Source organism: Brachyistius frenatus, unplaced genomic scaffold, assembly GCF_029030835.1.
Source record: "Brachyistius frenatus isolate BFR_SWC_R1_liver_20210118 unplaced genomic scaffold, ASM2903083v1 Contig_28, whole genome shotgun sequence".
NCBI classification, from domain to species: Eukaryota; Metazoa; Chordata; class Actinopteri; family Embiotocidae; genus Brachyistius; species Brachyistius frenatus.
Genome location: NW_027210627.1, coordinates 853,033 through 993,459, shown reverse-complemented (window position 1 = coordinate 993,459; position 140,427 = coordinate 853,033). Strand labels below are relative to the sequence as shown.

Below are 140,427 nucleotides of genomic sequence, written 5' to 3'. Positions count from 1 at the left end.
ATACAGAAGTACAGCCTCTACGTGGCTCCCAGGAAGCACACGAGTTTCAGGCACTAACCATAAAAAACGCAATGTCTCTAGTCCTTGGTCTTTGTTGTACGTCAGGTCATTAAACGTCTCGCTCATCTAACTGTGGGAGTTGTTCTCCCTCAAGTCTCCTTTCTTGTAACCAAAAGGGTCCTTTTTGCTTTTTATTTCCTCACATGTCCTCACTACACATTTGACAACTGTTTTATCAGACCAAGATTTATATAAATTCTGTCACTTCTGTGTTACGTTTTCACGAAACTCACCTGACTGTCGCTTTGAACATCACCTTGGTCGTCAGTATTAGAGGATGTTGCTGTAATTTCTGCACTATAGGTTGTTCCTCAACCACCAGAGCACTGAAATGAATCACAATGTGACATGTCAACATTTAGATAGTTTGTGTATCGGTCTGTTCAATACGAGGGGCGATCAACACGTTCCTGTTACACACAAACGGAGCGCAGCGCGGTGATGTGCACGGAGGCGGCGGCAAGCTAGAATCTTTGTTAGTATTTTAATTTATGTCTCTTAATCAACATCAGCAGCTGAGTTGCGCACATTTTTGTGACCACTGGCACGTGCGTGTGTTTGCAATTTCACGATGGACCTAAAGCTTGTGTCAAAGTCACAAAAGAGACACTTGAAACGCTTCAGAAAGTCGGCAGCGATGATGCAAAGAGCCGAGCGATGGTGTTCTGAGTGACATTCAGCGTTTCAAGGGGGACAGAACGTCAACTGTCCCGAGACCGAAGAAGGAGTTTCTTCGACATTCGCAGAGCTGCGCGTCATGAATTCGTCCCCCTCGGGTCGCCCTGTCAACACAGAGTTCTACTGTGACGGAAAATATTTGATGCAAACCACCTGAACTGCACTTGGGTTCTCCAATGTGCCCACTCGCCGTTTATCACGCTCAACAGCACAATGGTAGCTCCCCACCAACCCTCCTCACCAAATTTGGTCCCTGTGACTTCTTTCTGTTCCCCCAAAATTTGGCACAATGTGATGTACGCTCTCTGCTCAAGTTTCAGGTTAATGCACACGTAGCAGTGGTCGCAAAAATGCGTGAAACACGGGTGCTGATGTTGAGTATGCAATGCAACCGAGAATACTTGCACGGGTTACTTCATTCACCCGCATCATGCACATCACTGTGCTGCGCTCCGTTCACGCGCAACAGGAACAGTCTCTGACATTTTTAATCGCCCCGCTTCATACAGTATAACACCCGACGCCATGTCTCACTTTGTGAGAAGTTTGGTGAGCGAGGACAGGGCGAAGTTCTCAATTTGTGCCATTGAAGCGCAGACGCCGGAGCCGTTAGTGCTGCAGTATTTGTCGTTCTGGTCGGGGAGCTTCTGCAGCTGTTCACGTGCTGCTAGTAGCACTTCAGCAACAGTCGTAAACCTGCACACAGAACACAAGAACAAACAGGCATGAGAATTGGACACGAGTGGTCAGTGTAACCGCTGGGACAGATTTACAAATTTCCTTTGATATGCAAAGGAACCAAGGGAGTGCTGCTAAGCGCTCACCACTTCTGGAGGTTGTCCACACTGCAGTCGACTGGACTTCCAATGCAGGCCATCTGCTGCCGGAGCTTCCACTGAGGCAGCTCCACGTTCGTGAGAGTCTCCACAATCTGGTCTGCCTCTTTTAAAATGTTAACCACCTTCTCCCGCAATGTCTGCAGGACAACAACAACAACAAAAACACAGCAAGCATTAAGTGTGCAGGAAGAAAATATAATTGTCGGAAGAAAAAAAAAAAGCCTGACTGGCAGAAAGTCTCAGCTTCTCCAGATGGATGAATTTAGCAGAATGTTCCTTTAAATTGCTCAAAACATCCGCTGCTTTACGGAAACATCAACTCATCAATGTGCGGTACCATCTTTGTTTGTGTGATGAAGTTCGCCCGCCTATGACATTCCTCGATAACAGCTTCGGAGCTGGCCAGTCTGGCTTGCTGCTCCACTGGTAATGATAAAGAGAGGCACGTTAATGAAACACCCATGAAGCATGTAGCAGACCTACCACCTGTTTTCTGCGTGTCTCCTGCCATACCTAGGTCTTGCCATTTCTCCTGTACAAAGACAAGCTTTTCATTTAGACCCTCCATTTCCTTGGTGTTCCTCTTTACCTCCTGTGTTGGAGGGAAAGTTCACAAATTTGTATTTGTTTTTATTTTCCCAGAATGGTTAAAAAATTCAAGTCTAAAGTGAGCTTACCAAACTGAGACGTTTTAGTTCATTGACTCTGCTGTCCAACTCTCTCCAGGTCTTTTCCATGCCCGGCGTCCTGCAACCCTAACAAAGACGGAAGATATTTTCTTTCACACTTTTGGTCTTTACTGTAGAGGTCGGTTCAGAGGAAATTTTCTCACCTTTCTCTCAGAGACTGAATTCAGGATTTTCTTTTCCTCGTTAAGACACTCGGAGAGAAGTCTGGCCAAGTTCAAAGGCTCGTTTTCAAAGTGTTCCTAAAAAAAAAAAAAAACATCATTCATGCTTTGAGAAAAGAAACGAAGACACCTTTGGATTTCTCTTCACGTAACATCACACCTGCCTCACCGTCAAGTAGTCTTTCATCCATGAAAAATCAGGTCCCTGCAAAATGTTGTTCTCCTCAACAGAGCGCTTCCACTGTTCTTCCAAAAACACCAGCAGAGCATTGAAACAAACGAAGGCTTTCAATTCATCCACAGCTGCCGAATCCCTGACAGAGACACAGAAACATTACCTTTAATTTCAGGATTGTGTCTGTTTGCATGTGCTGCACACATTGTGAAATAATTCAACATTAAAACTGAAACGGACAAGAGATATTTTATAAACATTTAATAATCAGGGAAGAAAAGCCTGTAATATTTGGAGCCAACCTCTAGTGGCACTCGGTGGTATTGCAGCTTTAAGTCACTGCCGCGTTTTTCAGACCTGGAAGCTACGTCCACTTTATATACAGTCTATGCTTCTGACTCACAAACGTCTGGAACTCAAAGAAGTTCAAACTTCCTCTTTAATTCACTGAATTGTAAACCCTGATGCATGAGTAATTGAATAAAATATATAATTTATTGGAACCGAAAAAGTACGAAATTAGAAAACTGAACGCTTCGGTTAAAAAACAAAAAACAAATCTGAGATTAAAATAGTGATATGTCATCGAAATCCCTTTATTCTACATATTTCATTTAAAATTTTGCCAAAAAATATACCGTCAGCACGGATCAGATTCTGTAAAAAACTAAAACTCCTGTGCCACTCAGCAAAACGAGGAGGCCTTGGATGACTCAGCTCAGACCACTAGTCAGGTGACAAAAATTCAGCAAATCTTTGGGTGAACTGCAGCCGGAGCTCCGAGGAGAGCGCAGGGAAAGGTCTGTAAGGTCCTCTGAAAGAGGTTGTAAAAATGGAAATAGTTCAACATGTGGCGCTTACCGTTCTTTTACTCCAATATTGGTAACAATTGTGGCCACTTGGAAAACATTTTTTAAATATAGATTCCAACATCTAATTTTTTTTTAAATATAGCCTATCTTGTTAAAAAAATATTCTACTTGTGTTTTTTGCTCTTTTATGAATTATGTCATTAAAATCATGTTCTACTGCAACCAAGAGAGTATTAAGCTCTTTCATCACTCATTTATCTGCATTATACACAACTACCATTACCATTTGCCCTAAGCCAGAGGTCTTCAACAGGGGGTCCGCGGAGGTACTGCAAGGGGTCGTGACATTTTTGGTTTATTAGCCAAATCTTGTTTTTTTTCTCCACAATTTTTTGCGCTCCAGCGCATACAACCACATCATAATCGATCAACTCTGTTCATACTCAATTGAGGTTGAGGTCCTTGGTAGTGAATAGCTCAGTATTGTATGCAAGATAACAGGTATGTTTATGCATGGCAGTGGCACTCACTGCCATGCATAAACATACCTGTTATCTTAGTGCAATAGGCCATCACTCATTTTCATTTCCACATTTATGTTTAAAATAAAAACGTCAATTTGAATAGCTTGTATGCATGATTATCATGCAATTGACGGGCAATGTTGATATTGGCATTGGTATCAGTTGACAAGGTATGTTTATAAATGTCAGTGGAACGGCCACCCTACTCACTGTACCTTGCACATGTTTAAAATAAAAACATGAATATATGAACCTGTGTATTATTTGAATAGCTTAGTATCGAATGCACAATAACAAGGTATGTTTATACATGACACTAGGCCCAGTTTAACATAAAACACAATTTTATACAATATATAAAGTAGGGTGTCCCTGCTCCATCTCTATCAGTTTGGGGGTCCTTGGCCTGAAAAACGTTGAAGACCCCGGCCCTAAGAACAATTGCACCATTTTTTTTTTTTTAGTATACAGTATATGTCTCTAAGCTTTATATATGTCCATTTATGGTTTATAAGTATATTTATGTCTGTTTATGTGCATGTAATTGAGAGCAAGTTAAAACCGGAGTCAAATTTCTTGTAGGTAAAAACATACCTGCCCAAAAAAAAAAAAAAATCTGATTCTGACTACAAGTTTCACGTTTTAATTCAATTATCCAGTATATGGCCCTTCGCTTACTTTATCTGATGTCAAGATGGCCTCATGTTGCCCGCCCTACTTTAGCCAGTGGCAACCCTCTGCTCTTATGCAGCCGTCTCTTACCAGTCCTGGCCCTCAATCCAGTCGCACAAAGAGTGGCGGATCTCTCTGGGGAACCTCCCTGCATACAGCTGTCTCACCCGGGTCTGAAGCGCCGCGTCCAGCCTCAGCAGGTCCTGCCACTGTGCCATCTGCAGTTTACCGGACAAAAACAACGACACCGATGAGGGGGGAAAGTCACAAACAGTCTCATTAATGTAATAATTAATTACAGCAGGGTGTAATAAACTGGGTGTCCTCCTGGGAATGACAGCGCAGAAAGTGAATATTCTGAAATACATGATGTTTTCACATATATTGAAATATTTTTGACATTATCCAACACAAGTAAACAATAATAGATTATTTGCTACTTTAAACGATCTTTGAAGGACGTAAACAACAAGCTGACATTTGTGGGAAACGAAAGACAAGTTGACAACTTCCTGAAACATGCGCCATAATTTACATTAAAAACAACTCGGAAATTAAACGGTTCCTAACAAAAAAATAAATCAACGTTTTGTCAATATAATAACTTACTCAAGACTTGGTTGTCGACAGGATGTGCAAGATAAAAGTCAGTAGTCCTGAGTGACTGTAGGCGGGAGGAGCACTCGTTTATATGACCAGTAGGAGGTACCATATCACGTGGTTCTCGCGAAATGGTCCCGGAGGTTGCACAATTTGGATTTCCCCCTTCAAAATACAAAGAGGATTTTTCAAACTCGGAGGATTTAACCCTTAAATATCAGGGGTTTGTTTGATGTGTCTGTATGTGAAAACTAAATCATCATGCAGAGAGCTGGGACATGGATGTCAACCAATCAATCAATCAACCAGATTTTACATGTACAGTATACCACTTTTCATACAAACACAATGTAACACACACACACACACACACACACACACACACACACACACACACACACACACACACACACACACACACACTATCACTGTGTGGATTTTACATTGAGGTACAGTATATACATTTCCTGTAGCCTCTCAGCTTGATCCTGACCCTCACAGCTTAATTCCCTGACCTTAACTTAACCCTTTAAGTCCCCAATTGGGGGGCCAGGGAGAAGACTTACCAAAACTATTATTAAAATATGGACATTTATACTGATATTTACACATCTGAACAAATCTCACAAGTGTTCCCTTTATTATTACAAATATATATATATATTTTTTTCCAATTTTTCATTGTGGTTGCACAGATATGCTTTTTTTTATTATGGGTATGCAATTTTCGAGCAGAGGCCTATATGCGGTTATTACTTACTACTTACTTACCACTTTATGGTAAGGTGTGTTTCATGGTTGCTTTGAATGTCTATTTGCACTAAATTACATCTGAAGACAGTGGAAATGCCAACATAAAGGATGTTTTAATGAAGTAAGTCAAAGTTATTTAAAACTAATTTATTTCATTCATTCAGCAATTCGTTGATGGGTTCGGTTTATTATTTTATCTTTATGTATTTGAAATGATATCTTTTTGTGTAGGCTATAGAACAAAACAAACAAACAAAAATCGATCCATTTTTTTTTCTTTCATTACAAATAAATTGATGGCATAGCTTTTTCAATCCGGTGTTTTAACCGCATCCTCCACCTTCACTGCACTTTGATATAAACACATTGCAGATTTTCAGGATTTCCGAATTAGCACGTAAACACACCGCCCACTCCACGCTCTCTAAAAATCACGTGATTCTCCGCAAACGCTGCACTAATTGTATCATCAAGCCGGTAACAAGCAGACATTTTACTTCCGTCCGCTTTCAGAATAAAAGCTTCTCAGTGCTGCAAAGTTTTTGTCTGGAGACGCTGACGTGCCTCTGGCAGGTCAGCTTTAACCTTGATTTACTGTGTGGATCAAAACACTGTGTAACAACGATGCATTTTTAATTGTTGATAGTAGTAATTAGGTAAAAAGGGACAGGATTGCCACTGATGTGGACATAAAGCATCAAACTAATGTCAATATGATACATTACAATTTAAAAAAGACATGCTTAAATCGTCATATATACAATACACGCCTTACAGAGAAAATCCATCAAAAGGTGAAATATAACTAATTAAAAAAATAAAATGTCAAAGATATTAAGATATATTAAGTCCCCAATTGGGGGGCCAGGGAGAAGACTTACCAAAACTATTATTAAAATATGGACATTTATACTGATATTTACACATCTGAACAAATCTCACAAGTGTTCCCTTTATTATTACAAATATATATATATTTTTTTTTTTCAATTTTTCATTGTGGTTGCACAGATATGCTTTTTTTTTTTATTATGGGTATGCAATTTTCGAGCAGAGGCCTAAAAAACAGTTGTGTTTTTAAAGGGTTAAAAGTGAGTCACTGTTGTCTCCTTAGGTTGCTGCTGGTAAATGCAGAAATAGATGGGGCCTTTGTGCAATACTTTTCCTGTTGTCAGTGATTTACACGTAACACGTTTCGTCTCATTAGAATTATTCAGGATTTACAACATGTTTGTGACAATTGGGAGGTTGTGCGTTTTGGATTTTCTAATACTGTAAATACTGAAATCAGCACACCTAACTCTGCACTCCATAGTTATAACTAACCTCACTACTTTTGGTCTGCAAAGCCCTTTTTCACTCCAAAACATTGTGACTAGAATAAAGACAGAACTACTTTAATAAACGCTGACCTTAGCTGCTACTATATGCGGTTATTACTTACTACTTACTTACCACTTTATGGTAAGGTGTGTTTCATGGTTGTTTTGAATGTCTATTTGCACTAAATTACATCTGAAGACAGTGGAAATGCCAACATAAAGGATGTTTTAATGAAGTAAGTCAAAGTTATTTAAAACTAATTTATTTCATTCATTCAGCAATTCGTTGATGGGTTCGGTTTATTATTTTATCTTTATGTATTTGAAATGATATCTTTTTGTGTAGGCTATAGAACAAAACAAACAAAAATCGATCCATTTTTTTTTCTTTCATTACAAATAAACTGATGGCATAGCTTTTTCAATCCGGTGTTTTAACCGCATCCTCCACCTTCACTGCACTTTGATATAAACACATTGCAGATTTTCAGGATTTCCGAATTAGCACGTAAACACACCGCCCACTCCACGCTCTCTAAAAATCACGTGATTCTCAGCAAACGCTGCACTAATTGTATCATCAAGCCGGTAACAAGCAGACATTTTACTTCCGTCCGCTTTCAGAATAAAAGCTTCTCAGTGCTGCAAAGTTTTTGTCTGGAGACGCTGACGTGCCTCTGGCAGGTCAGCTTTAACCTTGATTTACTGTGTGGATCAAAACACTGTGTAACAACGATGCATTTTTAATTGTTGATAGTAGTAATTAGGTAAAAAGGGACAGGGTTGCCACTGATGTGGACATAAAGCATCAAACTAATGTCAATATGATACATTACAATTTAAAAAAGACATGCTTAAATCGTCATATATACAATACACGCCTTACAGAGAAAATCCATCAAAAGGTGAAATATAACTAATTAAAAAAATAAAATGTCAAAGATTAATAATAAAAAAAAGTGTGACATCAAATTAATAATGAATATAGCCTACAGTTAAAAAAAAATTTTAAAAAAAAATCCAGTTTAACCACAAGACTTCTGTAAACACAGCTGACTCGTAATCAAGATCTTGACATCAAGTGGAGGCTGTTGTCACGTCGGCCTGAAAGTTGTTGTCAGGAAGGACTCGAGGAACAGTCGATCCACATGTTGCATATTTCATCTCGCTTTACTCTGAATATGGAGAACCCATCTGAACAGCAAAAAAGGGAAACAACATTAGTGGAGCATCAGGAGAAAATTTACATCAGCCATAGAGTTTTCTGGAAAAAAGCATGGGCTCAGACTCTGCAGTAATTTACCCTTTTTTGCCTTTTTTTTTCCCCCACTTAAGGCGCTTTAAGAAAAATAACCCACACAAGGTTAAGGCAGGTGTTAGTCTGTATTTCTTGTTATAGGTCAGACCAGCAACAGGGCTTTACAAAGGGAAGACAACAGGACAATGCGAGTTATAATGCAGCTCGGTCCCTTAGCACAGTGCTATTGTTAGCCAGCATAGTATTTGTAGCGGGATTCAATTATGGCATGTCTTTGTGTCATTTACAAACAAATTTGACTCTTGTGGGTTTTGAATAGTTTGGTTTTGATGATACGGTCTGTGGCGAGTGTCACTTGTTTCCCCCCAAAAAGGGGCAGCGACATGTTGCAAGCCAAAGTTCCCTGATCTGTTGTCAATAAATCCCACCAATGTCTGACTCCCTCTCTCAGTACTGTTTGTGTTGCTCACCCATCCTGTTAAACTGATTGCTTTTTAAGATTTACATCAGATTAGGAATACATTGTTTAATAATAATTTTTTTTTTTTAAGTTTATTTTCTAAATGACCCGGGTGCTGAAGTTTTTGTCAAATGTCACTTAAACAGAAGTTGATTTGCTGTTTTCTGCTGCCGGTGTGGCTCCTGTTGGTGTTTCCCCACATGATATCCACTAACACATCAGCTCTATGGCACACAGGTTCGCCAAGATATTGGCAGCATAAACTTACGTCGTCCATGTCGAAGCACAGCTGTGCGTTGAGCATGTCGAACTCTCCGGGAGTCATCGGGGGCTCAGGAGACCGACAAGAAGGTGGAGGGATGTTTGCACTCTGACTGTAACAGCAATGGAAGGAAAGATAACACGTTAGACAATGGAAATTAGTTTGAAATGTCATGTAGGGTTTAACATTTATTTAAAGGTCCAATTTCTTATATAAATGATTTCCATTTCTTTTCTTTTTTTTTTTACTCTTCAGCCTCTTCTGTTGTTTTGGTTTTCGCCCTGTGTACACGGTGAATACGACCCCGTTTGAGCACAGCATTACTCCCAGTCTTACCCTCGGCTTTCTGTTCCTGACCTGCTTGAGTTTTGTGTTGTTGAAATGTTTTGGGATTTTGTGGTTTTTGAAGCAGAGCTCCCTTTTTGTTCTTTAGTTCTGCCTCATGTCAGGTTACAGCTGTAGGTGGGCGGGGCATAGTACCGCATATTATATTATATAATATATATATAGTAGTATATTTGTAGTATATTTGTTAGTGCAAACTAAGTTGAGTACACGTTTTGTGTAGCATATAAATACCAAGTCAGAGAAACTCACCGCAGTTCTGAGATGGGGATCAGGGTTGAAGCTATGTATGGATAAACTGGAAATTCAACAGAGATTAGAGAGATTAGTGTTGTCGTTTATATTCTAGTCACAGAACAAAGATTCAAGCACGAAAAGACCCGCATTAATCAACCTCTAAATGAACAACCAGAGCGTGTAATACACCTGTCACTCCACTAGCCAATAGTGTGTCAGTGTCATGTTTTAGCTCGCCTATAGATGTGAAAACCTCCCTTAGGTTTAGACAGCAAAAACAAACAAACAAAAAAACATGGTTAGGATAAGGAAATAAGTGTGGTTTGGGTTGAAATAATTAATTCTACGTAAGTATAGTTAGAATCACTACTTAACCTTGCATGTAGGTCCACACAGAAAGGTCCCAGCTGAGATTTGAACCCAGAACCTTCTTGCGGTGATTTAAATTAAATGCTTTTTGTATGTGGCTGACTTACATTACTAAAAATAAACTTTCGGCTTTTGCTTTCTCACAGAATCAAACGCCAGTCGTTTGGGTCAAAGTTATGTGTTTGTACTTCGTCACGTGTCCCCCTTCTTCAACCCTGGTCATACATGTGTGTATTTGTACACAGTATCTTGTGATGGACTGATAGGTGATACTGGGCTGAAATGAAAGTACAGTTTTATTCTCTTGCCTTTGCTGGGCTGACTGTTGTAAAGCCGCCCGAAGGCCTCGTCTTTGGGGATGTCGGGGTAGAGGAACTTGAGCGGGTTTTTGGGGACAACCCCGTCCGAGATTACTTTGTAGTCTCGGATTATGTCGGCGAACGGCAGAGCGCTGAGCCGGCTTTTAGTGTACGGCTCCACAGAGTTGAACTTCACCTCGCCTGTAGTAAAAAGTCACTGTTAGCAAGAGATCAGGTAAAGAAAGCAATTCACAAAGCCTGTCTGGAAACACTACATGCTGTTTTTCATACAGCATAATTATTTAACTGGTGGAAATTATATTGAAAGAGACCTGACCATTGTCACCGTGCTGCACCCAGGTGAAGGTGATTCCCCCGAGGTGGCTCTCACTGAAGCGTAAGAGGAAGGTGCCGGGCTCTCTGTCCTTTAGCAACGCGCGCTCCATCTCTTTACTCACAAAGCCCATGATGTAGCTGCATGACAAGACAAAAACAGCAGTTATCTTCTTCTGCTTTGACCCTCGTGTTTTTCTCCTTCACATTTTGACATTCAATCGGCTCTACGGTAACATCTTCTGTAAAATCGGAGGTTAATATTCTTTTGCACTTCCACTTACAAACCTACAAAACAGAAAAACTACTCCCACATCTGATCCAAGGTACATCGATTTACATGAGTGTGAATCTAGTGCCTCAAAACAGATTATTTTTGTGCAGTGATTTTGTAGTTATATCCTAAGAAGAGCAGATTTATTGGGACCGTTGTGATGGTGTGACATAAAGCTAGTGGCCGGCCTACTTCTCATTCCAGACTGGCAGAAGGTGCTTCTTGATGAGCTCCAGGATGGAGTCCAGCCACATCCAGAAACTGAAGGGCTTTCCCAGGATATTCTCCTTGACGAATGTGGAAAGAGATACAATGAGCACTTATTTGGCATTTGAATGATGAAATAAGGGAAGACAAAATGCTTTTTAAATGGCCATACTGTGTAGTAGTGGTCATATTATTTAATGCTTACCTTAGAAAACTTAGACCAGGACACTTGATAGTCACTGCAGGAGGGATACTGACCTACAGAAACGTATACAAAATAATATAATGGCTTCACCAAAGTACCCAACACCCAGTCTCTTGAAAATAAAGTTTATTTCTCCACAATGTTTTTTTTTCCTTTTTTTCCTTTCCTTTATCTTAACTACCACTTCATAGTTGTAAAAGTAAACGGCAAACATACCGAAAAGCTTTTCTCCCAGCATGGTGAGCTGCTCTTTGTTGAGACCTAGACCAGCAAAAGTGGAGAACTGCCAGCTGAGGACCTCGGCGAGCTCGCTCCAGTTGGCCCGAGGTGGGTTCCCGAAGAACGCCAAGTTCTGAGGGGGAAAAGGAAAGAGTAGAAAAAAGGGCGAGGCCAGGCAAATTTTATTATACAGCACCGTTCAGACATAAAGCAAAATAAAGTTCTTCACCGAGGCATAGCAACACATTAAAAACAAGAAAGCAGAACTGCATTTGAAAGACTGAACAAGGACGTTTAAAGTTATTTTTAGAGGCACAGAAGACATTAAGATTGAGTTTACGTATTTATTTACTGGAAAGCCAGTAAGGAAGTAAGGAAGCTCACCCGCGGCTCATCACTCAGGAAGTTATACCACATGACGGAGGCCCAGCCTCCAGCCAACTGGCTGACATTGGAGATCACCACCAGTGGCAGCGAACATGTCTGGATGAAAGATTTTTTTTTTAAAAATCACATGCACTGTGAGCGAATAGCAGCAACAGAGATCAAAAGATCAAATAAAAATCTGCTGCTGACCTCCAGATCGATGGTGAGGCCCTGCACCGTGAAGCAAGCCTCAAAACTGAGAGAGTGAAGTTCTTCTGTCACAGAGAGCAGGCCCTGCAAAATTACACAACGTACATAATTTATTAAGTCAGGGATCAATGGGAACATCAGTTTTAGAATGACATACAGACATTAATCGCAATGACGTAGTCAGACCCTTATTTACTGGATATCCAAATCCAGCTGAAATGGTTGGTGTTCAGAAGAGGTGCTAAAAAAGCACTTTGCTGCTACATTAATGGTCATCTATGTTTCTTACCTCATTCCCTTTTGTGCCATTGATATATTTCCTCTCTTTCAGCTGCTGTAACACAATAACTCGGTGTCAGTAAGTTTAAATATATATATTTTTTAAAACTGGTTCAGGTTCTTTGACATAACCACTTAAGAAGTAGTTTAAATGTACGAGTTAGTCTCCGTAAGTGAGACTGAATGTTGTCTCACCAGGTGTCTGAACTCCACTGAGAGGCAGCCGTTTGAGTAGTCCTCAATGTCCATGACTTTAGTGTTGTTGGTCAGGATGAAAAACTGACGACTTCTGAGGAGAAAAAGAGGGAAAAGATTAAACAGCTTCATAGATTCGCCAAATTAAATCAGTATCTGTAGATTAGATAGAAATAATTTATTGGAGTAAAAGAGTTGCTCAATCGTGTCACTGCTGCACTGCTTTTATCTGCGCTAACATTAGACAGCAGCAGCACATCCTGTCTTGAGATTGTTTGTACTCACACTCTGCCAGGGGGGAGGTCCCTATAGAGAGACACAAAAACACAAATTTAATAAAAACTTTACTGCTCATGTAACATTACATACAGATAAACTGATTTTTTTTTTTTTTTTTTTCCGGAATAAAAACAAAGATTGTACTTGTCAAATGTTGTTTTGACTTTCAGCTGATAGTCTACTTCTGGAAGTTTAACCAGGAGTCTGTGAGAAAACAGAAAGAGGACAAAAGGTCAATTAACTTCTCAATGAATTTAATTAATCATCATGACATGAAGGTTAACAAGGATCAAAAGTACAACGGAATGTGTCGGACAAGAAATGTATGTAAAATGCAAGTTGTACAAAATATAGAATATTACATAAAGAAAAATCAAACATAATATCTAACATTCATATGAAAATGCAGATTTATATTTGAAAATTTAATTTATAAAAGTGCGCGTATGAAGCCGTATTGCACATTGGGAATGTAGTAGTCCCGGTTAAATAGCAGCAGTGATGGTTTGTGCATTTTCATGTCAGCATGAATTTATTTTTTCACCAGCGGACAATGAATAAAACCAACGCATATAAATACAAGCATGCACGAATAAAAAATGACAGACCGTAATGAAAAAGGCCAAACAGAGTAGAACGTCATGTCACCTGACTTTGGTGGTGAATTGTACTCCAGTCTTGATGATGAGGGGCCTCTGCGGGTGTGTCGGCATGCATGGCTGCTTCTCCACCACAAACGAGCTGAGAACAAACCACACCTCATACAGTTAACACGTTCATATCACTCGACAGCTCGTGCCTGTGAGGGACTCGTCCTTTTATTTATCACCTCTCTAAGGTGTTGTTAGCACTGCAAACAGAGGAGGAAGTCATTCATTTTATTTTTAATCTGAAAATAATTTAATCCTTGATTAGAAAATAGGCCTCAAAAAGTACTATTTCTGGGGGCGTGTCTGTTTGATTGACAGTCCAGTGGTGCAGTCAGATGTCCACTATCGGTGGGCGGGGTGTAGTGTCCTCTGGTTTCCAACCAAATCGAGTCAGATCCACCGTTCACTCGGCCCAAGTTCACACTTCTGGCTCCAAACCGCTCCGAACTAGCAAGATGGCCAAAATCCGAACTCGGGGCTTCATAACAGCCGTTCACAAACCAATGGGTGACGTCACTGTTGGTTGCCACTTGGTGCAAACACACGTGGTTATGATTAGGAAAAAAAAACCCTCCAAAAGCACACTTTGTCACCTCTCAGACTCGAAACTATTATCCCGAATCTGTGACTTCATCTCGCCGTGTGTTTGCCGTGATACCGGCCTGACTGTAGCTACACACTGTGTCTCGTTGTGTTGTGCTCGTACCTCTTGGTCAGATGGTAGATGAGGTATTTAATTCGCTCTTCCATCTGAGGTTTCTGCAGCGGTATTGGATCACTCTCGTAGGTGACCTTCACCACCAGCTCCCCGAGTTTGTCCAGCTGACGCTTGATCTGGAAGAGGCTCTGAGCTGTCAGAGTAAACCTGAACGGGGAGAGAAGAGATGAAGATGAGAGGAAGGCAGGAGAGAAGAAGGCACGTAACTTCCATGAGAGCATCAATTCATTTTTCTAATCTGTCTTTTGTGGGTCCACTGACTTCATGGAAGTTCAACAATAGCCGAAGTACTCTTTTCTGACTTGATCTGATTGAAAACCTGAGGACTACACTCCGCCCACCAATAGCAGAAACCTGATTGTATCACAGGCCTGTCAATCAAATGGACACTGCCCCTTTTTGAGGCCTATTTTCTAATTGATGACGAAATTATTTTTAGAATGATCACCTGAAAACTACTAACTAAGAAGGAGGTACTTTAGCCATAAGAACTGGAGAAATGTTTTTATTAACTTTGTATTTCATGAGAAGTTGAATGGGAGTCTATGGAGACAGAGCATTTTTGGAGCCAACCTCTAGTGGCCCTCGGTGGTATTGCAATTTATGGCATTTCTGCCTTGGCCTCATCTTTCAGACCCGGAAGCTCCATCCACTTTTATGTACAGTCTATGATCGCAACACTTAGTTGCGGCTGCAACCTTGATTAATTATCTCAAACTTTGGATGAAGCTCAATACCAGCCCTGCAGCTGCTCCAGGCCGGTGAGCAGAGGACCACCGATGGCAGCGATCTGCTGCCGGCGCTTCCAGTCCTGCAGCTCAGGGTTGAGCTGAGAAGTCATCAGGTCGTCAATATCCTTGATCACAATGCTCATCTTTGACACAATCTCCTAACAAAGGTAAGAAAAGCAGGTGATGTTGGTTTAATGAGTGATTTGTACACACAGAACATATTTGTTCAAGTGTCAGAGCTTTGCATGATAACACTGATGCATACCTTCCTTTTGAAGTCGAGCCGGTTGAGCATTTCCTGCAGTCGTGGTACTTCCTGTTTCATCATGTCAGAGTTCTTGTCTGATGTTTCTGACACAGACAAACACACAACCACAAACACATATTTTATATAAAAAAAAAATACATCCTACATATTTTTATTCTGTTGTAGGCTCTGCAGCTTTTTGGGTTTGTGAGAAGAAACAACACTTTCAAATTAGTAAATGAGTTGGGTTTTTGTCTCACCTCGAGACTGTAGGGTCTTGTAGCGGAAATCAAAGTCTTCCTGCATGTCCTCGATGTATTTCACAGCCTGGTCCATCAACTAGAGACAGACATCTCATTAAGGTCACTTTATCTGTCTTTGTTTTAATCTGTCACAGAAGGTCGAAGTGTTTCAATTACCTGCACGTTGTTCCTGATGATCCCGACTCTGTTGTCCATGTTCTTCTGCCTCTCGAAGGCCACAGAGTTCTGCAGCGATTTCTCCAGTGGACCCTGAAGAAAATCGTTTATTTCATTTTTATTAATCAGGACACAGTGTATCTAAAATAACCTGTTTTTAATCTGTAATCCAGGCTTTAGTGTTGAATTCTCAGCACTTCTGATTTAACAAATAAACAGAACTTTATTATCATAACAAACTAAATGTCATGATGGAGCTCTAGTCTGTGTGCACGAAGAGAATATCAAAATTTATATTTTGCAAAGTGAAACCACTTCTATTTTTCCATGGCTTAAACCTGCAATAACACATTTTTTTGCCGCTCAGCAGACACTGTAGAACAACATGTACATGTTGAGGCTAAAACGCAACAAGTGAGAGCGAACACAAACAAGAAGGATGTGAAGTGTAAAACCGAAACAATTAGTTGAAGATGCCGTGTACAGAACCTTTCTGTGTGGAGTTTGCCTGTTCGCCCTGCGCCTGTGTCGGTTTTCTCCGGCTCCTTTCCACCGTTCAAAGACATGCGTTTAATTCAGTTCAATTTAATTTAATTTATATAGTGCCAAATCACAACACAGGTTATTTCATGGCACTTAACACATTAAAGTCCCTACAGCAGAACTTTACAGCATTATACAGAGAAACCCAACAATACAACAATTAACACATAAACTAAGAGGAAAAAACTCCAACAGAGGGAAGGAGAAACTCCCTTTTAACAGGAGGAAATCTCCGACAGGACCAGGCTCAATGTTTTAGATTAATTAGTTATTCTAAATTGTAAGTTGTGTAATTTTGTGTTGGAGCATCTTTGCAGCAGCCTCAACATCAATAGAACTGCTATCCTTTTTGTGGTTATGATGACACCTGAACGTTTACCGGAAGTATTTTGTCTTCCAATATTGTTTCTCTGGAATAGAGTGGAGCGGTTGGGAGTGTGGGGGTGTCGAGCTGTCTTCCTGGTTCTGCCACTCATTTACCAGCAGCAGCAAAAAGGGACTTTCCCTTCGAGACGAGAAGAGAAAACAAACCTGTTCCTGCGTGCAGGCGCTGGAGAGAATACGCTGCTCCTCCCTGAGGCAAGTGGAGATGACTCTGGCCATGACGGTGGGATTGGTCAAGTATTTCACCTGGAGACACACACACACACACACACACACACACACACACACACACACACACACACACACACACACACACACACACACACACACACACACACACACACACACGTTACAAAAACACCTGAGCAACACAGATAAAGAATTTCAGAAACACTCTCATTGCAGTTCATTAATGGTTAATGTTTTGCCTTCAAATGCTTGTAGGCCATAGCCATAAAAGCAGGGTTGGGCTGTTTAGTTTCCACTTCTTGCATATCTTGTCAGCAGACAATAAGGAATTAGTGCTCACGGAGATTTGGCAACACAAGTCTTTTCAGAGACGGGAGTCTTTACTGGAAGTGCTTTATTCAACCAGGTTTAACCAGTCTCCAAAGTTATCCGTGCGCAACGACAGAGTAAATGTAATCACAGAAACTTGGAGTACCACCAGTTTTTTTGTTTTTTTCTATAGCCTGTAACGTAACTTTTAATTAAATATTGGAGAACATTCCGAGGGTGTAATCCCCATTTGTAATGGAAATAAATTGCACAATCAAAATAAAGGTGAGGTTATCTGCAGCCTCTTGAAGGACACTAATTTAGAAGGTGATTTATTTTTAAAGTAATGCACTTAATTCCTGGAATGTATGTTAAACTATACAGGCCTGTCAATCAAACAGACCCTCCACCAAAAACAACTTTTTGAGGCCTAATATTTAATTAATGACGGATTAGTTTCAGATGGATCACCAGAAAAACTAATAAGAAGGAGCGACTTTAGGTAAGAACACCAAAATAGCTCGTGGAAAAAAATGATTGACTTTGTATTTCATGAGAGAGGTTCAATGGGAGTCTAAGAAGCCAGAGGCTTTTTAGACCCAACCCCTAGTGGCCGATGGTGGTATTGTGTTTTTAGTGTTGGCCTCATTTTTCAGACCTGGAAGCTACGTGCACTTTTATATACAGTCTATGATCTGAACCCTTATTATGGGTCAAATTCCCCAAAAATGATAAATCCTATTCCCATGATGTATCTCTTCATTAGTTCCTCCCTACGTGCCAAATGTCTTTTAAACTCTATGTTGGCAGTCTGTCATAAATTTGACATCCTTAGGCTGAGTTAACCCTGCTAACATCACTATGACATCATCTGGGTTAGTTTTTCCAGGGCTGATAAACAGGTCTGATCACCGTTTTATGTTCCTGCAGCAACAAAGCACTGAAACAAGCAGCTGCACTTCCTCTTCGGCCCATTCAAAAGCCCACTTAAAAAAAATAAGAAAGATTCTGCTAAGGGAAAAAGGAAAGTTTTTCTCCCGCCTCCAGTTTTCATCAGCATCATTGCCAGAACAATGACTGTGGATGCATAAACACACACCTACACACTCACTTTCATTGCCGCAACAATGATGCACCGACAAACATCCTTTTAGTCGACTCGTATTAGTCAGCAAGAATTTAACCTGGAAACGTTTTTGGTGCTTATTTCTTACTGCTGTGGTTGTTATGCAACAGATATAATTTGTCTTCAAACCAAATAGTCTTGAGTTACAAATTTAACTCCCACATGACAACAACAACAACAACAAGCCACAAACACCTCTGACTACTGCAGAGGAATAACTGCTTCCTCTGAGAGGTTTTGACTTTGACACAATTAGGCACACAGGAAACAGCCGTATGAGGCTGGCGGGTCGGTTCTGCAAAGGTAGACGTCCTTTCCAGAATAAAAGTTGCGGTGGGGCTCGAGGCGTGAACGTGAACATGCCTCGCCCTCAGCTGAACATCCTGTGCAGCTCTTCAGCCAAACTTTCGAGAGTTTATTTCAAGAAAAGGTTAAAAAAGAGTATTCCTACCCAATAGATTTATAATTTATAGAAATATGAAACTCCAGAAAGTCATATTTGGTTGGTCTTGACTCACATCTTTCGATATTTGAACAGTAAAAAGAGTAGCAGTGACTCACAGCAGACAAACGGAAACCAGTGACATATTTACAGCGATTCCTAGTTTGAGAGTATAGCAACATTATATTTTACTTCCCTTTCACCTCCAATACACACACAATACACTCTGAACCACCATGAAACTACTTCTCCTTCTTGTACATGTTTTAAACACAACTGCTGCAAGAGATGACAAGTTCTACTGCAATGAAGCACATAACTTTTAATTTTTTTAATTTTTTTAATAACAACATTTTTTAAATTGTTAAATAACGGCAGACATTTCCTCGAAGACCACTATATATATCAACATGGCTTACTGTAATGTGTAGTTACAGACTTCTGTACAGACAGAAACACAAATGTTAGTCAAATAGTCAGATATAGAGAAACATATGGGATTCCATTTTTTTCCAAAAAATATGGTACTGCCTTTTAAATCCAGATGTATCATCATTTTTTTCTGCCATCAACTTCTGAGTCCAAACAATCTAGTGTACATGTCTTATTTTATATTTTACTGTCTTGATTTGACTAAAACACAACAATTCCCCATCTATCTACCACCTATCTATCTAACTTTGGCACAAATGGAACCTCATAGATTCTGAGAGTCGGTGCTTGTTGTTATTGCTGTTGTGGGACTTTTGTCTTTCTTTCCCTAAAGTATTGCACAGACTTGGAATCTATGTTACACTGTACACCCGATTTAAAACCTTTTTTGTATTTTTTTTTTTTTATGTTTTCAGTGTTATATTTTAACTTTCACCAAAGTCCTATATGCTTATTGTCTAAGCATGTCATATCTCCCCTCTCCCACATTCAACATTTCAGATTAAATCTCTCCTGTTTCCTTGTAGTGACGTATCAATAGATATGTAAGTAACGCATGCTGTAACACTCCTTTGTGTACGCTGCTGTTTCCATAGACACACTGTTTTCTCATACACAAAACATTGCAGTTCAAGTTGTTTGTGTTGATTATGGTGTACTGGATAAGCACATCAAATAATAAATCTAACTATCAGCTTTTATGGTTTTTGTGGGTATATCATTGCCATCAGTGGGACAAATAGAGAACACAAATAGGAAGTGATTATGTGGCAACGGTCAACCTTTAAGCACTGCTGCCCAAAATGCTGCAGAAAAGGAATTTAATAGGACATGAAGGGATGAAAGGACGGAAACTCACCTGTAGCTGCTGTTGTATGATTTTCATGTTGTGTCTTTGCAGAAAGTTCAGCTCCTGCAAGCGCACCTTCTCCAGCTGGGACAGGAGGTTGGTGAACAGCACCGACGCCATCGACTCGTCGTTAACCGCCGTGTCCCTGAAAAACACACAGTTTAGGAGAATTCCAGCAAAACCCACAAAGAAGAAGAAGGTGGCTGGTATTAAGCTTACAAACCAAAGGATAAAGTAATTATCGCTTTGTAGTGTAACTTTTGAAGCATAAATTCCACTAGCAAAGTCTAATGGCTGCTTCGATGTAGGCCAACTGTCGTCTGAAATACACCAATTGATTTATTTCTGGCCACTTGGGGACAGCAAAACATACGAAAACAAAACAAACAAAGAGAAAACACCTGGTTACTCCCATTTAGTCTCATTGTAGCTAGTTTGCTCGCTAGTTACTAACTTTATTTGTCTGCTGCTTGTTGCAGGGCATTTAGCCTTCAACTGGTTTCTGAGAGCTTTTTCACTGAAAACAGCTTCCTGCAGGAAATAAGGTCGATGGCAGGAAAGTTGTGGGCTGAAAAACCAAAACAATGAGCTGACAGACATTAAAACGCTCTGTAAGGAGAATTTCAGAGGAAGGTGATGTCTCTCTGTGGGTTTGTTCCAAACAAGAGCACCCTTTTGATCCATTGTAAATGACTAAATGAAAAACAAACATGTCAAACCAGCGATTTAGATCAAATCCAGTGAAAGGTGAAGTCTGAGTGTTTTTGTTCTTTGGCTGTTAGTTCTTACAGATGTTTCTTACAGATTGACAGTGGTGGAAAAAGTATTTCAGGTCCTTTACTTCAGTAGAAGTAGGCTACTAATACCACACAGTGAAAATACTCAACTATAAGTTAAAATTCTGCAGTTAAATAACATGAAAATACTCAAGTAAAGTATCTTTAATTTGTCAGTACAGTAGGAAATGTAAATTCCACCACTAGAGATGGACATGAAGAGACACCAGACCAAATTACAAAACACATTTTTCTTCTACTATATCAATAGTTCTGAATGTATTTATTTTCAATCTTTTGAGACATCTCTGATACCTGCCCACACTAAAAAAAAATGTCTTTCACTGTAATTACCCCTCCCACAGCGGCAGGGTTACAGACAGGTAATAATGTAAGCTTCATTTTTATGTCAGCCACCTGCCCCCAACACACAAGATTTACCAGTCCTGAGACTCTATCCAGCTGGCCAGGCCCTGCCGGATGTCCATGGGGAAGTTATCATCGTACAGATAGTCCACATGTTCCAGGAGTCTGATCTCCAGCTGCTGAATCTGCTTCCACTGACTCATGCTGCGGTGCGTAAAGACGCCACGAGACACCTGTTATCTCCAAAGACTGCTTAAAGGGGGAAGAAAACAAAACAAACAACAGTGTTAGTTATGATCTATAATCAATCCATTTTTATTTATTGTAGTCATTTCTGTGATAAATAAATGCTGTTTTCCCTCGTATTTGTTACCTGAGATGTTGCTGCGCTGCTCCTCCGTCAGCCTCATTCACCATGTGCACTTGTTTCTCTCTGACTTTCGTTTTTAAGTGACAGTCCAGGAAGCGACCTCATTTACTCTCAGACGCAGACAGGTATCAGGAAACCCCCTCACCTCTTCCCTCTCATATTTAACAGAGATTTTCGTGCAAGTTTCATCACATTCTTTCTCCTGTTGATGTCTACAAATGAAATCCCCAAAAAACAGAATAAAAACTGGGATCGTTGAAGGCAGAAGTAAAACTTTAATTCAACTAACAGAAGTGGAGGAAGTATTTGGATACTTTACTTGAGTAAAAGTACCAATACAGCAAAGTAAAAATACTTAATTACAAGTAAAATCCTACTTAAATAAAAGTGCAGAAGTATTATCAGCGAAATGTGGATAAAGCATTAAGTCAGTAAAATGGTTTATATTGTTTGATTATATATTTGATAATATATGACATCATTAGATTATTAATACTCAAGCATCATAGTGTGAGCAGCCTGTTACTGTTGTAGCTGCTGCAGGTGGAGATGTTTCAAACTAATTTATAATCAGTTTTATATCCAGAAACAGCAGAAAAATGTGAAGGGTCATCCAATGATTACTGAAGAAGGAAAGAAGAAAAAACAAGTGAAGAAGTTTTGGACTTTTTCTTTCATCTTTTATTTTTGCTCAGATGTTGGATCATTTGTACATTTATTGAAATGAAACCATGTGAGAAGTTCAAGGGAAACATTGCTCTTTGGTAAAGCTGTTAACAATTCAAACATTTGAAATGTGACCCACATACAGCTGTTTGTAAGACATCAGAGGACAAACAGGTTGGAAACCACTGCTTTAATCTTTAACAACAAGCTGGTTAGATTATCCATTGTTTCAAATCATCCTCTGAAAAGTAAATAACGTTTTAAAATAAATAGAAGGTATAATGTTTCCCTCTGAAATGTCATGAAGTGGAAGTGGAAGGTAGCGACCTCAAAATTGTACTTAGCTATAGTATTTGAGTAAATGTAATTAGTTAATGTCAACCACTGCAAAAACTCAAAGAATATTGCATTTGAAATATACCTGATTTTGGAGTTATCACTTATAATCAGCAGAGGGTGAAATGACAAGGTTTTATAGAAGTCAAGGATCCATATTGGAGAGGGAAATAAATGAATAAATACAGTGAAATTGCTGCTTTTTCTGTCTGTTACTGGGTCTAGATAGATAGATAGGATAGATAGATAGATAGATAGATAGATAGATAGATAGATAGATAGATAGATAGATAGATAGATAGATAGATAGATAGATAGATAGATAGATAGATAGATAGATAGATAGGTAGATAGGTAGATAGGTAGGTAGGTAGGTAGGTAGGTAGGTAGGTAGGTAGGTAGGTAGGTAGGTAGGTAGGTAGATAGGTAGATAGATAGATAGATAGATAGATAGATAGATAGATAGATAGATAGATAGATAGATAGATAGATAGACAGATAGATAGATAGATAGATAGATTGATAGAATAGATAGATAGATAGATAGATAGATAGATAGATAGATAGATAGATAGATAGATAGATAGATAGATAGATAGATAGATAGATAGATAGATAGATAGATAGATAGATAGATAGATAGATAGATAGATAGATAGATAGATAGATAGATAGATAGATAGATAGATAGATAGATAGATAGATAGATAGATAGATAGATAGATAGATAGATAGATAGATAGATAGATAGATAGATAGATAGATAGATAGATAGATAGATAGATAGATAGATTGATTAGACTTTATTAATCCCATAGTGGGGGAATTTAGTAATCACAGCAGCATGTACACAGTATGAACAAATTTACAAATACGTATGAAATAAACGAAATAAGATAGACACAAAACAATTATTTTAGAACAAAATAAGAGCAATAAAAGAATAAATACACACACAGAGACCATATACACTAAAACAAATAAAATAAAATAAAGATAAATAAATACAGCTTGGACAATGAATGTAAAGTGACAGGTGTTGTGAAATGAAATGACCAGTGCTACATTATTGTATTGTGGTGTTGAAAAGTCTGACTGCAGTCGGAACAAACGAGCTGCGGCAGCGCTCCTTCCTACACTGAGGGTGCAGCAGTATTAAACTCCTTTTGACGAACGTGTTTTGCACAGAAACTGCTTTATTTTAGTGTCACAGTGACACTCCAGTCCAGCAGGTGGCGCATGTAAACGGGCTCGCCCGCCGATGAGAGGAAGACGAGCAGGAAGAAGTCGGGTCAGCGGTCACAGGTGAAAGTTAACTCCGGTGACAACATGGTTGAACACGGGGACATCCGCGTGGTTCACCGAGGTGGCAGTAAAATAAACTCCAGGGAGCCTGTCATAACCAACGACTCAAGGTTAGTATGGGGTTTCAGTCCGGTAATGTTTTGTTCTGGGCGGCAGACATTTTGACGGTTTTTCTTTTAGCCCGAGAGCTGAAACCGGGCCTAGCCGTTAGCATTAGCAACACAAGCGATTGTTTACAAAAGTTTCACTCTTCTCTCGTCTTTGCGACTCTCTGTTCTTCTGAAACGTTGTCGGAATACGCGCGACTTAAAAAAAAAACAAAAAAAACCAACACAAACGCGGCTGCCTTCTCGTTTGTCAGTGAAGTTTCTGAGTTGTTCGGTTCGTGTGGCTGCAGGTTCCTGCTGTGCGCCTCAGGAGAGTGTGTGAAGGTGTTCAGCACCTCCACGGAGGAGTGTGTCCACGACCTGCGGGGACACACCGCCCTGGTGACGGGGGTGCTGCTCAGACCCTCCAACCACCTGCAGGTAAAAAGCCGTGTCAAATGTATTTGTAGGAATAAGCTGTGGTGGGATGTGCAGGACTGTCCGTGAAGTTAAAACTGTTGTCTGGACATAAGTATGTAAACACAGTTCATGACCAGGTATGATAACAGCATATATTCAGGCTCCAGCTGCCTTGTTCTTTATCTAAGTTTCCTCACTGGTGATTTTACTGAAAGCGGTCATCGTTTATTTCACGTGTTGATGTGCTCCTCTGTGCTGCAGGTCTACTCTTGCTCGGCAGATGGCACTGTCAGACTTTGGGACTTCACAGATGGCATCCTCATCAAGGTAGCGCCGGGAGTTTCCCTCCTCTCAGCTCATCCCACAAACTCTCCTTGTCTGCTTTATCTGCGGCTACAGATGCAGCGGATTCCTCGCTCCATAGCAAAGGAAGGTTTGAACCAGTTAGGCCGGACTGGAGGTGAACAATAAAAAGTTCATCTGCAAGCATGCTGATCTCCCCGCTGCTTCTCAGCGGCAAACACATCGCCTGCTAATGAAGGAAAATATCCGAAATGTTCTGTCTTTCAACTCTGGAAACATTGTTTTAACCACGTACAGAAGATATATCTGGACTTTGTGCTGCTGTCTTTCCGTGGGAGTTTTACAAACGGATTTTCTGTATCATAAACTGTTTGTAATTTCAATTACAATTTGTAATTGTGCTTTAAAAGTATCGACATCATGAAGGTTAATTCAACAGAAGTGTGTGTGTGTGTGTGTGTGCGCGCGCTACAATAACTGTGGAGAGTCACGTACAGCAGCGTGTGACATGCTACAGAAGGACATATTGTGTTTTCTCAGACGTGTGCGTGCTCTCTTCCAGACTTACGTCATCGGATACCCGATCTACTCCATCTACACATCCGCAAACCACGAAGGAGTCATCTTCATCGTTATCCCCATGCAAAATGACAAAAGAACCGGTAGGTTTGACGTCTGTTCTGACTTGAGATCGTTGCTTTGGGTTCGATGTCTGAACTCCCAGTAGACGCACTTAAACGAATGTTAGTCTGAACCCACAACAAGGTTAACCGGCATGCTAGCTGTCGTTGTAAAGCTTCAAATCACGGCTTAAATCAGCTCATTATTCAAAGGAAAAGTATTGGATTTCTTAACTTTGAGGGCAATAAATAAAAAAATAAAAAATAGATTAAACCTCACTGGAGCCTTTATGTGTGTCAAAACCTGTGTTGAGTGATTTTGTGGCATTTTTAAATGTATTTGATTTAGACGGTACAGGTGCAAATTCGATACAGTAAAGGTACATTTATTTTTGTAGGGACTTTTCTTTCTCCTTAGAAATACAGTTGACCAAAACAACTAAGAGCATAAGGAGTAACAACAGGAAACCTAATAGGAGCATCAAAGTCTGCAAAGGACAACTAGAAATCATAAAAATATTAAACACCAGAGACATCAGGAAATAATGAACATAAATAGATAAAAACAACTGCTAGAAAGTAAAGTCTTTTGCTTTGATTTAAAAAAAATATTGCAGAATTAAATGAGATAGATGAAATAACTCTTAACTAGTCTTAGATTTAATACATTCAACTTTTATTCTCGTCTCAGTTCTGTGTGTTTCTTTCAGCCTCCTAATTCTACCGTCGACAGGTCAGATCAGAGATCTGCAATGAGGTCGACAACAGCAGTTCTTCTTTTGATACGAGGACTCCGCCAGATACAACAAGTGTCAGATCATAGAGAGGGTTTAAGATGTGGGAGGATGAAACTGGATTAGAGGTCACTGGGTAAGGATGTATAACGGGCTGATGTTTGACACTGTGTGTGTGCAGAGTTGTTCCAGCTGGCTGCGGTACATCTGCCACAGAGCAGTGATCAGCTGGTGGAGGCCCGAGAACTTTCTGCTGTGCTGTCCAACATCAGCTCCAACCCAGCAGCCGTCGCCTTCGGTCGAGGGGTACGTACACTTCCACTGCTGTCACCAACACACCGTCCGGGGTATCAAGCTCTGGTCTGACAGGAATGAGAGAGCAACAGTGGTCCCTGGTCTTTCCTGCTGAGCCAAATCAAAATGATCCAGTGAACAATAGTTTTTGCTATGAGAGCAAAAAGTCAACTCCAATTTGATCTGTTAAAAAACCCAACTGGGAGCATAAAGTGATCAACTTTTCCACTCAAAAAGAATAAGTGGCATTGCAGATATTAACTTTTAATGGGTAATGTTTTGGTTTTCTGGCACAAGCTGCAATTTTAATTCCCACATTTGATCATTACTGTTATCTTCTCAGGGTGAATATCTGGCTGCAGCTAAAGGTTCACAGCTGGAAGTCTTTTTCTTCAAGAAGCAGAAGTCATACAGGTGAGCTGGTGCATCAGTTACCAAGTGTGGAGATGGAAATGAAACAAAAGATGATCACACATCTCACGTAAAACCACAAACTTTTCAAGGCTTTAGATTACAAATGAAAAATATATATTTTATGTGTCATTTCGGCTTCATTGGACACAGAATGTTGTTTGAGAGAAATAGTAAAGTTGTCATATGGTGCCAAAAGTCATGAGTCATAAACTCCCTGATGTTTAGACATGTCCGAGAACACCGAACATCTGTGTTTCTTTGGGCTGTCAGGTTTTCCCTCAAAGAAGACAACAAGACAGGAGGCAAGAACACGTTCACGTGTCTGTCCTGTCACCCCAAAGATGACTGCATCGCTACGGGCCACGAAGACGGCAAGATCCGCCTGTGGTGAGCGGCCTTGAAACACGACACACACATGACACACACGTGCAGCGTGTTGATTATCTTAAACAATTGTGTAGTCTAAACAACAGCTGCTCACTTATTTTGTACTGAAAGCTGCACCGGTGAAATCGTTTTGTCCCTTCTTAGTTTATTATAATTCCGTCAGCCTGTTTCTTTCAATTCGACCCGGCAGTGTTTTATTTTATATTTTTAGCAGTCAATTTCCATTCCTTTCTTTTGCAAAGCACTTTTCTTTTTGGACTGTGCTGCACTTCATCAGTAAATGATTTCCCTAACATCTCTGTTTGTCCATTCAGGAGAAACTTTAACCACAAGAAGGAGTACACCTACTCCACCCTGCACTGGCACCACAGCGCTGTGAGCGCCCTGTGCTTCACCCCAGAAGGTATTTATGTCGCTCATCGCAGACTGTATAAAGTTTACCTGATGTTTTATGCACTAAAGTGAAATAAGATCCACGTGGCCCCTCACTATGCGTGTCAAACATAGGCCTGTCACAATTATTACATAAACTGCCTGATCAAGATTATTTCAAGTGTCTGTAATTATTTTGTATCATCGCTAAAATAGTTGTCATTCATCTGTATTGAAACAACTTGATGAGATATTTCCATCACTATTTCCATGTTGTTTTTCCACCGCTTGAGATTTGATTTCAGCTCTTTCAACGCCCCCTTTCTTCTGCTACGGTTTAAGGTTGGTGCTAGATTGGATCAGCGGGAGGGATGCTGAGCCTCTGATTGGTTGTTACACTGGAAGAGGGTTGTAATTAAGGTTAAGGACCACTTGACTGAAAGTGAGACACGCAGCACCATAGAGTTTACAGCGTGCATCTATCCAGCTGATCCGATCTAACACCACCACTGACATGAGTGCCATCAACTGCAGATACTCACGAGTTTAGAGGGGGAGAGTGCTGCCCTGTTTTTTTATATTTCATGATGGCGACAGCACTAATCTACGAGTCATGTAGAAAAAGCCTCTTTATTTTAAACAGGATTTTGTTGTAAGGAGACTTTTGTTTTTAAAGGCTTCCACTTGTCTGTTTTTGTTGCGTTTGTCAGGTACCAACCTGCTGAGCGGCGGCGTGGAGTCGGTGCTCGTCCAGTGGCGCTACAACCAGGAGAGCCAGCGGGACTTCCTGCCCCGGCTGGGTGCCGCCATCACGCACATCGCTGTGTCACCTGATGGAGTGCTGTTCTGCACCTCGCACAGTGACAACAGTAAGAAGCTCTAAGCTGTGTGACGCTCTCAGATGAAGCACAGCGGTTATTACTATGGAAACAGTCGCGTACGTAATCTGTTTTTGGGGCCGAGCTGAAGGCTTTTGTTTCCACCCCCTCTTTTAATACCTCACTTTATATCGAGAGATTTTATTTAGATATTTAGAGCGTTGACTGCAGTAGTGATTGCAGCTCTGACATGTGTGTCGTTCGTCCGTGATAATCGACTCCTGTTTCTTCTCATTCAGAAATCACGATCATCCAGAGTTGTGTTAAAGTGTCAGCCGTCATTCAGGGTCTGGTCAAAGGTGAGTACAGACTGCAGGTGGCAACGGCACGTAGAGCAATCATAAACGTGCTGTACGGGCTCATAAATAACCAACATATATCTCATAAATATCCTTTACAGTACTTGTAAAACACTCCTGCTTCAACGACAGAAAGATGTCAGGAATAGAAGAGTTTTCCAGTCCAGTTGTTGACACTGATGATGTGTGGAAAAATAGGAAAGTAAGGAAGTGAACTTGACCCCAGACAATGACGGTGTTGTGTTCAAAGACATTAACAAAAGTAGGAAATCAAACAAACCGTTGGTGGTTATTTTGATATCAGGTCAAGGATGAAATTATTTTATTTTCCGTTCAGACCAAATGTGAAGAAAATTGTTCCTACGGAGCGATTACTCACAAAGTCAATCCGAAGACATGAGAAGAAGGCCAATTTGAGTCCGTGCGAGTTACTATCACTATCCTCATTACATAAATAGATAGGAAAAGACATGCTGATCACAATTGACACACTTCATATAAAATTAGCGAGGAGAAAAATCCTCAATTAAGCCTTATGGCGCTTTTCCATTGTGGTCCTGTGTTCCAGTACAAGATGGCAGATTGTAGAAGGAAGTGTCAAGATGAAATTTATATAAAACTACAAATTATTTGACAACAATGTCTTCAGATCTGATTTAAAACTCCTCTCAACTTGGTTAAGTTTGACAGGGATAAGGAGCTCATTCCACTGACATTAAATCTCACAGGAATAATATTTGTTATACTTCCTCTACTGTTGTGGGAGTGGTTGTTTTTCACTAAATTAAAATGACGTCTTGTGTGTCTGTTTTAATTTGCACCAGCCTTTTATCGATGGGGAGAAAGTTAAATTTTTGTAAATGAGCTACATCAGGATTTGAGAGGTGTCAGCTATAAAAAAAAAAAAAAAACAAGTCTTATTAGCTTATTTTGTGTGGTCTGTGATTTCTTGATTTCTTTTTAAGACACAAGCTGCCACAAATCATATCCAGCTACAAAAAGCTTGTAAAGCTGTCAAGTTAAAATGTAAATACGGAGAGTCGTTGCTACGGAGATGCAGGTTTCAGGATGTTGAAAATAAGAGGCGCTTCAAATCATCTCGTCGCACATCTTTGCTCTGAACTGGCCTTTTAAAAGAACAGACGTGAAGGTCTTGTGACTGACTTTTAACAAAACACACCCTGTCTTGTCTTGTTATACCAGTGTCCCAGCAGATTGACTTCAGTTTTGTAGTGGCGTCATTCTTTTCTTCTTTTACATGACATGTATCACGTGACTCTTTTTATTTTATTTATTTTTTTCCCGTCCTGGTGCAGGTGATAGTGTCCAGACAGACCTGATGGTCGACCCACGCAGCAAAGCTTTGGTGCTGAACGGGAAACCGGGACACCTGCAGTTTTTCTCCCTCCAAAGAGACAAACTGCTGTACAATGTAAGCACATATAAACCAGGCCTAGTCTGTCATATCAGCTTTCATTTCTTTTCAGTGTAAATTGTAGAAATAAGGCACTCTGGTGTGATCTAGTTGGACAGATAAAACTCTTGAGGTCTCCCGTGTTTCCCGCAGCTGGACATCGTGCAGCAGGAGTACATTCACGAGTCGGGCTTGGAGCAGTTTGAGGTGGTCAAAGCTGCATTTGATACCTCGGGCACCTGGCTGGCCACGGTGGAAGAAAGAAAACAGAAAGCTGCTGAGCTGGAGGTTAACTTGAAACTGTGGGCGTTTGATGAACAAACCCAGAGGTACAGACGTCTCGGCTGTATCCGATTATTCCGCACGCTGCCGAGTCGGTGCTGCCTGGTAGAGTTTTGTATTCATGTCTTCTTTTTTTTTTCTACTTCCTCAACCACACCAGTTTTGTGCTGAACACGACCATCTCGGCCCCCCACGAGGCCCAGATCACAGCCATGTGCTTTCGCCAGGCCGCCGACACCGAGACCACCATGCTGGTTTCCACCAGCAGGGACGGACACTTCAAAGCCTGGCAGCTGGCAGCACCGGCCCACACGGAGGGTAAGCAGTGTAGCTCGGTGTCTGACATGCTCGTCGGCCAAATGGCTGAGCGCTTCAAGTGCGATTACATTAACTGTTAAGTCTTTTGTTGAAGGCTTTGACTTTTCAATCCACCGGTGTCCATTTTTTTTTTTTTTTTAGAAGTTAATGTTCACTTAAGAGCATCCACAGCTTTGTCTGAGTTGTACTTATTCAAAGGATTTGAGGTAAAGGTACAGGGTGCAAGATTTATGTCCTGTCCTGTAATACCACTTTGTACAGTAAGAGGTGATAGTGAGTCACTATAGTCAGTCTGGTTAAATCTTGTGCATTCTTGTCCTGCTGTTGGTTAACAGTTGACTTTTTATATATATATATATACTGATCATTGTAAAGAATTTGTAGACTCAGAAGTTGACCAACTGCAAGAACAACGATCGGTTGAGTCTTTAGTTTACGTAATAGCATGTTAATCTCAATCTTTTTAGCAAAAAAATCAGCCACAGAAAAACCACATTGCTGCCATTTGGAATATTTTTTGTTACCGTTTGTGTTGCCTCTTGAGGTGCGGGGTGGTAAACGTGACAGCAAACTACAAGCTGTATCTGTATTGGTGACAAAAATACTGTTCTTTCCAGTCAGTTTAGAGCACGTTGCACTTATCTTTCTTTTTCTTTTTTAAACAAATACCTAATCAAGGAGGTACAACAACATTCTTTTAATCAGGCCAAACGGATCAAATTACAACTTGGAAATTGAAGACCTGTCATATTTTTTTATTTAGAATTCCTCCTACATCTTATCTGCATATCATCATGTCCTCCTCTCAGTGCTGTTCAGTGGAGGCTTTTATCCAGAGTACATGATTTTGAAGTGCCAGGCTCCATTCAACCCGTCAGACTGAATGCCAAGCTTGAGCCTAATCAGGCCGTATTTGCCAGTAATCCAACTCTCTGGTGTCTGTCTCCCTCTCGCTTTCCCCTTCAACGGGCTGGCAGATGAAGGCCCTTCCTGGTCGTGTGATTTCGTCGGAGCCTACCACGGCCTGGTGCCTGAATGCTGCCGTTTCTCAGCCGACGGCTCTCTGCTGGCCGTCAGCTTTCAGGAGGTGGTGACTGTGTGGAGCCCGGCCTCCTGGGGGCTCCTGACAACTCTGTCGCAGCCGCCGGGAGCCATCAGGTCAGCGCACACTCAGTTCATGCACACCAACGGGAGTCGAACAACAGCGGACCGATTTATGTTTGCGGTGTTGTTAGGCAGGTTTTGGAAAATGAACCGTGGATGCTCGGTCAGATGTTTTATATTGTATTGAATAACCCATATTCCTGGACAGCTATTTATGTTACATTTATATTTATCTAATATATTTCACAATTTTATTAAATTTTTTTTTTTTAACGGAATAACTTAATTTACTCAGAAAAGTAGGGTGTCAAACTTTTCAGTACGGAAACACTAAAAAGAAAGCAGGAGTCCCTCCCGTCATAAACTCGGGTTAAAACCCTTCACATTCAACACAGCTGACGAGAAGCAGGACTTTAGCTTCATCTTCAAGATGAAGGTCGATGTTTGTTCTGCACGTTGAACATAAAACTGTCTTGATTGTTGATCTGTGAATGGGACATCTGCTCGGTGCTTCGCTCTCACATGCCTGTGCATAGCTGTGGTAGACTTTGGATATGCTGGCTTTACACGTTTGCACCTTGTTTTCGTTTATTGTTTTGAACGAGTTCCACACAGAACTTCAAAAAAGTTCTGTGTGGAACAGCTGTAGTCGTCATTGCACGTTTCTCCATTTATTTATTTATTTTTTTAATTTACCGTAGCGTCTAATCTCAAAGCGCCACACACTTTTTTTACCAGCACCTGGTAGTAAAGTCTCCTTTAGTTGTTCAATTGCAAACAGCCATTAGGTGCATTAAAGCCACCCTCTGGTTGTTTAACGTATTAAAACCAGGCGCCGGTTAAAAACAAGTAAAATAGGAAGATAGATATTTGAAAACCATGACTCGTCAATCTGAAACACGGACATCTTTTCACAAATGGATAGAAAATGTTGACATATTAACGTAGGCTTAACAAACACATACATAACATAAAACCCATACAAAACTTTATAGGATTTGTCTCCTTGAATAAGCAGGCGGTGTGAGAATAAACTACGGAGGCAGAGACGAGGCCTCGCAGTCAAACACTGTTGGGAATGGACAGAATAAAATCGTACTCTTGTTCTGGGGCTCCTGTACTCTCTTATTTCGTATTATTTTGGTTGGCCCTTTGCGAACAGAGACTGCACACAGCAGACGTCACGACACACACTCGACAACAGGAGTTGGTTGTTTTCTGTCGAGGCTCCTCAGCGACGGACTATCTTTGAACAGTTAACTGATATTTTTCTGGCTGCAGTCCAGAGTTTTGTTTCGACAGAGCACGTAACCCCCTGAGCAAATGACGCGCTGCCTGTCAGCCAGCTGAACTCGTGGACGGCCTGCGGTTTCGCAACGTCGCTCGGGTCTCAGAAATGTTGGCTGATGTCTCCTCTGCTCACAAAAGGGGCCCTCGGGTCGCTGAGGACACGAAACTGCTGTTGTTAGTTTCTGTACCACTTTTCTGAAATATTCTCAAAAACCCCCGAGTCAGCTTTTAGCTTATTTGCAATCAAAACAAAACAAGAAAGGATGACTTGCAATTCATCGTACAAGGAAGGAATGCGATTAAGTCAATGTTTTCACGTGGAAAAAAAAACTTTTGAGAAAATGTCTCCTGGTAAAACCTGGAAATGGACATTTATTGTTTGTTTTCCCTCTTAAATGAATATAAGTCTGTTTGAACTCATGACGCGTAACTGATGAGCTCCCCCGCGCCAAAGACTCGGTCAAACTCAGGAAGCCTCTTAAAACGAGCAGACGTTTTCTGTGTGATTTGGACGCCGAGTCGGAATTTGTGAGGAATACGACTTCAAAGTTGAAGTGGGTAAAATTGGACGACGTTAAAGGTCAGCTGTTTTGACAGCTGCCCGGTACCCCCTTACATAACTACCACCTATAGATGTGGAAAGCCGGGTCAATTGCTCGACCTGCACCACACTAACCCCAGACTCTTTACATGTGACCTCGGAGGTTAACGTTCGGGCTCGCTGACAGAGGGCCAGTAGACCTGACCGAGACGTGTACTCATGATATTTGTTCTCGGGAATGTCAGAGATCAATGATCCGTAGGAGTGTGAAAGGCTGGCGGTTATTGATCTCTCTGCCAGATAGGATTTTTCTGGGCGTTTTGGTTCTCGGTGGGAGTTCAGCTCCTGCTTTGGTGTTCCCCTTCGAAGCCCCCAAAGCGGAAAACTCCTCTAAAGATAATCCTGTGAAATATGTGTGGGGTGAGGAGCTGCGTGGTTGGGGGGTACACTTGAGATTCTTTAGTCGCAAGGGGGAAACAAAAGGAAGTTGTTTTTTTTTTTTTTTTTTACTCCATCAGGGATCTGTGTTTTGGGCGACTGAGCTGTTCCAAGTATCTGCTGGGAACCACCGCCAGCAATCTGCTCTGCTGCTGGAACCTCCTCACCTGCACCTGTAAGACCACGTAGATGCACATCGTGTAGCGATTCGTTAAATAAAGTCGATATTTCAGTTAGTCCCATGCATGTCATGTTTTCCCCTGTTTTTCTCCCACCTTGTCTGGCAGTGGAGTGGAGCACCTCCATGGACATCAGCCTGCTGCTGGCTGACCCTCTCTCTGAGAACATGGCTGCCTTCTGCTCTCAAGCTGGATCCACCGACTGTAAGTTTTAAAACTGGGAGTCCATATTTGGACTTTTCCACAGCAATACGTCTTCAAATATCTCTGGCTGAACTGAAGTGGTGGAACGGCCGACGCCGACGCCTTTCGTCACGCTGCGAAGCTACTGCTACTGCTTGTACCAAGTAATGAATAACTCTTTAAAACTGCTTTCGAGCCAAGACGGGCTGCTGCTTGTTAACAACGAAAGTTGTTCTGTTAAAAGTTATCCTTCAAAAAAAAAAAAAAAATCTAGAAACATAAAAGTAGGTGTGAGAGTTCCTCATTCCTCTGTCCATCGGTACCTTAATTAAAGTACAGCAATCCGGTTCTCCATCTTCTCTTCTTTCAGTGTTTGTGTTCAAGCCCAACGAGCCTCGGCCGCTCTTTTCCCACAAGGCCGTGTGCTCGGGGAGGGTGGATCGCGCCGTCTTCGCCCCGAGGGAGGAGATGCTGGAGAGCTGCGAGGAGAGCAGCCAGTGGCTCAACCGCTCTCAGCTTTACTTCCTCACACAGTACATGGTAAACACACCGCTGCCAGACAAACAGCGAATATACGCCGTCTTATGTTCTGCCACAGAAGAAATCCTGTGACAGATGGACAACCGTAGAAGTCCAGGTCCCGTTAAGCTTTTACGTAGAGAAAGACATCCAGGCGAAACGTCATACAGCGATCTGCACCGAGAAGGTTTTTCTACTTGCGTGTGTATTCGTGTTCGTGTTCCTGCTGTTGACTGTCAACTTTTCCCTCCGCAGGATCTCATGACGTTCACCACCAAACCAGAGGAAGACCGGCTGATGGCGTCCAGCAAACAGGTGAGCTTCATCATGTGCACCGGCTTCTCTGCACCAGAGCGTCACCGACATTTGACAGAGCTCCTCCCTGAGTGAGACACGCAGAGATCCGAGGGCAGAAATGCAGCGGAGACTCTCGCACCGAGCTGGAGAGAAATGGCTGCTCGTAAATTAAGGCCAGAACACAAATGGAATATTTGCCGAGTCAGCGTCAACAGAGTCTGTCGCTGAGTGAGAGATCATAGCTCCACTGCAGGTGGGCTGAATCCCAGGACTTTTCAAAATAACAGAAAGAAAAGACTGAAATATAAAATGCATGTGAACTACAGATGAAGGTGGTGATATGTGGACAGACAGAAAATAAGGACAAGTAATAAACGTGTTTGTTTTATTTTCTCTGACAGGTGTGAGTCGTGTGAGATTTATAAACAAAGAAATGCATACAGAAAAAAACTTGCTGTTGAATTTAAGCCGCTGTGGTACAAAACGTGTCCATTTGTTATTGTTCACATAAAAGAAGCTTATTCAGCTGGATTGGGTGGAGCTCAGCTATGTGAGTCAATGTTACGAAACACGAGGAGCTCTCGGACACTTTCCTTCTGTCAAAGTAGCTCTTAGAGGGAAAACGTTTGGAGACCCCTGATTTAGTCTCTTTCACTCGTCTTCTGTCTTCACCTAATCACCTGTTTTGACCCATTTTCATTCTTATTAATGTCAAACAGTTGTTGTTTTTCCTAATGAGATTTCCTGCCCCCCCCTCCAGCTTGTGATTGATGACAGTGTCGCCATGACACCGTTCTACCTGTTGCTGGGGAAACACCGGCAGCAGCAACGACAGGAAACCGAGGACGCAGCGAGCAGCCTGTCCTCTGAGAGGACGCCTCTGCCCCGGCGCTCCGCCGCCATCAGAGAGGTCGGTGTTTCCAGAGACGCCGTACATGAACATCGACAGCGAGACCTTAAACATCTTTTGAAACGGTTTCATGTGCATTTTCTTTGTGAACAGCTGCTGCAGACCCCGGCTCACGTGCTGCCCTCGACCTCGTTCCTCTGCTCCATGTTTGTTCAGTCGCTGCTGATCTCCGTCACAGACGCCAGGTCAGACGTAAAGCCTTCTGCCGCGCAATCAAACTATTTGTCACCGAAAACACCTGAAAATGCTTTCACATGATTCAGCAGTTTCACATGCATAGGAAAAATGGGGGCTTCGTTGTTTATCTCTAGTGGAAGTGCTGAGTTATGTTAACCTTTCTTCTTCTTTTTTTCCCTCCATGTGTGATCTCATGGCTGCAGGGAGGAAACTAAACACGCTGAGGAGGAGATGGTTAGCGAGAAAGAGGAAGAGGATTCTGAGGAAGAAACAGATTTCAGCATCTCGAGACCGGAGGGGGATCAAGTGACCGAGTCAGCTGCCCCCGCCCTGACCAAAGCTCAGCTCAGGGAACTGAGGAGGGTGAAGAAACTGGACCACGGCTGGCTCGCAGGCCTCCTGGACTCCTGAACACATGTACAGACGGGACATTCACACTGGCAGACAGGAGCCATCGGAAGTTGGAATTTTCCTGTCTTTTGTTGTTTTCCGCCCTTAAATCAAAGTGGATTTTTTGTTTTGTTTTTCCCAGAAGGAAAACAAAACAACGTCGTAATGAAATCAAATCTCTGCAAACACCAAACAAAATGTTGGCTGCAGTTGCAGCCTTTAGTCGATGTGGACGAGTCTGTTGGTTTTACACATCTGAACATATCACCACCCCCCCAGCTTGTACAGCGTTTCCTACTGAAAGATCTGGTCTGCAGCAGAATACTAACATTACTGTTCCGACAACATTCATGTGAATCTTTAGGTCAATGTTGGCTGTTGTTATTTTATTGGTAAATAAATCTTTTCCCACGTGAAGAGTTTTTCCTACATTTGGCTGCAGATCACCAAACCTGCAACACAAGATCATTTTCTCTTTCTCCTCTTTTGTCGTGTTACACACAGACTGTATATAAAAGTGGACGTAGCTTCCGGTTCCAAAAAAATGAGGCCAATGTGGAAGAAGGTATGTTTTGTTTTGTTTGTGGGAGGGGGAGGGGGAGGGGGCGTGTCTATTTGATCGACAGGCCTGTGGCGCAGTCAGGTTACGGCTATCGGACGGGACGTAGTATCGCCTGGTTTCCGATCAGACTGAGGCGATCCACCGCCCCCCCCCCCCCCTCTTTGTGCCGTTACACATTTTCTACGCTTTGAAATGTCTTTTTTTCTTTTTTTTTCTTTTTTTTAAGATGTGAGGCTTTCTTTGACCGACTCGCCTCGATGACTCTCCTTCATCATTCACCTTTATACACATCAGTGTGTTCCAGAGTCCAAACGTTCAGCCTTTTTCCATTGTCAGAGTTATGTGATGTAATTCAGTGTCAAGGTCAGTGAAGGTTATATATGTAACTGATATTTCTCCCATTGTTATGTAAGCTGCTGAACTGTGACACATCCAATCAGACTGCCGCTGTCGAGACAGATCAGGATTAAGATATCAACGAAATATCTAACGACATATTTGATACTACAGTTACTGGCTGCTTTTATGGAAATCTTGAACCGCGTGTGTTTTTTTTGGAGTGACAGTGAAATAAGGTAGGCAGGTAGGTATTTACTTTATCAATCCCCGAGGGGAAATTTTTTTCGCTACAGCAGCATACAGAAGCAATAAGATAATAATAGAAATAATAGAATAAGATAATAGAATAGAATAATATAAAAGCAATAAAATAGCAGTAAAAAATATAAAATGCACAGTATATACAGTACATTATATATCTATATATATTATATACAAACAAACCAAGAAACACAGTCAACATTTATATATATGTATATACAGTTGAAACCAGAAGTTTACGTACACTGCAAAAAGACACATAACACTTTTTTTCCCTCACTGTCTGAAGTTAAATCAGACTAAACCTCTCCTGTTTCAGGTCCGTTAGGATTACCAAAATTATTTAACTTTTGCTAAATGTCACAATAATGAGAAAGATAATTTCTTTGAGAATTTTATATTACTTTCTTTGAGGTCAAAAGTTTACATACACCAAAAGTACTATGTCTTTAAACAACGTGGGCAAGCACAGATGATGATGTCATGGCTTTTGAAGCTCCTGATAGGTTAGCTGACAACATGTGAGTTAATTGAAGGCACACCTGGGGATGTATTTTAAGGCCACACCTCAAACACTCTGCTTCCTTGTTTGAAATCATGGGAAAGTCAAAAGAAATCAGCCAAGAAATCAGGGAGAGAATCGTGGAGCTCCACAAGTCTGGTTCATCCTTGGGTGCAATTTCCAGATGCTTGAAGGTGCCACGTTCATCTGTGCAAACAATTATACGCAAGTATAAACATGGGAATGTCCAGCCATCACACCGCTCAGGAAGGAGACGGGCTCTGTGTCCCAGAGATGACCGTGTTTTGGTCCGACGTGCAAATCAACCCCAGAACAAAAGCTAAAGACCTTGTGAAGATGATGGCTGAAGCTGGTAAGAAAGTGTCATTATCCACAGTAAAACGAGTCCTGCTGCCATGGGCTGAAAGGCTACTCAGCAAGAAGGAAGCCATTACTCCTAAAGAAACATAAAAAAGCCAGATTACAGTTTGCAAAAAGACACCAAGACAAAGACCTTAACTTCTGGAGACACGTCCTGTGGTCTGATGAAACTAAAGTGGAGCTGTTTGGCCATAATGACCACCGTTACATTTGGAGGAAAAAGGGGGAAGCTTGTAGACCTGAAAACACCATCCCAACTGTGAAGCATGGAGGTGGCAGCATCATGTTGCGGGGCTGTTTTGCTGCAGCAGGAACTGGAGCTCTTCATAAAATAGATGGCATCATGAAGAAAGAACATTACCTGGAAATATTAAGGCAACACCTCAGGACATCAGCCAGGAAGCTAAAACTTGGGCGCAAATGGGTCTTCCAAATGGACAATGACCCGAAGCATACTGCCAAAATAGTTAACAAAAGTTAAATAATTTGGTAATCCTAACGGACTTGAAACAGGAGAGGTTTAGTCTGATTTAACTTCAGACAGTGAGAAAAAAAGTGTTATGTGTCTTTTTGCACAGTGTATGTAAACTTCTGGTTTCAACTGTATATATACAGTACAGTATATATCTATATATATTATATACAAACAAACCAAGAAACACAGTCAACAGTGTTATTGTGCTGTGATGGATTTTGCCAGAGGTGAGTTATTGTAAAGTCTTATGGCAGTGGGCAGGAATGATCTCCTGTATCTGTCCTTGTGACAGCGGAGCTGGAGGAATCTTTTAGAGAAAGTCCTCCGCTGTCCCTGCAGCAGGTGGTTGAGAGGGTGGACAGGATTATCCAAGATGGACAATAGTTTGTTCAGCGTCCTCCTCTCCACCACCTTTTCCAGACTGTCCAGATTGTAGCCGATGATGGAGCCGGCCTTCTTAACCAGTTTGTTAAGTCTGTTGGTGTCACCGGCTCCAATGCTGCCCCCCCCCTCCCCTCCCCTCCCCCAGCAGACCACAGCGAAGTACAGTTCACTGGCCACAACAGACTGGTAGAACATCTCCAACATCTCGCTGCACACATTGAAGGATCGAAGTTTCCTCAAGAAAAAGAGTCGACTCATCCCCTTCTTGTAGACAGCGTTGATGTTGGTCTTCCAGTTCAGTCTGTTGTCGATGGACACACCCAGGTACTTGTACTCCTCAACCATGTCCACCAAATAAGACATTATTGGTGCTGTAAAGTGATTCCGGATCCAGCGGACTCTTGAGTAACAATGCTGACTTCTTGAGTAAGCTGTTTTCGAAGCAGCAGATCACGTTTTGTTCCCAGGGTTGGATAAGATTGGTTGGATAGGCACTTTTTTTTCTTTTTTTTTTTTTTTTAAAGTTTGTCTCTCAGTCAGGTGCTCCGGTCGGCCCCGGACCTCCCACCGCTGAGGCCACATCCGTCGGACACTGTCGTGATCTCTGCGGTCGACTGACGTCGACGGTTTCATCGCAGCTCCTGCCGAGGCGATCAAACTGGGTGACCCTATTTATCCTTATCAAGCTCCATCTGCCATCTGTCACTTTTATTGTCCTGATACCATCTAAGGATTGTAAAACAGATTCGGTACCAGTTACAACCAGCTGTAGTTGACATGCACGTCTGTCCACACTCAATATTTTGTAGTGAAGACTTTGGAGAAATTTGGCCAATAAAGCTGATTCTGACAAAACACAAAAGTTGTAGCCGTGACGGTAGACAATGCTTCAAATATGGACGTTGCTGCCAAGAAGCCACGAGTTCTCAAATGTGGATGTTTCGCACGTCTTCAAACCCACAGCGCAGAAGATCAAGCGTCCCGGTGGACACCCAAGATTAATTTCACCAATTCGGTGTCAAACCAAATGTGAAATATGCTCACAGTCTCCTCTTTTTGTTCCTCAGTTATGGCTTCACGTTCAGAGGAGTGTGACGGACATGAGGTGACAGTGACCTTAACCTTTGACCCTCAAAATGGAATCAGTTTATCCTTAATGCAGTTACCATTTGTCCCAAAGTAGATTTTCATTTGAAGGAATTCCACCCAGGCGTTCTTGAGATTTGTGGTTTACGAGACGATGCAAAAAAACGTAAGACGAAGACACGCCGTGTCCACATCACATTAAACGACTTTCTCTGAACTGAAATGAGTCAAACCGCGGAGGAGCGTTAAACTGTAATTCGGTGTTGACGTCTCTGAAGTTTCAGTGGACTGATGGATGGAGAGACAGATTTTTGATGAGTTGAAATAGAACATCTATGACTTTTTTTTTTTTTTTTTTTTTTTTACAAAAAAAGCTTTTTTGTTTTAACATTTTTTTTTCACACATTTTTTACAATTTGTTAGTGAGCACTTCTTTCCAAGACGATCCGTCCACCTGGCAGTTCGACGCTCGTAGTGAAAAAAGCACATCTACGTTATGCCACTCTTATTTTTGCTAAACGGGAAGCTGTACGAAAAATAATTGTCTGCAAGCCACTATCTATAAAGCCCACTAATCCACGATAATCTTTGTTTAATCCGCAAAAAAAATAGTTTCAGGGCATGTGGTGTGCCGGACTAGTCTCTGGATGGGTGCAGTAAACGGCGTTTAAACCGCCACTTCAGGCAAACCAACCAAGATATAATATGTTGGTAATTTAGATTTTGCTGCTCGTGTTCGTAGTCAGGCTACTTGCTTTAAAGATGAGACTCCTCACGACTCTTTAACTAGCAGGTTTCCCAAAACATTAAAGAACTCCTTCAGGAACTAAGAAAGGAGTTTTGTGGCTGCAAAATCAATCAGTAAACTGTAATAAAGACGTTCCAGTGCAAAACCAGCTCTGCAGTTTGCCTGACTTAAAGTACTGACCTGTGAAATTAAACAGCGTATGAACACCTGACCTTTCCTGGAAATCTTGCACATAAAGTGGATGATAACTCCACTGTGCACACTTATCTCGAGTGCCAGTTCCCGACTGGACGTTGGACTCTTGCTGTAGTTCTTCAAGTATGAGGAGGAGCCTGATTGACAGCTTTGAACCCGTTTATTTTTTTTTTTTTCTCACACAGAGCCTTCTGCCTTGAACTGTTATGAGACAAGTCCAACACAGAACAATAGACACGTATATAATGCACATAAGCACATTTTCATAATCTTACTGCAGATTTTTTTTTTTTTTTTTTTTTTAAACGAGATGTACCTGAAACAACACTTCAGGCTAAATTTAAAACTTGTATTGCAGAACTTTTGTCTCCTCCTTCCGAGAGTGACAATAATTACAGAAACACTGTCGACACGTGCGTTGCCACGGTTGCAGCTGTAAAACGGAGGACAAATCATTTACAGCGTCACAATCTGTACAAAATGACTCGTTTGAAGATCCCGATTTGATCCATTCACCTTGATTTAAGTTCGCACAGGGCTAAACAGGAAGACAAAGTCTCCGGGGGACATTGAGCATGCTCAGTTTGTATTCATCCAGCCAGGGCGGGAATATCTCACCAGACACCAGATTTATGAACTCTGTTCACTGTGAAATACAGAGAGATTTATATGGCAGCAATCAGCAATATGTGAACTTGATGAGCTTGAATGTTACGGATGCTCATTTATATGTAAAGGTCCCGTTTGTAGGCCTTTAACTTTTTACCCAAAACCTTTTTTTTTTTACACATGCTCAAAATTGAATAAACCCCTAGAGAATACACAATAAAATGAAAGAAAATGTCACTCTTAATAGGGTGCACGATGCTGCAACAGCACTCAATGAGCAAAAACTGCCTTGTATTCATGAGCTGTCTAAGCGATTAGCCGTGAATTGGTATTTGGCGTTATATAAATCTCTTAAAGTGGCACTAAGTTCAAGGTCAATTAATTGCATACCGATAATGAAATACGTTAAGTACTAAATGAAACGTTAAAGTCAAGAGTCCGTGAACATGCTTCAGGCTGAACCGTTCCTCTCCCGTTGGTGTCGTGCGAACACAGGTCGCTCTTTTGTGTTTCCACCAGTTCTTCTGGTCCGAGTCGTCCGGTCAGCGTAACACCACCCGAAGAGACGGGATTCCAGGGAGGGAAAGTAGCTGCTAACTCTGCTGTGGTATGTGACCTCACACAGCCCAAGACCGAGGCCAAGAAGCCCTGGGAGCGCGGTACACACACACACACACACACACACACACTCTAACACAAGACTTTACAGACAGACGATTGTAAAGGTATACTTTATTTAAGAGACTTCATGCAATACAGGCAGAACCAACGAGCTCATATTCAGTGGAGTGTGATTATTACATGCACATGAATTTGATTTCTTTAGGATTTCACACTTTTGTTTATCAAACTAAAATAACATATATATATAGATATCTATCTCTATAGATATCGATATCTATAGATATACATCTCTATATCTATAGAGATATATAGATCTATATATATAGAGAGATATAGATATATATGTAGAGAGATATTGTCAGCTGTCCGATTGAAGCAGTATATTACAGATGTATTCAAATGAAATGCAGTAATTAAAGTTGTTTTTTTTTCCACAAATGAAACAAAAATCACGTGTTAACACTATGCATATAAAAACTCGTAAAAAAAAAAAAAAAAAAAACCAGCACAACAACAGTATACACAATATAATTGTTTTACATTTTGCGATTGTACAGTGATGTACGTTTGTGTTGACTCACAGATAATGTTACGTACATTACAAATACAGCGTTTATGGCCATGTGTGGTATTCCTGAATAGACAGACCAACCGTTCCAAGAGTTGGTTCTCTTCCCGGACTGAGTTTGAGGTCACATTAAACACGAGTATTAGGCTCCGTTCCCAGCGGCGCACCTGCAGACACCCCGACTGGCTCTGCAAGGTTGGACGGGAACACGCGCCGCCACACAGTGGCCCCCTCTGTTCTCCTAAGTCTGGCTCGGCCAGCTCGGTTTCCAACCCAAACACCGGTCGAAGCCTTGGCCGGCTTCTTCATCGGTGGGGTGCGGCTCGGTTACCGTGACGCAGCCACATGTGTGCGCTAAAACAGCTGTCGAGGCTACTTTCCAATAAGGCGTCGGAAATAACCGAGGGTCGGACGGGGAGAGGAAGGAGGTACGGCTACATCAGGTAGAGCTCTAAAGTTAGATTATATCATTTCTGAATCGTGAAATAAAACATTATTCCTCTTCTTTTTTTTTTTAATTTTTTTAATTTTTTTTTTATAAGCGATAAAATGCACCTTCGGGTTTTCCATGATGAGTAGCTTATGGCGGGTAAAGATAGATATTGCAATTCATACAGTTTCTAGGTTCTAGCATTTATAATCATCCCAGTAAAAGACTGGTGATTTTAAGACTGGTGATTTTAAGACTGGTGATTTTAAAACTGCTTTAGGAGACAATGTTTACTCTGATAAATCGCTTCACAGAAATAAGTAGCGTTCAAAAATCCAATACTAGACTCAACTAGAACTTTGACTTGAGTAAAACGCTGCCCCTGTTGAAGAGCAAAAAAAACCTGCTGTCTGAGTCGAGGCTCAGTGTTCGTTGGGCCGTCTGATATGTTAAAAGTTGCCGACTCAGATCCCTGGTGGACTTTTAGAGGAAATGAGGGTGTCTAAGTTAAACAGGGGGTTGTTCCTCATGAACACGTGTTGCTGAGGGTTGCAATATGTGCCTTTTTTTTTTCTTTCTTTTTTTTTCCCCTCCAAAGTCAGAACAGACTTTCAGAGAGACTGTACATGACTGAAGTAAGACTGTGCACATGGGCAAGGGGGCTTCAGAGGGGGGGGGGGTCAGGGTTTTAGCCTTGTGCAAAAAATATTAAACTAATGCCCGATCACGCATTAGGGTGTAATGACAGAAGTCAATCACTTAAAGTGCCTGAGTAACGACAATCACGATCGAGGGAAAAAAAAAAAAAAATCACTCGAGAGAAGTCAAGACATGAAAATAATAATAAAAATAAAAATAAAAAAAAAAAAAGGCGACAAACCGACACTAGAGATGTAAACTACCAGCAAAACTAAATTTAAGTACAATCTCCGAGTGGGTTCAGAAGTGTTCAGATGTGGTCAGGTTGTGCTACTGTCACCGGATGTAGTAAAAAATATATATATATATATTTGGAATGCTTCAGGCAGATAACTGGTTTCCCTCACTTCCTTTCATGCCGCCTGGGGACTTTTGACTTTGGCAAAGTGAGAGCTGTTGATACGGGTGCATAGGATTTCTCATTTGTTTGCATGAGGCACAAAACACAACACAATACTGACGATGCACTTATTATAAAAAAAAAAAAAAAAACCACCGTCCTGCATTTCCTGAATGATTACAGTTCAATGCGTAACCCTTATAACCACGTATTAAAGAGACTAGATCCCAGTTTGTGTTTGGTTAAATAAAAAGTATCTTCCCCTTCTCTGGAGGAAGACATCCACAACCTGCTCATCATACATGTGTGTGTATATATGTGTATATATATATGAAGGGCAATCGAAAAGTTCAGAGACTGCTCGTGTTGCGCGTGAACGCAGCGCAGCGACGAGAAGCGATCACCGTAGCGAGTAAGTATTTCAAGTCACGTCACTTGATCGACAATCAGCACCTGACCGTCGCGCGTTGTTGTGTCCACTGATACGTGTGCGTCGGCGAATTCACCGTGGAACTTAAACTTGAGCAGAGAGCCGCACAGACATTTTTCCTCCAATTTTTTTTTTTTAGGAACAGAAAGACGTTCCGGGGAGCGTGAGAAGAGTTGGTGGAGAGCTACGATTGTGCCGTCGTGTCATTTTGGAGAAGCAAAGCGCCACCGTCCCACGGTTTTAAGTCAAGGGACGACTTCACGGCGAACGACCCCGCGAACGTCAAATTACAGCCCCCCCCCCCCCCGAATCTCAGACAGGGACGGCCTGAATTGTGCGAATGTCCCCTCGGTGCTTCGTAGATTTTCTGAAGCATTTCAAGAGTCTCCCGTTTCTGACTCCCCGAGTGCGCCGTCTGCTCAAAGTCCGGAGCGAAGTCGCAAAATGAGGACGCACCGACGGTCGCAAAAACGCGGACGGTCACGGCGCTGCGCTCCGTTCACGGGCAACGGGCGCCGTCTCTGAACCCCGCGATCCGCCCTCGATTGCAAGCTGACAACCGGACAGAGAACAGCGAGCAGACGCAGCTGCAGCACCGACGGGCTCACTTAAGAGACGAGCGTCAAAGGAGACGAGGGACGTTCCGTCCGTTACGCTCTCAGACCGACGTCGCCTCTATGATTCAAGCCTCGGGGCGTCCCTGCGAGATTCCTCCCTCATTTTGCCCTTTTATTAGCTGAAGCACCTTGGAATAAAATCTTCACAGCTGTGTCCGGGGCCGTTCGGAGGAGAACCCTTCACAGCACCGCGTCCCCCCCCTCCCACCCGGTTTCTCCAGCGCGACCCGGGAAGGAGTCGCCGGCCTGAGAAGTGGCGGATCTTCGCTCGACACGCGTGCGTGTTCAGGATCCGCGGGTGAAAGGCCGAAGCTCTGTCACAAGGAGCCCTGCTGCGTCTTAACGCCTCACTGCGGATTAGTTGTCTACGACTGCGAGCTTTCTACTCCCCCCCCCCCCCCCCCCCTACTGCTCCTGATTAATGCTTTATTAACGGCTGCGCGTAGCATGTAAAGTTACCGCACTCGGCTTTATGTTAGCGTCAGCACTCTGCGAGCTACGAGCAGCGAACGCCAGATGGGTAAATAGTGTGCGGGGATAGGTTAAGCCTCGAGAAGTACGTGCCCAGGACAGAGTCTCTTTAATGAGGTTAGACGGTGGTGGGAAGTGAGGGGCAGTCGTCCGACTCCACCTTCTGCTCCGGCGAGCAGCAGAGGAAGAGGCGGCTGCCCAGGCTCTTGAAGGCAAACCGAAAGTACATGACGTGACCCATGGCCACGAACGAGACGGAGACGACGACCAGCAGGCCGAAGGCCTCCGGGTTCGGAGCCAGAATCACCATGATGAAGTGCAGGAGGTCTAAGAGGTAGTTCATGGAGTTCTGGACGCCGTTGATCACGCCTCGCTCCGACTCGATCACGTTCTCCTGGATGAGCTGCGTCACCGTCAGGTCGAAGGACCACAGGCCTGCGGCACAGGGATCAACAGTCAGTTCTGGCGCTATTTTTTTTTTTTTTTTTTACAGCCACGTTAAAGCAGCTCTATAGTAGCCGCCGCGGGAATAATCGGGCAGAGTTATTGGCATCAAAGGTCGCGAATATTGCTCTGACATCTGTCATATCTGCAGAGGTCCCCTGTGACATTCCGGTGAACTGTGGAAAAAAGTCGAACCTGTGAAATCTACTCGAGTCGCACTCAGGAAGTCGTAATTTTTTTTTATTATTATTTTATAATCCTCTCGGAGGAAGTAAACATGCTAATTAGGCACGGACGATAATTCCGGCCCACTGTAATTTCCTCTAGAAAAAAAAACGACCGAACCTCAACTCAGACTTTCAGTCAACGATCATTTGGAGCCCTTTGGGACGTCTGCTTTGTGCCGAAGCAAAGCATTTCGATAATTGCTTCTACGGCCGGATCAGGAAGGGAAACGCATGCTTAACTCACCGACTCTAGCAGCAATGACGCCAGCAAACAGCAGGCTGACAGACATGTAGGACTGCAGAGGGGGCAGCTCCTCCGCCGGTGGAGTCATCGTGGCGTTCCCGCTGGCGAGAATGCTGGTGAGGCTGTGGTCGACCTCCGGCAGGATCTTCTCTCCCATCAGGTGGCTGTAAAGGTCCTGGAAGGGCGAGACGCTGAGGTCGAAGGGGCTCCCGGGGGCGAAGACGGAGACGACGCACAGCACGAGGCAGGACAGCTGGGCCACGCCCGAGATGAAGCCCGTGCGGATGAGGCCGCATTTCCTGCGAACCCAAGTGAAGGCGACCGTGCCGCAGATGCCCGAGATGGCCGACGCCCCCATCAGCAGGCTGAGCACCGAGCCGTTGAGGCCCTGCGTGTAGGCGTAGCCCGTGGTGATGCAGTCGAAGCCCAGCACCGTCATGTAGAGGAAGGCCAGGGACATGCCGGCGAAGAAGATGCTCTGGTTGTAGTAGGCCACCCAGCCGCCCTTGAAGGTGCGCACGGTTTGGGCCACCTGGTCGCAACAGCCCCGCTGCTCGGGGGAGTCGAGCTTACCCACCGCCGAGGTCTCGTTCATCAGCGGCTGACACGACTCCTCGGGACTCTGACCGTTCTCCGACTCTGCGAAGGGACAGAAAAGTGCAGACTGTTCAGTCCAGACAAAAGAATACAAGACGTGACTCGTATTCTTGCAGCTACCTTTCGGGGCGTTGAGTTGTTTGAGCTCCTGCTGCTGCTCCTTTTGTCCGGCTTTCACGGCCAACGCCGGCGTCTTCTGGTAGACCTTCCAGAGCAGCGCGTACTCAAGGCACATGGAGCACAGGTTCCAGCCGGAGATGAAGCCGCAGCCAATGAAATGGGAGCCAAAGGCCATTATCTGGCCTACTAACATGGGAGCCAGGATGTTGGTCAGCTGGTCGATAATCCGCACCGTGGCGTTCATGTCTGTTTGATGCCAGAGAGGAAGGAGAGGGTGCAGGTGAGTGTTCAGTTTCCTCGCAGCAGATTTAGTACTCACAGTTGTCGTGGGGATTGTAATGAAATAGTGGCCCGTTACGGTCTTTACGACGGCACCAGCACGGCAGATTGACGAGGGTCAACAAGTGCTGCGAGTGTTTTCCATCACGTGAGTAAATCTTTTAAATAGCTTATTACAATCAGGGGGAAACTGCAGTGACATAAAAAAAAAATATAAAAAAAAAAAATGAGACTGAGTCAGCATCCGGGGCTCAAAGTCTCCCCCGCTGGCTTCGATAACGGGTCACGTGAGGCCTACGTTCAATGATAAGCCGGCAGTGGGCAGAGAACACCGACCTGCCAACTTGCTGCTGTCCTGACCCGCCACAACCACCACCCAGTCCCTCTGGATGGTGATGGATGTAGCGGTGCTGGCCAGGTTAGCGATGTTAGCGATGGAGATGACCAGAATGTAGCAGGTCGTCTGAAAGACAAAATGAGGGTGTTTTTTACATTGGCATGTCTTTTTTTGTTGTTGTTGTTTTTGTATTGCTTTTGTGTCATAAAAAGACAAAGATGGTAATGTTTTATGTCTCATTTTTGTCAACAAATCTCATGAATAGACCAAAAAAAAAACACAACAAAAAGTGTCCTACAAACAAGTGTGGCCCAAAAATGTGATCCACCATACCGCTGTGTGCCACGTTGGGCATAAACTCTTACAAATACATCAATGAGCCAAACTATTGCACTGAGTGACATGTTCTTCCATTAGCATGAACACGCACTGTAGTTTACTTTCACTCAGTCACACATATATTAGTCCTCTGCTAAAAATAGTCACCCTCCCCTCACCCCCCCCCCCAAAAAAAAAAAAAAAAAACCAATTTCCTGCTGTTTGAGTCATGTTTATTCAAAACTACAATACCTGGCTTTTAGAGGAAATTATGAAGTGTCTCTCTTTTTTTTATTTATTTGATGAAACTATAGATTTGTCGGCCATTTTTTAAGATCCCATATTGTAAAAATTCCAATTTCCATTTATTTTATTTTATTTTTAACATAAAGCAAGTTCGGGTGCAATATGAATACTACAAAGGTGTCTAAATGCTCAGTCCGCAGAGAAATTCCCGCAGCCCAAGTCTGTGACGTCACAACCTCACGCTAATGTCATATATCCACCCTCAGCACGACACACGCACCGAACTTTTTGTGCAGGTGTCACTCAGAAACGAATCAGCCGCTCAGAAGAGAGAGTCGCTGATATTCGAGCACCTTTAAAGACCAACATGAAAACGGGTCGTTCCTGTTGGAGCTCGGGAGAGACGTTTAAGATGGAAAACTACACCGAGTTGAAATCCACAAAAGCATCTTCTTATTGGCGATCAAGACTGCAAGTCAAAAACTGGGAAAGTGTCAAATGTGTGACCGTTAAAACGTAAAACCTTTACTGAGTGCAAAAGGTCGTAAAATATCGGAAGACAAACTGCACATTGTTTGTTTTTATCTTCTCTCAGCATTTTTCAAAAGTAAGGAAAATATAAAGTAAAACTGGCCTCATCATTTAAATGTAGATAAATAGAAAGGGAAACACAAATATCAACTCATTTATATCCACCACTAATTGGGGAAATGGTGTGGGGTGGCAAATCACGATTATTTACACTATGGATGAGTTGTTTGGCCTTTAAAAGAAAAAATGAATATCATCCAATGTTTCCCGAAGCTGAAGCCGCAGTCAAAAATGTCTTGGTTTGTTCTGACTGACACCCCACAACCGAAAGATATTCAATTAATTATCTTGGAGGATTATAGCAAGCAGAAAATATTCACATATAAGAAGCCGGAATCAGAATTTAAATTAAAAAAAAAATTACTCAAAACAAAAGAATTGACTGTTGAAATAGATGGTAATGTTTTTTCTAATCAATAATTTGGAGCTCTAAAATGGGAAGGATGAGTTTGTGACTCGGTATCATCAAAAGACAACTTTGAAATGAGACTTTGTGCCCAAATAGTTGTCGGTTAGAAAGTACAGATAAGAGATAATATTGACAAAAAAAAAAAGAAGCCTTTATCTCACGTAAATACAAATAAATCGATAACTTCTGGTGGAAAAACATATTTATCCTTCTGTAAAAAAAAAAAAAAAATAGCTGCTTAAAAGAAAGAGCAGTGCGACCGCTAATACAATACTCAACATGTGACCTCAGCTTTTTATCAGAAATAAAGACATATCGACAGCCTTTTAAAAGACAAACACGCATCACATTTTAAAAATATCGAACTTCTTGTGAAACACACTTGCTGGCGGCTTCATCTATCGATCACGTTGCACATTGAGCTGCAATGTGCAATGAGCTGCACAATAGCAACAGAAATAATAGCTTCCACAGGCTCGACCACATTTCTCACCCTCCCACCCCTCTCTCTCTCTCTCTCTCACCCTCTCCCACCCTCTCTCTCTCTCTCTCTCTCTCTCTCTCTCACCCTCTCCCACCCTCTCTCTCCCACCCTCTCTCTCTCTCCCTCTCTCATGTGACAGACCTTGAAGAACCTGCTGACAACACAGCCTTAAAAACGAGACACTAAATCTCCTGTTTCAACGGCCTCTCTCTCCCCACCTACACAAAACCTCCCGACACCGGCCGACCCTCTAAACTCTCTCACGCGGTCGAAAGCGCCCCCCTTTTCTCTCTGCACAGCCGAAGGCGTCCCACGAATGCGAAGAGGCAAAGTTGGAGGCATTCCCCCAACACACAGGCTTTTGTGCTTCAAGCAGACACCCCGGCTAGTCTCCCATGACAGATGGACCCCTGTCTGGGCTCGGCTTGTTGCAGAATCAGGTCCAAATCTGGACAGCGCTGGAGCTCCGGTTAAGTTACATAGCTCAACAAGTGTAAACAAGCCCCTTGGAAAACACAAACGCTGTCCCACTGAAGCCTGCTGAGGACATGCATGTGCACCGTCGTGCTTTGTTTCCTTGTGACAAGGAAATCAAATTGTTTGTGCAACACAGCAAGCTTTGTTTCCCCAGTGATTCCATAATAATTGTTACATTCTATTTAATTCATTCATTTCTATGAAAACTAACATTATTGAACTTTTAACCTACTCTGCCAGTTTAAGTAAGTGAAACAGCCTTGTGGGAGTGAACTGCACTAGTTTCACTGGGCCGTTCAAGTGGTTTTAAATCGTGCTGACGTGGGAGTCCGTATCAAATTAAGTAAGCAAGTTTGAATCCTGGGTTATATTTGGAAGGAAAAAAAAAAAAGGGATGAAAATGCTTAAAGTGAAAATCCCCCCACCAAAGCACGTTGAAACAGCGAGCGAGAGGGGGGGATCTTACCAGAACCCATCCATTGTATCGCTCCGCAAGCTGTTCTTTGAATTGGAAAACAACCATCAGGAGGATCCCGCACACGATGACGCAACTGTTCTGGACGAGCAGCGAAGTCTGGGCCACTGTGGAAACACCAGGACCGGGCATTAGGCACACAAACTTGATCAAAGACAACAGATTTCTGGTTCATTTATTAGAGCGCTTCCACAAGATGGCTGGACACGTTCCCCCGCTCACTGATTTCATCTGACAGTGTCTTTGCTGAATTCCTCTAGATGAATATCCCACAAGAGCTGCATTTAAAAGACAAAGTGAGGCAGGAAAACAGCGTGAGATTCCCCGGAGAGCGCCTCATGAATATTTAAAAAAAACAACAACAAAAAAATCTCCAAAGTTTTGGTCCTCCATTCATTAAAAACTTGTGTTCACAGCCAATCCCTCAATCACAACTCTACTAGGCTTTTGACTTTGTGCTGCCTTACCTTTGAGTCTGGGGTTTCTATCCACCCAGTCCCCTATGATGGCCCCCAGCAGGAGCACTGAGCCGGCCACCACCAGCCCGTACACGGCACTGAGCAGCAGGCTGTTCCCGTACAGTTCTACCAGGAAAACGGCCACCGCAAAGTTCCACATTCGGTCCCCCTGGATTAAAAAAAACAAACAACACGATTACTTGCATGCCGAGCTGATTTCGAGACAGGTTTGGGCTTTAGGGGCTGCAGGGGTTGAAAAGCTGACAGTTAAGTGTAAAGAGCAGTATTGCGCGGTGACAGGGAAAACGTGTGATTTTTGAATTGTAACGAGAGCCATAGTAACGCAGCAATGCTGTTTTAGATCCTGTTTTGACACTGGACAGCCACATGGTTCATGTGCCTGTTATCATGATGAACACGTACAGATGTACTGTATTGATGGCATGTCATTTAAAAACAACAACAACAACAACAAAAAAAGACAACAAGGTGGTGTTTGTAAAGCGCTTAACTCCACTTACCCACGTCGACAGCGCGTGGCCCATGTAAATAAGAAATTTAGCCGATGTGAAGAAGTCTCGGATGGATTCTGGAAAGAAAACATGTAACTGTCAGGATCATTTCGCGATGATACAGCTGGTGGTCGATGTCCAGCGTGCCCCCTCCACACGGAGCCTCTTCGCATGCAATGACAAAATAACCTACCCCAGCACGTCTTCGTCGGTCCAGAGTTATCCATCTTAAAGCTGTCCAAATAGCAAAAGATAAGCCAGCTGAATGCTGTTGTTGTTGTTGTTGTTTTTTTTTATATCGCTTGAGGCCAGCTCCTCTGTTATAATGCAAAAGGAGGTCGACTGACTGACTGCTACCGACGACACAACAAAACAAAAGAAGACGCGTCGTTTCTCCCCTTTTCCTCCTCTCCAAACTTAGCTATCACTGTAGCTGAAGTTGGAAAGAAATAACTGTCTAGCCTGAAGGCCGGTTAGTGGCGGTCAAGAAAAAAAGCCCGGAGATGCTTTCCGCGGAGCTCCGCTGGACGGTTTGGCTCGGCTCGGCTCGGCTCGGCTCTGCTCTGTGTTTACGTCCCGCCTCTGATATACTCCGCGCTTGTGACGTAACCTTGTCATCGGTCCTCCACCGCACGCGCTCGTCAGGTATAAAAAAAGAAAAAGAAAAAAGAGGCCGGACCGTTTCTGCACAAAAGGCTGTCATCGTCACAATATCACAGATAAAGCCTTTAGTCCTTTTCACACTCGGGTCGGGGTGAGCTTTTGTTTGAAATGTCTCTCTCATCAACCTGTTTACCTCCTAGCAGCGCGCGCGTGTCAGTGCGCGTGAGTGTATTTTTATTTTTGTTTTGTTTTTTGCAGAGATGACGAGCGCGAGTCCACGCGGTCAAAACCTGATCAAAAATGCCTTCTTCAAAGGTGACGCTTCATCACAGCACATTTAATGGGTCTTCGGCCTGCTCAAATCTTCTCAAGGCGAAAAGTCCAGTTCTTCTCAGGGAATCCAAAATATGAAAACAAACAAACAAACAAACAAAAAAAGATGAATTATTTTGTTATTTGTTTATGAATTTAACACACACAAACACAAAAACAATGAAAGTCAAAAAGTAGGAAATGTAAAGACAAGGCCGCTGACCGAATTTTTTTTGGATTTAAATATGCAGTTTATAAGGTTGAAATTGCATCTTGTAATACCACTTGGTACATTAGGGGGCGGTAGTTGCTGTGTTAAAATGGCATCGTGTTTACTGCGTTCGCCAGAAGAGACCATATGAACGTTCACGACGCCGGAACTCGAAACCTTCGTGTGACTCGAGTTCCCGAGTTGTGACGTGTCGGCCGACGTGTCACAGAAATGGTGGAGGCTACAGGAGTTTAGTTTTTGTCGGATGCTGAGCTAATATAGTAATTTCAGTCACGTGTTTTCTTTTTCTAACTTAAATAATGCATCTGAGGAAAATGTTGACGTTTCATCGCCCTCTGTCATTATGGCTTCGTATTTCCTGCATTATGTTACCTGTTGGATAGTTTACTAAATTGTTAGCCTCTATGGCCTCTAAAGCTCATCCGTGATTTTACGACAAGCATACTCGAGCGCCACTTCCCATTTTGTCACCATGAGCTGACAGATTTAATTTAAACGGAGAGCATTTAAAAACGCAGCAAGAGTTTCAGCAGTTGGGTCAAACTTTTCATATTCTTGCCGCTATAGTTAGAAGTTAGCATTATGATGCTACGGCAAATTATTTTCTCCAAGCGAGGAAATAAAATGTCCGCAGTTCTCTGCATCACGCTGTTAATACAAATTTACCACTTCCTGTATTCATTTCAAATTAAAAGCCTTGTAGCATTTCAGTTGGCAGTAATCCTTTATTTCTTCACAATAAACTGTGAAACAATTACAGGAACATATTGTGACTAAAATTGGATAGAAACACTAAATGGTTAATCCCCCCAAAAAACTGTCCAAAATAGCAGAATTATGTTATTGACTTGATTCAATTAAAGTGGTGTAAACATACATTATTGAATATTAAAAGTAAACTCGCTACATTAGAAACGGGGATTGCGCAACCTTAGAAATGAAGCCACAACTTTACCTCGTGCTTGTGTGCGCCTGACCTCCCACACCGTTGTATCACACTTCACAGGTGTGCTTCAATACTTCAATTTACTCCAGACATAATTTGAAAACTGATATTTATTCACATCTCTTCTGTGGATAATTCTTAATTTTCGATGCTTTAAGCAGAACATTTTACAGATTGCGCCTTTAATCTGTTGTTTGTGTGACCAGTAAATTGTAACTCATCCTTTGCATGTATTTGGATATGCATGCATGCATATATATTTGTTTAAGATGAAGTTTTGAATGTTTGATATTATGAATGTTATGACAGCTGCATTAATGTGTCAGTAGCATTGTAGTGGGTCAAATTAACTAACTGTTTTATTTTTAGAATACTATTACTGCTGCATAAGCGTGTACTAACTGTACTTTAAATGCTGTGAGTTTAATCTGGTTTGTACATATGAAATGTTTCATGTATAACATTTTTGTGGTATAATTGTACTTAATTACAGTACTTCAGTAACTTTACTTTAGGTGTTGTCAGTACAATGATATTTTGCTTTTCAGGCAGTGTGTGAGGTTATCGGATCAGAAACTGTGTCGCTAATTAAACTGCGGTCACTATCAGTAGAGGTTCAGTTGATTTATTCAGAGCAATAAAAATTCCACCATAAATGAAGAAATGTTTTTACCAAGTACATTAATATAATTTCAGCTTATTATTTTTCAATGCACGCTGTACTTTATGCCATTATTTGAAATCAATCTGAGAAATACAGAAGTGCATCTTTTGATGCACGCTGTACTTTATGCCATTATTTGAAATCAATCTGAGAAATACAGAAGTGCATCTTTTGATGCACGCTGTACTTTATGCCATTATTTGAAATTAATCTGAGAAATACAGAAGTGGTAAAAAAAAAAAGAGGAAGTTATGACATTAAAGAGCAAAGAAATCGCAAAATTGCTGAACTTCCCACAGGCATGTGGTGCCTCACAAAGCAAGTGAAAATTTCAAACATTTTGGGACCTGCCGTCGTTGCCTTGACCTGGTTAAGCTGCTTACCGAGAAGCCTGCTGCAGTCCAGCTCTGCAATAAACAGAGAGAAATTGTATACATAGCATTTGTCCACTTATGTTAACAGAGCAGAATCAGAGCAGCTATAATTACAGGCTGCACAGGTGAGAGCTCCTTCGTCCGTTGATTTTATTAACTGCGCAATGTATCTGGATGCACATGGGACTATAGAGGGCTTTTATCAGCTGAGTGGGACCTCAAATGTCCTGTTCTATAGTCGGTAAATTCAAATACTTCTGCAGCACAACAAATCTATGGCTTTCAATTCCAGTATTGCTTTCAATGTCCAAACCACTTTGAAAGTGTTTAACAATGACAAGTAAAAATAGTTTTCCTTTAAAAAAAAATTAAATAATAATAATTATAATTATTGCAGGGGATAAAGGGATAAATAAATATAGATAGATAGATAGATAGATAGATAGATAGATAGATAGATAGATAGATAGATAGATAGATAGATAGATAGATAGATAGATAGATAGATAGATAGATAGATAGATAGATAGATAGATAGATAGATAGATAGATAGATAGATAGATAGATAGATAGATAGATAGATACTTTACTAATCCCTCAAAGGGATTTTTTTTTTCTGCTACAGCAGCATATACAGGTACAGGGAAAAGCAATAAAAATGACAGAATAAAAAATAGAGGTAGTACAAAATATTAAATATAAAAAAAATGCACATTATTTATTATTTACAAATAAAAATAGAATAATAGTAAATTAAACTAAACTAACTAGCAGTTTCTTTTTTTTGGCTCAGAGCAGCATGTCAGCCTGGTCTGTGCTGTCTCATTGCATGAGAGAGCAAAACTGATAGTACCAAGTAAGATAAGCACGTATTTTGGGCCAAGTGATGACAATAGGCACTTCTATCCCTTTGTGATCTATTCAAGGATCACAGAGAGCTCTCAGCCACATGAAAACCCTTCACACGCTGAGCTGCTGCAAACAGATGACCAGCCGCACTATTAGTGGGCCGGTGTGTCAGCCTGGCTCAGGTAGTTTATCATCAGCGGTCAGACGGCTGCTGTGTCATTTTGCGGCCACGTGGCCTGCAGGTATGTCTTCCCCCCGACAGGATCGCTTTTCAGCCCGGCTGTTGAACAACAAGCTGTGTTTACGTTGGCTAAATTAATAGTTCCGGGATAAAAATATGAGAATGACTTGCCTCATGTTGCCTGATGTTGTCTAACATTCACAAGCCGCTGCTACAGAAGAGATAGAGGTGGGGGATGTGAAATCGCACCTGAATAGTGTCGGCGGAATCAGATTATTCATCTATTGTTAATGCAAGGCTTCTCTTTTTTTTGTGCTGAGCTCGTAGCCTCTGTTGCAATAGAGCTGAAAGCTATTAAAGAACAGCTCATTTCAATACAACTGGGTTTTTAATAGAAGCTGGGCTGTTGAAATCTCCCAAAATCTCATGACAATGGACTGAGTAAGATGACCAACCATCCGAGTGATGACAGAACATCAGAAACAATAATTATAATGACCTTTATTTGTAACATAACATCATTGTTTCTGTGGATATCTACCGCTGCCTGAGACTAAGACTTTCATGTGTGCCTGACATCTCCACCCACGAACAATAAATATCAAAGGTCCCAGTCTAGCTGTGACGACTTGACCACCTTCCCCCAAATAACAGGCCTTGTTTCCAGGGAAAAGAAAACAGCAAACATCTGACAGCTGTTTCGGATCGATATGAACTCAGTGGAAAGCCAACAAAGTGACACCTCAGACAGGTGTGTTTGTCTGTCACACGGCACGCTCGAAAGGTGCTTGACCGACTGCTGGAACAAAACCAACACTTGTGCTATCAAGGGTAATTGCTCTGTTACCGGTTGTTGACTGTTGCCAGGCCGGTGAATCTGAAATAATAGTTAAGAGCAAAAGCTGGGTGCTTTGACTGGACTGTTGCTGATACAGATTGTTGAGGGATTCAAGATTTATTGTTTGTTGTCTCTCTATTTCGGGTTTGGACTGAATTCTTACACCAAGTGAAGTAATTTGGGTGTCCTGGGTACTTGATCAGGAGTTAGTGTAGGATGGGAGACCGACCGGCAGACCGGTGCAATGTCAGCTGTAAATCCGGCATTGTGCCGGACCGTTTTGGTGAAGAGGGAGTTAAGCTGGAAGGCCAAGCTTTTGATTTATCAGCCGGTCAAAGCTCCGACCCTCACCGATGGTCCCGAGCTCTGGGTAGTGACCGAAAGAATGAGATCACGGATTTAAAGGGCTAAAATAAGTTTCCTCTGCAAGGTGGCCGGGTTCAGCCTTACAGACAGAGTAAAGACGCTGCTAAAAGGAGCCAGTTCAAGTGGTTAAGCCATCCGGCCTAGAAATACCTTAGGCCCCAGAAGCAGCTGGAGAATGTTGCTGGGAAGAGGGAGGTCGTAGCAGACTTGCTCGACCTGCTGCCACTGTAACCCGACCCCGGATAAGCAGAAAAGATGGATGGATGGATGTTTCTGTATGGTGTTGTTTTCTCGCTGCGCTCTCCCCTCACCTTAACCGATTGAGGCCCATTTAAGAGTCTGGTTCTATCGGAGGGAGTTATTTTTCCTTCCAGCGAAGTCTCGTATGAGAATTGTTGAATTTTTGGGTTCCTCTCTATTCCGTTGTATTTTCTGTTGTAAGGACTTTACTACGTTAAATGCCCCGAGATGACCTACAGCGCTACATAGATAAACCTTTAATTGAACCGTGAATTATTGTGTGAAATGCTTCTCCTATCCCTCAACAGCTGTGGGGATGGTGGTGCCGGCCGACCCACCGCTCGGAGCGCTTTTAATTGTTCTTCCTCGTCTCCAAAAGCGATTGCTTCAGTTTTATCCCAATTTAATTCAGGCACATTGAGTCTTTGATTTGTTCAATGCACTTACCGACAGCTGGGACGGTAATGTACGTTTCGACCACCGACCGCCAGGAGGCAGTCATGTCAAAACTGGACAAAAGAAAACTCCGTACCCGGAAACGCTGAACCACCTGAACATGTGTTTACGTTCAGTTCAACCGGCTTCAACGACATTCATTTAAACTCGCGACTGTCTGCGTTGCTTCTGACCAACATGTCTTCGAAAAGCCGCGACGACGACGAACATTTTGAAGGACAGTCTGCACTTAAAGAGGACCTGAACAGAAAGGTAGCGTCATTCAAAACAGGACTCCGGTGGCTAATGTTTGCTAACAGCCACTCGTGTCAACAATAACATGTCAACAATAACATGTCGACATTAAAACGGTCGTAAATACACGCCTTTACGTTACGTATGCTCTGATTAACTATGCAGCCTGTGCTGTTCACCAGGTGCGTCTAAACAACTTTAAAGTGACACATTTTTTTTTTCCAGCGGAATAATTTGAGTTGCTGAATTTCAGATCAAGGAGCAGAAAGTTGTCGTGGACGAGCTCTCCAATCTGAAGAAAAACAGGGTGAGTCGAAGTCTGACTGAAAAGGACACCCAGTTATTCTTTTATTTACAAAAAAACAACAACAATTGCCCTGGTAATTATATATACAGGAACCTTGCAGTTAAACTTGTTTTCTTGTGTTGTAAGATGTGAATCAGTAAAACTTAGAAAACAGTCAAACTCTGAAAGAAGCAAAAAAAAATTTTTTCAAACGTGTATTTGTGTTTGTAAATATTGACTTATTTGTTTTGTTGTTGTTTTATTTCAGAAAGTCTACATCCAGCAGAGGAATAGTAACATATTCTTCCTGGCAGACAGAAGTCAGACTCTAAATTCATCCAAAAGTAAGTTGAAAATTGTAAACTAAGTGTCGACCGCCTCATTGATTAATAACTAAAGACGGATTTCATAATGTGATCATACGGGAGGCGAGCAAAAAGTTCTGAGACGTTTCTTGCTGTGCATGAACGAAGCGCACGCAGTGATGTTCGGGGAACGGAGGGAAGCTTCAACCTTCATGAGTACGTTTTCCCAAGTTTCTTGATCAACGTCGGCACCTGAATCTCACGCGTGTTCGTGAGCAGTTGCATTTGTGATTTCACCGTGGCCCTGAAACTTGAGCAGAGAGCACGCGTCAGACAACGTGTCAAACTTTGGGGAAAGAAAGATCTCGCTGCTCCTGACCTGACGCACCTTCTTCAGTCGTGGACGGCGAACTTCTACTCCTCTGAAAACACAAACACCACTGAGATCACCTCGCGTGGTGCATTTTTCATTGCCGTAGACTTTCTGAAGCACTCGCAGAGTCTCTGTTGCCGATTTCCTGAGTTTGACGCAAAACCTGTTGTTTCGCCGCTCACGTTTCAGGTCCATGGTGAAATTCAAACGTTCACGTATCGTCCGGTCATAAACTCGTGTGGAACTCCGGCGCTGATGTTGACCGAGAAACGTAACTTGGGATACTTGTGAAAGTGTTTGCGTCCCCCTGCTCCATGCGTGAAACGGTGCTGCGCTCTATTTGCACTCAACAGAAACCGTCTCTGTACTTTTTGATTGCCCCTCAAATAGCTTCAAGCAGCTGACGAACAGACACACATTTTCTGTCTGCAGAGGAACTGGATTATATGAAAAAGGACCTGCAGGACCTGTGAGGTGGACCTGCACCACAACGATGTGCGGGATCTTTTGTCTGTTGAGTCTGTCGTCCGCTCACTTTGAGGGGGACCGAACAGTTTGTGAACATTTGAAAAGAAGAGGGCCCAACTCCAGCCAGGATCTCACAGTTACCGGCACGAACCCTCACTATCGGTGTCTATTCTCCGCTCATGTTCTTCACATGAGAGGTCTTCTTACCCCTCAGCCGCTTCAAGACAACGCCGGAAACGTTTTGTTGTGGAACGGAGAGGTTTTTGGAGGTATAACAGTGACGCCGGAGGACAATGACACGGCTGTTGTCTCTGAGCTTCTGTCATCCTGCGACAAGCCTGCAGAGTTTCTTACCGTCCTGTCTGCTGTAAAGGGGCCGTGGGGGTTTGTTTACTACCAGAAGGCTGGCGACTACCTCTGGTTTGGCAGAGATTTCTTTGGTAGGCGCAGTTTGCTGTGGGAATTCAATGCCGAGGTCGGCGCCTTGTCCCTGAGTTCTGTAGCAGCTCAGGTTCCTGGACCCGATCAGTCTACTTGGCAAGAAGTGCCAGCAGTTGGTGTTTACAGGATCGACCTGAAGGCAGCTACAGAATCTGGCTCCGTGTCATTTGAGATTTTTCCTTGGGCTCACGCAGGAAGTGATGTCACCGCTTCTTGCAGTAAAACGATATCGGAGTCGCTCCCCAGCGGCTGCAATGCTGTGATGAACCAGTCGGCCCTCGTACTCTCCTCACCCGTGTGTCCTCTGAATACGTCCGTTCCAAAGTCAATAAATAACACAGGAATTCACGCAAACTCGCGTTTATCTGTCGAGGATCTGGAGGAGCTGCTGGCGAGTAAAGAGAAAACCGATGAGGTGAACCATCTCATCGATGTTCTCAGTGAAGCCGTGAGGCGACGGGTTCAGTCTCTGCCTTTCAGGATACCGGAGCACCACTCACTTCTTACTGATGGTCATGCTGGCGTTGCCATCCTTTTCTCAGGAGGTATCGATTCAATGATCCTGGCTGCCCTAGCCGACCGTCACATACCCGCTCATCAACCAATAGACCTTCTCAATGTAGCGTTTAAACTCCACGAGCCAAAAAAGCCGAGCAAGTCTGTGAAGAAACCCAAAAAGCACAAAAATAAGCCGACAGATTCCAAGACTAACGTCGCTGATTCCCGAACATTCAGTCCCTTTGACGTTCCAGACAGAATCACCGGAAAAGCCGGTCTCAAGGAGCTACAAGACATAAACCCTGAAAGGAGATGGAACTTTGTTGAGATCAACGTGACACAGGAGGAGCTGCAGAAAACGCGCCTGGAACGCATTTGTCATTTGGTAAATCCACTGGATACGGTGCTCGACGATAGCATCGGATGTGCCGTGTGGTTTGCTGCAAGAGGGACGGGGTTGATCACGGAGGACGACGACCAGAGGCCCTTCACGTCGTCAGCAAAGGTGAGGTTCAAACATCAGACCCTGCGCTGTCCTGGAGCAAAACTATTCGGAGCCCTATTTAACCAACTTAAAAGGGTTTAATGTAACTTTCCCCCAGGTTGAGTACCGAGGGATAAAGTGACGGGTTGTAACCGTTTCCTGTGATGTTACTCCATGGCTCCAGGTGATTCTGACGGGAATCGGAGCCGACGAGCAGCTGGCAGGTTACTCCAGACACAGAGTCCGCTTTAAGACGTCCGGACACGAGGGACTGATCCAGGAACTAGCCATGGAGCTGGACAGGATCTCCTCCAGGAACTTAGGCAGAGATGACCGAGTGATCGGGGACCACGGGAAGGAAGCGAGGTCGGTGTGGAACCTGTTCCAAGTTACCATAATTCAAAGTGACATGTTGAAATCACATATTTTGTCTGGTAGACCGTTAAAGAACTCCATACCTCACCGTTAAAGGTGCCCTGTGACATTTTCATTTAATGAATCCAAAGTTAACAGTTGGCGTTTCTCACCACAACATCTGGTGCGTATCCTCGATGCCTTAACAAATATGTTCAATGAATTTTCCTACTAAAATGTTTGAAAATGTATGCATTATTTAGAGTCCAACTTTCACCTTTCCTCTCACACTCTCTCTCTGAAATGTGCACCAAACAAAAACACATTTTTTTTTATTCTCTGATGGATCCTGTTGTTCTGATGTTGGTGTTGTCCACTTTGACCTCAGTGGGCGTGTACACACGGTGTTTGATTGACATCTCGCTGCCTCTTTTATTGTCGCTCTCAGATAAAGTCTGGTCAGCCATGTGTCACGACAACATTTATTTAAATAGGATGGACTCATTTTGACCAAATAAATGGTCCCTATACAAATATGACCATATGTTGTGTGGAGTATTCAGTAACGTTTAAAAGCCCCTCAGATGAAGCTCCACTCAGCTTTGTTGTTCAATGTCTGACTGAATGTCACTCTTGCAGGTTTCCCTACTTGGACGAGGACGTGGTGAGCTTTCTGAACTCGCTGCCTGTGTGGGAGAAGGCGGATCTGTCGCTCCCACGAGGCGTCGGGGAGAAGCTCCTCCTGAGGCTGACGGCGAAGCAGCTGGGCCTCGGCCAATCAGCCGTCCTGCCCAAGAGAGCCATGCAGTTCGGCTCGCGCATCGCCAAGATGGAGGACAGCCACGAAAAGGCCTCTGACAAATGCACAAGGCTCGTCACTGGGTAGATCATAAAACTCATTTTAATAGAAAACGTTGATTATAAAATTACATAATGTTCACATTTAAAGAGATATTTACAATCGCAACTCCTGATGTAATGACAGTTTTTAGCGTTGGCGTTGATTTCTGTGGTCAGATTTGTTTTATTTTTAACAAGGCACAATAAATAAGGTGTTTTTGTGTATCCCTGTTTCCTCTACACCATGTATGACTTGACATCTTGAAGTTTCTCTCTGAAGTAAAGGTCACATTCAATATAGGAAGGCAAGTTTCCAACATCAAAACGGCCAGAAATCTCATGAGTGTAGACTGGTCTCCTGAAAAAAAAAAAAAACACGTTTTTTTTTTTTTTTAGAGAAATAAATGGAAAAAAAAAAAATCAGTTAAAAGTGTATTAATTTTAGCTGAGTACATCATTTTAAGTGTATTAAAAATACAAGAACATATCAAAATTAATCCCAACCCCCATTTTGTGCTCCAGACCAGCTGCCTTTCACAAAGCAGGATTACTAAACTATTTGCATAACTTTCCTGATTAAAATCAGATTGGAAGGCGCCAGCACAAATTACCTCGGAATGAGCCAAGACACAAAGTTTCCTGGAGCATCTTTCTCTTCAATAGCAGCGTCCTGTGGAAATAAGAAAGCTGTGCATAAGAGTGAAATAAATTTAAAAAAAAGACTTTACTTTTAATTTTCACCACATGCTGGCTGTCTAATATATTTATTTACCTCCTTTTCCTCAAGGAAAGTCCCCAACAGAGGAAGACTTTTCTTTGAAAACACATAGAAACAAGGGCACTGAAAAACAAATGGAAGTCATTATCTGGATGATATGTAGTGCAAATACACACACACACACACTGCACGCTGGGGATCAGATAAGAATATCAGTGACTGTTGCAATTCATCAAATCATCTATAAGCGGTGTAGATTTGAAACGACTGCCAGCTCGTGCAGGACTAGCTGCTCCAGCAAATTCTCCCAAAAACAAAGTTACAACACAAAACCTGCAGGTTACTCTGCAACTACTGGGGTCAAAGTGCAGGCGTCTCCTATCAGACAGATCGAACCAGTTTGACCTGCGTGGGATGACGTGCAGGGGAAAAAGCTTTTCCTGTCCGAAAACATCAGCGCAAAACTACAGTTCGCCGACGAACACGCAGGCAAAGAGCAAAAACAGCTTTTCAGGAGAAGAACCTCGATCATACCAACCGTTAACAACTTATGTGGAAATATTGTGGTTTGAAGTTGCTTTGCTGCCTCCGGCAGCTTAAAGTCACTGATTCAACTATGAGTTCCTCATCGTGTCAAATTGAAAATAACACGAAGCCATTTGTCTGAGAGTTGAACTGAATGAACCTTTTAACAGCAATGATCCGAAGCACACGAGCAAATCCACCAAGGAAAAAGGAAGAAACGGAGAGTTGTGGAACGGACGAGTCGAAGCTCAAATTTAAATCCCATTGAAATGTTGTGGGAGCATCTGAAGTGAGCAAAACATGAAAGAAACCCGTCGACCATCGTGCAGCTGGAGGAATTTTACATGGAAGAGAGGTCAAAAAGTTCAAGCCGACATCAAAGACTGGTGGACGGTTACTTTTAAACTATTGTCCCTGGTGGTGGTGCTGAAGGAAACCACCTTCATCTGCAGGCACTGTTTCATCGCGGGGAAAATGTTTGCTCGTCAAAAACGGACAACAAAAAGATGGGAGTCGCAGCTGCAACCTCGATCTGAAACCTGCACTTGACAAAACTGACGGGCTTTGTTCAGCGTCTGTGACGGACTTACTGCTCTCCTCGACTCTGTCTCGCAGGGAAGAGGCTTCTCCTTCAGGCAGACGACGCGAAGATCACCGTCGACCTCCAGTATTCCATATTTCTTGGTTTCTGTAACGAACAGACCTTGTGAGCACGATGGAGAAAAAAAACCCAACAAGATTTACATTTTAAGACACTTCTTAACTGCTTCGGTGTGGCCGCCTGAAAAGCCTCACCGTCGTCTCCGCACCGGTACGAGAGCACCAGACAGCCGTCTTCGCACTTTGCTTGCACGTCAGAAAACCTCTCTTTGACTCGACTGAGGCTGAAATCTTCTTTAAAGAGGGTGTCGCTGTTCAGAGTGGAGAGACAGGATTTATGTCAGCAACACCACTTCACTTCCTCCTTCACCAGGCACGTTTGGAGACAGAACCGTACCCTCCGATAACTACAACGTGGTCTTCTATGTTGAAGCGCGTCACTGCCAGCTGCAGGCAGGCCACAGCACCGAGACGCTCCTGGTGGGTGGAAATAGATCGATTTAGAGGTTCAATCTACAAAAACGAAATGCCAGTATACAACTTGGCCTTGTCTGATCTGAATCAACCCGAAATCTATTCTGGAGAATGGCTCAGGAAAGATATTTTCAAGGCCAAATCATGTCCAAGCAGTGATGGCAGGAATCGTAAAATACTCATTTACGTCGTTGTTGCTCGTCTCATCGCTGAGGACCTTGACATTTGTGAATTGAGCAGCCCAGTCTTCAAACGCAGCGTGATAGAGAGCGTTGGTCTGTGGAGAGACCATCAGCAGAGGACAGCGATTCAGTCATCATCACTTCACAGTCACAGCTGCACGTTAGTAATGAACAGTTATTCAAAGTAACTAAGTCCTTTTACTCAAGTAAAAAAAAAAAATTGAGGTACTTCTACTTTATTCGAGTATTTCGATTTGACATTTTATACTTTGTCTTCACTGCATTTCAGGGACAGATATTGTACTTCCTACTTCACTACATTTATTTGACTGCTTTAGTTACCGTTTAGATTCAGATTGAACTAAATTAATGACATAACAAGCTCTTAAATGTCATATAAAGCCAGCGCTTGTTGACAGCTCCACCAAACTGTGATTTATTTATTTGTTCTCCTCTGTACTTGAGTAAACGCAGATAGCGTTGCCGCCGCAGTGTTTTCAGCGCACAGTGGTACTCACGACAACATAGACGCAGTCCACGGAGCCGGAGGCGGTCAGCGCCCGGACCCAGTGCGAGATCAGGGCACGGCGACCCACCGGCAGCAGCGGCTTGGCGACGCCGGCCAGGTGAGCGAACCTCCCGCTGCTGTCGGAGACAACATCGCGCTGGAACCTGGTTCCGTAACCGGCGGCGAGAATTACGGCTTTCATTTAAACGCGGAACCAGCAGAGAGACGTCGCTCGGTCGTTAGACGTGTTACCGGAGAGGTTCGGTACTATTTAACGGGTTTAAGTTGCGTTAAGAGCAGAGTCCAAACAAACCAGAGCCAAACAAACGCAACCTGTTCTGCATCTTCTCGCGAGACTCGCCCGGTGTTTTAGAGCGCTTCCGGTTGCTACTTCCAAATTAAAAGTAGTGCTTCTGCCGGAGATTTAACAGTAAAATGAGTACAGTAGTTGCAAACGGTTAATGCTTTGATTAAACAAAGTCACACCAACTAGAAAGATTAGGCCTGACATTGTGGAACATGAACATGGGTTCAAACTGAAATGAAAAAGGCTACTCGTTGTTTGATCATCAATTTTGACCCGCAGTATAATAATATAACCAAAAACCAAGGCCTGAAAAGTTACTACAGAACTGAATAGGAATGATTTTTTTATTCTTTGCTTTACTAGATGGTATTCATGGCAAACTAGCCATTAAGAGATCTTAACTAAAACTCTGAAAAACAGAAGCCAGCTGTATAAGTTTGTTGAATATCCTCTTTTCTTGTTTCTTTTGACACATTTTAAATAAACACAACCTTATCTTGAGTGTGTCCAGGAGCTGTTCAACATCTTTTCTGATGAAACCCGGTTATCCAATGATCCATGATTACATTTGTGTCACAGGAAAGTGATAGAAGTGAAACAAAAGTGTTGTTAAACCAGTGTTTTTCATTTATTTACCAACTTATTATGACATGGAGGCAAATTGACTTTGTAATTTTTCCTCACAATACATTTTCTACAAATACAAAAGGAAAAGAGATACTTTTTTTTGTTGTTGAAATCCCGCAAATCCGTGGGATGTTTGCAGATGAAAGAAATGTTCATTTATTTTCAGTGCATCCTTATTCTACATCCTCGCTGCTGCTTCCAGCTTCGGGTTCCGTGACGTCAGCTTCAGCTTCTTTTTTTCTGGCTCCTGCTGGTTCGACGGTTCAGGCTGAGACTCCTCCATCGGTTCCTCAGCTGCTTCTGGCTCAGGTGACGGCGTGTCGGCTTCTCTTGTCAACTCCACCTGAGGAAAAGCAGCAAGTCCAATTTTTTCGAGTTTAAATTCAGTTGATGTTGAGCAATAAAAATCAAATCCTTGATAATGAAAAATATCCTTAACTTCCTGAGGCATACAGTAGTTTTCTGTTGATTATGTTGCACAAACCTTTAAAAGATTTCGCTACTTTTCAAACTGAAATGCTGTTAACCTTTTTATATTTTACAACTCTACATTAATGCATGTATTGAAACTGTTTTAATAGATTCTTTGCGTCTTTTAAAACAAGGCCTTTCGTTGTTTTCCACTGGTTTTCATGCTCTTCTTTCATCAGTGGATACAAGAGTTCAGGTGGTTAATGTGATTCCTAAAGATCATATGCTGCACTAACAAGCGCATGTTTTTAGAGGTTTCATTGCCGCTAGTCTTGCACGTCCTTCCACACAGAATGTCAAGTTGGTTTATTTCATGATTTTTAGCAGTTAAATTTTACCTGTGAAATACTATTGTCCGTCTCTTCCTGTATCACTGGATCAGACTCCTCTTGCTCCATTGGTTCTTCTTCTTCTTCTTCCTCTTCTTGTTCTTCTTGTTCTTCTTCTTGTTCTTCATTGATCCTTGATTCTTTTTCTTCTTCTTTCACAGCGGCTGGTTCTTCCTTGACTGGTGTCTCTGTCTCTGTCTCGTTGTCTGCCATGGCGGGAGCTTCTTCTACGATCGGAGCAGGTTCCATTTGGCTAACAAATGTGCACGCAGCATCTTTATCTGCCTCCTCGTTCTCCCCTACCGGCTCTACGGGCTTCGGCTCCGGCTTTTTATTGGCTTTCAGGACAGCCATGATGGAGGCGGGAACGTGAGCTTGCTGTTACACACAGAAGGAAGCAGCTGGTTTAATGAGGACATTCCAAGAGAAACATTATGAGGTTTCGTGAACTTGGGAACAGCTCTGACCTGGTCGGGTGTGAAGGAGAGGACGTGCTGCAGAAGAGGCTCTCGCATCTCCGGGCAGCGTTCGAACACGCTCGTCAGCTGCGCGGGCGGCAGCTGCAGCAGCACGGTGTACGACTGAGGCTTCGTCCGCTGGCAGCACTTCACAAATCCCTCCCACACTTTAGGATACTTCCACACCTGCAGGACAAAAGAACAACAACTGTTAGGGAGTTAAAAAAAAAAAAAAAAAAGGCTTAAAAAGTGTTTTTCTGTGGATAAGTGCAACAACTTACCTGCTTAAAGATGAGGCAATACAGGATGTTCATGACGAATCCTCCCAGTCGGGGATACATGGTGAGGGACTGGATGACGGTACGCATCAGCAGCATGGGGAGAGGGATCTGCTCCAGCAGCTGCTGCATCACCACCGCCAGGACCTCCGACGTGTATACGTTCTTCTCCGCGAAGCACAGGTTGGTGGCTATCACACACACCCACCCACCCATACACACACACACACCCACACACACACACAGAAAGCAGAAGAGCACAATAATCACCAGCAGTCACACATGTGCATCAGAGGCTGAGAAATGAACTCCTGATCAGAACCGTAAAGAGAAGCTGGTGTGACGTAACCAACATATCTCAACATCTCGGACACTTAAAGTAGGTTTAATCCCTGAACTCTGACCTTTTATGATGGATTTCATGTCACATTTAGTTGAGTCGATGTTGTGCAAGGCGATGAGCAGGTCTCCTGGGGTGAGAGGCGACACGGACGAACTTCCCTCACCTGCACAAAATGTCAGAAAACATCATCCTTTGTCTCACTTAAACTTCCACATAAGCCAACAAGTACTCTTAATATATATAAAAAAAGGAGACAAATTTATTTATAATTAGCTAAAAATAAAAGTTAACTGAACTATTGTCTTTTAATAAAAAGTGGAAATGTGTGTGCAGGATTCTTAATGTGAAGCAGAGTTAGGAGTGAAGGTGGACTTACTGTTCTGAGTTCCCAGCAGTCTGTTGAACACCTCCTTCACTACGATGGGGTTGAGTTTGATGAGCTTGGGAAGAGCCTGGATGACTTCATTCTACGTGACGAAAACAACCAACACAATAAGTCAAATCCTTCATTCATTACGATGTATAATGCAACGCTAAGTAGCCGAGATGTAATTTGCTGTTTGAATGTGCTCACGCTGTACGCATGTGATGGTGATAAAACTCTGTATCTCTGATACTACGTGCACCTGCTTTCACGAGATTATGAAAGTCACCTTTTCGAGACCGTTGATGACGGGGATCAGGAAACGAACGTCAGGCACTCGTTTGTGGTAAAGGTCTCGCACTCTCTCCACCAGCTCTGGGGATGGAGGCACTGAAAACAAAAACTTCGGTTACACATCAACACGTTTCATTCGGCTTCCCTCGACTGTGCAGCAGGATTGGGTCATTCTCACGTGGATTAATTACAAAACGTAACGTTTCTGTGGCCCTGAATTCGTGTCGAGTGACCTAACTCTTCCTGTGCATTTGAAACTGATTCGTTTTTGTACCTTTATCAGTCAGAATGTGCAGGCAGCGAGTCACCAGAGTCTCGGCTCCTTTGGGACAGTTCTCAACCAGGAGCAGCAGCTCAGGAGAGTTCATCCCCATGCCACGGATCTACAAAAAAGAAAAAGGTAAACGAAACACGTCAGCACTAATGAAAAACAACACAGCCATAGAACGGAGAGCACAGATTCCTTTTTGCACACTTTGGACCTGATTTACTTTAGTTTGCGTGTGTAAAATCACGTGCAAACTCCACATCACCTGCAAAAATATTTCCAAGCAGATCTACTAACTACGTTGTCCATTTTGCGTGTTTGCCTGCATGCATATGTAGTATTGGCCGTTTCTACTTAAACGTGTAAAATACTGGGAGGGGAAATGCAAATAGAACAATTTAACGCCCGCAATGATATTTACTAAACCTGAAAGTAGAAATAGGAGAAGTGATTGTTGTGTATTTCAGTACAACGGAAAGGAACGTATGAATCAGGTGCGCACATCAGGAGAGACGCTGTTATTGTGGTGAGAAGGAGACGCAGAGAATTTACAATAAATTGTAACAATTGTAGGAATTACTCAAACTATTACACTGCAAGTTTTTACATCACCTTTAATGACACACTTTGAAACTCCAGGTGTGTTTATTCAGTTGCATTTGTTTGCTCTGTTGGGTCTAATTTATTTTCTCTGGTGGTCAGCCAGTTAAACACACAGTTCAATCGTCCAAACTTTGACCTCGGTTGGTTTTGTCAAACTTGGCTTTCAGAAGCAAACATCCCCGACTTTCCACCCACAGGACCTTTTTGTTTTGAGGTTCATTTCTGGTTTTTGGTTCTTACTTTGGCACAATTATTTAGAGTGACCTGGATGTAAAGATCAGTGTTTTCATTTAAAAGTGCTCAGTAGGAGCTCAAACAGTGGCTTTGTTTCTCCTATGTTTTAACCAACAGCTTCCTAAAGCTTTATCGAAGCTTTATATAATTTGTAGCATCTTAAAACATGAATGTGGATGGTGATAGTGAGCTTCTTGCAGTGGATGCATTTTTAGTAGTCATGACATGGCAAAGTGTTGAGAATCTGGAGCCACACATGGGTGCTTGTGTTTTACCAACACGGCTGTTCCTCAAATAAATCAATGAGTTCATCATATCTGTCTTCCATCCAAAAACTCGAACCCGACTCAATCAGCCGACAGTTTGTAAGGAACTTGACCAGCTGACTTCCCTACGAGCTGATGGCCGTTAAAAGAGCCGACGTGCTACGTTGTAAAACTGCGACTTGACAAGCTGAGACTTAAGACGACGTCATCGGCTGGTTTAAGTTGAACTGGGACGGGAAAGTTCACAGCTTCTTGAACTGTTTCATCTCGTTGTGAATCTTTGGTCTGAGCTGAGTAAGTGGAAAACAAATGAAGCATTGTTTAAAAACAAAACAACAACAACAACAGCTGAGAGTAAGTGACTCACCGGCTGCTCTATCGCTCGGAGCACGCTGCGTTTGATATCAGCGATGGCCTCGGTGTAGACGGAAGCGAGTTCGTGGACCAGCCGGTGGTTCAGAGGGAGCAGAGACAGGTAGAGGAAGAGACACTGTCTCACTGTCTCTTCAGTCCAGGGGGCGGCCACCTCTGTCTCAACGAGGACACAAACCAATGGGGTTAGAGGAGGGAACTAGGTGGTTGCTAGTTTGAATATTTAGACTACCAAAACTACCATTTGTTCTCAAAGGAACTAATCTCATCTGATAACTTCATAAGGAACGCAAGTTTGAAAAGGCAGTCGAATGTCACTAAACATTCCTCCATTAAATTACAGCAGTAAGAAAGAGAGCCGCGTTGCAAACAGACGAACACAGGGACTTATTTTTATTCTAAAGAGCAAAATATCGATGTTTTATTTCTGAAATTACTGCTTTAACGTTAGCTTTTTAATCGCAGGTAACCTTTGAACAACTGTAGCATTGTGTCAAAAAATGCAGTCTCTTCATTGTTTGAAGTGAATCCATTTCATCGGAGGATCAGAAAATGTCACTTTTTCTGCACGTCATCAACAAAATAATATCGCTTCATTTCAACAGTTGAACAGAAAGAAGACATTTGAACAACTTTTGTGCAGCGTGTCAGTGTCCTAAAAACCGAAAATAAAATGTATATATTTCTCTCCAGGTTCGTACTGGAGTTTCCCACTGACACTTGTATCACCACAGCAGTGGCACAGTACAATATAATGCTTCCAAGATAAACTCTGGAATGAGCTTGTTTTTGGCCAAAATATCCCAATTGATCACGTCCTTTAAACTTAAAAACAAAATGTAATGTAAAACTGTCAGTAAATAACTTTCTTACCTGAAGTTGGCCTTTATGTTACAATAAATGAATTACAATGTGTAAAAGTAAGACGTGCAAATAAGTGCATGTTAAAGGCCCGATGCGAACCTGTGTCTTTGTCGGCCCCGAAGAGCAGAGACGGAGGGTTGGGGTGAACCAGGAGCTGCATGTAGTTCAGGGCGAACTTCTCGATGTAGTCCCTGAGCTGGTCTTTCTCATACATGCGCTTGAGAAAAGCCAAGGCGGTGGTGCGCACCTGGAAATGAAAACAGTCCGTTGAAAACACGTGACGACCTCAGGAAGGAGGAATCAGCCGAGAGGTCGGTGAGGATGTCAGCGTCACCTTCTCTTTGTCGTGGGAGCTGAGATCCAGAAGGACGTGCAGGTACTGAAACTGCCTGCAGGGCCGTTTGACGATGAGCTCCTTCAGAGTCGTCATGCCCAGATACACCCGCGACTGAAACGGAGGTTGGCAGGTTAACGGACAGCTCAGAGGACGTGTTGAGGAGTCTGCTGCTGTGCCTTTAAAGACGTGGTTTTACCTCGTCCTCACAGTATCGGCGTATGACCTCCAGCGCTGACTCTGTTATGATGGGAGCCTCCAGGACCAGTTTGGTGAAAAGTCTGGAGGAGAGAAAATAGGATTCAGTTGATGGTTCGGCTGATAAATAGGCTCACGTTCATCGAGGCACATTTCACACACACAAACATCATATGGTTAGGGTTATGCTGCTCTGGAAAAAGAACGGGGAAATTAAGAAAAGAGGGGAGTCTCCTTGTCTCAAGTTTACAGCAAACATTTGCAGAAATCTCATGTTTATTCCATTGAAGAATCCATTAAGTTCTCAACTTCTAATTTAAAAAAAAAAAAACGTCTTTATCCTATCCCCTCTGTGCTCCTGCCCGTAGTTCAGTTAAAGATTTGCTGAATTTGTTTTTTGTCTCATCTGAGTCATTCAAGGCTTCCCAGTTGCGCTGAGAATCTTTAGTTTTTTACAGAATCTGGATTGTGTAAACTGTGTAAAATGAAAATGTAAAATTAAGGGATTAGGGTGAAAAATCACAATTCTAATCTTAGATTTTTTTTTTCCCTGACAGATCTTTGTAAATTCAAAAAAAAAAAAATCCAGCAATGATATCTATTTTTTACAGTTTCGGAATAATTAATTGTGTTATTTGGGTGGGTTTCTTTTTTTTTTTTTTTTTTTTTTAAAGAAACAAGTAGAGAAAACATGCTGCACACATGAAGGAATGCTGATTGATGAGTGTTTGTCTCACCCGTCCCTCTGCTCGGGTTTCTCCTGCAGGCCCGACAGCAGAGTGAACAGACAGTGGTCGTAGCTGTCCAGCAGCCCTGACGGCATCTGGCTGAGGTAGGTGTTGTACTCCTGGTAGAGCAGAGAAAACGCCAGGTCGCTCCTCGTCCTGATGTCGTCCAGGATAAACTGCAGCACGTCCTCCTTCATCATCCCTTCGAACTGCGTCACGAGCCTGGAGAGGATCTTCACTCTGACCTGCCACACAAATTAAATGAGGTTATCCTCTAAAATACTAATTGTTTTGTGGTTAGCAGAGTGCTTCTCATTCATTATGAAGTAGCATGATTTGGATCATTTACGTGGGACATTCCACTCTGAGCGATCGCCTTCTCTGAGTGCAGAATGCGGTTCACTGCTTTGGAAGTTAACTTCTCAATCTGGGTCTCTGACAGCGGCTGGACAACATCTGACAACCGGAACACTTTTTTCCTCCCGCTGGCCCCCGTCATCCTGAAAGAAACAACAAAAAAAAGATCATACAGGGTGATGAGTGTCTCTTTCAACACTTCGTCCTGCCACCTCGTATCGGTGCCTGGACTCACTTGGTTTGTGCAGAAGGAAGGATGGGCTCGGGAAGCCTCTTGACCGCGGTGGGAGCTTCTGTGGTCGAAGGCTTCTCTGCGTAACCTCCCACCACAGAGATGGCCTGGCCCATCATCACCGCGGGAACTTTACGCTTGATGAGAAGGTCTTTGCCTCCGGCGTCGTCCTCGTTGTCTTCCTCTTTGCCCATGTCGTCCTCTCTGGCCTTGCACTGCTCGAGTCCTGAGATAAACGGAAGAAAAAAATAGGCTTTCAATTCAGCCAAAATACCGTATCCCAGTTTCTTTTAAGGCTTTTTTGTTGGCGCATGATTTTTGTCACCAACCTGGACCGATCCCTGCTCCAGTCATCTGCGTGGCCATCAGCCTGGCCAGATGTTTGATCTGGGCATCGGTGCCTGCTGACTCAACAGGTGTGTACGTGGCCTGGAAGGACGCTGGCATGACGTCGGGCAGATACACCATGCTGATGAGCACCTGAACAGTGAGACGGAGACGTGAGCTGAGCTGCGAGAGTTAAAACAAACTGAAAAAAAAAAAAAAGAAAGGCCGCAGCTGCTCACCAGGTTGGCGACGTTCTCGGAGGTGAGCAGCGGGTGCAGGAACTCCGCTGTGAGGTCAATGGCAGACTGTGCGACGGGAACGGCAGCCGGCTTCGGGACCGAAAGAGGAGCCGGCTCCTCTTTGTCCTCATCGTCTTCGATCAAGGTTGGCTCTGAACAAAGAGGGACAAGCGTTACAGGGTTTTTACAATGAAACCACAGATTTTGGGTGTGGACAGTGGTTCAAATCAAATTCTCCTAAGTGATCAGCACTCACCCATCTTGACCTTCTTGCCCTCCGTGTATTGTTCATGGCGAGGCCTTTTGCGCTGCTCTCGCGGTGCCGGTGTTGAGCGAGTTATCTCGCTCTGAGGCATCCCGAGGTCCAGCAGCAAAGTGCTGATCTGACCCTGAAACTCCAGGCTGCACGGATGCTTCAGCACCGCCACCAGGTGCAGCTTCAGGTTCTTTCTCACGCTGCTGACCTGAGACTTGGCCAGAGTGGGGGGTAGATTTGCTAAAAAAAAAAAAAAAAGAAGTCATAGTTGCGTTCATTACTACGTACAGTCAGATTGTAATTTTAAGCACCAAGATTTTCACTGTAAAAGATAATATCAGGCTAACGCTGCACCTTTTTAAAATGTTCTATTCATTCATAGATTTAAAAAACAACAACTTTTTATACTAATGTTCGATTCATCAGACTCACCATGCAGTGTCTCATAAGCCTGCACCACCTCTGACATGAACATCGGCCTCTGACGGGCAATAGTGGCCAGAGAACCCAACGCTGTGGTGAGGTTGATGCTGGAAATCGCCGGGTGGACCATGAACTTCAGCAGTTTCTCCAGTGCAGTCTTTCCCTCCTCACACAAAACATCTGTCGATTAGACGTCATAGAAGATTTCAAAAGGTGAGATTTAATGGACAGCACATACAAACATGAGGGCACTACGTCCTCACTGAAGGATCGTAACATCCGTACCGTAGCGAATGTACGAGTGATCTTTAGGAACTTTGTCCAGGCTGATGTCGCCTTCCTGTCGTTTGGGGACGTCGGAGTCGGACGTCCGTGGTGACAGAGTGATGATCAGTGATTCTGTGAACTTGATGGCGTGAGTACGAACACCGTCGTTCTCAGAGTCCAGCAGGGCCAAAACCTCCTCTTTCATTTGTGTGACCAAATCCCAGCATGCCTCCTGCATCTCTGATACCGCTTTGGGGCGCACCAACCACTAACACGACGCAGACAGAGGAGGGACAGATTAGCATAAGCAGATACACCGTTCAATCTTTCAGCAACAGGGCAAAAATCTATAAATGTTTTATACATGACCAAGTTACTGTATGTACCTGTAGAGTAACTCTGTAGAGCTGGGTGAGAGTGAGGATGGCTTTCTTCACCACGTTCACACTTTCATCCTTCAGCAACATGTTCAGGTTGGCGATCAGTCTGAGGAGGAGCTCATTGTCCCGTTTACTGATCAAGACATGAGACAGCAGAAGACTGAGTAAGCTGCTACTTTTCACAAACATCTCATTTTCAACCTTGAGACTAGAAGACTCACCATGCTTCCTCAATGAAGCCAATGACAAACTTTCTCACTTCAATAGACTTGTCAGTCTGAAAGGCGATTATCTCCTGCAAGATGAAAAAAGACAGGACAGGACAGGACAGGACAGGACAGGACAGTTAGGAATGAAGGTTGAATTTAGCTAGTTGCTATACATCAACAAAAACTACTATTAGTTACAGAAGCTGCATATATGTTTACTTACATCCAAAAAATTGTCAAGAAGAGATGGATCCTTGTTGATTATAAGCTCCTGGACCTGAAGATTAAATCGATTTATTGATTAAAATAAAACGTTTTAATCGATATGTCTTTTTGGATTCCATAACAGTAAAATCTTGATTTACAAGGATCAGATTACAAACCTGTTTGAGCACAGCTAGCTTTTCATCTGTGGGTATCAGGGCGGCCTGATTCAGGAGCTCCACAACCTGAAAGAGGAAAATAAACTTCACGACTGAGACATCTTTGCTCAAAGGTGCCTCCTTTTCATGCCCCATTTATCAGACATCCATGAAGTATTTCATGTTTGTAAATGTCTGAACTCTTGATTGTGTAATTCACCACCTGAACTGTAAGGCTCGGCCCAATCGACTCGGTTCAGGCTCAGATCTTTGACTTATTCCAGCGGGTTTGAGCGGGTCGGTTTCTGCACCGCGGTGTTTAAATGAACCGTGCGAGGGAACGGGGCTCTGCCACAGTTTTCACTCAATATTAGGGCACGAGTTGAGTAGTTGGCCCAGGATGCATTCATGTTTGCATCCCAGACCCCCCTCCCCCCCTCGCCTCCCCCAACGTGGTCTAAGCAGATCTGACCATCCAGGACAGATGTTAATGCCAGATGTTTCTCAAAGTGTGATTTTTGTGCAACGCAGGAACAAGAGAAGAGCAATGAGTCCAATTTACCCAAAACCCTGTTTTAACCTAAACAAAACCCAGATCTCTTCATCACAGATTCAGGATGTACACGGACCTTTTCACTGGTGGTCATGTCGACCACACCGGGGACCTGAGGGTCCTCCTCCTGGGGAGAAACATCCATGATGCGGGTGTGCGCACGTCACTTTGCGGATAGCATGGTCCTCGAAGGTCCTCTCTGGTCCTCGAATCCTCTGGTCCTCTAATCCTCCGGACTCCTGTCAAAAGGATGATTTTTATTTCATAACTCGAGGAGTTTTATCACAACGACGTTCAGTTGTTTTAGCAATTAGCTTTCAGCTCGCGTGCTTCATTTGACTGATGATGCAAACAGACTCAACTGCGAGGCCTCACTATCAAATTCACGAGTACAACACAATCATTATAAACCGTTATTATTATTATTATTATTATTATTGAAGTACTTCAATTAAACACTATTATGGTCTTCGATCATTAGCGCGCAAGCCCCCGTGCTAGCAGCAATGCTAACCCTAACAGCCCTTTTAACTTTTATAACAACAGATCCGTCTCAGCTACTTACAGCCGAATCGACTCTTTACCTTGTCGTTCCCACAACAATTCAACTTTGGTCGCAGACTTACGAACACAGAAGCTTTAACTCGTTCAATAAGTAGAACAACTTCGCTAGCCCGTAGAGGAAGCAGCCATGATTGTTAGAAGACGCGGTGACTCTTCTTCTGCTGTTGTTGAGGAACGCGTCAGAGCCGTCTGACGTCAGAGCCGTCTGCCCCCTGCTGGACACACCGGAACCTGCAGCGTTCAGAAAATGTTAACGTAAATAAACATCAAAATCATCTTTGTTTTATTCTGTAGAAGTAAAATTCCCCCAAAATGTATTACAAAAATATAAAAGGACAATAATTTTGACTTCAGTACTAAATGTCAAAAGTCTTTATTCGCCTTTTTACGAGTTCTCGTTCGCGTCTTGAAGACAACATTTCCCAGAAGTCTCCGCGCCATAAGTGATGTCACCTGATAATAAGGAAGAGCGGGTGTGCTAATGTTTACAACCGTTGGGCTTGTAATCATTTCATCGTAAAAACTGTGAGTTTGTCAACATTTCCGCAGCATGTGAAATGGCATAATGCTCATGGTGCAGACTCAACGACTTCCCCTCGCAGTCAGGTAAGAAAAAAAAACGACTTTTATTGCGCGTTTGTTTGCTCGCTTGGCGAAATCAAGCTCGTTAGCACGTAGCTCGTTAATAGATAAACAAGCAGCTCGACGCAGCGCAGCGACCTGCAGCGTCGACGGGACAAATGAAGTGTGACTGAACGTGAACGTCTGTCGGTGAACTTCAGGGAACTTCACATTCAATTACAACCTCGAGCATCACGTCCGTTTCGCTGATTTCAGGATCTGAAGCTGAATCTGACGTCGTGCACAGCTGGCACCGAGCTGGCGGAGAGTCGCGTTTATTCCTGGTTTAAATACAAATAAATAAATAAAAAAAGAGTTACATTTGTGCTTTCTTTTCGTTGTTGCAGGTTTTTGTCAGCCGTGAGCACCTGTCTGGTCTCGACTCTCTCTGGGTTACACAGTGAATCTGAGCTGACATCTGGAAAGACCAGGGGAAACGATTCAGAGTCTACATTTTGCAGGCGACCAGGTGTGCATCTGTCTTACTGAGATCAACTATTCTGTACAAAATACTGCTGCTAGGATATAAACCGAGGCAAGAAGATGTGATGTTTTCACCCCTGTTCTTATTTCACTGCTTTTGGCTTCCTAGACGAGACAACCAGGATTGGTATTAGTATTACACAGACTTGCACCTTCCTACTCATCACCTCTAGTGACTCCTCGCCCACCAGCTGGGGCTCTACTCTCATAATGTCCACCTCCTGACTATTCAAAAAATATGTAAAACATCAGTAGGTGGTTGGGTTTCCTCTTACCGAGCCCCTCCACTGTGGAAGCGTCTTCCTGCTCACATTTGAGAGTCTAACTCGGTTGATTTCATTAAAATTAAACTCAGAACTCATCTTCACTAATCAGCCTTCAGCATCTTTTAGTTCGCCTGACATACTAAACTGTGGTCAACAGTTTTCTAGTCAATCGATGTGTGCAAGGTTAGGATAGTAGTATACATGTGCTTTTGTTATTTGTTGTCTCTATTTCGTATGTTTTTGTATGTTTTGCTGACGCTGGCTATTGATTGTTTGATTGCATGTATTGTGTGTGTCGAATATTCCCTTTGTGATGTTTTGTACGTGGTTTAGCTCACTTCCACGTTTTTTTTTTTTTTAGTTTTTTGCTGATGTTGCTCAATGTTGTTTTTATTATTTACAGCACTTTGAGTCTTGGGCTATAATGAACTGTGATTTTACTTGAATTGATTATTGAAGTGTGCAAAGGATAACCACACGTAGCCTTTTCTCTTGATGTATCGTCTGTTACCTTTCATTTACTTACCCCACGTGTGGCCTGAAAGAGTTTCACTGAAAAACATTGTTTATTCCCGAGCAAGAAACAGTCTGACAGATCTGCACCGGCGGTGGTTGTCATGTTTACCTGCATGACTACAGAGACCTTGATGATGTCAATTTAAAAAGGCTGCAGCTGATGTCATTGTTGATCAACTTGGTGATTCTTTTCTTGTTTAGTCAATAGTTACATTAGATTATAATACATAGAATTGACTAACTATTAGTAGTTGTAATATTGCTGTGTGTCAAATCAGTTTCATATAAAGGTAATTTACTAATTAATGACTTTCTGATTTGAGCATTAATCAGCAGATTTGTGAGTTTCTCCTGTTCATGTTTAATCTGTAAATCTCTCTTCAGTGTCCCGATGGAGTGGGTGTTCATCATGAACCGGATGAGCTCTCAGGGCAGCACTGCGGCCCAGCGGAGGCGGATGGCCCTCGGGGTGGTGATACTCCTGCTGGTGGATGTCATCTGGGTGGCCTCCTCGGAGCTGACCTCAGTAAGGACTTTGCCTCAGTCAGTCAGTCACATTTCCACACCTGCTGCTGCCAGGTGTGCTGCAGTGTAAGATGACACCACTGTCAGAGACAAAGAGACACGAGGACGCAGATGTAGTCAGAGTGCATGGAGATGTGGTGGGATCAGCAGGCAGTGGTGGGAACTCGTAATATTTATTTGGATTTAGTGCAGCAGTGTTTGACACAAGTTTGATCAGACAGATGGATGTACTGAAGTAAAAAGTTCAATGATTCCTTTTGAAATGCCGTAAAGCGAATGTATCAAGTGTCCCATTATGCCGGCACTCTCCTCCCCTGCTCTTAGAAAAATGTTACATTAGAAGCTATTTATTAGTTTGTTTGTTCGCTTTTCTAATGTTTATGAGTTTATTTGGAGTTTGGATGACTTTATATTTTGCTTAATTCCAACTCGATATTAATAATATTCTCTTTTACTAGTTATTTGTTTAATGGCATCAATTGCTTGTTGAGTTTTGGTTAACGAGTATTTTATTTAGTGTGTGTTTGTTTTGTTAACTGGGTAACACGAAGGGCATCTGAGGCTATTTCGGTACATAAGACTTTGTTGGACCTTTGAGAGGCCACAGGAAACATGATTACTTTGTTCTACAGTTTGCTGCTTCTTTTGGATAAATAAATCGTAAACCACATCCCCATGATGCATCAGTGGCGTTTTTGGTTTGTTTTTTAGGTCATAACAGCCACTACAATATTTTCCCTGATAAACTATAAATGCAAAAGAAAATTAAAGTGCATGAGAGGAAAAAAACTGAGTTCAAAGGTATTTCAGTTGGTATTGTAAAACCAGATATTGTATCTTGAGGGTGCAATCAGACACTTTCCAACAACATGTGTTACTTACTTAACAGTTTTCTTCTCTTTTTATTCCTGTAGTACATTTTCAAGCGACAGGAGTACAACAAACCTTTCTTCAGCACGTTTACCAAGACGTCCATGTTCGTGCTGTATTTGCTGGGTTTCCTGCTGTGGCGGCCCTGGAGGCAACAGTGCACCGGCACTCTGAAACGCCGGCACGCCGCGTTTGTAAGTAGTTTAACCACACTTTTACTTTTGACTCAAAGAATGAACGGATCAAAGGTCAAAGGTCACCCCACGTCTGTTACATCTAAAACAAACGTCCTCACAAAACACGTTTGTGGCTGTAACTCAAGAATTCATAAACTAATTTGTAAAAAAAAAAACAATCTCAAACAAATGTCTATTTGGATAAAATGGTTAAATGATTACAGAAATTCAGAGTGTGAATTCTTGGTTTTGTTCTGTAAGTTGATGGTTTTGAACTGTTTATTCTGCAGTTTGCTGATGCCGAGGCCTACTTTGCATCCTGCACCACTGACACCACTGTGAACAACTGTTTGGTACGTAGTTTTAATTGCAGAGAAAACTCTGACTGCAGAATACTTGAGTGTGTTACCTCCTGACTGACGGTGACGTTTGTCTTTGTGTCTCGCAGAGTGAACCGCTGTACGTGCCAGTGAAGTTCCAGGACGTACCTACCGAGCACTCCAACTATTTAATCGGAGACTGTGAATCTTGTGAGTATCAATCTGCTGTCGTTATTGTTACAAAAGAAGTACCATGATGCATATTTGTATGTAGAACTCAGGCAGGTGTTGACTGAGATGTGATTGGATACCTCATCATGTCTGAACAATAGAGGGCAGCAGCGAGCTGTGAAAATAGACAGTTTACAGCCAGTAAGAGAGAAACCCCTCTCACCTTTTAGGCAACCTTTAGACTTCTTTTCTTTTGTCCCGTTTCTGTTTTTCACATTTGTCATTAAGAAGAACAAAACTATGATCAAATGTCTGAGCTCTATGTCACTGAGCAGTTGAATAATGTGTTGATTCCTTTGGCTTTTCCTCATTTTTAAGTAGTTAGGTTAGGTAATTCCCTTCTGAAAAGTTGTCTGACCTCGATTCTAAGTCCATATTTGTCCAAATTCTCACATAAAATTTCAAGAGAGTTTATAAGAGTTTCTGGTGTGATTTAACTCCAGTGGTTCATATTTATTGGCACGTGTTGAAAATGCAGCATTAGAGCCTAATGACGCTGAAATTTAATACAATAAAATGATGGTTTTGCTGCAAATACAAAATTACTTAGTTTTTCTGTTTTAGCATTTAAATAAAACCTGTTTTTCCCTGCATGAATTCCTTCCTCTCTCTGCTTCTCACTCGCAGCTTCTAAAAAGCAGCGGGTGCGTTTCAGTAATGTCATGGAGGTGCGTCAGCTGCCCTCCACTCAAGCCCTGGAGGCCAAGCTGTCCCGCATGTCCTACCCGGCCGCCAAGGACCACGAGGCCATGCTGCGCACTGTCGGCAAGCTAACCATCACAGATGTGGCTAAAATCAGCTTCTTCTTTTGCTTTGTGGTGAGTAGAACAGCTTGGAGTTAGCAACGCGGTATGAGATTATTGTATTTACTTAACCTGTCAATGGTTAGAGATGGCACTCAGAAAGGTTTTCAGCCACATGAAATACTATACTATACTATACTATACTATACTATACTATACTATACTATACTATATAGAAAATACTGTCATGTTAAGACCTTTATTATTTCATTAACTTTATATTTTAAAGACAAAAAGCACACGTTTTTATGGGGGTTTCAGCGTCATTATTTTAAAAGCCTCCAGTCTCCAGTTATTGAAATAAAATTATATAGTATATAATATAAAATAAGATTTAAATAAGTTGAAGCCCAGTGTGCCTCCTACCATAGAGACGAGGTCAACATCTCGTATGTGGTTGGACTGTGTGTGTAACACCAGAGAGATTTTAATTTGAAGTCGCATAAGAGGAGAAACAAGTGAAGCAGAACGAGGGGAGATCGTCCACTAGTTAATCAGCAGGGAATGGTGACGTTCTCTTTGACAGATTAAAAAAAAAAAAAAATAGGTGGTTAAATACACCTGGCTGGTCCTCCCAAGTAAAGTCTATGTGTGGGAAACACTGGACACTTTATTGGCAGTTTTCAGAATCACACCGAAAACTAGAACGTCAGAGATTGAAGAGTGAGTTGAATTACAACTTCTAAAAGTTTTATGTTTTCCCCTGGATATGGCAAACTAAAGGAAACTAAAGACCTACTTTCTTTAATCTGCCTTTTAGTTTGGAGTAATGTTAACCATCTGGGTTTTTAAGTGTTTGTTTTTTTTTCTCCTGGTGTTTATTCTGTTTAATTGGCTTACATTAATTGCTTTTTTAAACACTGTTTACACAATATTTAGAAGTGTTGGTACATATTATCACATGTCTGCCTGTGTTTGTCTTCCAGTGGTTCCTGGCCAACCTGTCCTACCAGGAAGCTCTGTCCGACACGCAGGTCGCTATTGTCAACATTTTGTCTTCCACTTCAGGTGACTCTTCTTCTCTCTGTAGACTTTCCTTCAAATAAATAAAATGTAAAGACTGACACGCCTATGACAGGTATAAAGGAAAATATCGTGATATATATCTCTCAACCGTTTCATCCTCAGTTTTCTGACTAAACTAAATGTCCTCTGTCACATCTCCCTCTTCAGGCCTGTTTACACTCATCCTAGCGGCCATATTTCCCAGTAACAGCAGCGACCGCTTCACCTTGTCCAAACTGTTAGCTGTGGCCCTGAGGTAAGGCTCAATCGAAGTGGCGAGAAGGGCGTGCTGGGAATTTTTGGGCGCTTGGTGTAGATTTACAAAAGTAAACGTGTTGTTTCATGTTGTTTTTGTCAGCCTTTGTGCTTTTCATCTCGATTTGTGTTTTCTAAAAAGTGGTTCAGCCCCTTTGAGAAAGTTGCTTGTGGTTGAAATTCATGAATGTTTGCGGACGTGTCCTTTTAAATAAGATGAACACTGTTGGTGTAGTTCATTCCTCCCGGCTTGTCGTTGTTGTATTTCCTTCTCCAAGCACCTCATGCATGCGTCGACCAAATCCAAACCTTTACTTGTTGAGTATCGTTCCCTGCAGATCTGAACTCACCACACTGATCAGAGTTCGACCCAGTCATATTAATTTCCCCCTACTTTAATTGTGCATTTTGATTTATGACTGAATTAAATCAAATCACTCGTAAGATCTGTAACTATTCTTCTGTCCTTTTTATCTGGTACAGACCAAAATATATCTCATCAGCTCCAGCCAGATTTCCACAAGCATTTTTAGGGACAACAAAAAAATTCACAATCGCTAGTGGATAACCTGGAATTGTTTTTGTGAACCTGATCTTCTTCTAGCATCACATTTAGTACTGAATTTAACCTTGGAGCACAAGACTTCTTGAAGTCTTCTTTTTCCAAGATGTTTTTCTTAAAATGTTAATTTTAAACATTTAAATAAGAGTAGTTTGACTTTAGCTTGTTAGCTTAAGTTAGCAAACAAACTGGAATGTGTGGAAATAGTTAACCCGAGTCTCTTCAAAGTGCAGAAATCTGCCTTCAAGCGCCTCCAAAGCTCACTGATTATCACATCATATTTCTTTTGTTTGCTGTGTAACTGCTTTTTGATTGTTCTACTTTCATCCTAAAAATTTGAAATAACACGGTGGGGCGGGAGGTGCTTTATTTTGATGTGTCTGACTGCGGTTAAACGAACTCACCTCTACTGATGTTTCATATTTTTCACTGCTCGTAAACAAGCTTTAGATTGTACAGTCATGTTTGAGTCTTTTTATTTTTTCAGAATGAAAATAATCTTGAGTGTGAATTTGTTTTCGCGCCATTAAGTGTCACTAATTCGTTAATTTTCAATGCAAAGTCGAGATGAGATGTTTCTGTCATAAACACGTGACCTTAACTTCTGCCACTGTAGTTGAGGTAAAGGAAATATTTACAGCGCTGTTATAATTAGTTAAGTTTGGCATTACTCGCTTAAGTTGTCCTAATAAAGACATCGAGAGGTTGTGTTTTGTTGGTTAATGTCAAGTTGTAATAACAAAGGACATCTCTTCGTTCGGAGCCCGGCTGACTGTTTTCATCGTTTCCAAACTTTATGCATAAATATTTTAACTGTGTGCTTGATTTTATCCAAACTGATCGCATACCGGTCTCTAGTCGCTGTAAAATGTGAAAGAAAAGCCGTCACTTTGTTTTTTAATTGTCATGTAACAATTTTCTCATCTAGCTCATGAATAGTACAGCTGTCTAATACTTTCTGTGTTTCTTGTTTTTGCTTTTCAGCTTTAAAAAACAAATTGGTTCCCTTGTATGTTTACTTGTCAGTTTCATTGGGTATCTCTCTTGTTTAGCATGGGGGGGGTTGCCCTCGTGAGCCTCTCCAGCATGGACAACCCCGATGAGAAAGGTGTCATAGGTAACCATAGAGACGGCGAGTATCTTGTCTCTTTTTTTATTTTTGTTGTTGTTGAAAATAAACATTGACACTCCTGACCAGGAGAGTTAAATTAGTATGCTGTGAAGACATCTTTCTGAGTGAATTAAATGTTGTGGAAGGTTCCCTGTGGTCGCTGGCCGGGGCGATGCTGTACGCCGTCTACATCGTAATGATCAAGAGACGAGTGGATCGGGAGGATAAGCTGGACATCCCAATGTTCTTTGGTAAGCAAATACTCAAGGAAGACAACTGTTTAAAGGACGAGGTCCAGGCTTTTTCAAATCATCCCGTTATTTCAGTTTTTAATCTATGAACTAAAACGCTCAGTGAGCAGAAAAACTAGAGACACCTGCACGTTGCAGTCGTCTAAGCCGGAGCTGCTGTGTGTCTCTCAGGGTTTGTGGGTCTGTTCAACCTGCTGCTGCTGTGGCCCGGCTTCCTCCTGCTCCACTACACGGGCTTCGAGGCCTTCGAGCTTCCCAGCCAGCTCGTGTGGACGTACATCCTCATAAACGGCCTCATCGGAACCGTTCTCTCGGAGTTCCTCTGGCTCTGGTGAGTCGGCTGATGCGAAAAATGTTTGGGGTCCAAATCATGAGCTTTTTAAATTTTCATAACCTCACTTGAGCAGTTTTCTGGACTGAAATTTCCACTTGACTTATGTGTTGTATTTAAAAATAAATAAATAAAAAAAAAGAAGTAATTTTCTAACTTGTAATTCTTTTTTTTGTTTTTAAATTAGGGGCTGTTTCCTGACATCCTCTTTAATCGGGACTCTGGCCCTGAGCCTCACCATCCCGCTCTCTATTATGGCAGATATTTGCATGCAGAAGGTAAGTTTCCCGCCGCAGCTACTTAACAATAAGAGACAAAGTTTAAAATGAAGCTCTAGATAATGTTTATTCAGGATCAACAAGACTCCAAGTGGAAGAAAATTAGAGTTTGAAGAGATAATAAAAAGAAGAATTTGGGTAATGTATTAATTTTGGGCACTGAAGAGTGTCTTAAAAGAGATTCTGTACTGTTTGTCATATTTATTTTCACAGAAATGATTTCAAACTGTTAATCTTGTGACATCAGTAAGTATTCATGAACTGGGATCTTCCGTACTTTGTTAAATGTTAACATGTATTTACAAATGACTGTAAAAGACTTTATGTGTGTTTTGACAGGTACGCTTCTCGTGGTTATTTTTTGCCGGGGCGGTCCCCGTCTTCCTCTCCTTCTTCATCGCCACGCTCCTATGTCACTACAACAACTGGGACCCGGTGCTGGTGGGGCTGAGGAGAGTTTACGCCTTCATTTGCAGAAAACATCGGATCCAGAGGTACGGTCCACACTGTCTGATTCCACAGAGGGTAACACACACACACACACACACACACACACACACACACACACACACACACACACACACACACACACACACACACACACACACACACACACACACACACACACACACTGTGGAACTTATCAGTGACTAAGACAACATTAATGGAAAAATAAGTTGAACTTTTAGAGATGTTTGAATACAGCAACACGGCATCAAAGGTCCCTGCATGCGACTTTGTTACAAGGTGTTGATGGCATAATTTGGCATGATGGCGTCTGCTGTTTGATGTATATTTATAAACTGTTAAATGACGCGAGAGGAATTAAACTGAATGTAATCACAAAGGCGACCAATTACTAATAAAGAAAAAAAAAAAAAAGTAATTTCCTTATTAGTCACAGGGAGCCTTTATTTGTGTAGAGTCATGTTGCAGACGTCAGATGTGGTTACCATGGCATTGTAGAGGGCAAACAGGTGCACATGCTTAATGGGTGAAAATGCTGCTTCCATTGTCTGATAAAGGCAAATGGAAGATCTTCTCTCACACACACACACACACACACACACACACACACACACACACACACACACACACACACACACACACACACACACACACACACACACACACACACACACACACACACACACACACTGCGTCAGCCATGTTGGTGTTCTCCCACTCAAAAACAGGCTACGTGCACATGCTAACATACCCACTGTTGCAAGTCATATATACTTTAATGTAATGTTTTTGTCTGTTGTTAGTTTGCTTAGTCGTGAGATGGATTGTGTACATAATGTTAAGACTCCATTTGTAAAGAGAACAGGGGCAGAACCAACAGAGGGCGCTCTTCAACAGTGTAACTGTGGAGTATTCAGTGGCGTTATCTCACTTCCTGTTGGGTTTAAATATTACATTCCTGTTTTGTTTGATGCTGGCAGCCTTTGTAAATGTACAAACCTTTGATATTAAGTTAAATTGAATAATATGCTTAATTTCTTCAGTTATGAATGTGTGTAATTTAAAGTTGGGTTAATCCAAGTGAACTACGGGTTCACAGTCGAGTCGTGAGTTTTCCACTGCAGGTGGACTGATACTGGATTTTCGGGGCCAACACAGATATTAGGGAGTAAAACAAAACAAAACAAAAAATCCAATCCAGACATATCGCTTGATATTCTTTATACAGTGTATATACAATATATATAAAAACACTTCTTTAAAAAAAAAAAAAAGATCCCTCATCCCTGTTATATCAAACACTCTTGACACAGATATGCAATGGATGCAGGCTATTTTACAGTATATGGTCCACTGATATTAGTGCTCTGACAAATTAAACTTGATGAATTATTATAAATAACTATTTAAAAAAACCCACAAATAAAACAATTTCTAATTTATCTTACATTTGATTGACATGAGCTGTGACACTGTTTACACAAAAACAAGTTTGTAAACTTTTCAAGTAAAAGTTCGTACACTTTTCTAACAAGCCCACTAGGCAGCTCTCATTCAAAACAAAACAAAAACCAACGGGAACAGAAACTGATTTCATTCTGCGACCTTAAGCAACTTCTTCTGTAAAAGAAAAAAAAGAAAGAACGTTTCTATCGGTGTATATTGGACACCTTATACGCCGATTCTAAAATATATGTGATCCAATATCGGCCAAGAAATCATCCGGCCTCTATTCTCTATTATAGATAAGTGCTGTGTGCTTTTCGATGCCTTGAACTAAGTAATTAACATGAAGTGAAGAAATACTGCCGTCCTTTTAACGGCATTCTGACCAATGCACCGGGGCAAATGTCAGTCCTAAAGATTCCTCATTGTACTCCAACAATCTTCTTCCATTTCTCTACTAGCTGTGGAACTTATCAGTGACTAAGACAACATTAATGGAAAAATAAGTTGAACTTTTAGAGATGTTTGAATACAGCAACACGGCATCAAAGGTCCCTGCATGCGACTTTGTTACAAGGTGTTGATGGCATAATTTGGCGTGATGGCGTCTGCTGTTTGATGTATATTTATAAACTGTTAAATGACGCGAGAGGAATTAAACTGAATGTAATCACAAAGGCGACCAATTACTAATAAAGAAAAAAAAAAAGTAATTTCCTTATTAGTCACACGGAGCCTTTATTTGTGTAGAGTCATGTTGCAGACGTCAGATGTGGTTACCATGGCATTGTAGAGGGCAAACAGGTGCACATGCTTAATGGGTGAAAATGCTGCTTCCATTGTCTGATAAAGGCAAATGGAAGATCTTCTCACACACACACACACACACACACACACACACACACACACACACACACACACACACACACACACACACACACACACACACACATTTCAGGAAGTGAGTGGCTGATTTAAATGGTTTTCAGCCTGTGTTTTAATTTTTTTTCAAAAAAGTTAAAGCTTTAAAAGTTTTAAAAAGAAAGTGGGTTGTTGTTGTGTTATGTGTGTGTGTGACCTAAAGAAAATGAATTGACCCGACACACTTAAAAGTCTTCCATTCTCACAGGAATAATGGACTCCACTTGTAGCTCGCAGCTTTGCTAAGTTAAGTCTGTAATCAGATGTACATGTTCGGCTGACTAACCTCTCTGCGGCAGTTACGCGCTCCGTTCTTCTGTGAATGCTCGTTCCCCCGTTCGGTGAGGGGTGATTATAATAATGGCGGTTGTCACGGTGACGACTGTGATGGTGATCGACAGCCCGTTCTCTCTTTCGCCGCAGATTGCCAGACGACAGCGAGCAGTGTGAAAGCCTTATTCCTCTACACACCGTCTCCCCCAGCGAAGGAAGCTTCTGTTCGTGATCCAGCCGTCAAACACGACGTAAATGACGACTCAGCCGTTTTCCGGCTTGCGTGTTGTTGACCCGTGTGTTTGTATGATTGTGTGATGTTGCGTGTGTAAATGTGAACACGCATAAATCAACAGGGTTCATTGAGTCGTGCACTTAATATATATATAAAAAAAAAAAAAGAACTAAAAGGGGAGTCTTCTCTATAGAATATGTTATTAAAATATTTCAGGGCATTTCACAACATTGTTATTGATATGTTAAAATACTGAAATATGTTTCATTAATGATGTCGGGAAAACGCAATTGCAACAAAAAAAAGTGTTTGTACTGTTAATCGTAACGGTCTGATGACCATTGTTGTCATTGTTCCATCACGTCAATAAGTTGGAATATTCACGTTATCGCGATATGAATTTTATAAATATAAATATATATTAGAGGGTGTTGTTTTAATTTGAAGCTCACCAGACTTCTTCAGCCCTCTCCTCATCTCTGCTTGAGGCAGACATCGTGAGGTTACATTAGCGGGTGCTCATGCATTGTGGGTAATGTTAGGCGGCAGGCTCTGACGAGGAGGAAGAGACCGCTGAACTAACTTTAACTATCGGCTCTGTTTTAACGCTCTAAGTTTACAAATAAGTGACTTTTAGAGCTCTAACGCATCAAACAAGTGCTTTTGTGTCCAAATCCGTTTTTTTTGCTGGTTTAACTTTGTTTTGGGCGTAACGTGGAATAATTCAGAGTATCATCTCGTTTTAGGGGGAAAAAAAACAAAAACAAACGTCTCTGCAGAGGAAACAGATCTGCACGTGTGCAGATTGAACAGACTGAATACACAATAATAATGTTTAACACTGCAATCTTGATCTTTTGAATGTTTTGCATGCTTCATGTCCCTGAGTGTGTAATAAGCAAAGTGTACGTGTTGTGCACCCGCTAATGTTGCAGCATGTTACTGTCTTAACAATGAGTCCTTTAAAATAACTAACATACAGTAATCGCACAAATTGCTTTCTGCTGCTTCAAGATACCAATGCAGCAACATTTAACTTTCACAATGTACTTTACTTTGTTCCACTATATTTTCTCCTAATTCGTTCTTATTTGTCTCCCAAGGTGGCCAACGTGGATCTCACTAAGCTGACAATCTGGAAGATTCCAGAGACATTGAAGTGCCTCCTATTGAATCTATTTATTTTCTACAGTGTTGACATGACCCCATCCATTTCTACAAGCTCCTTTTTACTTTCACATCTTAGTCTGCGTCGACTGGAACTCTGTTTTTACTTCTTTTCCGTGTCAAAGATCCTTCACGGTACTCGAGGTGCTGGACATTATCCATCAATACTATAGTGTCATGTGCCCAAATGAAACGGTACACGTTGAACTCGCCCACAACACTAACAGAGGAGGAGTGGCTGTGTTATTTTTAAGGAGATGAATCAAAGGAGAGGACTTCCACTGTTGCCGCTGAAGTAACGGACGTTGGTGTGGTTGTCCACGAGCCTTTTCTGAAGCCTTGCTGCTCTTTCGTGAAGTGTGTCTTTGTGAAGCGGACACAACGCCTCCGAAAGTTTAGAGGCTGTTTCTGTTGCCCACGAATCGGGCTCAGCACAGTGATGCACACGGAGCAGGTGGAAGCTTTAACTTTTAGAAGTAAGTATTCCAAGTCATGTCTCTTGATCAACATCAGCACCTGAGTTGCTCATGTTTGTGACCGCTGGTACATTTTTGATTTCGCCATCATGGACCTGAAACTTGAGCAGAGAAACATCACATTTTGTCAACATGTTTGGGGAACAGATAAAACGTTGCAGGGAGCCACATGTGGTGAGCGTGCGTGGCGGGGTGAGACGGTTGTGGTGTTAAACTTGCGTGTTGTCATGCTGGAAAACCAAAGTACCATCGCACCATTTGCAGTGAATGTTTTCCCTCGGACGCCGGAGACTTTCTGAAGCATTTCATTCATCTCTGTTGCGGATTCCCGGTTTGACGTGCACTCTCTGCTCAAGTTTCAGGTCCGTGGTGAATTCAAAAACGCACACATGCCACTGCTCACAAAAGCGTGTGTGATTCAGGTGCTGATGTTGATATAGCGACGTAACTTGGAGTACTTAATAATGAAGGCTACAGCTTCCCCCCCCCCCCATACACATTACATTACAGGGATTCGTTCGAGCACAACAGGAACCGTCTCAAAACATTTGGATCGAAACCTTTTATACAGTTTATTCAAAGTTGGCTTTTGAAGGAGAAATTCTGCTTTTTTGTTCTCGCAGATCAAACCAGATTTTTTTCTGTGGTATTATGGACAAGGCACCTCCTTCATCTGTAAACTGCAACGCTGACACGACTCTCAGCACCTTTGCTTTTACATGTTAGTGCTGTTTGGAGTGTCACGGTAGTATTTTTTTTTTTTTTTTTTTTTACTGTCACACAGATTTCTGGGAGCTCTGGTGTGATGAAGTCACACTATACGACTGCATTGTTTTCATGACCAGTAATCGGGCAGAACTGGAAATGTAGTACACTAAGGATTTCATGGTACCCCGCCTGGGCAGCTCGGGTCATCAGAGAGTGACCTCTCTGTGTCTTGTGAGAAACTACAATTCTTTGAGGCACTGTCCTGAAGGGATTTGACATTTCAGCAGGACAATATCCTCCCTTTTCTTTGTTCCACCTGGGACTAGTCTTTGTTTTCTTTCATAAGTGTGACATCAAACACGAAGAACAATGGAAAAGAAAGCATCCCATCCTTCATATGAACGGCTCTCTCGTTCCCCTCCTGTTGGTCTTGACAGTGCTGGATCGTGAAGACAAACTGTGACGGAGACATAAGACAAGCCTCCCCGCAATAAGCTAAAAACCGCTTCACTGCAATAACGAGCAGTTTCCTTTTCAAAACTGGGTGTAAATACTGTACACAGGGAAACACGGACATGCTATTGATGTTTTATTTGTGAAATTCAAATGACCACTACAGATTTATCTTGAGATGTATCAGAAAATATTTAATGTATCATTGTAAAGACTTTGCACCGCAGCCAAAATTCACTTTTACTTGCAGCTGAGATTATTTCACACCACCTGGACTGTATGTGATTTTCTTTTTATAAGTTAAAAGATGATTTATTTACTTTGCTTGTGATTCAATGTGAGGACATGAAGCATTTCTTTTAGCAGCCTCGGTGTCGGTCACGTAATCCGTTATGTAAATACTACAGGTGAAGGTGAAAGTTCCTCCACTCATCCTGTCAAGGTGTTTGTACATCTTCATGGAGAGCTTTTTGTTGCACTCGTCGTATCAAGTGGAAGAAGTAATAACCGTGAAGTTAAATTAACAAATTGAGCACTTTAAGTGACAGATAGCAAACGGTTTTGTTCGTGTTCATTGCACTTACTGTGTTTTTGCCAATCAGTCCCTCCTTCTGTCACAATGGCAGGTATGGAAGTTTTTTTCTTTACCGATGGTTCGATTTTAAGTGTCCCGAAACAACACTATCGTCTTTCCTCTTTTATCAGTGGTGCTTGTGGAATCACGGATATGATTATTTTCTTTCTCAGGTTTATTTTGTCTTGTTTTTATTGTCTGAGTGATTTCGTTGTTTGTTTTAAGTGTCATCAATGAGGATACAATCTTAAGCGAAAGGCCCAGAAAAGGCTGCGATAATAACTTCCTTTTTATCGACAGAAGCTCTTGAGTGATCTCATTATTTTGCAAGTCTGTTTTCATACTTCAGTGCACTATTAAAACATATCTTTTTAAATCTGTGTTAAGTGGTGCTTCTCCTCAGAGCCTTATTTGTTTTGAGTGTTTATGTTGAGATGTGTCAGGAGAGCAGGAATTTGTCTGTGTTTGTGGTTTGTGTCTGGTCTTCTCATCTCTCCAGATACATCTGTTGTGGCATGAAAGGGTTGCTGACATACAGAGGTAATGGTAAGTAACATTTTGAATGTTGGTCTCCAGTAATGTGTTTACTTTGTGTTTTTGGCAGAGTTTGTTCAGCGTGGGAGCAGCAGCACAAACAGAGACAACGTGAGAGACACTGGATTAGACACTGGATACAGCGAAGACTTATTATCGGTGAATGCTTGTTAGGATGTAAATGTCTATCTCTCTTCTGACTGACAAAACACGCAAAAACAACACTTTTATCCTGATTCATCATTTGTGAAACACTCGCCACTTCAATGAAATAAATCCCCACCTTTTCTTACATGGATTTGCGGGTCGGTTCAGAAAGTATTCAGAGCCCTTTACTTTTTGCAGACTTTAAGGTGTTGTAGGTTTCATTTTAAACAGAATTGTTTCACCCAGTAACCCATAATGACAAAGCAAGTACACGTTTTTGCATTTTTATTAATAATATTTAATATCAGGACAAGAACCAAGTCATGAGGTCCAACAGAATCTACTTAGCTCTGATAAAATGTTGTTTGAGGCAACTGTATGTCAAGAAACATTTTAAATCACCTGCCCTGATTTCATTGAGACTAGATTTGGATTAAAACTAATTCTAATATTTAGAATTAGTAGTGAAATTACACGTCTTGCCTGAATAACTGTCTTTCATTTCGATGGATGTAATGTATACAATGGAAAATTCTGCTTTCATATCACCCTGCACCAAATGGCTTGTTTGCATATATAGCCATAATACTGGAGTGCTGATACTGCCATTATATCATAATGCACAAGCTGTCTCTTTGTCTATTTATCACTGTCCGCCTGCCTGCCACTGCAGAGAGTGTAGTACCTCCATCAAGAAGATTACAAACTGCAAGGACAACTGGAGGTCTTTGCTGGGACCCCCAACAATGGCAGGAGTAAGTGTCGGAGTATCTTTTAGCATTTGCATGTATTTTACTTGGCTATTAAAATTAGGAAAAGGTTTGAGGAGTTAATTCTGAGGTGCATAAATGTTCACAGAGAATCTGAAGAAGACAGGACAGAAAAGATGAAGGAGTTGAAGGACAGCACATCCACTACAGGTAAACGCACACAATTGTGTTTACATTGTAATGTTTTGTGAAACCAATAAATAACACTTGCACTATTGGATATGATTGTTTTTTATTTGTCTTGTATTTTCACACTTGCTTTTTTGTAATTTGCTCTTCTCATTGCTGTAGAATTTATTGCATTTGAACAGTTGCATTTGCCTTTATTGCGGTTGTTGTTGTTGGATCTGATTTTGCAGAATGAATGTTAATAATTGATGCAGCAGTGTTATGGATACTGAATGATGAGATACCGATTGAAAATGTGATCAGAGACAGATGAAGAAAAAGATGAGAATTTTTTTTTGTCAACAGAAGCTCTGCTGAAAGTATTGAAGCATAAAGTAGTCTTTTCAAACAACACTCGCTTTATTAACAAAAATAACTGCTCATTTACATTCAGCAAAGGTTCTGCTCCCTCTCCTCTCACCATCAAGACAGACCACATGCTAGCTAACCGGAAAAAAACAGAAGTGACGGGGTTTGTGGGGAATGTGGTCTTATCATGGGAATGATTCATGTTAACATACTTTTATATACACTTCCAGTTGGAGAAGACTGCACTTATCTAGTAAAAAAAAAATAATAATAATTTGCTCAACTAATAACAGTCGTTGTACCACAAAAAAAACTCTTGTAAAACCCCACAAATTACATCGCAATTTTTTTTTAGAAAAGCCGCCGCAATACATTTTTTTTTATCTTAACAATCCCCCAAAAAGTTGCCAAAATCCTGTAGGGACTGGAGAGAGCTACAATTGATTGCACATCATTCAGAAGGCCAAATTATCGTACAAATCTAATACCCATCTTACATCTGATAACGCTATGTTAGCGTATAGCTCAAAGCACTGCTGTGGTTGGTGAGTAGAGCCTTACAAAGCGGCTAAGATGACTGTAGACGTTGTTTTTCTTTATGAACTATTGGTTGCAAATTAAGATTATTTTTACTCATTATAAAAGGACCTATTTGGTCAATAAAACAAAAATGAAGAGAGAAGAGCTTGTCATGCTTTTCAATAGCAGACTGGGCTGAAAAGACTGCTTCTTTCATGGTATCAAGCCCCTTATACACACATTCACCTCTGGGATTCACTGCCACTGCATGTCATTTAGAGATTTATTTAAAAATGATGCTTGAAATACTCTCTTTCATAATGTTTGAAAACATTCCAGATAGCTTTTGTATTCCTTGCAGCGTACGGTACCTCATGATGAATATGAATTCAGATAATAAAGGCCAGTCTGAGCCGTAGGACAGCTCTTGTGATGCAGAGTGCCTGCAAACTCTGCCTGCCTTGCAATCATATGAGATTTCATATCAAATTTATAGACTTGTGACTCTAACCATAACATAAAGCAGCAGCCTTTAGGTCTTGAGGGGTATTGGGTATATTTTCTCTTTAATTTTCTTGTTTTCAGTTTGTCAATTTCCCATAATTTCTTAAATGGTTTTGAGTTCATCTAATTTTCGAATTTTTACTTCTGTTGAATTATTTGCCAAATTCGAACAACAAAATATTTTACATAACGAATACTTTGAATGATGACTTATATTAATATATTCAAAATAATTCAAACTTATTCCATCAGTTCCCAACCAAAATGGGGAGGGGTCGCGAGGCCTTTTTGATTTTAAGGGGTAATTCGCAAACGAATGACGAAATGAAGGATAGTAAAAATGAATTAGAGACTAATGCGAACCAAAATAAAGAAAGAATTTCATATATATTATGAGAAGACAAGAAATGCTGATAATAATATACAGAAAGCAGCAGTTTTTACTGTGTATAAATAAAAGGACCAACTTTTTGGAGGCTACATGTTTGCCTTATTTGTCTTAACCATAAGTGGTTACATCATAGAAATATTTATGCCGTAATTAAACCTTTATCATTTTTGTCAGCCGTTTTACTTTGGCTAATATCCTTTAAAGGTCCCATAGTGTATAAATAAACATTTCCATTTCTTATTTGATTAAAAAGCAGGTGTATGTGCCGCATAAATGCCGTGAAAGTGCCAAATCGCTAAGTCCACTTGGAAAAGCACACAGACCTTTTTCAGTAGCAGTGTCATTTGGACGAGCTGTTTGGACTTCTGTGAGTTTGTGATGTCGCAAACTCAGGCTAATGTTATATGTAGAGCTCCAGAGACAAGCTTGTGGGATGATAAGGATATTGAGGTGATTTAAAAAAAAAAAAAAAAAGTTATACCTAAAACCACAAACATATCTCTTTATGGATATCAGGACTGCAAATAAAACACCAGAAATGTGTAAAATGTCGGACCTTTAACATCGAACAGGTGTTGATCATTTCTAGCATTGTGACACGGTTCATAGTGACTTTATCTTAAAGCCACAGAGAGTTTCGTGCAATCTCTTAAACACGAGTACTTTACCATCGAGGTTTAACAAACGTATGGTCTCATGCTGTGTAATTACAAACAGGCGTCTGAGCACAATAGCAGATAATTTAAGCTCTAAATTAAGAGGCTTCAACATCATAATGAAAAATCAACCTTGATTTTACTTCCCTCACTTTTGACGGTTAACATCTGGCTGACGTTGTGACGCCAGGCGGAGCCCGGTGGTTTAATTGACGGTGTCTGACAATATTCAATCACAGTGAGAGGATCCTCAAAGCTTTTATCTAATCAGTTTCAACTTGTCTGTTCTGTTGAAGGAATCTGCCTGTTGACGTTCCTTTGATGGATGACAGATGCTTTTAGGTTTAATTCAGTCAAGCTTTCATAGAATTAAAAGAAAAGGAATGACCGAACATCACTCACTGAATATCTTTAAAATAAAGGAAATTCCTCTTAGACAAATTTTCCTCACAAGAACGCTGTATCTCTGGCAGGCCTGTTGGTGAACTCGGTGAAAAATATGTCAAACTCACGTACGCAGCTACGTCTGGTTTATGTCAGCCTGGTTCCTGTTTGAAAAACGTCCCTGCCTCTTTCCTTGTTTTAATCAGAAATCAACATCCACTTTAGAAGTTTTCACTTCTTTATTTACCTTGTAAGTGCACATACTCAGTCATGTTTAAGGTCTTGGTCACTTTCAGGGTCTTTAAGTGTCGATTTTGATCTTTAATACGATCTCCAAAGAAAAGTACAAGGCTGTAAATCTTAAACAGTTTGGTTTTGAGTATTTTTTTGCACCTTTGTAACCATGCTTCTAATTCCTACTAAAACTGGGAATAAAACCAGATGTTTATAAGGGAGGCACATCACTACCGATGATAACAAATGAAACCAGGCCTCATTGCTTACACTGCCGTTGGTAATGTTTAATGTTTAACCGCCCTGCCCTCGTGGGAGGGAGGAGGAAACTTTGTGTTGAGTTGAATGTTGGGTAACACGTCTCTCAGACTGAGACGAAACCACTCGACTCCATAAAACGACTTGTGAGATCTGTGGGGATCCCACACGATCATCCGGACTGGGAAAAGATAGACCAGGCTTGGGGACACACTGGACTTGTTGAGTTGTTAAGCCAGTGAGTATTTTTAGAAGGTGCAGAGGAGTCCTTGTACTTCCTACTTGGTGTTATAGTGTACCTGTTGTGATCTGAGTCTCCCACCCACTGGGATCATCTCCTTGAAGAATCAGGAATAATTCCTGACAAAGAAAGGTTTTCCGTTAAACCTGCTTTCTTGGAAAACCTCTCACCTCTGGATCTTTGCTCTAATCACAGAGACTGCGCCCTGCAGAGCTGATAAGATAATCAATACCAGGAAAATCTCAGCTCACCACTCTGTCAGCATGAGTGAGGAAGTGGACATAGAGGAGAAAGACTGGAGTAAACTTGAACCCAATTACCCCGTCAAGATCTTCCTGACGATCTTCTACAGCTTCATCCTGGTGACGGGTATCGTGGGTAATTCAGTCACGATCAGAGTCACGCAGGTGCTGAAGCGTAACGGCTACCTGCAGAAGAACGTCACCGACCACATGGTCAGCCTGGCGTGCTCGGACCTGCTGGTGCTCCTCATCGGCATGCCGGTGGAGCTGTACTGCGCCATCTGGTTCCCCTTCACGTCTGCGTCGGGCAACGCTTCCTGCAAGATCTACAACTTCTTGTTTGAGGCCTGCAGCTACGCCACCATCCTCAACGTAGCCACGCTCAGCTTTGAGCGCTACGTCGCCATCTGCCACCCTTTTCGCTACAAAGCCCTGGGTGGAAAACGTACCTCTGCCCTCATCGCCTTCGCCTGGCTGGTGTCCGTGCTCGTGGCCCTGCCTTTGCTGATCGCCACGGGAACGCAGGGACACATTCCCTTCCGGGCGGACACGCCGGCCCAGAATCTGACCTTCTGCACCAATCTGAGGGAGCGCTGGGTGATGTACAGGGTCAGCATCTTCGTGGCCTTCATCGTCTACATGATCGTGTTGATCTGCGTGGCCTTCATGTGCCGGGCCATGATCCTGGTCTTGCGGAAATCTTTCGGTTCAACGGATAGAGCGATTGATGAAACTCAAAAGGCGCCCAAGCACGAAAGTTCAAGGGTCAAGACAGCCAGGAAGCAGACTATCATTTTTCTTGGTAAGTACTTGGTTTGATATCTTAAAAAGACACCTTCCTCTACCAACTGTTCTGTTTGTGTCTGCTTGTATTCTGCCTGAGGTTTAACATCTCTGGGATCTAAAGCTCTGGAAAATGTTAACAGAAATGTTAGGAAGTGATATTTTCTGGCCACTTTCTCTGGTGTTGTATGTTGCCATCGCTTCGTGGGATGTGTCGACATGCCTCTTCATCTGTTTACACCAGCAATGAAAGCACCACTTTGACTTCGTGTCACGAGTGGAAGTGATAAAGACTAGACTAAATCCAATGTCATGACCGTTCAGATGATTGATTTCACACAAAAACAAACTGGTTCTGTTAAGGAAGTGGCTTTGATCTAAAGAAACAGTGCAGCTGAATCATCTGCAATAGTAACTATTGCTTGTTTATTTTGCATGATTTTTTTTTTTTAAACCTGTGTACATGGAGACATGTTCACTTCTTCCACGTCGTCCATTCAAAGGTAAAATGACTCCTCCCAAAACAAAATACTGGCATGAAATGCTCACGAGGATTAAAAACGAGAGAAAGAAACCTCACATTCTTCTTCCAGGGCAGTCCGGTGCCAAAAATGTCAATAGTTGGCCAACTCAGATAAAATTTTAATAACAAGATTTTCAGAAGAATCGGGCTGCGGAGCGCCGGGGTGGACAGGAACTTCGTCCTGCTCTGCTGGATATCAGCTAACACTGGACATGAGAAGGGAGAGGACTCAGAGATGTTAACAGATGTTGATACGCTCCACCGCAGGCTGGCTGAAATGAAAATAGATACGAGACACACCGACACATAGAGCAGACAAACTCCCCGAGTCCCTCAGTCATACAGCATACCGGTCACGGGCGGTGAGCACATAAATACACAGCACACTGACAGGAAACAGGACACACATGAACTAAATCCCAGACACACTGGTGAAAGAAACTGTTAAATGAAACTTTTATTCACTGTAAAACGCTGAACTCTTTTATTACTCAAGACATTTTCTTAGCAGAGATTAAGAAGGTGATTCTTTCCCTTGTTTATACAATATGTACCAACTTTGAAGCTGCATTAATCAATATTTGTTTATATTAACAAAGGTTCAAAGGATGATTATTACCCAACCACCCTACATATTCAGTTCTTTGGAGCATTTTAGAGTCTTTGAGCTCATTGTTTTGGTTTTGCTGGTTTGTTTCACTCTCACTGGTCCCATCAATCTCCTCTGTTTCCAGCTGCCTGCTGCAGCTGTTTTCAGCACAAACCCCCCCCAAGAAACCTGCCGTACGCCGCCACCCACCAACAAACAGAATTAGTGACTAGCTAGTAAACATAGCTGTTTATTTAGCAGCTAAAGAGCCACATATTTTTTTCTGTGGAGATGGAGAAGGCCCCTTAAAAGTTAAAACAAGAGAACTAATAATAAAACTTGACATGACTACAAGTAAATATTAATGTCGCTCTGTGTTTTCTAACACTACTAAAAACTTTATACAGCCTGTTAGACTGCCCCCCAGTAGCAAAAAAAAAAAAAATCAAATAATGCAGCTTTAATTTTTCACTTAAAGGAGCCTATAAATGTATCAAAAAGCGATGTTTTTAAGAAGCCTAGTTTTTGTAAATATTGTAGCGCAGAATTTTCCTTTCAATACGGAGGAGTAAAATGCAAACGAGTCACTTTGATTGACATTGTGTTCTAGTTCGGAAGCATGAATCTGTTGCGGTGTCACATGTTTACTGTATTTTGTGGAATTAATTTTTTTTCACGAACACACACCATCCTTTGTTTGAATACAGTCATCCATGATGTCATGTTGGATCAGTTTGAATAATCGCAGCGCAGGAATTCATTACGTCCTTTTAGATGCCAGTCTCAAATTTTTCAGGGTATTGATTTTATAACATAGCTGTTTGCTAATGGAGCTGCAAAGTCAAGGAGACACGGATTTGTGTGTAATTGCTTTTTTTTTTTTTTTTTTTTTGAGTTTCTGTCCAATAATTTCTAAAACTTTAGAGTTGAAGAAAGTAGAAGATTTACAACTGTGAGACTTGAAGGGAGGGTGGAGAGGGAGAAACTGAGGCAGAGATACTGTGGGATGTGAAAACAATGGGAAGGCAGTTATCGTGCAGCAGCTGTGACATACAGCTGATGGAGGCAATTAGGGTGCTTTAAAACCTGTCGCGCTGATTGATGCAATTTGTTTCTAGAATAACACTCCTTCACTGAGACCTCACTTGGTCAAATATGATCACATATTTTTAGATTCAGTCTAATTTACACTAGTACATCACATCTTTGATTACACATCCATAACTGTGTTTAGAAATCAAGGAAAAAAAAGAAGCTTGTAACTCCTCGACGTGCTCAGAATCATCCTGTTGTTACATTTTCTTCAGCATTATTAATAATAATAATAATAATAATAATAATAACTCCAGCTATGGCTCTCACATACTGCATGATTCTGTCTGAAAAACACTCCTCACTTTTTCATGCTTCAGATGCTTTGTAATGTGCATCAGCTGAGTTGTTGCATTTATTCTCTGAAAATAAAGTCACACTTTGCATTTCCGAATCATAGAATAAGAAATCCTGCAGCGATAGTGCAGCATTAGAGGACTGCGTAATTGACTGGATCTACTTACTCAGTATTGTTTGGAAGAAAAACCTGTTGGCATCACAATCTAAACAATATCAATATGTATTAAGCCCGTTGTTGGGACTTTATTACAGTTTTCTGCTCTGTTTATTGGAAGCTTCTACCTTCAAGCGATGCTGACGCTAACTCATATGCGGTCATTTTAATTTGTTGCGTTTGAATTTGCAGAAAAATAATTCCTTATTAAGTTTCAAATATCTTGAAAAGTGGTTATAGAGTCCATAAATAAAAAGTATGGTTTTTGGAAAAAGATGTCCGAGACTAAAACCCGACAGTCTTGACTGATTTTAATCAGGTGACGTCTGTGTTCTTTCATCCAAACGGTTTACTTTTACTTAATCTCAGTAGGAATTGTGTTGGATGTTCGTAGCACAGCCTCCGCCACTTATGACCAACAGACTAGAATATTGATGTATGTATAAATATTGATGAGCACAGGAGTGTGTTTTTCTGATGGTTAGATTTCTAGATTTCTAGAAGCTAGATTTCTACCTTTGTTGCACCCAAATTTCAAATATTTTGCAAAATTATTAGGACATTTTTTAATCAGAATTATTCATTTAAATTTCCCTGGAACATCACGATTAGATTCCTATCACTTCACTTGGTATCGTCTCTACTTCAGAATTCATAACAGCTGAGGCGCCGTGAACAATTCAAGCAGCAAGACGCTGTCAACTGGGCTCCGTCTTCCTCGCGGTGGAATATTACATTTTCCTTAATATTGCTTTGAGGTCATGACACAGTCTGCTTGCATCAACAGTATTTACTCACATCCTTATTGACTGCCGGCCCACTCGTCTGCAAGAGTGATCTGAGTCTGAATTTGAATATGAATTGTATTGTTATTGAGAAGCGGCTGCAGATTGTATTGAGTTCCACTCCGGTGCGCGCCCAGAAAGCCAGTCGTCCCTCTTGTAGATACTGATGTTCGGTTATCTCTCGAGTGGCAGCGCTCCACTTTACCTTGAAATAACTTTTAATCCTTGCTGGGCTCTGCGACTCTGGAGAGTAATTAAAAGCAGAGAACATCCTTGTTAAGTTGAAACACATCACGTCCGGGACAGAAGGTTAATTGCTTTAGATAGTTTTTTCAGTCACTGGGAGACAGAATTTGTGAAATGAATATTAATTCTGTTTTGCTGCCTTCGGCTTTTGGCCTGTGACCTTTGAACTTTGCGGGTCGTTGCTGATGGGATCGCGCAGAGAGGCTGAATGGATGCAAAAAGGAGAGATGCTCGGAGATGAGAGAAATAAGAGAGCTGGGAGTGCTGTTGTTTTTCTTCCAAACTTTTTCTTCCAGATGTGTGCAGTGATAATCGTGTGTTTTCATCTGCGTTGTCACTGTTGAGTAGTCAGATGCTGCTGTATGACCTGCACCTTTCTAATGGGAATAAATGTACCTTCAGGCTGGTGTGATGCAGAACATCAGCTCTTTATCCCTGAATGAAGGGCATTTAAATAAGAGAATTGTTGAGGCAGTGGATGTGATGTTCATACTGATGTACTGTATCTGCCGAGTGTACATCATGAGGGAACAAGCACATTTTGTATCATCAGGAATCTATCAACAGGCTTCTGTGTTGCATTTGTAGTGGCGAGTTTCATCTGTAGTGTCCACCTGAGAAAAATTATTAAAAGGTTCAAATGTTTGAAGCCCAGTTGATTGCTGGTAAATACATGTTTCTGCAGTTCTGTTCCAACTGTAGATTTAATCATTTTCACCCATATGTTGCTTACCACAGATCCAAACTCGGAAATGGTCAGCTGAGGTAGAAGGAAATCGTTTTATGTCAAAAATAATAGTATAAAACAGGTGCAAAGTTGCAGGGACTGTAACATCCAGAAGGTCCATGTTAAAAATGTTATATTTAGATTATGGACAGTGGGTCTTAACTGGGGAAATTGTGTGTTAGCTAGCCACAGTGCATAATGTGTTAGTTTCACAAATAACGTCTAACGAATTGTGAGATGCCTCCGTTTTTCTTGGCCTATTCTTTTCTTTTGGCCTTCGATCATGTTGAGTGACTACTCCGCTCCTCCGCTCCCTTCACTGGTTACCAGTAGCTGCCCGCATCCGTTTTAAGACATTGGTACTTGCGTACCGTGCTGCGAACAGATCGGGTCCAGTCTACATCCAGGACATGATCCAACCTTACATCCCAGCCCGCTCCCTCCCGCTCCGCTTCCACCAATCGGCTTGTTGCTCCCTCACTGAGCTAAACACTCTGCAAAATCACGACTGTTTGATGTCCCGGCTCCTAAATGGTGGAACGAGCTCCCCACCGACATCAGGACAGCAGAAACTCTGTACATCTTCCGCCGCAAACTAAAAACACACCTCTTCAGACTTCACTTTGAATAGTAGAACTTTAGTAGCACTTAAAATGGCACTTACTGATAGCACTTTGTAGTTTGGCTTTCTTGAAGAAATTGTATTTTCTTGATTCCTGTTGTTCTGGGTTTTGTACCTTCACGGTTGAAATGCACTTATTGTAAGTCGCTTTGGATAAAAGCATCAGCTAAATGAAATGAAATGTAATGTAATGTGACTGTCCAACAATGTCTCTTGTTGTCTGTTAAAGAATGAGTGTATTTTTTTCGCACTAATGGCATTTTTTTTTTCTTCCTTCAATATGTTGTTAAAACCAAAGGATGTTGCAGAAATGATTAACAATAAGTAATTGAATATTCTGCCAGCTTTAAGACTTGGCAGCCAATGAAGTGTTATTCTTATTCAGAGGTACTGTTGTTTATGTTGCATGAATGCATCACATCTCAGACATGCAAGACATGAGGAAAAGGTGAGTTCCTGGATTACTAAGCCCTTTTGTAACGTGAATCAGCTGCAGACGGGGCTCATCGCTCATCATTCATACTCAGAAAAATCATTGTGAAAAATCAATGGCACAGACTTCAATGTCTTTCGAGGATATCTAAAATTATCATTAGAAGAAAGGAGGTGTAATTCATTAAAAGCAAAATTGACAATTACAATTATGAAACTGCCTCTTGAAATCAATCACAGTCAAATTCTTGGCCTTGCATTGTCTTACCTGGTCCCATCAGCCACTCTCCACCGCTCCGCTGCGATAGGGCCATAGCTCATGAAGTGCAGTGACAGCCCAATTGCCACCCATGAACCTCTTTCCCCCGAATCGATGGGGGTTATTTATTGTGTTTGACTAGAGATTCTGACTCCCCGTCGGCTTGTTTATACTGCTTGGGTGGCCTCTTTCAAACCCTTTCACCATCAAATATAAAATAAACCTTGGGGAGGATTTGTGGAGGCTCCCTCGGCAGGTCGATGAATGCGTCTCACCGTTCCTCCTCTCGAACCCTCCCTCGTCGTCTCTGCACTGAGTGACAACTGCATAGTTTAGTAATAAGCTCCAGAGTCCTCGTGGCCCCTTCGGCAGCCAGCACGGCTAAAGGCAAACCTTCCTCCGAGTGACAGATGCACTCAGCGAGCCACCAGGGAGACAATCCTGCAGATGGCTGAGAGGGCGACTGTGCTGCTTCATGTTGTGTCAGCGCTCTGAAGGGATTTCTCAGGTTATACTGTATTTACTTTCTGCTTTACAACACCATACTGTACGATGTGCATGTCAAGACCTGACATGGATTTCTGGGACTGAGTGATGTGTGGAAGATGTGTGGTGATCTTAGTCTAATATAAAAGTAAGTAGAGTCAAGCTTAAAAAAATAAATTAAAAAAAAAACATAAAATGCAATTTTTGTAAATGTCACTAAAACCACATTTGGGAAGTTTTTTGTGTGCTTATTAAACAAAAACTCTTGCAGACTAGACACGTCAAACAGTATTAATTGATTTATTTGGTCTCCGAATTTGCGCAAGATGCAAACAAGTTATCTTACACAGATTTAATTAAGTTTGGGCACAAAAAATAATGAAAGAAAGAACATTTTAAATTCTATTAATCAGAGCTTTTCTCGTGAAAAGCTGCCCGTTGCTTTGAACAAGATTGATCTGAGGTTGAAAAGTGAAAACCATAACAATGAGCTAAAAGAGGCTAAAATGCTGCATAGACTTCAGGGAAACTGTGGGTGATGTATATGTTGTTGTTGTTGTTTTTTTTACCATGAGTGAGCTCGTTTATAGTACACATCATTTGATCCACTGGTAATGTAAAAATATGAATGCAGCTTTAAAATTTTAAACGAGGTAAATAAAAATGATGATGTTTTGAAGCTAAAACAACAACGATCAACAACTATTAGATCAGTTGACATTGAATGTATGCAGGTGGGCATGAGAATAATGCATTACTAACACAATATGCATTTTTTTTAATTTTTTTTACAACAATTAAAGCCACATTTGAAGTCTTTAAATCCCGATTTGAACATTGTAGGCATTCCTCTATTTAGGAATCTGCACTCTTGAAAAATTGCTTTCTTTCATAAGGAGAGGCCTTTGTGGTGTCGGATGTTGCTGAGGGTGAGACTGCAGGCAAAAGAGTGAGGAGGTGGGTTTGGAGAAGCTTTTTAATGTCCTGTGGGAGGCAGCGCTTGAAGGAGCTTTGCTTCAATCAAAACAAAGTGGCATGTTTTAACACATTCCCTGTTTGAAAGCAATTAAAAAGCAGGAGATGAGAGTGGCGGATGTGCCCTGCAGGTTGACTGATGAATCACGCCAACATGCCATTTTTGCTAAGGGACACATTTTCCCATTTGTCGTAATTGTTCTTGTGTTGCAGCGACGTCTACATGATGAATGACGGTGCTGCTAGCCCACAGTTATCTACACATACTTGAGTATACGGCATATATGTCATCTTTCATCAGTGTATTCTGATAAAAGTTAGATAAAAAGTAGATGAAAGCAGAAAATTAATCTACAACATTGCTGATATTCCTTGTAATTTTTAAAACGAACAGCAAAAGATTAGTCATCATTAAAACTAGCTTGTCTTATTTCCTTTATTTTCACCAGCGCCTGGTAATTAACCCTAACCCTTAAAAAGTAGAAAACTGGAGAGTTTAAAATCTGAATCAAGAAGGACCCACTGGGGATACAATATAACTTAAAGTATTTGCATTTTTCCAAGATTGAGGCAGAAAATTAATCTACAACATTGCTGTTATTTTTTGTAATTTTTTAAAACAAAGCAGCCAAGATTTCAAATTGACATTAAAATGTAAAATTGAATTGTTTATGCAACTATATGGTTAATTCATCTGTGTGCTTTGTTCACTAAAGGGGATGAGTTAACAGTTTTTAAAAAGGTCTTTTTAAAAGTCAGACGTTGCCGGGTTTTTTTGTCCTACTGAATGATGAGGAAAGTGAGATGGTGGATTCAGCTGGATCTTTGTTACTTTGCTCAGCCAATACATTTAGTATTGTTATGAAACCTCCATTTAATCACGCTAAAACTAACATCTGCTTCAGCCTGGAATCCTCTTCAGCATTAGTGTGATTGATGCTGGCTTGTGTGAGATGTGGTAATTAGGGATTTGGTGTTATTAGCACATTCGATGCGTCACTCTTTTGACTGAATTTCATGGAAAGTAATCAAATATAGTGAAGTGTCAGTGCTTCCTGCAGGTGTTGAGTCCACTCTCAACCATTTCCTGACATCTTCGACTTGTCTCGGGCTGCTGCCGCATTTGGACTAAGAAGTGATGTTGTTGGTTTGTTTGGTTGGTGAAAACAGTTTAAGAAGTATTGAAAACATACATTCCTGAAATTACATAATGTAATTAGTCCTCAATCATGAATTAGTCAGCAATCGTTTAATGTCATTTATCACCTGTAAATTATACATAAAAAAAAAGATGAAAAAAAAAAAAATGAAAACAAAGTATGGGAGGATCTCGTTGAGGAGTTAATAATCTATAGACTGTATGTAAAATTGGACGTAGTTTCCAGGTCTGAAAAGTCTTGTTTACAAGTTAGAGCAGCCACGCAGCGAAGTGAGATGCCTCGCTTCTGCTGCGGGTCATCGAGAGAAAAGACCCAACGCCTATTTTCTAGGAAAACAGACGAGGAAAAAGATCTGTGATAACACGTGTGTGATATAATCACAGCAGAGGACCAGTGCAGGCTCTAATTATATCATGGCGATAATTTAATAAGTGATAATTTAACACGTGAAGAATAGTGTTTTCCCGGTGCTCTCTCTACATCTCCTTTGTGGGTTTGTGTCTCGCTCTGTATGCGGGTAAACAAAAACCACGTGCCTGCTTTTTGGTTACAACTCTTCACTTGTCTTAAACATTTGATTACTGATGGCCATTGAATTTTTTTTTCGGCAATGACGTTTAACTTTGTAACATTAAGCAAATACCCCAAATTGTTTAACCCGACATGAACGTAATAAAACAAAAATCTACACAGTAGTAAAATATGCATTAAGTGCTAACTTTAAACACATGAGGAAAATGGTTTGTATTATCCTTGCTCTGGAACATCTGTTCATATTACTTAAAAAAAAAAAAAAAAAAAAAAAGTTTTCCCAAGATAACAAGCATAAATCTGTACAGCCGGATTATCTATCAACAGACACCCATGTCTCGGTGAAGAAAGTCTCTTCTAAAATGATTAAATAAGTTCCATTATGAATAATACTCCTCAGTGACTCACAAGTGATTTAATGACTGAGGATCTCCTGTTAGCCTTCAAATTAATTCCTCCACACTCCTCCCGTGTTTCAGGCCAACATCACTAACAGGCACTTCTCTCCCCATTTGCATTGAGGGAAGAAATAACTGCCTGACAGACTCATAAATGACTTTAGATTTTCCCAGTCTGAGAGAGTCTTCGAGGATAAGATGTAATGAATTTAATGTTGATGTTAGAGAGAAGAAAAAAACAAAAACCTTAATTGACCTTTTTAAAAAAAACTATTTGCAATCACTCTTCTTGTCTTAATTCAACCTTGTACGTCTTAGATGGGTGTTTGCCATGAGGGACGACGCGATTAATGCCAGAAAACCTCAAGAATTATGGGAACAATTTGCAATTAGGGATGTTTTTTTTTTAATGATTGATGTTTGAATGGCACTATCTGAGTTGGGCGGCTGGCTAAACCCACCCATCTGGCAATTCAAAAACTCATTATTATGCAATTGATACGCCAAAAATTCCAATCTACAAAAAGCCCTTTGTGGGCGTAAATCATCCACAGTGCCTCAGTCTTCTCTCTTTTGATAGTTTGTGGGTTGAAGGGATATTTGTACCCGCTGTCACAGGCTTTGATCATGTTTGCTGTCATCACAGGTTGCTTATTATATAATTGCGGTGCAACTTTATCCAATGTCTGAAGAGAAAATCTAAGCAGATCAATGAAACGGTGCCTGGATTACTTACTGAACTCAGTGTTCTGCTTGACATTGATTTTATCCTTTATTTTTATTTCCTTCAACAGGGTAGAGGGGGTTTGTGGTTTTACATTCATAAACTCTCATGGCATGTGCAGTTTATTATGTAGAATCATGTGTGAGCCAAATTTTTTTAATAATATCAAAAAGGCAAAATAATTATAAAGAATTACAATTTAATGTACGTGTAAAAGTAAATTTAAAGCTTTACACTTTTCCTTTAATATCTCATCTTTTGGTTTCAAATACAAATCAAGATTATTTTCTCCTCTTACCACCAACAAGTTGATAAAACTAAAGTAAAACACAATTTATTCCCCTCTTCCTTTTAGTGCTTATCAGTTGATGTTAATTTTCAACTTCTCCTTTTAAACTCTCTGCACTTGTTTAATCATTTATCGAGGCTATTATCTTTTTCCCCCCACTGAGCGTTTTTCCTTATCCTCATCACATTTCCAGTTGTACTAATGCTTATACGACAAAGAGATGCTTGTGTGATGTAGGGATAGTTCTCTGGCGTGTGTGTGTGTGTGTGTGTGTGTGTGTGTGTGTGTGTGTGTGTGTGTGTGTGTGTGTGTGTGTGTGTGTGTGTGTTTCAGACCATGGGTGTATTGACAGCAGATAATAATAGAAAAGGTTTGCAGCCTGGAATTTGTTTTTTTGAAATTGGTCTCCAGAGCTATTTTCCCCATGCATGACAACCGTATGGGGTGAATGTAATTTGTATTAAAGCTTAAAGCATAATTAAGGGCGAGGCTGGTTTGAGTGACAGGTGGGTGTGGTCACAGTGCGGGCTGTGGTTTCAGCAACCAGGCGTCCTTTGTCCCGTTCATCTCAACATTTTCCTCAGACGTAGACTATTATCTAAGTTATGAAGACAAACTCCACATGACTAGAATTACAATATATTATCTTAACATCCAACGAAAAATGTACTTTCATGGCCTCTGACGTTTCTGTAAACGTCAGCAAACACGTCACAACTCGTGAACTCTGGGCTTATAGAAAAATTCAAGTTTTGCCGTCGTGAATACCACGAGAGGCCGTTCATATGGACTCTTCTCGTGTAGACGGTAAATACGACCCCATTTGAACGCAGCAATACTGTAAACAGCTCCTGGAGGTGACATCAGGTCCAGAATCATACAACAAACAGCTGAAGCTCACTGCATAACTTTTCTCTCATCATTTAAGTCTAAATAATGTCACCACACACGTATCCTCTCCTTTATTAACACATTTCATTTTGATAATTGTATAGATTTGACATATATTTTAAATCAATAAGCAATCAAGTGGCAGCCACCGACGCGATTCAGTCCTCTTCAGTCATGCAGTAGCCGTAAATACTGGAGGAAATATTTCACTTCTCCTGATTATTCTGTTATGGTCTACGGAGCCGTTTCCAATCATGGAAATGAGGGGCATCAATGATGTGTTGATAAGTTCCTCCCTGAGTTATGAAAGATATTTTGTATTTATAAAAGGCCCACTGAACATTCATGTGCAGGTTTGTGCAGCCTTTAGTAATGCAGGTGTGTGGTATTTTCTGGAGCAGACAGCCTGCCTCCAAAAGTGCCAAATGAAAGAGTCAAATCAGCTGCAAAGTTTTCAAAGAGCCTCTGCTATGCTGTGCTGTTAAATATTCAGTTGATTACAGTGCTTTGGCCCAGACTCCTCAGCAACAGAGATTTACCTATTCAGAGTCGTTTTGATGGTCTGTCTCTTCGGTCTGAACGTGAATCTGCACAGCCTGATTCCCGGGCAGCATTTTAAAACAGGTGACATGATTTCTACCACGGTGGAGATACTGTTGTAGTCATTTGGCAGACCTTATCCCAGCCCAGAGCAGGGACTAAAAGCAGCTTCAAGGTACAGGAAACTCAAAATTGTGAATTAATGTCATTAAATAGCTATTAGTTATGTTTGTGGTCTGATCATCGGCTCTTTGAGATGGTATTATTAGTTGGTGTTAATTGCTTTCTTGTTTGTTTGTTACAAGTTTAGTTTAGCGTCTCTTTTTCCTGGAAAAGAAGTTCATTCAGGGACCATTGCTCTCACTCAGGCCTCATCTTTGCTGTCATTTTTTGAATTAATGCTCACGAATTGAAAAATGCACGTATATTAAAAGTCGTGCATTTGACTCAGGACCATCTTTCAAGTATTTCCTCTAACTTGGAAGTTTATTTGTCAGTCCTGGTTTGTTTGGTTACTGGTGGAAGGTGTTGATTGATACCAGTCTGCAAACACTCCTTGAGCTGCTGCTGTTGTACCTTTTCACAGTGCAGCCACCAAACTCACTTTGGTTCAATAAATAAGTCAGTTAATATTAGTAGCAATGTGATTTCATGCCAGTAGTAATGGCACGAAACAGCAAAGTTGGTTACTTTGCTGAGGAGTTGGAGATGTTAGCCTGTAGCTGTTGAAATATTACTTCACTGTGGCTTCTTTTTCTATGATGCCCTGAAACATTTCAGGACATCTATGTTTACCTCGTTGAGTCTCCAGATGAGCAAATTACAAATATTGTGCTCTGACAACTGGCTGAGCTACATTAATACTCGTCCCGTTGTCTTTCCTTCGTATAGCTTGGAGCCATAAAGCCCCTCTATCAGGATTTTTTTTTTTTAGTTCGTGATAGAGGAACCAATCAGAAATCAGCTTATTTGACAGTTTTGTAGACGCAACTACCCAAACAGCAACTCAGTGTGGACGAAAGGCTTTTCGGTCACCGTCGACGTCTATGCGTTAAGTGGGATTGTTTTCCCCAAGAGAGGGGCGTGGTAATGAGAGCTTACTCTCGATGACGTATTGATGGCCGGTTGTATGAGTAACCAGCGGGAGTGGCTAAGTGCGATCAAATTGAAGTCAATTGTTGTTAAATGTAGTTCCAACTATGCCAGGTGGTAGAGTTAGATGAAGCGATACGAACAGTTGTAGCAATGCTAGCAAATATCGAGGAGTTGAAGCTGAAGCAAGAACAATGCTTAAAACTTTAAAAAATTTCTGCAATGTTCATTTACTGACATGATGTTGCACTCACATTGGGCAATGGTCTCTGTAGTTTACAGCCTGGTGAGTTTTGTGCACAACTGTAGACTGTATATCTGCTTGTCTTGGTCTGAAAAATGAGCCAGATGCAAAAGTTTCTTAAGCTGCAATACCAAAGAGGGCCACTAGAGGTTGGCACCAAAAAGCCTCAGGCTCAATAGACTCCCATTCAACTTCTCCCATTAAATTCAAAGTCAAAACATTTGCCTGTGGTGCAGTCATGTTACGGCTATCGGTGGGCGGGACGTAGTATCGCCAGGTTTCCAATCATACCAGCTCGTCCAAATATACTTCTGGCTCCAAACTGCTCACAATTAGCAAGATGGTGACGGCCAATATCTGAACTCGAGTCTTCATAATGGCTGTTCACAAACCATTATGTGACGTCACTGTTGGTTGCCGCACAAACCTACATCATATGGTGGTCAATGCCGACTGGTAAAAGGCTGCTCCAATAGTTTAAAAATAACCCCAAAGTCTATGCTCAGCAACAACTGGAAACGACCCCCAATGGAACGTGGTATTACCAGACTAGAGGACTACAGCTTTAAGAAAGGAACAAAATAAACCTTTTTGAAGCAAAAGCGCTTCACCAAATTTCATGGGCTTAAATGTTTTAAAGCCTTCAGTCTGGTTTCTTCCTTTCAGCACGTCTTAAAAGTGTAAATCATGTTTACTTGAAGCAGTGACTGAATTCCACCCGTTCTGCGCTACTGTTCACTGCACCAAGGTAAAGAGAGGCTCAATCAAACAAACTCCAATTACAGCAAAAACAGACAATTAATTGTTCCAATAATCGAGTTTAATTGCTTTCTAATTAGTAGATAGTTATATTTTGCCCTTGGCAGGGAGACAGGGAGACAGTGAGACAGGGAGACAGTGTGTGTGTGTGTGTGTGTGTGTGTGTGTGTGTGTGTGTGTGTGTGTGTGTGTGTGTGTGTGTGTGTGTGTGTGTGTGTGTGTGTGTGTGTGTGTTTTGAATGTGCGTGTCAGTGAGTTGGAAGGCATCACTGATGACACTGTCTGCTTAGATTGCAGTTTAGAGGAAGGCACATTCAGCATGACAAGAGTGGCATTATAATAATATTAATAAAGATTCATTAACAACATGTGAGCGCTCGCACACGCATGATTGAACACGCATACTTTCACAACTTCAGCTGCATATAAACTTCTCTGCGGGGACATTACTGATCTCGGCTGACTCCGTGGCAATTTTCCAGACGAACGCCTAGACTGTGATCAACGAGCCGACATGACAGGTAGAATTGAGAGGAAAAAAAAATAAAAAATCTGCGAGAGATACTGCACACGATCTGCTGCTCGTATGACCACCAGCCAGCCTTGTTGGCTAATCAGTAAGAAGCAGCATCGTTCCTCCCAAGTGACATTTTTAGTAGCATATTAAAACCGTGAACTTTATAAGTTCTTAAACTTCAGAATAAACTACCACAATTCATCATCTCTGCAAGTTTTACTGAAACTGGATCAGTAGAGTGTGTGATATTGATAATACCTTTGGACAGTTAGTATCATTTATAAGGATGGCAGGATAATGGATGACAAGTCTTCGTCAGCTGGCCTTAAAGAGTAGAAAACTGGAGTTTTTAAAAGCTGAATCAAGAAAGACCCACTCGGGATACAATATAACTTCAAGTATTTGCTTTTTTCCAAGATTGAGGCAGAAAATGTATCTACAACATTGCTGATATTTTTGTAATTTTTCAAACAAAACAGCCAAGATTTCGAATGGTCATTAAAATATTAAATATAATTGTTTATGCGACTATATGGTTAATCAATCTGTGTGCTTTGTTTACTATAGGGGATGAGTTAACAGTTAGCACATAGAAGGACCCATTGAGGAAACATAGTACTAAAACAATTTGTATTTTTCCAAGATTGAGGCAGAAATCTGTAACATTGCTGATATTACCTGTAATTTTTAAAATAAACGGCAAAAGATTTGTCATCATTAAAACTTAAAAATGCAAATAGTTTATGCGACTATCTTGTCTTATTTCCCTTGTTTTCACCAGCGCCTGGTAATTATGTGTTACTAACGCCAGAAAGTGGCAGTAATGCACCCAAAAACTGTTTTGCAACCACCATTAAAATACAGAAGAAGAAAAAGAACATGTTTCCGCTCCGGTAAAAACAGACTGTATGTAAAAGTGCCTTAAGCTGCAATACCACCGATCGCCACTAGAGGTTGGCTTCAAAAAGCCTCCACCTCCATAGACTCCCATTCAACTGGTCTCATAGAATACGAAGCCAGTAAATCTTTTCCACTAGTCATTCTGGTGTTGTTAGATAAAGTCGCTCCTTCTTTTTAGTTTTCTGGAGGTCCATCTGAAAATAATCCCTCATTAATTAGTAAATAAGCCTCAAAAAGACATGTTTTTGAGGGCGTGTCTGTTTGATTGACAGGCCTGTGGTGCAGTCAGGTTTCTGCTATCGGTGGGACGGACGTAGTATCGTCAGGTTTCCAATCAGATCGGTCAGATCCACTGCTCACTACCTCCCAGCTCATCCAAATATGGTCACTTCTGGCTGCAAACCGCGCCAAACTAGCAAGATGTGACATTAGATGCTACACTACAAACAACAGAAAGCTGTAAAGACGACTTCCGCTGTCAAAAAGTGAAAATGAAAACGAGGTACGGTGCCAGGTAAAGCTAGCATATCCCGCAGCATTGCACATCCGACGTCCATCCACAGATCAACAAATCAGTGACTTCTGCTTCTCATCCAATTTGTCAAGGCAAGGGTTTTTGAAGTTTGATGGCATTTGTTGAGCACAAGTTTACAGAGTAAGTCTCTCTGTGTGCATGTATGTGCAGCAGTTACGGATGTGGGGGGTGTCTTCAAATAGAATAGTGCTTTTGCTTGAAATGTCGATTTCTGAATATTTTCTGGGTTGTAATGTACGGATTTTCTCATTTTCTCTGTAAGTCCAATATCGTTGGGTTTTAGAGTGTTAACAAAACCAACCAATTAGGAACCAGTTTTGTAATGTTGGAGACTCCAAGCCAATTTATCACAAACTATTTGCCACACAGTGAACCTGGGGCCTTTGGAGACCCAGAGGGTTTGTGGCCCCGGGCAGTTTCCTGCTTTCCCCGGTTGGAAAACGAGCCTTGCTAGTTGGCAGAAAATCTCCAAAACTTTTAACTGGTTAAATTTGTGAATGTATTTTTTTTTTTCTTCTCATGTTTAGCTCCCAGTCAAAACAGCATTTAATTCCCACCCCAAAACAGAACAGAATAGCCTCCAGATTTGTGCTATGAAATGCCAGCTCTATTTAAATGCGGTGTGTGGAGAAAACTGAGCTTCTGCAAAATGATGATTTAATTGTTTTTATTTTAAGTCGCCTTAACTTTCTCTGTCATTGTTCAATTTTAACTGCATGCAGAAACAAATATACAACAGAGCTGCTGTCATTAATCTGTTTTAAGGATGATTTTCATGACATCACAATTATTTAATAAGGATTTTATTAGCAGTACAGCAGCTTGGTAATGACTGTTGTAGTTTAGTGTTTATGGGTCATAGTTTCATATTAATTTGAGTTGTTTGACAGAAACAGAAAAATATGTAAATGAGAACAAGAGTATTGTGAATTGGGTTGCATTAAAACAAGAGTTGGTGAACACAAAGAGCAGGAGGGCAGTGAACAGAAATGCTCTCTGCATCATACTGACGGTGTCCTTAACCTCTATGAGGTACGATTAAAAAGTTACAAGAGTGTTGCGCACAAACGAAGCTCTGCACACAGCAGGGAAAACCTTAACTTTCGTTAATAAGTGTTCCAAGTTACGTCTATTAATTAATATGTGGAGCTGTGTTAAGCGCGTTTTTGTCACCACTGGTATGTGGTCATTTTTTTTTACTTCACAATGGACTTGAAACTTGAGCAGTGAGGTGACAGGAAATTTTGTGTTACATTTTTGGGGAACAGAAAGAAGTCGAAGAGAACCAAATTTAATGAGTAGAGATGGTGGGGAGCGACGATTGCGCTGTTATTGGCAAGAAACATTGTGAGTAGGTGCATTGAATCCAAACTCCATCATGCCACAGTTTAGGATTTTATGGTGAACGTTTTCCCTCAGACGCCTCAGAACGTCACAATCGAACTCGGTGTTGACAGTCTGACCCTCGGGGGACGAATTCTCGTCGAATGTCAAAAACATCGTTTTTTTAAGGCTTATTTTTCGGGCTTATTTTCAGATGGACTGCCAGAAATGTTATAAAATAAAATTTCAGACCTGGAAGCTACGTCCACTTTTTACATAGAGTTTATGGTTTTAAACCTTCAGCCTTTAATGATGGTGCCTCCCTCTGAGCACAAACTGCATCATCCTGGCACATTGTACCAGAACAGATGCAGGGACAAAATGTAAGTTGCCAAAAATTATAGCTTTCCCCTTTTGTCCATTCTGTAACTTTTTTAAAAGCTGAAACACGGTGTGATGATGTGTCATTATTCCAGCTTTTGTCAGTGCCGTCTAAAGAGTGATTTGAAGTGACAGCATGTTTGAACAGCTTCTTTCATAGTTAGATTTTTTTAGGGTATGAATGATTAGTTAAAAATTGGGAACATGTTATTTTCCTCAGCAAACACAACTATTACAGGCAGAACATGACAGAGTGAATCTAATAGAACTTGATGTCTTTCTCGGCGACGGGGTTTGAATTTTGATAAGTTGTTCAATAATAGTTTGATGCTGATTCCTCGTTGCCGCAGGATTCAGCTCCAGCTTAAAATATCCCTTAAAATCCAAAAGAACACGGAATGCTTTTAATGAAAAGAATCATGTACTCTGAATCCGGTTAGACTGTTATTTTCCATTATAGTATTCAGAGAAATCGGGAAAGTGATGCTTGGCGGAGTGTTTTCAATCAAACTACAGGATGGGATAAGATTTTGACAAATCCCAGCTATGAGGCCGTTACCCCCGTAGCTTAAAATAATGGTGGAGTTGTCACCTGTCAAAGAAATTGCTTCTTGGGCTATAAACTTGGCAACCAGTGTGTGTTTGTGTGTTTCTGAAAAGGTCAAGCAGAGAATAAATTTAGAGACGTTTTGACACCTTTAATTATCTCAGAAGTTTATGTCTTTCAGACCGTCAGGAACTAATGAAACATTCTCTAAAGTAAATCTTGAACATGCTCTTCACTCTTTTCTATTCTCTTTCTCTCCAGTCTTCCAGAGAGCATTTGTATTCCCTTTGTGTTCATCTCTATTTTCACACACTTTGTCCGTCTTTGTGCTTTCTCTCAATCATTTGTCTCTCTGTCTTTATTGTTCTCACAAACTTTGACTTGAATCTGTCTTTAACAGCGATGAAGGTCTGTCCATTCTGAGCCGGAGTTATGATCAGTGACATTTCATGGTACTGATTTTGAGTCGACATGGTACACCTGGGTTTGATGAACATTACTATGCATTTAAGTATTTGCACCTTTCATCTTAAAGCATGAAAAGAGGTTTGTTTTTTCAGTGTGTGATTATGTTATTGTGGGTTGATAGTCTGTGTTGTTGGCAAAGTTATCAGACTGGTTTGAAATATTTTGCACACTGTACAATTTGTCTGACTTTTGCTGTTTTAATGTCAAAACACAGAAATTAATTCAAGCCATTTCAATTTCTGTTTTTGTCCAAATGGGTACAACCATGCAGAACCACATGCTGATATGCTAAAGGCAAACCTGATTCAGAGTGCTGCTCCTCCATCAGACTCTTTCTTTACCTCTTGTTTGCGTTGCTTAAAAGACATTTGGCCAAAAGCAACCCTGTGATGAGGCCCGCGACCCCGCTAGGCAGCAGCAAGCATCGCTCTGAGGGTTGTTCTTTCCGAACAGCGTGTAGGCTCGCGTCACATCGGCAGGGAGATGGAGCGATGCTGTGTTTGCACATGTTTAGACCTGTCATGAGGCTGAAGTGAGTTGTGAAAAATGAGTGGTAGAAATTGGAGGCTGTGCAGAGGAAAGAGGAAGCTCACGTGAGACGCATGGCTGAAAAACGTGACTGAAACTCATCACAGGAGCAGCACGACAACAGAGCAGCGCCAGTCCTCCGTCAGAGTTGAGCTGCACTCAGAGTACAAGACATACTCACAATATGAGCACATACTGTGAGCTGTTTTGCTGGTTGTGTAGAAAGTTGGATTGTTTAAAATACAAGTGCACAGCAGTCCTGGGTTATTTATGCTGTAATCTTGGGCTCAATGAATACCATCAAAATCTAATAAACCTTTCCCTTCAACAAAGCTGATGAGGAGCATGTTTGTCATTTGCTTGTCATTTGCTCAGCACATGTAACATCAAACTTACTTTGTATGGTGACAAAGGTAGCCATTGATTGTTGACCTGTGGATGGACCGTCTGCTCGGTGTAAATTACTGCATGGCTGTGGTAGACGTATGACAAGCTGGCTTTACCTGGCAGAGTTGGCGCTGCACCTCATTTAGTCTCTTCCACGCAGGACTTTTTGAAGTTTCTGCTGTTAGCGCTGCAACATATAATCTCACATTTTACTTTAGTCTGGTAACGACACGTTGCTTTTCTCCTCTTTTTGTTGTTTCATGGCGATTTGCAAACCGCCACCTTCAGGCAGTAGCAATGCTTTGAAACGAGGCGCTGGTTAAAACAAAGGAAATACGACAAAACAATAGTACCATCAACCATTTTATTTTTTTATGAGTATTTGAAAACCATGATCCATCCCTGGTAAAAAATACTACACTGATACGAACTCCTGCTTTGAAAATGTTAGATAAGTAAAAAGAACGTACGTATAATTAGAAAAATGTACTGAAGCATTCAAGCAGTGCAAGAACTCAAATTGACTGTTCAAATCAACACATTTGGATTAATAAATGATCTAAACAGTTGCTTATCAATTAATCATGTCATCTCTACTTGTACAGACTGTTTGGTAGTTGAATGTATGACTCTGCATCATATAATGTTTAATGTTATAGTGAATAATCAGTTACTAAAGCTGTCAAAGAGGACATTGTTTCCCTCTGAACTGTAGCGGCGAACTCAATACTTGAACAAATATACTTTCACATTACACAACTGTTGAGCAGGCAGCTGGCCGTTCTGTGTCCTGGAGGTCAGTGCACTCATTTTCACTTTGGTGAGTAACCGGTAAATAATGTGTTCCTGAAGGTGCAGACGCTGAGTAATGTTTGGACGTTTCCTGAGAGCACTGCGGTATGGAAAAAAAATCGGATCGGACATGAAGCATTGGCCAGTATGAAACACGTTTTTTCCCCATAAAGGCAAAAGGTGACGCTGTCAGTGTGTATCATAGAGCTCCCACAGTAAAAAAAAAAAAAAAAAAGAATTAGGCCAGGAGGATGAAACACCTTTGAGAACTAAAGCCTAGAATAGGATTTGATAAAGTATGTTCAGTAATGCTGGGTTGAGAGCCAAGCAGAACTCGGCAGCCAACTTCCACTTTCAGATATCAGTAGATGATGTGACAAAAGCAGAACTGTACGACATTTACTACCAGCTGAGTTCACGTTGAGCCTCAAAACACCACACGTATACTGCACACGCCAACTGCAAAGGTTACTGTCATGAATCTGAATTCAGAGCATTCTTTTTTTTTTTAGACAAAACAACAACATAGCTGGAACTCCACTAAAATTTAGGTTAACATCAATTCATTAATTTTTTTTGGTGGAATTAGTTCGATACCATCCCTATATCTGTCCGGTAAATGTGACGCTACCGTTAGCTTAGCATAAAGACCAGAAAAAGGAGCACACAAATGTGGCTACCTGCAATACTGAGGTGCATTAATGAATTAACATGCTATGCTAATTAACATGGTATGCACTTGGTTTGTTAAATCCATATAAAAATGACACGTGGTATTACAGCTAGCTGGGCTCTACTGCCGAGCCAAAAGACTCCCAGAAGTCACTGCGCCGCTTCAAAAAAGTAGTCCGCTTTGGTTGTTTTCATGTAGATTAAACAAAAAAAAAGTCCAACATGTTCCTTCTGTTTTCACTTCTTCTGTTAAGTTAAGCTGTAGGCTGTAGCCTTATGTGAAACAGAGTAATATCAGTCTTATTTTCTAACTTTTAGCTTCTTCTTAGGGGTTGCCACAGGAATGTTTCCACCTCTTCCTCAAACTTCCCCCTACTCCACTCCTCCACTCCCTTCACTGGTGACCAGTAGCCGCCCGCATCCATTTCAAATCATTGGTATTTGCGTACCGTGCTGCGAACAGATCGGGTCCAGTCTACATCCAGGACATGGTCCGACCCTACGCCCCCGGCCCGCTCCCTCACCGCTCCGCTTCCACCAATCGGCTTGTCGCTCCCTCGCTGCGAGCTAAACACTCTACAAAATCACGACTGTTTGATGTCCCGGCTCCTAAATGGTGGAACGAGCTCCCCAACGACATCAGGACAGCAGGAAACTCTGTTACATCTTCCGCCGCAAACTAAAAACACACCTCTTCAGACTTCACCTTGAACAGTAGAACTTTAGCAGCGCTTAAAATGACACTTACTGATAGAACTTTGTAGTTTGGCTTTCTTGAAGAAATTGTATTTTCTTGATTCTTGTCGTTCTGTGTTTTGTACCCTCACGGTTGAAATGCACTTATTGTAAGTCGCTTTGGATAAAAGCGTCAGCTAAATGAAATGTAATGTAATGTAAAATGATTCCTTTGCTTTCAATGTCTTTGTGTTTTTTTTCTATTGGTGTTCTTTTTTATGTTTTATTTTTTTGTGGTTCTTGCATTTCCCCAGGTCTCATTGTGGGATCCTTGATGGTGTGCTGGCTTCCCAACCAGATTCGGCGCCTAATGATGGCCGCCATACCCAAGTCCCGCTGGACTACTTCTTACTTCCTGAGCTACGTCACCCTCCACCCTGTGGCCGACACTTTCTTCTACCTCAGTTCCGTCCTCAACCCTTTCCTCTACAACGTCTCCTCCAGGCAGTTCAGGGAGGTGTTTGTCCAGGTGCTGCGGTGCCGCCTCACCATCGAACATGTCAACAAGCGCACCGTGCGTGGCTCCCGCGCCGTCTCTGCACGCTCCCTTCAGCCCCTCCTGCTAAAGTCGCTGCGTATCAACAGGCTGAGCCGCGCCACCGTAGTACAAAATAAAACTCCCCCAACTTTTACAACTTTTCAGGGGAACAGTGACTCGGGTGTGGTTTCAAATATGGAGATGTCCCTCAGTCTGGCTGAAGAGACACATTCAAATTTCAAAGCAAATATAGATATACCATCAGAGACTGAAATATAATCCGCTGTGCAATTTAATGCAACACAGTAAAACAGAGTAAAAACTAACATGAAAGATCATCTCAGAACAGTCAAAAAAAAAAATCTTATATTATTCAGTTAAACAAGTAAACCCCTTCAGTTAACGTTTAAGGTCTCATAATTTACACTTTTTGTAGTCTTGATATCCATAAGAAGACATTTTTGTGGTTTTATTTACCAAAACCGATCTCAAAATAGTTTTACATCTCTTTTTAACTTCTTTCTGGATCTCTACCACTAACAGGCTGTTTAGTGCCTTGATATCAGAGACTTTTCTGATTGGTTTCATGAGTGCCCCATGCCCAGGCTAACCACAAGTTTTCTTCGGCCTTGTAGCTTTCTAGCTATGCGACGAAATCCAAATTCTCTGTTTTTTCCACATAAAATGTTGGACAGTATGATTATTCAAACTTGTCTCTAAATATATTATTTGCTTCTTTATATTTGTTTTTTTACAATCATTTTTTAATGCCTCAGTTTTTAAATCTGTTCCTAGTATCATGCATGAATACTTTTTTTTCAAACTTACCACTGATTCTCCTTTTCTGGTCTTCTTCATAGAACAGCTCAGCCATTTGATGTACTCCTCTCACCTAGAAATAACATGAAAGACTACTTTTTTGAATTTACGTGGCACATTTTACCATTTACAAAATACATAAGAGAGTGGGGTCATGGTTTGTATAAAGGGTCCTCCTTGTTGAACAGACAGTGGACAATGTATAGAAAGGTTCCCAGCTGAGAGTTAAGAATAATAAAAAGGACCTGAAAGAAAAGATTAGTCTGTGGAGAGCAAAAACGCACCGTTAAAAATTGTACAATATATGATCGTCAAATCATTGTGTCATATTGATGGTGAACATGTGCACACACCTGTGCATGGATCAGCAATGCTGGCTGTCATTCCTGGCTTGTTAACCCCATAACCAGGGTGGCAGGTGCAGATGTAAGATCCAATCGAGTTTGTGCAGTTGGCATTCGGACCACAGATGGTCACATTTTCAACACATTCATCAACATCTATGATACGAAAATGAAACAGTGAACCAGACAGATTTGAGAACTGTACAACAATTTCTCACGGTTTTCCAGTTCTCTGCTCTTAGATGCTAAGGACTTTTTCCTGTACTCCACATATATTCTCTATTTACAAATGATCATAGCTTGCATGTGATGCTTTCATTAAGGTTAGAAGGTAAGAACATTGGAGAGACAGTTGGGCCTCCAATACCACAAGCAGCGCCTCAATGTACCAATGCAGATGTTGGTCTTGCTTGGTTCCTGGTCTGGTTGAGTTGATGTGAATACCAGTTGATATGCACAGGAATAAGCTTCAACTGAATTGTTGCAAACAGAGCCAGGGCCTCATATGGTGAAGTTGGAACACTCATCAATATCTGACGAAGGAATTATTAAGAAAGTTAGCATTACATTTTTAATCCATAAAAATATACAGAAAAAATGTCAGGACATTTTGCTTAGATGAAAGTCAATTTAAGTCAAAATAAACACATTGAAGAATGGTTTAAACAAATACACCTTATTGAGTAATGATAGTTTGAATGTAAACTAAGACCAGTATCACCCACATTTCTATTAGAGAGGTTTAACCAACCCGAATGGAGAAAATCACGATTTTTAAAATCTTTTTGTCATTAATTTCTAAGAACAGATATCTCCACTTTATACAATTTCAGATATAATTGTAGGTAACATGAGCTCACCATAGAACTGACTTATGATAAGCATAAAAATGGCTACCATTTTTTAAGTATTTCAGATTACTCATTTTCCTCAGTGTAGCTCAGCTGATCCTTATGTAGGTAGACACTTGACAAACTTTCTCTACACTGTGTTTCCAATTATTGGAGATTACTTTCCCCTCACCAATATAATTTCCTTATATTGCCTCATTACATAAAAAAAATTAATACCATAATTAGTTTGATGGTTTTCTCTAAATGATATTGTACTATAATTCACTTTCGGTCTGCACATCTCATGAACAACAGCTGTATTATGACAACTGAATCTCAGAAAATGAAAACTGCTTGCCTGGCTCATTAGCTAAAAACATTTTCTAGCTTCTGGGTTTGCTTTAACATTGTGTCGCCCACTGCACATAACCAACCCGGTGTCACAGCAAAACACAAAATAGATACACCGGTCCACTACAGCCAAATGTGAAATAGCCACGCTTTGGCCTGTCTATGCGTGACAGTTACACATTTTCCTGAAGTGGACGAAAAGGAAACCTAGAGCCATTTCATTTATAGGAAAATTTTACTTATTGGTAAAACACGTGGTTGGGTTTAGGAAACAAAAACAACTCAACACAATGTTGCCACTTCCTGGATTTAAACTGCATCATCCGACATGGCAGTCTGTGACTAATGACACCAAGCTATACCTCCTACCTCCTAATACCGCCAAATTAATTCCATTGTTGCCTCTGTTGCGGGTCCTTGGTTACATGATCCTACGTGACATGACATTTACATGTGTGCAAGTTTCACGCTTTCAAAATGTATAACTGTCCTGCCTAGAAAGGCCAATGCGTGGCTATTTAACTTTTAGGTGTAGTGGACCGGCGTGTCGATTTCATGCTTTGCTGTGATACTAGGTTGGCTCAACAGTGTTTTCCCTACTTTCTTTTCTCTTGCTCCAGAGTATGATTACATATGATCCTTAGTAATAGTAATACATTCTTGACTGCCAAAATATGAATTTCAATAGGTAACTCCACCATTGTAAACAGACCTTTGCAAACAGGAGATGCATCTGGAACAAAGTGGAGGCCACTTAGGCAATTTTCTATCTACATGCTTCCACTCGGCCAAATCCTCCAACGACGTGATGTATCTTTTCATTGCTATGCAGACGACACACAGATATACCTTTTTCCTGGAGAGAAGTGGCTTCTTTGCTGCCCTTCTTGACACCAGGCCATCCTCCAGAAGCCTTCGCCTCACTGTGCGTGCAGGTGCACTCACACCTGCCTGCTGCCATTCCCGAGCAAGCTCTGCATTGATGGTGCCCCGATCCCGCAGCTGAATCAACTTTAGGAGACGGTCCTGGCGCTTGCTGGACTTTCTTGGGCGCCCTGAAGGCTTCTTCACAACAACTGAACCTCTCTCCTTGAAGTTCTTGATGATCCGATAAATGGTTGATTTAGGTGCAATCTTACTAGCAGCAATATCGTTGCCTGGGAAGTAGTGATGTTACGAGATGTGCCGACGCTTCGAAGCGTGTGTCGAGTAACGGAGGGGGCGTTTCCTCGAAGCGTGTGTCGAGGCTTGCTTCATTTAGGGGAGGAGCCAAAAATGATGACGTCCGAAGCCTCGCTGCCCGGCTGTACCACGTGACTGCTTCGGGAAGTGGTTCAGATTTTGCCGGGAGGTTTGACGGCAATATAAACCCCTCAGGCTCCGTTCAAAATGTGGGTTGTTGGTGGAGAGTTGAGGTCAGTTGAGAGTTTGGATAGTTTGGAGAGTTTAGAGAGAGAGAGAGAGAGAGAGATAGTTTGGATAGCGTTTATATAGAGAGAGAGAGATAGTTTGGAGAAGTTAGAGAGAGAGAGATAATTTGGAGATTTAGGAGAGTGAGGAGAGAAGGAGGTGATAAGATGGAGCCAGCCAGGAAGAAGAGGATTCCCCCTGTGGGAACACTTTGATTTAATAACTCCTAATAAGCTAAATCTAACTCTATTTCAGACACATTAGGTTTGCTTATCAAGAACTGTATTTTTCACAGTTTCTTATTTTATTCAAAGGTGAGGTGTTTATTGTGCTCCAAGGAGTTGGGGTACAATAACAACACCTCATCCATGCTAAGGCATTACCGTGCCTTGCATGAGAATAAGGAGGAAACTGGAGCTTCACCCAGCCAAGGTAAGTCATTACAATATTACAAATGCACCATCACAATTTTTCCCTGTTCACTTTTGTTTATTGTGCAAATAAAGACAGGTAACAGACACTGTATTTATTCTCTTTTAACCAGCCACCAGAAAACAAGAGCTGGATGAAGCCCTCGTCTCCATGATAGTGAAGGACACACAGCCCTTCAGTATTGTGGATGATGTTGGATTCAGGGCATTTGTGTCCAAACTGGATCCTAATTATGTTCTCCCTACAAGGCAGGTATGTATGGGTGCATGCATGAAACAAATGAGTACTTTATTGTGTCTCACAGTTCAGCACTATATATTTTTTCCTTTAGGCTCTGAAGGCCATGGTGGAGGCCAAGTATGAGTCAGCTAAGGAGAAGGAGAAGGCTAAAGTGGAAAAGGTGGCTGCTGTTAGCCTTACTTCTGACATGTGGACATCCACAAAACCAAAAACAGTTGAGAAACTGTTATTTCTGAATAAAAATGAATAAAATGTCCCCTGTCCTGTACATCATTGTCCAAGTTACACAAGCATATTCAGTCCCCTCTTCCTAGTTCCACAAACACTTCCACTGTCCTCTGCCTGCTATAAGCCCATGCCATTTTCCTAAAGTGACAGAAAAACATTATTACACAACCTGCCATATCATATGATACTACCATTTTGGGAAAATGTACACACACAGAATACATTCAAAAAATATTTTATTATGCACATATGTGATCATTTATGTACAGAAATTATTTGGTCATACATTTTTGTAATTCATAGTCATTCCCAACAGCCATAACAGACACAAACATTCAATGCATCACATGTGGTTCAGATACAGCTGCCTGTGATTATACACTTGGCCAGTAGGTGGTTTCGTGTGCACATGAAGCTTCGAGTAATGAACCCTTTCTCGAACCAATTGGCTGAAGTGGTTCGATGCCTCATGAGGCTTCATCTCACCATCACTACTGGGAAGCCTTTTTTGTGGAAAGCAACTGCACGTGTTTCCTTGGAGGTAACTGTGGTTAACAGAGGAAAAACAATGATTTCAAGCACCATCCTCCTTTTAAAGCTTCCAGTCTGTTATTCTAAACTCAATCAACATGACAGAGTGATCTCCAGCCTCGTCCTCGTCAACACTCTCACCTGTGTTAACGAGAGAATCACTGACATGATGTCAGCTGGTCCTTTTGTGGCAGGGCTGAAATGCAGTGGAAATGTTTTTTTGGGGGGGGATTAACTTCATTTTCAGAGGGACTTTGCAATTGATTGCAATTCATCTGATCACTCTTCATAACATTCTGGAATATATGCAAATTGCCATCATAAAAACTGAGGCAGCAGACTTTGTGAAAATTTATATTTGTGTCATTCTTAAAACTTTTGACCAGTGATGTACTTTCCATTACAACCATATGAATCTGAAGTAGGTCGGTGGTCTGGGGGCATTTCATATCCAGCAGCACAAATACATTCTCCAGTTAAAGGTAAACACTCAGCAGCTGGGCCACAATCTGCTGAATCTGGTTTACACTCAGGCTGATCTACACAGAGATAACACACACACACACACACACACACACACACACACACACACACACACACACACACACACACACACACACACACACACACACACACACACACACACACACACACACACACACACATTTTGTGGTTTTATCAGAGTTATACTAAGTAATGGTATAGACTCTTCTTTGTATTCCCTTACCATTAATTAATTTTTATACACTACATGAAATGTGAATTAACTCACCCAGGAGTAGTGAAAATGTACAGTAGGTCATCGTTGTCAGGTTCCCTTCCACAAAATGACCACGTTGCACACATTTGGGCACAGTACAGGCACAGCATCAAAAAAACAGTTTTTACACGGTTTGGCACCAATGCAAAAAAACCCCCCAAAAAACAATGCAAGTTTTCTCATGGAAAGCTTTAGGCTTACACAGCTCACATCAAGACACTCAGAGGAAACAGAGCTCTAACTTAGTGATAGTTTCAACAGAAAGAAAAACTACTGAGCTTCAGAACGGAAAAAAAAATAGAGATATTGAGAAACAAATAGCTATAATAATACAGAATATGTATTATTCCATCAGGATTAAATCTTTATTTAATCAGGTAGTCTCATTTCGATTGAGATCTCCTTCCAAGAGAAACGTGAGAAAACATCCATAGTCAGACAAACACAATTAACATAACTAGGACAGGATATCGATACCAACAATTACATGAGTCGGAAAATACATTGAGTAACACTTTTCCAAAAACTATAAATTTTGAGGCCTTTAAGGTGTGAAACCTGAGATCAACTGTTAGCCACTCTGAATTTTTAAGACAAAAAAATGATCAACCTTGGGCTGAATGGTTAAATACGCCTTGGAGAATTTTTAATCCAACAAGTCTCCTGGTTCTCGTCACCAGGCTACAGTTAGATTTGAAAAGCTCCAGAAAAATTTATCTTTTCACTTTAACCTTATGGAATTTTTAAGAACAAGATCATGAGAAGTAGGGCTAGACAGGGTGTTGCAGCCTACCCTAGTGGATGGCGGAGGACCTACACATCCACAACTAAAAATATTTAATACATATTTTTTATGGTTTGTGTTTAAATTCAAAATATTTTGATTTTACAAAGTCATTAATGAATTTCAGGTTCCAGACTTTGAGTCCGATTGAAAATTATTTTAAAAGCCTTCAAGTAGAGCCATTTATCTTTTTGGAAAAGTACAATATTTGATGTATTTTCCGACTAATTGTTGGTATTGATGTCCTGTCCTAGTTATGTTAATTGTGTCTGCTGATTGTGTGTTTGTCTGACTATGGATGTTTTAGTTTTTTCAGAAAACAGATCTCAATCTAAATGAGACTACCTGATTAAATAAAGATTTAAACCTGATCGAATATTATTCTGGATTATTGCCATTTGTTTCTCAATGTCTCTGATATATTTTGTTCCTTTTTGAAGCTCAGTAGTTTTTCTTTCCATTGAAACTTACACCAATTGTAGTGTACCATTCAGAGCTCGGTTCCCTCTTGTGTGTCTTGACGTGAGCTGTGTTAAACCTTAAGCTTTTCCAAGTAAGGAAATTTGCATTGGTTTTTTTTTTGCATAGGTGCCAAACCTTGTAAAAACTGTTTTAGATGCTGTGCAAATTCTGAAGATGTTTGCCTGTAGGACATGGATTGGTGGTGATTTTGTTTAAAGGAACGTGACATGATGACCACTTGTACATTTTCACTTCTCCTTTTTCTTTTTTTCCCCCAGATTCCTTCCAGATACTAACAAGTGTCTTCTTCACAATATCTGTGGTGATTTTGCCGTCTGTCTCAACAATCCAGAAAGTTACATTATCTGACACAACTCCTGTTTGCCGTGTTCTGTTTACAATGGTGGGGTTACATAAATTAAAAATCATGTTTCGGCAGTCAAATTTGCATTAATATTACTGTGGCTCATTTGTAGTCATAGCGAGGGGAAACTACTACAATGTTGAATCAAACCCTGAAGCTAGAACACTTTTTTAGCTCATGAGCCAATCAACCAGTCATAATTTCCTGAGATCCAGTTCTCATAATACATGTCTCTCGAGTAACTGATACGGTGACATAAGGAATAGCTGAGATACACTGAAGAAAATGAATAATATGAATACTATAAAATACTGAATACTGAAAAATGATGGCCATCTTAATGCTTTTATATAAATTCTATGGTCCCCGTGGAAAACTTGTTTTTTCTGTAAGGGGTGACTTAGTGTCGTAGGTTACCTGCAGTTATTTCTGTAACTGTATAAAGTGAAGATATCTGTTTTTGCAAATAAATGAGAAATTGATTCCTTTCTTTACATTAAAGCTATCATCATTCAAAAAGGAATATTGATTTAAACCATGCTTTCATGTTTACTTGAGTGAAATTACTTCCATCTTATCAAAATTTCACGACATTTTTTTCTGTACCTCTATCAACCCTTCTATTCATTTTCTGCTGCTTATCAAAAGTCGGGTCATCGTGGCAGCAGATTGAACAAGTTAGCCTGGATGTCCCTCTCCCCGTCGATGTTTTTCGGCTCCTCCCGGTTGATCCCAAAGCGTTCCCAGGCCAGGTGAGATATGCAAACCTCATTAAAAATGTGTTTATTCTATTTCCTCGATTGGATGTTATTCTGAGCTACTTTTTGTCGTCTGACACCCACCTTGGCCAATATAAAATGTGATATGTCTCAGTCCAAAGATACAGGTTAAGTGGGTGTGTGGTCTCCGTTATATTTGATGAACAGCTAAGTGATGACTGGAATTAATTTGTTTGTACTTTATGCACGGATACAAAAATATTCACTCTGACGGGGAGACGAGCAACAAGAGACAAAAGGACACTTTAGATTATATTGCATCTTCTTCTGCCACTTTATGTCAACAGAAGTGCAGAGTAGCTGACCAGCTGGCAGTCACTCCATTAATTGTAATTTCAAAAATACCTTTTCAAACACTCAATAAAATATTTTAAAAAGCTGTCAAAATGTAGTTAATTTAAGTAGCTAATAAAAAATAATAATAACGATAAAGAAGTAGAAATATAAAATACGATAAAGCACATAATATTAAGAGGTCAGAATAGTCACTTTACTACTTAAAAACAACCTTGGGCTCAGTGGTTATAAGACATTTGAGTGAATTTGAAATAAAACAGGTCTCCTTGTTCCCATGCAGGTCAGAGTGAAGTTTAAAAAACTTCATTCATTTTTACTTTACGTAAAATAAAATCTGTAAGACTATGGCTGTTGGAAGTAGGGGCGGAAGTATTTCTGTACCATACCCTGGTGGATACATTTGGGTACATTTATATTTAAGAGTGGACCTTATGGTTTCAAACTTTCAGTCTGCTGGCCAACAATCTCTTGACATGGTTTTGGTCTGTATGGTTGTGTTAAGTTTAACTTCTCCCCCTTACCACCTCCTGTGTCTGTCACTCCACCCACCAGAGGTTCCCTGCATGTCTTATCCTGTGTCTCTCTGCTAGCAGCACTGAAGTGCAACGAAGAGAGGCTGCAGATATCAATATCGCTGACAAGGCAAGGCTAATTTATTGGTATAGCACATTTCATACACAACCACGAATCAAGGTGCTTTTCATAAGGTTTAAAAGGAAATTTAACCCTCAGAGACCCGCGACCGAGATGCCCATGTTTTTCCAGTGTGGGATTAAGGGGGAACTGTTGGCAAAAATGGAATATAACATTCATAATGATGTTTTCATATGGTAGAATCACCTCAAAATAAGACTCTTGTTTTTGTTACCTTATAATGAGTCCTTAATATCTCCATAGGTAGCAGGTCCTTTCATATATGCAACTTAAACATTTTTTTTTTTTAGTCCAATTGTATGTATGTGTGTTTCTTTAAATGTGTTATAAATGTGCAGGAAAATGATAAAACTGTTACTTTTTGACAGGCAGTAAAGTTATCTTATCTTGAAAGTAACATTGAAGGGGCATGAAATGAGCGGAGTAATGATGAAATGCTGCCTCAACATATTTTTTTACAATATATTTTGTAACTCTGGCTTTCATAAGAAAGAGTGCAAAGCTGCTGTTTGAAAGTCTTTGTGTTTACTTTGTGTATACTTGCTATCGGATCCTCACCTGTTTCATAAATAATATTGTCGGTGATTGCTGTTTTATCATTGTTTATTCTGTAAATCTGGCTTTCCTATAGCCATTGCCCAGCCACTGATGTGTGTGTGTGTATGGAGCCTTATTTTGTTAATGGCAAGTATTGTATATTCATCAAAGGATACTACTTACTTTTCAAGGGCCATAATCATGTAAGAAGAACAAACAATTTTTTTTTTTTTTACATTTTACAGTATATATCATGTATACAGATATTTTTCATATTGGTGTTGAGGGTGGCATTGACAGTGGCATTGACAGTGGCCCTGACGGTCAAAACCATAGACTATATAAAAGTGGACGTAGCTTCCAGGTCTGACAAGGGAAGCCAATGCAGAAGTTCCTCAGTGTACAAAACCACAGAGGGCCACAAGGGGTTGGCTCTAATTGGGCTCTATTGAATCCCATTCAACTTGTCACATGAAATACAAAGTCAATTTTCTTTTCCATGTCATAATGGTGTCATTCACTAAAGTCATTTCTTTTTAGTTTTCTAGCAGCACCTCTGAAAATAATTACATATTTAATGAAACTTTAGGCCCCAAAATGTGGTATTTTTGGGGGCGTGTATGTTTGATTGACATGCCTGTGGTGCAGTCAGGGTACCACTATAGGCAGGTGTGGCATAGTGTCGTTGGGATTCCAATTAGATCGAGTCAGATCCACCGTTCGCTCCTCCCCAGTTAGTCCAAATATGGTCACTTCTGGCTCCAAAATAACAAGATGGCAATTGCTGAAATACCGAACATGAGGCTTCAGAGTGGCAGTTCACAAACCAATTATTGGCATTACTGTTGGTTATCGCTTGGTCAAAACACAATAACAATTTCAGAAAACACAACATTTCAGAAAACTTAAGGACATTTCACATAACACAACATTTCAGAAGACACAAGAAATTTAGGAAAACAAAAACATTTAAGAAAACACATTTCAGAGAACACAACATTTAAAAACATTTTTAAAATGTCTCATGAAACAAAACATTTCAGAAAACAACCAAATATTGTTGTCCTGCCCTTTCTGTTTTGTGAAATGTTGTTATTTTTTCTAAAATCTCATGCATTGTGAAATGTCGAGGTGTTTTTTAAAATGTCGTGTTTTGTGTAATGTTGCTGCATTTTCTGAAATGTTGTGTTTTGCGAAATTTCATTTTATTTTCCGAAATATGTTTTGTGGAATATGTTTCTAAAATGTAAGGTTTTGTGAAGTGTCTGTGTTTTCTAAATTGCTGTTGCGTTTTGACCCTCAGGGTCACCAAACTGATCTGACTGCAATGGATGTTAACAATTATGAGAGGAAGGAGAGTTTTTTTTTTTATATATCTGATACAATTTATCTTAACTGCAGGGGGTTTTTTTTTCACCAAAAATTATTAAACAAGATTATGTTTGTACATATCATACATACTCTTTTTCGGCTTGTTAATACATTGCAGAATTAATACAAAATAATGGTATTCATACAGCAGAATTCTCCGGTTAATTCTGGAGATCTTTTCTCATCTTCCCTTCAATATGCCTTATTTGACCTCGTAGTGAAAAGACAAATAGAGATGAGCCACCTGCTATCCAACAATTTAGTGAGAAGCGGTTTAATCCATGATTCTGTTCTCCACCTCACCTTAGTCAGCTCCTCCTGAAGCTGCATAATGATTCTGTTTGTGGCATGACAAAATCTACAGAGCACTGGAGAACGTTCTATTCTCCAGTGCTCTGTAGATTTTGTGCTTCGGCACAGGCGACAGCCACGGCTGGAGGCATTATATTTTCAGGTTGTCAGTCTGTGTGTCCTAGGCTTGTGTATACAATATCTCAAGGATGCCTTAAGGGAATGTCTTGAAATTTAGCACAAACGCTCCAGTGGACTAAAGAAGAAACTGATTAGGTCCACCTGGTCAAAGGTGAAGGTCACTGGGACCTCACATCCGTCACATCTGACTGTCCTATTCTTGTGGACATAATATGTCAGGAACATCTTGAAAGAATTTCTTCATATTTGGTACAAACATTCACTTGGACTTAATGATGATCTCATAAGGTTTTGGTGGTCAAAAGTCTCTGTGACCTAATGTCCGTCCAATCCATCCATCCCATTCTCATGAACCTGTTATCTCATCAACGCCTTAAGGGAATTTCTTCAAATTTGGTACAAACATTCACTTGGACTTAATGATGATCTCATAAGGTTTTGGTGGTCAAAGGTCCCTGTGACCTGATGTCTGTCCAATCCATCTGTTCCATTCTCATGAACGTGTTACATCAGGAACGCCTTACTGGAATTTCTTCAAAATGGTACAGACATTCATTTGGACTCAAGGGTTAACTGATACGATTTATCTGGTCAAAGGTCAAGGTCGCTGTGACCTCACATCCGTCTCATGCTCATGAACTTATCTCAAGAACGCCTTGACTGTGTAGGAACATTGATGTTAACTTCAATTTGACTTGTTGGTGAAGGTATACAACCATCTAGTTGTTTTTTAACCTGGGAGGCAAGTTGCGAAAGAACGGCAGAGTCTCAAGAGAAAAAAAATACTGTATAAAGCTTGCTCACATGTCTACAGTACATTTCACAGTACGTTATGTCTTATCTCCAGTTCACGCCATTTACATTGTCAGTACTGGAACATTTTGCAAACACATCTGAACTGGGTGTATTCTGTCAGCACAGAGCGAAGGACAGCAGGATGAGGGAAAACACAAGGAGCCACGGTGTGTTCAAGGTGACGGCAGCGGACAGCTGGGGCCGTTTCTTCTGGCGTGGTCCGTTGCACAGTGGTGTGTTACAGCAGGTGATGCACACTGAGTTCAGCTTGCTGGTGCAGAACTGCTGGTAGCCAGAAGAAGCGATAAGACAGGCTCCTGATGACGCGCAGGACTTACGGTAGTGTATTCCTAAAAATAAAGACAGAGATTGATGCATTATGAACGTAATGAAAGGATTACAGTTTGTGTGTAGGTGTGAGAGAGGGAGATAAACAGTGAGATAGGTGCACGTAAATGGGGATAAATAGGATCTTTTCTTTTATCTCGCGGATCCCAATTTGAAGGAAAACATATTTTCAAAATCTCCTAATGCTCGGTTGCTCTAATGCAGCGAAGTCATTACACTTTGAAACAGTCTGTGCCTTTACAAGATATGCACATAATTGTGATTGTCAGTGTGACATAATCAGTCCGTGAATGAGGAAAAAATTAAATGTTCTTGCTTTTTATCAGCTGCTCCACGTGTGTGTAACTGTATTTTCTCTTGGAGACAGTTATTCTAACCACGCAGTTACAGAATGGATTGTAAAACCAAACAAATCTGTGTAATTTTGGAAAAGAAAAATCCATCCTCCAAATATGTAGATGTATTTCCAAATTCTGCATTCAATTGTCAAAGCTCTTCTGGAAAATATCTCAGATTGAGGCTCCACCAGCAATAATCCACATCACAATGTAATATGGATAGGAAGCTTTAGGAATTAAAGATGACAACCTCAGTTGTGACATTTCCCCCCAATATTTCTATATATATATATATATATATATATAGTTGTGTGTGTGTATATATATATATATACACACACAACTGATTTATATGAAAAACTAGTTGGAACATGTCAAAATTGTTTATGAGATTACTGGGGAGAAGCTTTAACATTTGGCTGGCATTTTATTTAAAAGAAATTTAGATATGAGCTCATGAACTTCCAATAACCCCTGAAATATTTCTCTCCTCTCGCCACCCAAGTGCAACAGATGAAGGCACAGTAACACATCATTTAAAATGTGCATCCTGCCATGTCTTACATACTGCAAATATCAGGGGACGTCCCAGAAGGTGTTGAGTAATCCAGTGGAAACACAGTGTGAAATGTTGCAAAGCTCCGGCGGGGAACGTCATGTCTAAAATCTCTCTTATGCCATGTTTATATCCCAAATTTTGGCTGTCAGCCTTTTAAAAGATGTCAGACACTTTTGAAAATCTCTGTTACTCTCTGCAAACCTTGAAATGGCAGTTTATATTACAAACACAACACAAAAAGAAATAGGCAAATACAATTATGTAAAAATTAAGCCAGTGCATCCTATGAAAATTGTTGTCTTTTGTACATATTTGGACAAACCAACATTTGATCCTCTTTGAAACAGTGCCTATCCATAAACATGGTCTAATTCAACTACACAAGGCAAATTAACTTAAAAAATAAAATAAAAAATAAAAATATCAATAGTTGTGATATTGTTCTGTGGAAAAACTACACCTTTGGCATCATAAGCTTGTATTGCAGAAATAACTTCCTGTTGGCATTTTGCCTAATTGTCCATGTCCATGTCCAAATATAACAATTTGTCCATTTTCTTTGTGATTGTAGATGTATACGCTTTGACACCAACAGCTGTAAAGGTTCCATTTTTTTTTTTTTTTTGGAGACTTCTTTTTTTTTTTATCAAATGGTCTGTTGTTGGGCTGAATTTGCTGGTGCAGCCAGTTGTGGAAAAAGTTGAGGAAAAAGTTGTGTCATTTGAAGTCTATACTTATTGTAGATGATTTTCGTCACCTTGAAATTATTTTATTTCAAATAATTTGAATATCTTTTTGAATACCTTGCCAGACTCATAAACATCCACAACCTTTTCTCTGAAAGCCTTAGTGAGCTCTTTAGACCTCGGCATGATGACACCACACACTTCAGTACCAAGTTCTGCATGAAACTGAAATTAAGTTGTCTTTGTAATTTGATTGAATGTGTCACTTTTATTAATAGGCACTGTTTCATAGAGGATCCAGTGTTTGCTTGTTAAAAAAATAAGTCAACAATGTCCACTTACTTTTTCACAACTGTATGTGAAATAACAAAGTGAGAAAAATCCTGTGGTTGTAAATGGCCTTATAGTGCGTTTTTATTTTTTTTAAATCTTGCGCAGTATTTGGAAAATAGCAAGAGCCGATAACATGGGCAGCCAGTGGAAAATGAGCAGCAGTGAAAGCGGGAAGTGTCACTGACAGAGAATAAATATTTCATGGCTTTTATTATCCTCAACAGTAACATGAGCTATTTATCAGAGCCGCCGTCATGCACACAAACTTCTCAGCTCCTCTTCAAACTCTTTCATAACTTCACTTTTTATTTTATTTCAGTCCATTCACCACTCTGTTTGAGCATAATAGTTTTTACCTTTATAGTTTTATAGTAATCAGACTTCCAGTTTTATTATTTTTCCACTCTTGAATCCATAAAAAAAATTCTTTTAAAATTTGTTGTCTGATTTATCGCTCATACTTTGCACTATTTATGGACTGCTTACTATAAAAGAGTTATGGGTATGAGGTTCTTCCATCAAAATTAAACATTGCTCTCAGAGCACCTCCACGAATAGACCAGGGCAGTCGTAGCAGATAAATGTGCTGCGAAGGTGCTGCACTTTAAATACAATACTAAAACTGACAGAGGAGTGATTTGGGGCAAACGCCTCAGCATGGCTTTTGTTGAGAAGACTTTGATTCAGCTTTAACGTATCTTCTAATTTTGTCGTTGCAGGGCTGTTTTCTTTATTTTTTTTTAATTTCTAATTAATAGAAAAGTTAAAGAGATGCCGTCAAAGTCTGCTACAGATCACGGAGTTTCTTTTTCAACTGTTTTAAAATAATACACTCAAATTCTACATGTAGCAATTTTGAGCATGAACAATATTTACAGTGACGTGCCACATTTGTTAAACAAATACCAGCCTGGTGAATCCCACAGGAAAACCTTCACTTTATAACGTTAGAGCACTCAGGGGGGAGATTTAATTTAATTTGTGTTTGGGAATTCGAAGATTCAGCACTTCAATCTAAATCATGCTGTTGAGTTAATTTATGCGTGACATTTCTTATCAACTTTGGAGTGCTGAGAGAACCAGCAGACTTCAGTCAATCAGCATGGTCGGCTGCACAGGGAGGACTGAGCCGTCCAACATGTCAAAACCTCTGGAGAACCTTCGACTGCTCCTCTGAACAATGTTTGAACCAAATAAATCATTCAACCACTGACACGGTTTCTACTCCTGTTTAAGAGTCAACACAAGCACTTATGTTATATCCAGTGTTATAATGTCAGTTCAAACTTAAATGTCAGCTAGAAACATTTATCCAAATAGAGTACTTAGTTTTTCTTTTACTTTAGAAAAAAAAAAAAGCACTGTTATTAACAGTGACCGGACTGACCTTGACATTTGGAAAATATCACATTTCTTCCTGTAGATGGAAGACTGTGTGTTCAACATATATCAATCTGCTATGTAGATTTTATTATCCATCTAAATCAAACTTGACTCCGCAGTGAAATTAGATGGCAGTTGTTTTATGAGCTGACATAAAGGTGCCATCCAGATACAGTGGGTACGGAAAGTATTCAGACCCCTTTACATTTTTCACTCTTTGTTTCATTGCAGCCATTTGCTAAAATCAAAAAAGTTCATTTTATTTCTCATTAATGTACACTCAGCACCCCATCTTGACAGAAAAAAACAGAAATGTATAAATTTGTGCAAATTTATTAAAAAAGAAAAACTGAAATATCACATGGTCATAAGTATTCAGACCCTTTGCTGTGACACTCATATTTAACTCACATGCTGTCCATTTCTTCTGATCCTCCTTGAGATGGTTCTACTCCTTCATTGGAGTCCAGCTGTGTTTAATTAAACTGATTGGACTTGATTAGGAAAGGCACACACCTGTCTATATAAGACCTCACAGCTCACAGTGCATGTCAGAGCAAATGAGAATCATGAGGTCGAAGGAACTGTCCAAGGAGCTCAGAGACAGAATTGTGGCAAGGCACAGATCTGGCCAAGGTTACAAAATAATTTCTGCAGCACTCAAGGTTCCTAAGAGCACAGTGGCCTCCATAATCCTTAAATGGAAGAAGTTTGGGACGACCAGAACTCTTCCTAGACCTGGCCGTCCAGCCAAACTGAGCAATCGTGGGAGAAGAGCCTTGGTGAGAGAGGTAAAGAAGAACCCAAAGATCACTGTGGCTGAGCTCCAGAGATGCAGTAGGGAGATGGGAGAAAGTTCCACAAAGTCAACTATCACTGCAGCCCTCCGCCAGTCGGGGCTTTATGGCAGAGTGGCCCGACGGAAGCCTCTCCTCAGTGCAAGACATATGAAAGCCCACATAGAGTTTGCCAAAAAAACACATGAAGGACTCCCAGACTATGAGAAATAAGATTCTCTGGTTTGATGAGACCAAGATTGAACTTTTTGGTGTTAATTCTAAGCGGTATGTGTGGAGAAAACCAGGCACTGCTCATCACCTGCCCAATACAATCCCAACAGTGAAACATGGTGGTGGCAGCATCATGCTATGGGGGTGTTTTTCAGCTGCAGGGACAGGACGACTGGTTGATAGAAGATATAAGAGATATCCTGGAAGAAAACCTCTTCCAGAGTGCTCTGGACCTCAGACTGGGCCGAAGGTTCACCTTCCAACAAGACAATGACCCTAAGCACACAGCTAAAATAACAAAGGAGTGGCTTCAGAACAACTCTGTGACCATTCTTGACTGGCCCAGCCAGAGCCCTGACCTAAACCCAATTGAGCATCTCTGGAGAGACCTGAAAATGTCTGTCCACCAACGTTCACCATCCAACCTGACGGAACTGGAGAGGATCTGCAAGGAAGAATGGCAGAGGATCCCCAAATCCAGGTGTGAAAAGCTTGTTGCATCATTCCCAAGAAGACTCATGGCTGTACTAGCTCAAAAGGGTGCTTCTACTCAATACTGAGCAAAGGGTCTGAATACTTATGACCATGTGATATTTCAGTTTTTCTTTTTTAATAAATTTGCACAAATTTCTACATTTCTGTTTTTTTCTGTCAAGATGGGGTGCTGAGTGTACATTAATGAGAAATAAAATGAACTTTTTTGATTTTAGCAAATGGCTGCAATGAAACAAAGAGTGAAAAATGTAAAGGGGTCTGAATACTTTCCGTACCCACTGTAAATGGTCAGTGGAGACAAAAAAAAATTGATACCAGGTACTTTTGGTGAGGAAAGCCAGAATTTCATCAACAAATTACAGTTTTTCTCATCACTTGAAAAAGCATTCAACTCTTTGATTGCTTTTATCAATTTATTTATTTGTCAGCAGCAGTTATGTGACTAAACCCAAACAGGATTTGTCCCAAACTTATGAAATTTCTCTACCCGCGTTTAGAACATGATTCAATGCCATTTTCCTCATAGACTCTTCCTTTAAGTAATCAGCTGTTTGCCTAGTATGCTTTACTTGAAATCTTTTCAACTCGTGATAAACATCACACCAGGGAGTCACACATCCTTGATGAGAACAGCCCAATTTGGCCAAGTTTGGCCTGCATCTTCTTTGTTTTGGCCCACCATGGTATTTGACCAGCTCGTAGCTATTCTCCTTATTGGTAAGTGCTCTAAAATCTTAACCGTAATAACTATGAACAGTAAATAAACAGTAAAAGTTCATAATTTAAGTTTTATGGCAATGTACAGCAGAGTGCTGTTAAGCTTTCCTGTTAAATTCTTTTGACCCACATCTTATCTTCGAAGAATGATTGTTTTCTCTCTTTCTTTCCTTGAGATCGAGGCAGCGGCTCAGTGACAAGAGAACATTTTGAAAACATTGGCAAGAGAACTGTTTTTGACAATAATTTCTGCAAAATAAGATTTAAGAGTGTTGAAATATTATTTGAGATTTATAATTATTTAATTTTCTGTAAAATATATAATACATTTAATGAAATGTAATTTTACATAATGGAAACATTTATTTTTGGACAGGTAAGGTTTAGGAACAGATAACAGTTTGCATTAAAAATACTGTGTTTGCTACATAAGTTATGTTATGTACATACATTAATTATAGTACAAAAGTTAAAATAAGTCAACATTTTGTTTTTACATTCATCCGACTTCCTTTGTTACTCTTTATACTTCGTCACCTAGCTTCCTCCATTGCTCCCGTCATAATTACTACATCCACTAAAGGGTCACTATGATCATAAATATAGGTCATTTTACCCCAGTTCAACAAACAACCATTGTTTTCTTTTTTTCGTGTGACATCCAGCAAACAACTGAGAGCACAGTGTGCTTCGAACACCCGAAACTTCAGAACGTAGAGGAGTAAGCGCCATTCATGTGATCTTAAATCTTTCAATACACATTTCACTTTTAAACCAAACTGTACCTCCACAATTTGGCTTCAAATACATTTTTTTATATATATATATATTTGTAATTGAAATAAAACATACCAAAACCATAAAATAAAAAAAAATTAAAAAAAAGTATGTATGATTTACTAAGAGTTTAATAGTACAAACTTTGTAAATGTGCTAAACCAGGATTGTGTGACAGCTTGATCAGATTTGACTGACAGTGACTAAGTACTTGCATGGATTCT

At 41.2% G+C, this 140,427-nt stretch overlaps 11 protein-coding genes across 17 annotated transcripts in view; 5 read left to right on the top strand and 6 right to left on the bottom strand.

Annotated features, from left to right (window-relative positions):
• The window catches only part of LOC138621039 (signal transducer and activator of transcription 1-alpha/beta-like), a 10,929-nt gene extending 5,668 nt beyond the window's left edge, over positions 1 to 5,261 (bottom strand). The window contains exons 1-10 of the mRNA XM_069698773.1: positions 5,220 to 5,261; positions 4,701 to 4,828; positions 2,597 to 2,741; positions 2,410 to 2,505; positions 2,255 to 2,332; positions 2,091 to 2,169; positions 1,915 to 2,000; positions 1,563 to 1,714; positions 1,273 to 1,434; positions 294 to 386 (exon numbers count right to left, since the gene is read on the bottom strand). Coding sequence (XP_069554874.1) covers positions 294 to 386; positions 1,273 to 1,434; positions 1,563 to 1,714; positions 1,915 to 2,000; positions 2,091 to 2,169; positions 2,255 to 2,332; positions 2,410 to 2,505; positions 2,597 to 2,741; positions 4,701 to 4,828 — 1,019 coding nt within the window. The 5' untranslated portion in view covers positions 5,220 to 5,261. The remainder of the gene's footprint in view (positions 1 to 293; positions 387 to 1,272; positions 1,435 to 1,562; positions 1,715 to 1,914; positions 2,001 to 2,090; positions 2,170 to 2,254; positions 2,333 to 2,409; positions 2,506 to 2,596; positions 2,742 to 4,700; positions 4,829 to 5,219) is intronic.
• Positions 5,262 to 8,012: 2,751 nt separating this feature from the next.
• stat4 (signal transducer and activator of transcription 4) lies at positions 8,013 to 21,679 on the bottom strand. 4 transcript variants are annotated; one of them, XM_069698775.1, is made up of 24 exons: positions 21,638 to 21,679; positions 21,340 to 21,513; positions 20,132 to 20,267; positions 16,922 to 17,020; positions 15,848 to 15,940; positions 15,689 to 15,767; positions 15,447 to 15,532; positions 15,188 to 15,339; positions 14,439 to 14,597; positions 13,731 to 13,823; positions 13,227 to 13,286; positions 13,089 to 13,109; positions 12,804 to 12,897; positions 12,619 to 12,663; positions 12,330 to 12,413; positions 12,138 to 12,236; positions 11,751 to 11,886; positions 11,535 to 11,587; positions 11,315 to 11,409; positions 10,853 to 10,989; positions 10,525 to 10,716; positions 9,863 to 9,908; positions 9,272 to 9,377; positions 8,013 to 8,479 (listed from the first exon to the last, which is right to left on the bottom strand). In XM_069698775.1, the coding sequence occupies exons 2-24, from the start codon at positions 21,465 to 21,467 to the stop codon at positions 8,456 to 8,458; spliced, it is 2,217 nt and encodes a 738-aa protein (XP_069554876.1). In that variant the 5' UTR covers positions 21,468 to 21,513; positions 21,638 to 21,679; the 3' UTR covers positions 8,013 to 8,455. The 4 variants fall into 4 exon arrangements, with proteins under 4 accessions (XP_069554876.1, XP_069554879.1, XP_069554878.1 ...); XM_069698778.1 differs by having other exon boundaries at positions 12,619 to 12,660; XM_069698777.1 differs by having other exon boundaries at positions 12,804 to 12,894.
• Positions 21,680 to 23,952: 2,273 nt separating this feature from the next.
• wdr75 (WD repeat domain 75) lies at positions 23,953 to 37,207 on the top strand. Its single transcript, XM_069698785.1, has 21 exons — positions 23,953 to 24,051; positions 24,339 to 24,468; positions 24,709 to 24,774; positions 25,313 to 25,412; positions 26,286 to 26,410; positions 26,742 to 26,812; positions 27,083 to 27,199; positions 27,514 to 27,602; positions 28,282 to 28,440; positions 28,689 to 28,748; positions 30,065 to 30,180; positions 30,316 to 30,491; positions 30,605 to 30,762; positions 31,740 to 31,920; positions 34,216 to 34,310; positions 34,423 to 34,518; positions 34,868 to 35,037; positions 35,272 to 35,331; positions 36,074 to 36,223; positions 36,317 to 36,408; positions 36,604 to 37,207. The coding sequence occupies exons 1-21, from the start codon at positions 23,966 to 23,968 to the stop codon at positions 36,809 to 36,811; spliced, it is 2,505 nt and encodes an 834-aa protein (XP_069554886.1). The 5' UTR covers positions 23,953 to 23,965; the 3' UTR covers positions 36,812 to 37,207.
• A 9,240-nt stretch (positions 37,208 to 46,447) lies between these two features.
• On the bottom strand, positions 46,448 to 53,392 carry slc40a1 (solute carrier family 40 member 1). The gene is made up of 8 exons (XM_069698772.1): positions 52,923 to 53,392; positions 52,739 to 52,806; positions 52,227 to 52,386; positions 51,751 to 51,866; positions 48,759 to 48,885; positions 48,144 to 48,389; positions 47,427 to 48,065; positions 46,448 to 46,946 (listed from the first exon to the last, which is right to left on the bottom strand). The coding sequence occupies exons 1-8, from the start codon at positions 52,954 to 52,956 to the stop codon at positions 46,630 to 46,632; spliced, it is 1,707 nt and encodes a 568-aa protein (XP_069554873.1). The 5' UTR covers positions 52,957 to 53,392; the 3' UTR covers positions 46,448 to 46,629.
• A 5,482-nt stretch (positions 53,393 to 58,874) lies between these two features.
• asdurf (ASNSD1 upstream open reading frame) lies at positions 58,875 to 60,512 on the top strand. Its single transcript, XM_069698771.1, has 4 exons — positions 58,875 to 59,043; positions 59,279 to 59,332; positions 59,580 to 59,655; positions 60,422 to 60,512. Exons 1-4 carry the CDS (start codon positions 58,969 to 58,971, stop codon positions 60,460 to 60,462), a joined length of 246 nt encoding a protein of 81 aa, XP_069554872.1. The 5' UTR covers positions 58,875 to 58,968; the 3' UTR covers positions 60,463 to 60,512.
• asnsd1 (asparagine synthetase domain containing 1) lies at positions 60,483 to 63,299 on the top strand. The gene is made up of 3 exons (XM_069698769.1): positions 60,483 to 61,901; positions 62,065 to 62,246; positions 62,874 to 63,299. Exons 1-3 carry the CDS (start codon positions 60,483 to 60,485, stop codon positions 63,118 to 63,120), a joined length of 1,848 nt encoding a protein of 615 aa, XP_069554870.1. The 3' UTR covers positions 63,121 to 63,299.
• LOC138621035 (glucose-1-phosphate adenylyltransferase 2) lies at positions 63,118 to 66,426 on the bottom strand. Its single transcript, XM_069698770.1, has 8 exons — positions 66,092 to 66,426; positions 65,579 to 65,668; positions 65,315 to 65,394; positions 65,113 to 65,228; positions 64,908 to 65,005; positions 63,847 to 63,915; positions 63,686 to 63,744; positions 63,118 to 63,432 (listed from the first exon to the last, which is right to left on the bottom strand). Exons 1-8 carry the CDS (start codon positions 66,281 to 66,283, stop codon positions 63,312 to 63,314), a joined length of 825 nt encoding a protein of 274 aa, XP_069554871.1. The 5' UTR covers positions 66,284 to 66,426; the 3' UTR covers positions 63,118 to 63,311.
• Positions 66,427 to 66,992: 566 nt separating this feature from the next.
• sympk (symplekin) lies at positions 66,993 to 77,734 on the bottom strand. Of its 3 annotated transcripts, none has more exons than XM_069698767.1 (26): positions 77,651 to 77,734; positions 77,101 to 77,263; positions 76,493 to 76,558; positions 76,333 to 76,386; positions 76,122 to 76,195; positions 75,907 to 76,033; positions 75,539 to 75,788; positions 75,263 to 75,433; positions 74,831 to 75,070; positions 74,575 to 74,726; positions 74,338 to 74,488; positions 74,012 to 74,234; positions 73,769 to 73,919; positions 73,429 to 73,664; positions 72,693 to 72,774; positions 72,494 to 72,607; positions 72,259 to 72,406; positions 71,291 to 71,451; positions 69,827 to 69,935; positions 69,548 to 69,648; positions 69,271 to 69,361; positions 68,956 to 69,057; positions 68,555 to 68,742; positions 68,283 to 68,459; positions 67,825 to 68,193; positions 66,993 to 67,358 (listed from the first exon to the last, which is right to left on the bottom strand). In XM_069698767.1, the coding sequence occupies exons 2-26, from the start codon at positions 77,167 to 77,169 to the stop codon at positions 67,194 to 67,196; spliced, it is 3,771 nt and encodes a 1,256-aa protein (XP_069554868.1). In that variant the 5' UTR covers positions 77,170 to 77,263; positions 77,651 to 77,734; the 3' UTR covers positions 66,993 to 67,193. The 3 variants fall into 3 exon arrangements, with proteins under 3 accessions (XP_069554868.1, XP_069554867.1, XP_069554869.1); XM_069698766.1 differs by having other exon boundaries at positions 77,590 to 77,721; XM_069698768.1 differs by having other exon boundaries at positions 77,609 to 77,720.
• A 277-nt stretch (positions 77,735 to 78,011) lies between these two features.
• LOC138621032 (solute carrier family 35 member F5-like) lies at positions 78,012 to 93,289 on the top strand. The gene is made up of 16 exons (XM_069698765.1): positions 78,012 to 78,194; positions 78,557 to 78,678; positions 79,859 to 80,000; positions 80,914 to 81,063; positions 81,336 to 81,398; positions 81,494 to 81,575; positions 82,224 to 82,414; positions 83,326 to 83,407; positions 83,573 to 83,660; positions 85,274 to 85,338; positions 85,479 to 85,583; positions 85,755 to 85,914; positions 86,102 to 86,192; positions 86,532 to 86,686; positions 89,451 to 89,551; positions 90,639 to 93,289. The coding sequence occupies exons 3-15, from the start codon at positions 79,866 to 79,868 to the stop codon at positions 89,530 to 89,532; spliced, it is 1,449 nt and encodes a 482-aa protein (XP_069554866.1). The 5' UTR covers positions 78,012 to 78,194; positions 78,557 to 78,678; positions 79,859 to 79,865; the 3' UTR covers positions 89,533 to 89,551; positions 90,639 to 93,289.
• Positions 93,290 to 97,914: 4,625 nt separating this feature from the next.
• On the top strand, positions 97,915 to 121,468 carry gpr39 (G protein-coupled receptor 39). Its single transcript, XM_069698714.1, has 2 exons — positions 97,915 to 99,072; positions 120,911 to 121,468. Exons 1-2 carry the CDS (start codon positions 98,292 to 98,294, stop codon positions 121,411 to 121,413), a joined length of 1,284 nt encoding a protein of 427 aa, XP_069554815.1. The 5' UTR covers positions 97,915 to 98,291; the 3' UTR covers positions 121,414 to 121,468.
• Positions 121,469 to 130,403: 8,935 nt separating this feature from the next.
• Positions 130,404 to 140,427, bottom strand: part of LOC138621031 (ly6/PLAUR domain-containing protein 1-like) — a 20,872-nt gene continuing 10,848 nt past the window's right edge. For both annotated transcript variants that reach the window (XM_069698764.1, XM_069698763.1), the window contains exon 3: positions 130,404 to 133,907. In XM_069698764.1, coding sequence (XP_069554865.1) covers positions 133,675 to 133,907 — 233 coding nt within the window. In that variant the 3' untranslated portion in view covers positions 130,404 to 133,674. The remainder of the gene's footprint in view (positions 133,908 to 140,427) is intronic.

What these genes read in the sequence shown, in the direction of transcription:
- stat4 (XM_069698775.1), bottom strand. Translation starts at nt 21,467, where the DNA reads ATGAGTCAGTGGAAGCAGATTCAGCAGCTGGAGATCAGACTCCTGGAA. An exon ending in ATGGCACAAAAGGGAATGAG is followed by an intron (nt 12,414 to 12,618) that starts GTAAGAAACATA and finishes GTAATTTTGCAG; the next exon opens with GGCCTGCTCTCTGTGACAGA. An exon ending in CCTGGTCTAAGTTTTCTAAG is followed by an intron (nt 11,410 to 11,534) that starts GTAAGCATTAAA and finishes ACATTCGTCAAG; the next exon opens with GAGAATATCCTGGGAAAGCC.
- wdr75 (XM_069698785.1), top strand. Translation starts at nt 23,966, where the DNA reads ATGGTTGAACACGGGGACATCCGCGTGGTTCACCGAGGTGGCAGTAAA. An exon ending in AGCACCGGCCCACACGGAGG is followed by an intron (nt 30,763 to 31,739) that starts GTAAGCAGTGTA and finishes ACGGGCTGGCAG; the next exon opens with ATGAAGGCCCTTCCTGGTCG. An exon ending in CAGCCGCCGGGAGCCATCAG is followed by an intron (nt 31,921 to 34,215) that starts GTCAGCGCACAC and finishes TTACTCCATCAG; the next exon opens with GGATCTGTGTTTTGGGCGAC.
- slc40a1 (XM_069698772.1), bottom strand. Translation starts at nt 52,956, where the DNA reads ATGGATAACTCTGGACCGACGAAGACGTGCTGGG. An exon ending in GCCACGCGCTGTCGACGTGG is followed by an intron (nt 52,387 to 52,738) that starts GTAAGTGGAGTT and finishes TTTTTAATCCAG; the next exon opens with GGGGACCGAATGTGGAACTT. An exon ending in CGTCATTGCTGCTAGAGTCG is followed by an intron (nt 46,947 to 47,426) that starts GTGAGTTAAGCA and finishes CCTGTGCCGCAG; the next exon opens with GCCTGTGGTCCTTCGACCTG.
- asdurf (XM_069698771.1), top strand. Translation starts at nt 58,969, where the DNA reads ATGTCTTCGAAAAGCCGCGACGACGACGAACATTTTGAAGGACAGTCT. An exon ending in AAGAGGACCTGAACAGAAAG is followed by an intron (nt 59,044 to 59,278) that starts GTAGCGTCATTC and finishes GCTGAATTTCAG; the next exon opens with ATCAAGGAGCAGAAAGTTGT. An exon ending in GACTCTAAATTCATCCAAAA is followed by an intron (nt 59,656 to 60,421) that starts GTAAGTTGAAAA and finishes TTCTGTCTGCAG; the next exon opens with AGGAACTGGATTATATGAAA.
- asnsd1 (XM_069698769.1), top strand. Translation starts at nt 60,483, where the DNA reads ATGTGCGGGATCTTTTGTCTGTTGAGTCTGTCGTCCGCTCACTTTGAG. An exon ending in CCTTCACGTCGTCAGCAAAG is followed by an intron (nt 61,902 to 62,064) that starts GTGAGGTTCAAA and finishes CCATGGCTCCAG; the next exon opens with GTGATTCTGACGGGAATCGG. An exon ending in GACCACGGGAAGGAAGCGAG is followed by an intron (nt 62,247 to 62,873) that starts GTCGGTGTGGAA and finishes TCACTCTTGCAG; the next exon opens with GTTTCCCTACTTGGACGAGG.
- LOC138621035 (XM_069698770.1), bottom strand. Translation starts at nt 66,283, where the DNA reads ATGAAAGCCGTAATTCTCGCCGCCGGTTACGGAACCAGGTTCCAGCGC. An exon ending in TGGACTGCGTCTATGTTGTC is followed by an intron (nt 65,669 to 66,091) that starts GTGAGTACCACT and finishes GTCTCTCCACAG; the next exon opens with ACCAACGCTCTCTATCACGC. An exon ending in GTGTCTTGGCTCATTCCGAG is followed by an intron (nt 63,433 to 63,685) that starts GTAATTTGTGCT and finishes TTTTTTTTTCAG; the next exon opens with GAGACCAGTCTACACTCATG.
- sympk (XM_069698767.1), bottom strand. Translation starts at nt 77,169, where the DNA reads ATGGATGTTTCTCCCCAGGAGGAGGACCCTCAGGTCCCCGGTGTGGTC. An exon ending in CTTCCTTCTGCACAAACCAA is followed by an intron (nt 73,920 to 74,011) that starts GTGAGTCCAGGC and finishes TGTTTCTTTCAG; the next exon opens with GATGACGGGGGCCAGCGGGA. An exon ending in GCTCCCACGACAAAGAGAAG is followed by an intron (nt 72,407 to 72,493) that starts GTGACGCTGACA and finishes TTTCATTTCCAG; the next exon opens with GTGCGCACCACCGCCTTGGC.
- LOC138621032 (XM_069698765.1), top strand. Translation starts at nt 79,866, where the DNA reads ATGGAGTGGGTGTTCATCATGAACCGGATGAGCTCTCAGGGCAGCACT. An exon ending in CATTTTGTCTTCCACTTCAG is followed by an intron (nt 83,408 to 83,572) that starts GTGACTCTTCTT and finishes CTCCCTCTTCAG; the next exon opens with GCCTGTTTACACTCATCCTA. An exon ending in TCGGAGTTCCTCTGGCTCTG is followed by an intron (nt 85,915 to 86,101) that starts GTGAGTCGGCTG and finishes TTTTTAAATTAG; the next exon opens with GGGCTGTTTCCTGACATCCT.
- gpr39 (XM_069698714.1), top strand. Translation starts at nt 98,292, where the DNA reads ATGAGTGAGGAAGTGGACATAGAGGAGAAAGACTGGAGTAAACTTGAA. An exon ending in GCAGACTATCATTTTTCTTG is followed by an intron (nt 99,073 to 120,910) that starts GTAAGTACTTGG and finishes GCATTTCCCCAG; the next exon opens with GTCTCATTGTGGGATCCTTG.